Source organism: Theropithecus gelada, chromosome X, assembly GCF_003255815.1.
Source record: "Theropithecus gelada isolate Dixy chromosome X, Tgel_1.0, whole genome shotgun sequence".
NCBI lineage: Eukaryota > Metazoa > Chordata > Mammalia > Primates > Cercopithecidae > Theropithecus > Theropithecus gelada.
This window is the reverse complement of record NC_037689.1, coordinates 74,101,480-74,245,658: the sequence shown is the minus strand read 5'-3', so window position 1 is coordinate 74,245,658 and position 144,179 is coordinate 74,101,480. Positions and strand designations below refer to the sequence as shown.

Sequence of the window (144,179 nt, the reverse complement as noted above, 5' to 3'; positions counted from 1 at the left end):
ACCGTTTGACCCAGCCATCCCATTACTAGAGATATACCCAAAGGATTATAAGTCATGCTGCGATAAAGACACATGCACACATAGGTTTATTGCGGCACTATTCACAATAGCAGTGACTTGGAATCAACCCAAATGTCCATCAGTGACAGACTGGATTAAGAAAATGTGGCACATATACACCATGGAATATGATTCAGCCATAAAAAAGGATGAATTCGTGTCCTTTGTAGGGACATGGATGCAGCTGGAAACCATCATTCTCAGCAAACTATTGCAAGAACAGAAAACCAAACACCGCATGTTCTCACTCATAGGTGGGAATTGAACAATGCGATCACTTGGACACAGGAAGGGGAACATCACACACTGGGTCCTATTGTGGGGAGGGGCTGAGGGATAGCATTAGGAGATATACCTAATGTAAATGACGAGTTAATGTGTGCAGCACACCAAAATGGCACATGTATGCATATGTAACAAACCTACACGTTGTGCACATGTACCCTAGAACTTAAAGTATAATAAAAAAAAAGAAGAAGTAGGGTGCTAACTTAACAAATACCTAAAAATATAAAAGCAGAATTGAATCTGGAATGGCAAAAATTTGGAAAAGTTTGGAAGTAATCATTAGAAAAATCTATAATAGAAGTATGTATGCTAAAGGCCATTCTAATAATAGCTCAGATTAAAATGAGAAATATTTTGTTGGGAATTGGAAGAAAGGTGATACTTGTTATAAAATGGCAAAAACTTGACTACATTGTGTTTTGTACTAATAATTTGCAGAATAAGAAATTCTCAAGTGATGAAACAGAATATCTGGCAAAATAAATATATAAGCAAAGTGTTGAGAGCATGACATGGCGCTTCTTGACGGTTTATGGTAAAATGCAAAAAGATAGGTATGAACTATATAATATGAATGAAAGAATGTAAAATTCAAAGAGTGATAAAAGAGAAATTAATTAAAGATGAAATTTATAATTAAAAGGGAACAGAAATTAATGATTTTGAAAATTGTGATTCTATCCATGTAAAAAACAAAAGGAAAGTGTTTAGCAGAAAAAAATGCCAAGGATGTGGCTAAGAAAACATTAATGAGGAGATTAGTGTGAATAGAAAGAAGCTAGCAGCTATTTATCAAGAAAATAAAGGAATGATCCAGAAGATATTTTGGAGTTCATCATGTTCTACCACTTCCATCACAAGACTAAAGTGCCAAGGCCTTGGGGACAGAACTATGTCAAAATAGATTCCTCAGATGCTCATGGGACCTTGACAGTTGGGGCCAAGAGCTGCTTCAATTTTCTACTCCCTACATTCTGGTACATCTCTCTTCAGACATCTCAGATGTGGCTCAAATTGTTACAGGTGCACTTTGGTCCATAGAAGCTACTAATCCAGAGAGAACACAGGTGGTAAAGCTTGGCAGCATCTGAGTGGTGGCAACTCTGCAGGTACACACAGTACAACAGCTATGGGGGCATAGCTAACTATAAATAAATTTCAGATAATTTCCTGGAGATCTTAAGGTTCTAGGAGGAGAACAGTCACAAGGGTGAAACCACCAAAGAGAGCCCAGACTAGGACAATGCCTAGTAAAGCCAAGGGACTTGGGTAGCCTGCAAGATCCCAGGACCATCCTTGTTACAAAGATTCAAAGAACACAACTGAATCATGTTTCTGCCCTAGTGTTTTGTGGAAGAAGGAAACTTCCGAGTTATGAAATTGGATATTTGGCAGAAGAATAGCTAAGAAAGTGTTGAACATGCAGCCTGACATCTGTTGACTGCATATAGTAATATACAAGAAGACAGAAACAAATTAAAAACAGAATTTATAATGGAAAATATGTCAACACTTAAACATTTGGAAAATGTCTGGTCTGCCCAAGTTGTACAGAATAAAGAAAAAAGCATGTCCGTTACAGAACATCAAAAGTTTGGCCAAGAGATTATTTTTCAAAAAGATTAATATGGATGGATGGAAGACTAGTGTCATTCATTAAGGGAACAGAAAAATGAAACTGGTGGCATTTCCAAGATCATTGGAATTTCCACTTCCATCACAAGTAAATAGTATAAAGAAATGAGGGACAGAAGTATTACCAAAAGAGTAACCTTCAATGTTCTCAGAACCGGAGCACTCACTGCCTGGCACAGCCTCAAGATTTTGCTGCTCATATTCTGGAACATACCACCTCAGTAATTCAAGGTGTGGTTCCACTGTGTCTAGATACAATGTGGGCTACTTTGTCTGCTCTTCCACAGGGCACAGGTGACAAATCTTAAAGGCATTCATGGAGTGTCATCTCCACTATACTAAAGAGTACACAAGCTTTGGGTGTATGGCTGCTTTCATCTAGAATTTGAAAGATAAAACAATCTGGAGCCTTGGTCATGCAACCTAGGAAGAGGGCCACCTTGAGTGCAGGACAACCACAGAGAGCCCCACCAGGTCAATCCCCAGTAAAGCCATGAGAATTAGTCCACAGCAAAAAGCAATATCTACTGAATCCATAGTGGTGGCCAACAGCCTTCCCAGTTTGTCTGGAATTTGGAATGTGTAGTAAAAGAGTTTTATCCAGCTGTAAAATTTAATGTTGTTTAGCTTATTGAGCTTTGAATTTACTTGAGACATTACTCCTTTCCGCTTCTCTATTTTTCCTTTTTGGAAAGAGAATATTTAACTTATGACTATCCAATTATTGTATTTTGGAAGTACATAAATGTTTTATTTTACAGGCTCACAGCTGGAGAAAAATTTTTCTCAGAATAAATCATACTTTGAGTCTCACTCATATTTTATGTAGATGATATTCAGATGAGACTTCAAATTTAGATTTTAAAGTTGATGCTTGAACTAGTTTAAACGTCTGGGGTAATTGTGATAAAATTAGTGTATTTTGCATGTTAGAAAGAGACGATTTGTGAGGGACAAGCCTGCAGTGCTATGGTCTGAATATTGATGTTCTCCCTTGAAATTTTTATGTTGGAATCTAATATTCAAAAGGATAGTATTAAGACATGTGACCTTTAGAAAGTGATTAGATCATGAGGGCAAAGCCCTCATGAATGGGATTAGTAACCTTATAACAGAGGTTTATGGAATCCCCTGCTTGCCCTTTCTGTCATGTGAGGACACAAGAAAGCACCATCTTTGAAGCAGAGAGCAGACTCTCACCAAACGATGAATCTGTTGCCATCATGATCTTGGACTTCCCATATTCCAGAATTGTAAGCAATAAATTTCTTTTTGGTTTTTGTAAATTAACCAGTCTAAGGTAGTTTGTTAAGCAGCAGGAATGGTCTAAAATGAGAGAGATGACGGGGAGGGCTTTGTCTTGCATCTTGGATACCCAATTCAGCCACAGCAAGAAATAACGTCAGTCAGAGTCATGAGGCCCTCTATCCAGGCCCTAGCTCCCAGACAACATTTCTAGACACACTCTGGGACAGAAGGGAACCCTCTGCCTTGAAGGGAAAAACCTAGTTTTGGCAGAATTTATCACTTGCTAATTGAAGACCCCTTGGGCCATGAATAAACAGCAGTGATACCCAGGTAGTGTGGACTTGTGTGAGACTTGCGTGGGACTTGTGTGAGACTTGCTAGCTTAAGGTGTGACTTAACAAATTCCCAGCTGTAGTGGTTACAGGGAAAAACTCATTCTTGAGATAAGAGAGAAAAAAGTAAAAAAAGACTATGTTTTTCACCTTAGGTACCAGTACAACCACAGAAATGTAGAGTACCAACTGGGCGTTTAGGATCCCTGATTTCAGAAATTGGCTCTTGGATGGTCTTTCTTTACCTCCCCTGGACCAGAAGGTAGCCCACTGCCATGAAGAGTGAGTTTCAGGCCAGGCAAGTTTCACCACAAGCTTATTAAAGAGGCCTTAGGACTTAAGGTGGCATTGGTGGTAGTCTGGCAGTACTCACAATGGGCGTGAGGGGATGGTAACCATCGAGTGAGGCTCCTCTATGCTTGGAAAGGGGATAAAAGAGTGGGAAAAACTAAGTTTAAGTGCCAGTGCAGCCTCAGTACAATAGAACACCAGGTAGAGTTTTAAGGGTTTTTACTCTAGTTCTGGGCTGCTAAACAAAACCGCAGTACCTGCTTGGGTCCTGTGGGAAATTGCTGCCCTGAAAGAAGACAAACAAGCCTGGATGATTTTGCTACCTGCTAATTGTAACACCACATGGCTTTAAGCAAATACAACTGGTAGCCAGAGAGTGGTTACAGCAGGCCTTGGGAGAGACCCAGTACAGTGCTGTCTTCAGGTCTGAACAAGTGTAGTACTAAGGATGGTGGACATGGTGGTGTTTGTGTCACTTTACCTGCAACTTTCAGTGGCTTGAAACAGAGAAGAAGACTCTTTTTGTTTGGGAGAAAGTAAGGGAAGAGTATAAGAGTTTCTGCCTGGAAATCCAGAAAATTCTTTAAAAACTTCTCCAAAACGACCAAGGTAGTACCTCTATGAATCTGCAAGAACCACAGCATTATGGGATTGTGGTCTCCCTTAAACCAGATACAGCTTAGATCACAACACCCAAGTATTTTCAAATATCTGGAATGCCTTCCCAAGAAGAACCGGTACAAACAAGCCCAGATTATAAAGACTACAATGAATACCAAATTCTTCAGTGTCTGGACATAGATGAACATCTAAAAGTATCAAGATAATCTATAAAAACACGCCCTCACCACATAAAATAAATAAGACATGATGAACTAATTCTGGACAGAGAGAAATATGTGGCCTTTCCGACAGATAATTCAAAATAGCTGTTTTGGGGAAACTCAAAAAATCAAGATAACACACAAAAAATAGAATTCAGAATCCTATCAGATAAATTTAACAAAGAGATTGAAACAAACAGAATCCAACAGAAATTCTAGGGGTTAAAATTGGAACTGACATTCTGAAGAATGAATCAGTCTTTTAATGGCAGAATTGATCAAGCAGAAGATAAAATAGTGAGCTTGAAGACAGTCTATTTGGGAAAAAAAAAAACAACAGAGGAGACAAAAGAATAAAAAAGAATAAAAAATAAAGAAGTAAGTTGGGTGCGGTGGCTCATGCCTGTAATCCCAGCACTTTGGGAGGCTGTGGAGTGTGGATCACCTGAGGTCTGGAGTTGGAGACCAGCCTGGCCAACATGATGAAACCCTGTCTCTACTAAAAATACAAAAATTAGCTGGGCATGGTGGCAGGTGCCTGTAATCCCAGCTACCTGGGAGGCTGAGGCATTAGAATAATTTGAACCTGGGAGTTGAAGGTTGCAGTGTGCCAAGATCACGTCATTGCACCCCAGCCTGGGCAACAAGAGCAAGACTCCATCTCAAAAAAAAAAAAAAAAGCATTCCTACAGGATCTAGAAAATAGTCTCCAAAGGGAGACTACTTGGGAGGCTGAGGCAGGAGAATGGCGTGAACCTGCGAGGCAGAGCTTGCAGTGAGCCAAGATCGCACCACTGCACTCCAGCCTGGGCAACACTGAGACCCCGTCTCAAAAAAAAAAAAAAAAGTATAAAGTTTCAATAATATACTAGAAATCATAGAAGAATTTCAGAACTCAAAGACAAAGCTTTCAAACTTACCCAAAGATAGAGAAAAAGAATTTTAAAAATGAGCAAAGTCTCCAAGAAAAATGGAGAAAAATAATGTGAAATCATGATTATGTGAAACAACCAAACTCAAGTATAATCAGTGCTCCTGAGAAACAAGAGGAGGCTAAAAGTTCAGAAAACTTGTTTGATGGAATAAATAAGGAAACTCTCCCTGGGCTCACTAGAGATTTAGGTATTCAATACAAGAAGCACAAAGAAATCCTAAAAAATGCATTGCAAAAAGATAATCACCAAGGCACACAGTCATCAGGTTACCTAAAGTCAACTCAAAGAAAATAATACTAAGCATGATGAGACAAAAGCATACGGGTAACATACAAAGGAAAACCTATCAGATGAACAACAGGCTTCTCAGCAGAAACCATACAAACTAGAAGGGATTAGGGACGTGCCTTTAGTCACCTTAGAAAAAATAATTGTGAGCCAAAAAGCTTGTATCCCACAAAACTAAGCTTCATAAATGAAGGAGACATAAAGCTCTTTTCAAACAAACAAATGCTGACAGAATTTGCCACTACCAAATCGGCACTACAAAAAAAAAAAAAAATGCTAAAAGGAGTTCTAAATCTCAAAATGAAAGCTTGATATGCACCAAAATAAAATCTTTTGGAAGCACAAAACTCACAGGGCCTATAAAACAATAATACAAAAAAAAAAAGTAGATAACAAATGGTGTGATGAATAGAACACTCTTGGGTTACATCTCAATATTAACATTTAATATAAATGGCATAAATGCTTCACTTGAAAGACACAAAATGGCAGAATGAATAAAAGACCACCAACCAAATATCTTCTGTCTTCAGTAGACTCAACACAAAAAGATTTATATAAACTCAAGTTAAAGAAGTGTAAAAAGATATTCTACATAACTGGAAATCAGAAGTGAACAGGAGTAGCTATTCTTATATCAGACAAAACAGACTTCAAAGCAACAACAGTTAAAGAAAATAAAGGACATTAACATTGATAAAAAGAACTGTCCAACAAGAACATATTACAATCTCAAATTTATGTGCATCTAACACTGCTGAATCTAGATGTACAAAACAATTAGTGCTAGACCTAAGAGATGAGACAGGCAATAACATAAAATAGTGGGGGACTTTAACACTTCACTGACAATACTAGACAGATAATTAAGACCAAAATGCAACAAAGAAATAATAAAATTAAATGATACACTAGGAAAAAAAGTAGACTTAAGAGATATTTATGGAACATTTTTCCCAACAATGGCAGAATATGCATTTTTCTCATCAGCACATTGAATACTTTCCAATATAGACAATATGTTAAAGTCTCAATTAATATAAGAAAATCAAAATTATATCAAGTATCTTCTCAGACCACAGTGGAATAAAACTGCAAATAAACTCCAAAAGGAATTCTCAAAATTATACGAATACACAGAAATTAAATAACCTGCTCTTAAATGATCTTTAGATTAACAATGAAATCAAGATGGAAGCTAAAGAATTTTTTGAAATTAATGATAGTAGAGACACAAGTTATCAAAACCTCTGGTTTACAGAAAATAAGCAGTGTTAAAAGGAAAGTTTATAGCATTAAATACCTACATCTAAAAGTCTGAAAAAGTGCAAATTGACAACCTAATGTCACACTTCAAGGACCTAGAGAAACAAGAACACACTAAACCCAAACACAACAGAAAAAATAACAAAGATCAGAGAAGAACTAAATAAATAAAATTGAGCCAAAAATTTATACAAAAAATTAAATGAAACAGAAAGCTAGTTATTTGAGAAGATAAACAAAGTTGAGAGACCATTAGTGAGATTAATCAAGAAGAGAAAAAATACAAAGAAGCTAAATTAGAAATGAAACTGGAGATACTACAACATATGCCAAAGAAATACAAAGGATCATTCAGAGCTACTGTGAACAGGGCCGGGTGCGGTGGTTCACACCTGTAATCCCAGCACTTTGGGAGGCCGAGGGTGACAGATCACAAGGTCAGGGGATAGAGACATTCCTGGCTAACACGGTGAAATCCTGTCTCTACTGAAAACACAAAAAATTAGCCGGCAGTGGTGGTGGGTGCCTGTAGTCTCAGTTACTTGGGAGGCTGAGGCAGGAGAATGGTGTGAACCCAGGAGGTGGAGCTTGCAGTGAGCCAAGATCACGCCACTGTACTCCAGCCTGGGTGACAGCAGAGTGAGACTCCATCATCCAAAAAAAAAAAAAAAAAAAAAAAAAAAAAAAAAAAAAGCTACTGTGTGAACACCTTTATGTGTACAAACTAGAAAATCTAGAGAAAATGAATAAATTACTAAAAACATGCAACCTTCCAGATTAAATCAGGAATAAATATATACCCTGAACAGACAAATAATAAGCAGTGAGACTGAATCAGCATTAAAAAAGTTGCTGGGATTGCTTACCAGAAGCAGCTAAGGTGTGTGGTTTTCATGTAGAGGAACAAAAGGGGTGAGTAAATACAGCACTTTCAACTGAAATATCGAAACACTTGCATCAGGACTAATCAATGAAACAACTCAACCAACGGAGAATGTACAAAAGCAAGACAGTAAAGTGGCCCACCTGGGAGTGACATGGAGCCAGAGGAACCTCCCCCACCCAGGGAAGCAGTGACTGAATGTGCTACCCTGGGAAACCATGCCTCTCCCATGAATCTTTGCAACCCTTGAGTCAGATGATCCCCTTGTGAACTCACTTGACTAGGGCCTTCATTTTGACACACAGAGTTATGTGGAGTCTTGGCAGAGCAGCTGCACAGGCATGTGCCACAGAGGCCCAGGAGCTTTACACACTGTGGCTCTGGGCTTCCTGGGACAAGTGACTGCAACTCCAGCAAGGCAAGAGGTTGGACTTCCATATACAACCTTAGGAAAGAGGCTGAATCCCTGGGGCTGAGCAGCGACTGTCTGTGGGCTCCACTTTCATAGCACCTCAAAGGATAAGATGCACTGGCTTGGAATTCCAGTCAACCACCACCAACAGAGTCACCCCTAACTGGGACAGAGTTCCTGCGGGGAAGGGGCAGGCCACCATCTTTGCTGCTTGGATGACTCAGCCATTCCAGTCTGTGGGCTTTGGAGAATCCAAACTGACCCAGGGAAGAAGGAATCCCCCAACCCAACACAGCTGCTCAACCAAAACATGGCCATGCGACTTCTTTAAGCAGATCTACAAACCCATTCCTCCTCACTGGGTGGAATCTCTCGTCTGGGGCCTCCAGCCACCCCTGCTGGTATTCTTCAGCTGACAGAAATTTGAATTCTTTCTGAAACAGAGTTCCTGAGTGGAGGGTTGGGCCACCATCTTTGCTGTTTGGATGATTCAGCTGTTTTAGCCTGTAAGCTTTGGAGAGTCCAAACAGACAGGGTGTGGAAGGGATCCCCCAGCACAGCACAGTTGCTCTACCAAAATGTGGCCAGACTGCTTCTTTAAGTGAGTCCCCAATCTGTTCCTCCTAACTGGAAGGGACTTCTCAACTGAGGCCTCAAACTACCACTGCCGGTGTTCTCTGACCAACAGAGATTTCAAAACTTTCTGGTAAAGAGCCCCCAGAACGAGGCATGCGCCACCACCTTTGCTGTTTGAGCACCTTAGCTGTTGCAGCCTCCAGGCTTTAGAAAGCCCAAGCCAACCAGGGGCGGAAGCAATATCCCAGCACAGAACAGCTGCTCTATAAAAATGTGGCCAGACTGCTTCTATAAGCAGGCCTCCAATCCTGTGATTCCTGACTGGGTGATATTTGCAAACTGAGGTCTCCAGTCAGCTCCTACAGGTGCGTTTGGACCAGCAAAGGTCTGTAACTCTCTGGGACAGAGGCCCCAGAGGAAGGAGCGGCTACCAGCTTTGCTGTTTTGCAGTCTTCACTGGTGATGCTTCCCAGTGGTACAGGAAAATCTAAGGTGACCAGGAATTGGAGTGGATCCCCAGCAAACCACAGCAGCCCTACAGAAAAGTCACCAGACTGTTAAAAAAAAAAAAAAATCCATTCACAGATCAGCAACCTAAAATATCTGAAGTCCACTAAATTGATAAATAATCAGTGCAAGAACACTGAAGACTCAAAAAGCCAGAGGGTCCTCTCTCCTCCAAATGGCTACATCACCTCTCCAGCAAGAGTTCAGAACTGGGCTGAGGCTGAGATGGCTGGAATGACAGAAGTAGAATTTAGAATATGAATTAAACACAGACTTTACTGAGCTAAAATAGCATGTTGTAACCAAATACAAGGAAGCTAAAAATCACGATAAAGCATCCAGGAGCTGACAGACAAAATAACCAGTATAGAGAAGAAGGTAACCTATCTGATAGAGCTAAAAAAGACACTACAGAAATTTCATAATGCAATCACAAGTATTAATAGCAGAATAGGCCAAGTAGAGGAAAAAATCTCAGAGCTTGAAGACTGTCTTTCTGAAATAAGACAGGCAGACAAAAATAGAGAAAAAAGGATGAAATGAACAAACTTCCAAAAAATATGGGGTTATGTAAAGAGACCAAATCTATTACTGATTGGTGTACCTGAAGGAGATGGGGAGAAAAGGACCAATTTGGAAAACACGTTTCAAGATATCATCCATGAGAACTTCCCCCAACCTGGATAAACAGGCCAACATTCAAATTCAGAAAATGCAGAGAACCCTAGTAAGGTACTCCATGAGAAGATCATCAGCAAGCCACATAATCATCAGATTCTCCTAGGTTTAAACAAAATAAAAATGTTAAGGGCATCTATAGAAGAGGAAAAACCATCTCACGGACAGCAGTGCAATCAAACTAGAACTCGAGACTGTGAAATTTACTCAAAACCGTACAATTACATAGAAATTAAATAATCTGTTCTGGAATAATTTTTGAATAAACAATGAAATTAAGGTTGAAATCAATAACTTTTTTAAAAACAATAAGAAGAAAGATACAACATAGCAGAATCTCTGGGACACAGATAACTCAGTGTTAACAGTGAAAATTATACCACTAAATGCCTATATTAAAAAATTAGAAAGATACCATATTGACAACTCAACATCATTATTTAAAGAACAGGAGAATCAAGAGCAAACTAATCCCAAAGCTAGCAAAAGAGAAGAAATACCCCAAATCAGAGCTGAACTGAAGGAGAGAGAGACATGAAAAACCATAAAAAAAAAACCATGCAAAAGATTAACAAATCCTGGATCTGATGTTTGAAAAAAAATAACAAGATAGAACACTACCTACACTAACAACGAATAAAAGAGAGAAGATCCAAATAAAAACAGTAAGAAATGATAAAAAGGAGATATTATCACGGACCCCACAGAAATACAAAGAACCATCAGAGAATATTCTGTACACCTCTCTGCATATAAACTAGAAAATACAGAAGAAATGGATGAATTCCTGGAAACATACATCTTTCCAAGACTGAACCAGAAAGAAATTGAATCCCTGAACACACTGATAATGAGTTCTAAAATCGAGGCAGTAATAAATAGACTACTACCCCAAAAAAAAAAAAAAAAATGACTAGGACCAGAATGATTCACAACTCAATTTTAGCAGATGTACAAAAAAGAGGTGGTACCATTCCTACTGAAACTATTCTAAAAAATGGAAAATTAGAAACTCCTCCCTAACTCATTCTATGAAGCCAGAGTCATTCTGATACCGAAACATTGCAGAGATACAAAACAAACAAACAAACAAAAAACTTTAAGGAACATTGTTGCAAAAATTTTCAGCAAAATATTGGCAAACTGATTGCAGCAGCCAATCAAATACCTTATCCACCAGCATCCAATAGGCTTCATCCTTGGGATGCAAGCTTGGTTCAATATATCCAAATCAATAAATGTGATTCATCACATAAACAAAACTAAAGACAAAAACTACACAATTATTTCAATAAATGCAGAAAAGACTTTTGATAAAATTCAACATTGCTTCATGTTAAAAAACTCTCAATAAACTAGGTATTGAAGGAACACATCTCAAAATAATAAGAGCCATATATGACAAATCCACAGCCAACATCATATTGAATGGACAAATGCTGGAAGCATTCTTTTTGAAAATCAGCAAAAGAGAAAGATGCCCTCTCTCACCACTTCTATTAAACATAGTATGGAATTTCTGCCCAGGGAAACAAGGTAAAAAGAAGAAATAAATAGCATTCAAATAGAAAGATAAGTCAAACTATTCATATTTGCAGATAGCATGGCTCTATATCTAGAACACCTCATTGTCTCAGCCCAGAAGCTTCTTAAGCTGATAGGCAACTCCAACAAAGTTTCAGGATACAAAATCAAGTGTAAAAATCACTAGTATCCCTATACGCTGGGAATATTCAAGCCAAAAGACAAATCACAAATGAATTTCCATTTACAATTGCCATAAAACAAATAAAATACCTAGGAATACAACTCACCAAGGAGGTGAAATATCTCTACAATGAGAACTACAAACAATTGCTCAAAAAAAATCATAGATAACATGAACAAATGGAAAAACATTCCATGCTCATGGATAGGAGGACTCAATATCTTGAAAATGGCCATACTGCCCAAAGCAATTTATAGATTCAATTCTATTACAATTAAATGACCATTAGCATTCTTCACAGAAGTAGAAAAAACTATTTTAAAATTTATATGGAACCAAAAACGAGCCTGGATAACCAAGGCAATCCTAAGCAAGTAGAACGAAGCTGGAGGCATCATGCTGCCCACATTCAAACTACACTACTGTGCTGCAGTAACCAAATTAGCATGGTACTGCTACAGGAAAAGACACATAGAACAATAGAACAAAATCTAGAGCCCAGATATAAGACCACACACCTACAACTATCTGATCATCAACAAAGCAGAGAAAAGCCAGCAATGGGGAAAATATTTTCTATTCAATAAATGGTGCAGGGAGAATGGGCTAGTCATATGCCGAAGATTAAAGCTGGATCCCTTACTTACATCATATACAAAAATTAACTCAAGAGGATGAAAGACTTAAATGTGCAGCCCGAAATTACAAGGACCCTAGAAGACAACCAAGGCAGTACCATTCAGGATATAGGCACAGGCAAATATTTCATGATGAAGATGCCAAAAGCAATTGCAACAAAAGCAAAAATTGAAAATCAACAAATGAAATCGAATTAAACTAAAGAGATTATGCATGACAAAAGAAACTATCAAGAGAGTAAATGAACAACCTACAGAATGGGATAAATATTTGCAAGATGTGCAACTGACAGAGGTCTAATATCTGGCATTTATACATAACTAAAACAAATTTAAAAGAAAAAAACAAGCAACCTCATTAAAAAGTGGGAAAAGAATGTTAACAGACATTTCTTTTTTAATAATAGCCATTCTGACTGGTGTGAGATGGTATCTCATTGTGGTTTTGATTTGAATTTCTCTGATGATCAGTAATGTTGAGCTTATTTCAGATGCAGGTGTTGGCATGTATGTTTATGTGATGAATCGCATTTATTGATTTGTGTATGTTGAACCAACCTTGCACCCTGATGATGAAGACGATTTGATCGTGGTGGATAAGCAATCCTAAGCATAAATAACAAATTGGAAGTCATCACATTACCTGACTTGAAATTATACTAAGCATCACACTACCTGATTTTGAAATATATTATAAGGTCATAGTAACCAAAACTGCATGGTACTGGTATAAAAACAGGCATGTAGACCAATGGATAAGAGTAGAAAACACAGAAATAAAGGCAAATACAGCAAACTGATCTTCACCAATGCAAACAAAATATAAAGTGGGAAAGGACACCCTATTCAACAAGTGATGATGGGATAATTGGGAGGCCACATGTAGAAGAATGAAACTGAATTCTCATATCTCACCTTATAAAAAAGAACTCAGGATGAATAAAATAGTTAAATCTAAGACATGAAATCATGACAATTCTAGAAAATAACACTGGAAAAAGTCTTCTGGACATTGGCTTAGGCAAAAAATTTTTGACTAAGACCCCAAAAGGAAACACAATGAAAACAACAATAAATAAGTGTAATCTAATTAAACTAAAAACTCTGCACAGTAAAAGAAATAATCAGCGGAGTACAAAGACAACCCAAAGAGTGGGAGAAAATATTCACAATATAGGCATTCAACCAAGGACTAATATCCAGAATCTACAAGAAACTCAAACAAATCAGGAAGAAAAAATAAATAATCTTACTAAAAGTAGGCAAAGGACTTGAATAGACATTTCTCAAAAGAAGATATACAAACAGCCAATAAACATGAAAACATGCACAACATTACTAATCAGAAGGAAAGTGTAAATTAAAACCATAATGAAATACCACCTTACTACTGCAAAAAATGACCATATTTAAAAAGTCAAAGGACAATTGAATTTGGCATAAGTGTAGTGCAAAGGGAACACTTTTATACTGTTAGTGGAAATGTGAATTAGTAAAACCACTATAAAAAACACTATGGAGATTCCTTAAAAAATAAAGGGAGATCTCCCATGTGATTCAGCAATTCCACTGCTATATATCTACCCAAAAGAAAATAAGTCATTATATAAAAAATTCACATGAACACCTTTGTTTATACCAGTACAATTTGCAATTGCAAAGATATAGAGCCAACTTAAGTACACATTGACCAATGAGTGAATAAAGAAAATGTGGTATGTATATACCATGGAACAGTACTCAGTCACATGAGCTTAATTGTTTCTTTTTTAGCAACTTGGATGGAACTGGAGACCATCATCTTAAATGAAGTAACTCAGGAATGGAAAATCAAATACTGTATATTCTGACTTCTAAGTGAGAGCTAAGTTATGAGGATGCAAAAACATACTGAGTGATGTAATGAACATTTGGTACTTGGGAGAAAGATTACGAGAGAGGTGAGAAATGAAAGACTACATATCGGGTATGGAGTGCACTGCCCATGTAACAAATGCACTAAAATATCTGAATTTAACACTAAAGAACTCATTTATGAAACAGGAAAACACCTGTACCCCAAAACTATTGACATTAAAAAAGAGAAAATTTTATAGCTCTAAATTCCCACATCAAAAAGTTAGAACTATCTCAATTTCAATAACCTAATATCACAATCCAAAGAACAAGAGAACTAAGAGAAACATGACCCCAAAGCTAGTTGAAGACAAGAAATAACCAAAATCAGAGGTAAAGTGATGGAAATTTAGACAGAAAAATACATTCAAAAGATCAATAAATCCAGAAGTTGGATTTTTGAAAAGATAAAATAAAACCAATGCACCACTAGCTAGACTAAAAGGAGACAAGATAGAAGATTCAAAAAAACACAATTAGAAATAACAAAGGGAATATAATCACTGACCCCACAGAAATACAAATAACTATCAGAGTATTATTGGCCCCTCTGTATTAGTCTGTTCTTGTACAGCTATCAAGAAATATGTGAGACTTGGTAATTTATAAAGAAAATAGGTTTAATTGGCTTATGGTTCCACAGGTTTTACAGGCAACATCATACTGGCATCTTGTCAGCTTCTGGGGAGGCCTAAGAAAACTTACAGTTATGGCAGAAGGCAAATGGAAAGCAGGCATCTTACATGGCATGAGCAGGAGAAAGAGAGAGAGAGAGAGCGACTGAGGCAGGAGGTTCTACAAATTTTAAACAACTATATATCTCAAGAATTGACCAACTCCTATAAAAACAGAAATAAGAGTGTGTTGCTAAACAATTCATTACAAACCTGCCCCATTATTCTATCACCTCCCACCAGGGTCCACCTCCAACACTGGGGATTACAATTGAACATGAGATTTGAGTGGGGCCACTGAAACCCATACCAACCCTTATACATACAAACTATATCTGAACCATAGCAACCCTCATGTACACAAACTAGAAAATCTAGAAGAAGTAGATAAATTCCTGAAAACATACACCCTTCTAAGACTGAAGCAGAAAGAAATTGAATCTCTGAACAGCACAATAATGAACTCCAAAATGGATTTAGTAATAAATAGCTTACCAATCTAAAAAGGTCCAGAACAAGATGAATTCACAGCTGAATTCTACCAGATGAACAAAGGAGAGCTGGTACCATCCCTACTAAAATGCTGCTATAAAATTGAGAAGGAGAAGTTTCTCCCTAACTGAATCTATGAGGCCAGCATCATTCAGAAACCAAAACCTTGCAGAGAAACAGCAATAATAACAGAAACTTTAGGCCAATATGCTTAATGAACATCTATGCAAAAATCTTCAAGAAAATTCTGGTTAACTGAATCCAGCAGCATATCAAAAAGCTGATTCACCACAAGCAAGTAGGCTTTATCCCTTGGATGCAAGTTTGGTTCAACATATGCAAAATAGTAAATGCGATTATTCACATAAACAGGACTAAACACAAAGCCATATGATTAGATAATAATCACAATAAACAAAGACAAGTCTTTTGATAAAATTCAACACCTCTTCTTCTTAAAAACTCTCAATAAACTAGATATTAAATAAACACACCTCAAAATAATAACAGCCATCTATGACAAATCTACAGCCAACATCAAACTGAATGGGCAAAAGCCAGAAGCACTCCCATGGAAAAACTGCACAAGACAAGGATGCCCTCTCCCGCTACTCCTATTCAACATAGTACTGGAAGTTCTGGTCAGAGCAATCAGGCAGAAGAAATAAAGAGCATCCAAATAGGAAATTCGGAAAGCCAGACTATCTCTGTTTCCAGATGACAAGATTCTACATCTAAAAAAACCCATAGTCTCAGCCAAAAAGATCAATAATCTGATAAACCACTTCAGTTAAGTCCCAAGGCACAAAATCAATGTACAAAAATTACTAGCATTCTTATACACCAAAAACGGTGAAGCTGAGAGCCAAATCAGGAATGCAATTTATTCACAATTACCACAAAAAAAAAAAAAAAAAAAAAAAAAGCCTAGGAATACAGCAAAACAGGGAGCTAAGGATCTCTACAGTAAGAACTGCAAAGCACTTTTCAAAGAAATAAAAGATGACACAAACAAATGAAAAATTATTCCATGCTCATAGATATGTAGAATCAATATTATTAAAATGGCCCTACTGCCCAAAGCAATTTATAGATTTGATGCTTTTTAAATTAAATTATCAATGAAATTCTTCACAGAACTAAAAAAAATTAAATGAATGTGAAAACAAAAAGAGCCACAATAGCCAAGGCAATCATAATACAAAATAACTAGATTTGAAGCATCATGCTAGCTGACTTCAAACAATACTACAGGGCTACAGTAACAAAAACAGCATGGTACTGGCACAAAAACAGACACATAGAAAAATAGAACAGAATATAGAGTCCAGAAATAAGGCCACACACCTAGAATCATCTGCTTTTTGACAAAGCTGATGAAAACAAGCAGTGGGGAAGACTTTCTAGTCAATAAATGGTGTTTGAGTAACTGGCTAGCCATATTCAGAAGATTAAAACTGGACTCCTTCCTTACACCGTATACAAAAATTAACTCAAGATGGATTAAAGACTTATATGTACAACCAAGAACTATAAAAACCAGTTAAGACAACCTAGGCAATACAGTTGTGAATATAGAAATGGGCAAAAATTTCATGATGAAGACACCAAAAGTGATTGCAATAAAAGCAAAATTAAAACAGAGATTACACACACCACCACAAAGAAACTATCAATATACTAAACAGGTAACCTACAGAATGGGAGAAAATGTTTGCTAACTATGCATCTGAGAAAGTTCTAATATCCAGCATCTATAATAAAACTTAAACAAATTTCCAAGAAAAAAATTAAAAAGTGGGCTAAAGTCATAAACAAACACTTTTCAAAAGAAGACATACATACAGCCCAGAGGCATATGAAAAATAAGTTCAATGTCACTGATTAGTAGAGAAATGCAAATCAAAACCACAATGAGATACAATCTCACACTTGCCAGAATGGCCATTATTAAAAAGTAAAAAAATAACAAATGCTGGAAAATTGTCAGAGACAAAGGAACTCTTATACTCGATTTGTGGGTGTGTAAATTAGTCCAGCCTTTGTAGACAGCAGTGTTGTAGCTCCTCAAAGAAAGAAAAACAGAACTACCATTCAACCAAAAAATTCTATTACTTAGTATATACTCAAAGGAATATAAGTAATTCTGTCACAAAAACAAATGCATGTGTGTGTTCATTGCAGCACTGTTCACTGTAGCAAAGAGATGGAATCAACCTAAATGCCCATCAATGGTAGACTAGGAAAATAAAATGTGGTATACATAAATCATGAAATATTATGCAGTCATAAAAAAATGGGATAATATCTTTTGCAGGGACATGAATGGAGCTGGAGTCTATAATCCTTAGGAAACTAACGTAAGAACAAAAACCAAATACCCTGTGTTCTCACAAGTGGGAGCTAAATGATGAGACTACATGGACACATAGAGGGAAATAAGAAACACTGGGGATAACCAGAGGGTAGAGGTGGGAACTGGGAGAGAATCAGGAAAAATAAGTAATGAGTACTAGGCTTAATATCTGTGCGATTAAAAAAAAAAAATCAGTACAACAAACCGTCATGACACAGGTTTACCTATTCCACAAACTTGTGCATATATACCGGAACATAGCAAAAAAGTTTCAAAAAGAAAATCAACTGAATGAACAAAACTCACTGGCAATAGTAAGGACACAGAAAAACACAAAACACTGTAACACTGTAACTGTGGTGTGCAAACTAATCTTAAGTAGAAAAACTAAACAACTAACCCATGAAGAATAATGACTTACAACAAGTTTTCAAGATATAAATGTTACAATAAGATATAAATAGTAAAACAAAAAATTAAAAAGTTGGGGGACAAAATTAAGACTTACAGTCTTTATTAGTTTTCTTTTTACTAGCTTGCTTTTTGTGTGTGCAAACAGGGTTAAGGTGTTATCATCTTTAAATAATGGAGTATAATATTATATTTGGAAGCCTCATGGTAATCTAAAAAAAAAGCATGTGATGAATAAACAAAAAATAACAAGCAAGAAACTAAACCATACCACCAGAGAGAATCGCCTTCACTAAAAGGAAGACAGGAACAAAAGAAAGTAGAAAGAGAAGATCACAAAACAATCAGAAGTTTATCCTAACTTACCAATAATAAATGGACTAAATTGATAGAGTAGCATGGCTGAATGAATATATAAAAAAGACACAATGACCTTTTGCCTATAAGAAATATACTTCTCCAATAAAGACACACATAGGTGGAAAATAAAGGAATGAAGAAACATGTGCCATACCAATAGAAAACGAAAGACAGGCAGAGCATCTATACACATATAAGACAAAATAGATTTCAAGAAAACTCATTAAGAAGAGACAAAGAAGGTCACTATATAGTGATAAAAGAGTTCACCAAAAGGATACAAAAATATTAAGTAAGTTTACACTCAGCATTGGAGCGTTCAGATACATAAAGCAAACATTATTAGAGTTAAGAGAGAGAGATAAGCATGAATACAATAACAGCTGGGTAATTCAACACCCCACTTTTAGCATTGAACAGATCTTCCAGGCAGAAAATCAACAAGAAAACATCAGCCATTATCTGTACTATAGATCTAATGAATCTCATGAATATTTACAGAACATTTCATCCAATGGCTGCAGAATATACCTTCTTTTCTTTGGCACATGGATTATTCTCAAGGATAGGCCACAAGTTAGGTCATAAAGCAAGTGTTAAAACATTCAAAAAAATTGAAATAATATGAAGCATCTTCTCTGACCACAACGGAATAAAACTAGAAATCAAAAAGAAGATGAACTTTAGAAACTATACAAACACATGGAAATCAAACAATACACTCCTGAATGACCAGTGGTCTATGAAGAAATTAAAAATAAAATTAAAAATTGTCTTCAAATTAAATAGAGATATAACATACCAAAATTTATGGGATGTAGCAAAAGCGGTACAAAGTGAAAAGTTAATAACTCTAAGTACATACATCAAAAAAAGAGAAAAGCTTCAAATAAACAAGCCAACAATGTATGTAAAAGAACTAGAAAAATAAGAGCAAACCAAACCAAAAATTAGTAGAAAAAAAGAAATATTAAAGACCACAGCATAAATAAATAAAACTGAAAAGAAGAAAACAATACAAAAACCAATGAAACAAAAAGTAGTTTTTTTGAAAAGTTAAACAAGATTGAAATACCTTTAGTAAGAATAACTAAAGAGAGAAGACCAAAATAAAATCAGAGCTTAAAAAGGAGACATTACTACTGATACTGCAGAAATCAAAAGGATCAATAGAGGCTACTATGAGCAACTATATGCCAATAAATGGAAAAATCTAGAAGAAATTAACAAATTCCTAGACACGTGCAACCTACCAAGATTGAACTAGAAATTTTGTATAAATTTTTGTATTATGTAAGGTATGGGTCCAACTTTATTATTTTGCATGTGGATATCCAGTTGTCTCAGCCCAATTTGTTGAAGAAACTATAATTTTTCATTGTACGGTCTTGACACTCCTGTTGAAAATCAATTCACCACAGTTGTATGGATTTCTTTCTGCATTCCTAATTCCATTCCATTGACCTGTATGTCTATGCTTATGTCACTATCATTTTTTTATTACTATAGCTTAATAGTAACTTTTGAAATTTGAATGTGTGTGTCCTCCAACATTGTTCTTTTTCATCATAGTTTTGAATATTTCAGGTCTTTTGTAAGTAAATATAAATTTTATGGTTTTTGTTTTGTTTTTCTACTTTTCATTTGTACAAACTCATGGGACACATGTGCAATTTTGCTACATGCATAAATTGCACAGTAGTCTAGTAAGGAATTCTAAGTTATTCATCACCCAAATAGTGTACATTGTAGCCATTAGCCAATTTCTCATTATTCTCTCCCTACCACCCTCTCACCCTTCTGAGTCTCCTTTATTTATTATTCTGCTCTCTATGTCCACATGAACACATTTTATTTTTCTATTTAAAAAAGAGGCTGCAAACTTTTTATAGGGATTGAATTAAATCTGTAGGTTTCTTTGTGGAGTATTGCTATACACCAAATATAAAATTCTACTTCTCTTAAATGATTGATGTACCCCCAGTTCCTTGGCCAAGTCCATTCCAAAGTTAATCTGAAAATCTAGCTTAGACCCTCCTGAAAATCTAGTTCAGGGAGGGTCACACATACCTTATGCCCTCCTCTGGAATTCCAGCAAAGCTGACCAATTTTAACATTTAAACAGAGATTTTAAGACTGACAAAGCAGACACTTTTTAGCAATGAGACAACAAATTTCAACCTGGCTTTAATATAGTGTCTCATGAAAGATAGAAGGTTATGAAAGAAATTGAAATATTTTACCCCAAAATATATTTCTTTGATAGGTACTACAGTGGCCCTGTAAATTGTCTCTTTTTGGGAAAATCTACATTCTGTAGAGACTTCTCTTCCTTTTCAGGTCTTTTCCCTGATTCAGAAGAGGACTAACTAAAGGTCTGGCAACTTTGTACATCTCATAAGAGTTCTGAAGCTTGGTTTCTGAAGTCTTCATCTGCATGATAAAACCTTGGTCTTCACAACCTCTAATCTTTTTTTTTTTTTTTTTTTTTCAGATACAAGAATGTTCATCACTGCTTTATTTTTGTTATTCAAACATACAAGAAGAAAATAAATGAAACGTCACAAGCATGAAAATATCTAAGTAAACTATACAGAATCATAAAACGTTGAACATGAAGACTAGAGACTTAGATGTTGGCTAAAATGTTAGGTGTAAAAGGAAAATTAAAAGGGTTCTGTAATTATTAGAAATGTATAAATGCAATCAGTCTGGAAAAATATACTTGAATGTTTTAAAGGGCTTCTTTGGAGTAAAGACTAAAACGTATTGCTTTATCAGTTTTACTTTTCTGAATCTTCAGTAATGACATATTACTTTTAAAATTATAAAAATTTTATCTCAGTGTTTGAAATAATTACTGGTAAATCATGTATGAAATATGGCATAAGAACATGACTATGAAGAGAAATAATGGTATTAATACTCATAATTGTATTATACTGGCATTGAAATAGAAAAGTCAGATACATTTAATATGTAGCGTTTCTGATTTTTTTTAAATTATACTTTAAGTTCTAGGGTACATGTGAACAATGTGCAGGTTTGTTACATATGTATACGTGAGCCATATTGGTGTGCTGCACCCATTAACTCGTCATTTACATTAGGTATATCTCCTAATGCTATCCCTCCCCCCACCCCCTCCCCACAATAGGACCCGGTGTGTGATGTTCCCCTTCCTGTGTCCAAGTGATCTCATTTTTCAATTCCCACCTATGAGTGAGAACATGCGGTGTTTGGTTTTCTGTTCTTGTGATAGTTTGCTGAGAATGATGATTTCCAGCTGCATCCATGTCCCTACAAAGTACATGAACTCATCCTTTTTAATGGCTGCATAGTATTCCATGATGTATATGAAAAAATGCTCATCGTCACTTGCCATCAGAGAAATGCAAATCAAAACCACAATGAGGTACCATCTCACACCACTTAGAATGACAATCATTAAAAAATCAGGAAACAACAGGTGCTGGAGAGGATGTGGAGAAATAGGAACACTTTTACACTGTTGGTGGGACTGTAAACTAGTTCAACCATTGTGGGAAACAGTGTGGCGATTCCTCAAGGATCTAGGACTAGAAATACCATTTGACCCAGCCATCCCATTACCGGGTATATACACAACCTCTAATCTTAATCCAGACATTTCTTTCAACTCTTTCATCCAGTTTCTAATCATAAAAAATTTGAATCTACCTATGGCCTGGAAGGTCCCCTCTCACCCCTACTTCAAGTTGTCCCCCCTTTCTATACCAAACCAATGTACATCTTACATGTGTTGATTGATGTCTTATGTCTCCCAAAAACGTATAAACTCAAGCTGTAGCCCAATCACTATGGGGAAATATTCTCAGGACCTTCTGTGGCTGTGCCATGGGTCATAGCTTTATATTTGGCTCAAAATAAATCTCTTCAACTATTTCACAATGTTTGACCCCTTCCGTCGACATTGCCATTATAAAAGTATAAGTCTTTTAGTACACAAACATAGGGTATCTGTTAATTAATTTAGGTCAAATATAATTTCTTCCACAAAGTTTTCCAACATTCTGTGCATAAGTCTAACAACTCCTTCAAGTACTTCTAAGCATTTTACTGTTTTGAACCTTATTGTAATAAAATTGTTTTCTTCACTTTTTCTTTTGAATGATCATTGTGACTAATAAGAAAACTAGTTTTTGCATGTTGATTTTGTACCTTAAAATTTTTCTGAATTCATTTATGTATTCTAATTTTTGCAAGTTGTTTGACACTTTTTAGATACAGAATCATGCTATCTGCAAATAGAGATTGTTTTACTTCTTTTTTTTTTTTTTCTATTTGGATGCTTTTTGTCTCTTATTCTTGCCTAATGTTACTTTCAATATTATGTTAAATATATGGTGAAACAGAATCCTTGTCTTCTTCCTGATCTTAAGGGGAAAGATTTCTGTTCTTAATAATTAATGTAATGTCACTTTTTTTCTTTTGTATATGCCCTTTTTCATATTGAGAAAGTGTCCTTCTGGTCCTAGTTTGTTGAATTTTATTATGAAAAAAAGGTTTTATTTTGTCAAATGCTTTTTATTCTGCAATTGAGATGATTATGTGCTTTTTTTCCTTTACTCTATTAAGGTAGCATATTGCATTCATTAATTTTTATAAGCTGAACCACTCTTGCACTCATGGGGTAAATCCCAGTTGTTGATAGCATATAATCCTTCTAATATGCTGCCTCATTTAGTTTGCTTGTATTTGTTGAAAATGTTGCAACTGTACTAATAAGAGCTATCGCTCTGCAGTTTTCTTTTCTTGTAATGTTTTTCTGTCCCTTTGGCATCAGTATAATATTGGCCTAGTGGAATCAGATGGGATGTGTTGCCCTCTCTTTTATTCTTTTGGAAGAACTTTTAGTTACTATTTTTAATTGCCTCTTAAGTGAATCATACAATTTACTAGTGAAGCCATCTAGTTCTGATGTTTTTTAAAGGTTATTTTTATTTTAAGTAAAAGGACCTGGATTAAAACTCTTCCCTGGTTACAAGACTTTTAGATTTTTTTTTTAATAGTATTGGTAGTTTCTGTGTTTTCAATACTCTGTCAATTTCATGTAGGTTATATAAATGTTGGTGTAAAATTGTTTATAATATTCTAAGTATATTTATTTCTTTAAGGGAGATAGTACAATTTCTGCATTCATTTCTCATTTAAGGAGTTTGAGTCTTTTTTTCTAAGTAAGTCTTGCGAAATGTTTATTTTGATAATATTTTTTAAAGAACTAATATTTGATTACATTGATTTTGTTTAATGCTTTTTCTAGTTTCCAATAATTTTATCTTTAATCTTTATTATTTTTTTCCTTCTGCTAGCTTAAAATAATTAAAAACATATCTCAGAAAGGCATTTTTCTACCCATGTTTACTGCAGCATTATTCACATTAGCAAAGAGGTAGAAACAAACTGAATGTCCATCAATGAATAAATTAATAAAGAAACTGTATTAATATTATGTACACACAGTAAAATGTTATACAGGTTTAAAAAATAAGAAAATTCTGTCACATACAATTCTGCAACATGGATTTTGAGGACATTATGCTAACTGAAATAAGCCTGTCACAAAAAGACAAATGCCGCATAGTTCCTCTTATGTGAGGTATCTTAAGTAGACAAATTCATTGAAGCAGATGGTAGAATGGTGCTTGCCAGGGACTGGGAGAAGGGGGAATTAGTTGCAGTTTGATTGGTAGAAAATTTCAGTCATATGAGGTGAAAAAGTTCTAGCAATCTGCTGTACAACAGTGCACATATAGTAACAATAATATACAATTAATATTTGTAAAGAAGGTATACACCACATCGTGTGTATTATCAGAATTTTAAAAATTAATGCTCAATACATAAATATATAAATAAATATTCAGTCATATTAGCATAGATTTTTCTCACCCATCCAAAATTTCAAATCAGCCAAGCAGAAAGCATCATGTTGGAAAAAGGAGTGATATAATATAAATGTCTCAAATTCATAATTATTTTGACTAAATTATTCAGTTAACCAAAAAATTCAGTCCAAAGAAAGGGCGTATATATTGATTCAGTCTTGACCTGTAGATAAATAATAAAACAGTAAAATAATAATAATAGTTAATATTTTCTGCAATTACTAAATATCAAGTAAAGTTATAGCATTAAATGTTCTACAGACATTTAGATTTAGTTTGATACTATTTTTTACTGCCTTAGTGTAAAATCAGAGTATTTGTTTGAGATCACTTTATGTGGTAAAAATTACATAGCATGCAGTGCACAATTTTGACTTTTGTATTTTTTTAAATTTTTTGACCCTTTTTAAGAAAGCTTATTAGCATTTAGTGTATCACATTGTTGTGCAACAATTACCACCACCACCTACAAAATATTTTCATCTTCCCAAGCTGAAACTCCATATTCCTAAAATATCTCCCCATTCTACACTTCCCTCAAGACCTAGATATCCCCAATGTATGAATTTGACTACATTACATACCTCTTCTATTTTGTAGCGTATGTCAGAATTTTGTTGCTTTTTAAGGCTGGATAATACTGCATCATGTGTATGTACCAAATTTAGTTTATCTGTTCATACTTGATGAATACTTGGGTTGCTTCCACATTTTGTCTATTGTAAATAATGATGCTATGAATATATGTGAACTAATATCTGTTCAGGTAACTGCTTTCAATTATTTTTGGTATATAACTAGAAAAGGAATTGCTAGTAATTCTATGTAGGCTTTTTTTTTGGTTCCATATGAATTTTAAGATTGTTTTCTAGTACGGTGAATAATGATGATGGTATTTTGATGGGAATTACATTAAATTTATAGATTATTTTGGCAGTATCTTCATAGTTACAATATTATTGATCTTACCTATCCATAAGCGTGGGATGCTTTTTCACTTGTTTGTGTCATCTATGATTCTTTCAGCAGTGTTTTGTAGTTTTCCTTGTAGACGTCTTTCACTTCCTTGTTTAGATATATTCTTAAGTATTTTATTTTATTTTTTGCAGCTGTTGTAAAAGGGGTTGAGTGCTTGATTTGAGTCTCATATATAATTATATATTATGTGAGTCTCAGATATATTTATAATATATGTGAGATGGTTTGGCTGTCTCTCCACCCAAATCTCATCTTAAATTGTAACTCCCATAATTCTCATATGCTGTGGAGGGACTCATTGGAAGATAAATGGATCATGTGGGTGATTCCACTCAAACGGTTCTCATGGTAGTCAATAAGTCTGAAGAGATCTGATGGTTTTATAAGGGGTTCTTCCTTTAACTGGGCTCCCATTGTCTCTTGTCTGTCACCAGGTAAGACATGCCTTTTGCCTTCTGCCATGATTATAAGGCCTCCTTAGCCACGTGGAACTGTGAGTCCATTAAACCTCTTTCTCTTTTTTCTTTTCTTTCTTTTTTTTTTTTTTTTATTAATATTATACTTTAAGTTCTAGGGTACATGTGCATAACGTGCAGGTTTGTTACGTATGTATACCTGTGCCATGTTGCTGTGCTGCACCCATCAACTCGTCAGCATTTACATCAGGTATAACTCCCAATGCAATCCCTCCCCCCTCCCCCCTCCCCATGATAGGCCCCGGTGTGTGATGTTCCCCTTCCCGAGTCCAAGTGATCTCATTGTTCAGTTCCCACCTATGAGTGAGAACATGCGGTGTTCGGTTTTCTGTTCTTGTGATAGTTTGCTAAGAATAATGGTTTCCAGCTGCATCCATGTCCCTACAAAGGACACAAACTCATCCTTTTTTATGGCTGCATAGTATTCCATGGTGTATATGTGCCACATTTTCTTAATCCAGTCTGTCACTGATGGACATTTGGGTTGATTCCAAGTCTTTGCTATTGTGAATAGTGCCGCAATAAACATACGTGTGCATGTGTCTTTATAGCAGCATGATTTCTAATCCTTTGGGTATATACCCAGTAATGGGATGGCTGGGTCATATGGTACATCTAGTTCTAGATCTTTGAGGAATCGCCATACTGTTTTCCATAATGGTTGAACTGGTTTACAATCCCACCAACAGTGTAAAAGTGTTCCTATTTCTCCACAGCCTCTCCAGCACCTGTTGTTTCCTGACTTTTTAATGATTGCCATTCTAACTGGTGTGAGATGGTATCTCATTGTGGTTTTGATTTGCATTTCTCCGATGGCCAGTGATGATGAGCATTTTTTCATGTGTCTTTTGGCTGTATGAATGTCTTCTTTTGAGAAATGTCTGTTCATATCCTTTGCCCACTTTATGATGGAGTTGTTTGTTTTTTTCTTGTAAATGTGTTTGAGTTCTTTGTAGGTTCTGGATATTAGCTCTTTGTCAGATGAGTAGATTGCAAAAATGTTCTCCCATTCTGTAGGTTGCCTGTTCACTCTGATGGTAGTTTCTTTTGCTGTGCAGAAGCTCTTTAGTTTAATTAGATCTCATTTGTCAATTTTGGCTTTTACTACTGTTGCTTTTGGTGTTTTAGACATGAAGTCTTTGCCCATGCCTATGTCCTGAATGGTACTACCTAGGTTCTCCTCTAGGGTTTTTATGGTATTAGGTCTAACATTTAAGTCTCTAATCCATCTTGAATTAATTTTCGTATGAGGAGTAAGGAAAGGATCCAGTTTCAGCTTTCTACTTATGGCTAGCCAATTTTCCCAGCACCATTTATTAAATAGGGAATCCTTTCCCCATTTCTTGTTTCTCTCAGGTTTGTCAAAGATCAGATGGCTGTAGATGTGTGGTATTATTTCTGAGGACTGTTCTGTTCCATTGGTCTATCTCTCTGTTTTGGTACCAGTACCATGCTGTTTTGGTTACTGTAGCCTTGTAGTATAGTTTGAAGTCAGGTAGCGTGATGCCTCCAGCTTTGTTCTTTTGACTTAGGATTGTCTTGGAGATGCGGGCTCTTTTTTGGTTCCATATGAACTTTAAAGCAGTTTTTTCCAATTCAATGAAGAAACTCATTGGTAGCTTGATGGGGATGGCATTGAATCTATAAATAACCTTGGGCAGTATGGCCATTTTCACGATATTGATTCTTCCTATCCATGAGCATGGAATGTTCTTCCATTTGTTTGTGTCCTCTTTTATTTCACTGAGCAGTGGTTTGTAGTTCTCCTTGAAGAGGTCCTTCACATCCCTTGTAAGTTGGATTCCTAGGTATTTTATTCTCTTTGAAGCAATTGTGAATGGAAGTTCATTCATGATTTGGCTCTCTGTTTGTCTGTTACTGGTGTATAAGAATGCTTGTGATTTTTGCACATTAATTTTGTATCCTGAGACTTTGCTGAAGTTGCTTATCAGCTTAAGGAGATTTTGGGCTGAGACACTGGGATTTTCTAAATATACAATCATGTCATCTGCAAAGAGGGACAATTTGACTTCTTCTTTTCCTAACTGAATACCCTTGATTTCTTTCTCTTGCCTGATTGCCCTAGCCAGAACTTCCAACACTATGTTGAATAGGAGTGGTGAGAGAGGGCATCCCTGTCTTGTGCCAGTTTTCAAAGGGAATTTTTCCAGTTTTTGCCCATTCAGTATGATATTGGCTGTGGGTTTGTCATCAATAGCCCTTATTATTTTGAGGTACGTTCCATCAATACCGAATTTATTGAGCGTTTTTAGCATGAAGGGCTGTTGAATTTTGTCAAAAGCCTTTTCTGCATCTATTGAGATAATCATGTGGTTCTTGTCTTTGGTTCTGTTTATATGCTGGATTACGTTTATTGATTTGCAAATGTTGAATCAGCCTTGTATCCCAGGGATGAAGCCCACTTGATCATGGTGGATAAGCTTTTTGATGTGCTGCTGAATCCGGTTTGCCAGTATTTTATTGAGGATTTTTGCATCGATGTTCATCAGGGATATTGGTCTAAAATTCTCTTTTTTTGTTGTGTCTCTGCCAGGCTTTGGTATCAGGATGATGTTGGCCTCATAAAATGAGTTAGGGACGATTCCCTCTTTTTCTATTGATTGGAATAGTTTCAGAAGGAATGGTACCAGTTCCTCCTTGTACCTCTGGTAGAATTCAACTGTGAATCCATCTGGCCCTGGATTTTTTTGGTTGGTAGGCTATTAATTATTGCCTCAATTTCAGAGCCTGCTATTGGTCTATTCAGGGATTCAACTTCTTCCTGGTTTAGTCTTGGAAGAGTGTAAGTGTCCAGGAAATTATCCATTTCTTCTAGATTTTCTAGTTTATTTGCGTAGAGGTGTTTATAGTATTCTCTGATAGTAGTTTGTATTTCTGTGGGGTCGGTGGTGATATCCCCTTTATCGTTTTTTATTGCGTCTATTTGATTCTTCTCTCTTTTCTTCTTTATTCGTTTTGCTAGCGGTCTGTCAATTTTGTTGATCTTTTCAAAAAACCAACTCCTGGATTCATTGATTTTTTGGAGGGTTTTTTGTGTCTCTATCTCCTTCAGTTCTGCTCTGATCTTAGTTATTTCTTGCCTTCTGCTAGCTTTTGAATGCGTTTGCTCTTGCTTCTCTTGTTCTTTTAGTTGTGATGTTAGAGTGTAAATTTTAGATCTTTCCAGCTTTCTCTTCTGGGCATTTAGTGCTATAAATTTCCCTCTACACACTGCTTTAAATGTGTCCCAGAGATTCTGGTATGTTGTATCTTTGTTCTCATTGGTTTCAAAGAACATCTTTATTTCTGCCTTCATTCCGTTATGTACCCAGTAGTCATTCAGGAGCAGGTTGTTCAGTTTCCATGTAGTTGAGCGATTTTGATTGAGTTTCTTAGTCCTGAGTTCTAGTTTGATTGCACTGTGGTCTGAGAGACAGTTTGTTATAATTTCTGTTCTTGTACATTTGCTGAGGAGTGCTTTACTTCCAATTATGTGGTCAATTTTCGAATAAGTGTGATGTGGTGCTGAGAAGAATGTATGTTCTGTTGATTTGGGGTGGAGAGTTCTATAGATGTCTATTAGGTCTGCTTGCTGCAGAGATGAGTTCAATTCCTGGATATCCTTGTTAACTTTCTGTCTCGTTGATCTGTCTAATGTTGACAGTGGAGTGTTGAAGTCTCCCATTATTATTGTATGGGAGTCTAAGTCTCTTTGTAAGTCTCTAAGGACTTGCTTTATGAATCTGGGTGCTCCTGTATTGGGTGCATATATATTTAGGATAGTTAGCTCTTCCTGTTGAATTGATCCCTTTACCATTATGTAATGGCCTTCTTTGTCTCTTTTGATCTTTGATGGTTTAAAGTCTGTTTTATCAGAGACTAGTATTGCAACCCCTGCTTTTTTTTGTTCTCCATTTGCTTGGTAGATCTTCCTCCATCCCTTTATTTTGAGCCTATGTATGTCTCTGCATGTGAGATGGGTCTCCTGAATACAGCAGACTGATGGGTCTTGACTCTTTATCCAGTTTGCTAGTCTGTGTCTTTTCATTGGAGCATTTAGTCCATTGACATTTAAGGTTAATATTGTTATGTGTAAACTTGATCCTTCCATTATGATATTAACTGGTTATTTTGCTCGTTAGTTGATGCAGTTTCTTCCTAGCCTCAATGGTCTTTACATTTTGGCATGTTTTTGCAGTGGCTGGTACTGGTTGTTCATTTCCATGTTTAGTGCTTCCTTCAGGGTCTCTTTTAAGGCAGGCCTGGTGGTGACAAAATCTCTAAGCATTTGCTTATCTGTAAAGGATTTTATTTCTCCTTCACTTATGAAACTTAGTTTGACTGGATATGAAATTCTGGGTTGAAAATTCTTTTCTTTAAGAATGTTGAATATTGGCCCCCACTCTCTTCTGGCTTGGAGAGTTTCTGCTGAGAGATCTGCTGTTAGTCTGATGGGCTTCCCTTTGTGGGTAACCCGACCTTTCTCTCTGGCTGCCCTTAAGATTTTTTCCTTCATTTCAACTTTGGTGAATCTGGCAATTATGTGTCTTGCAGTTGCTCTTCTCGAGCAGTATCTTTGTGCTGTTCTCTGTATTTCCTGAATTTGAATGTTGGCCTGCCCTACTAGGTTGGGGAAGTTCTCCTGGATGATATCCTGAAGAGTGTTTTCCAACTTGGTTCCAGTTTCCCCCTCACTTTCAGGCACCCCAATCAGACGTAGATTTGGTCTTTTTACATAATCCCATGCTTCTTGCAGGCTTTGTTCATTCCTTTTTCTACTTTTTTCTTTAGATTTCTCTTCTCACTTCATTTCATTCATTTGATCCTCAATCGCTGATACTCTTTCTTCCAGTTGATCGAGTCGGTTACTGAAGCTTGTGTATTTGTCACATATTTCTCGTGTCATGGTTTTCATCTCTTTCATTTCGTTTATGACCTTCTCTGCATTAATTACTCTAGCTATCAATTCTTCCACTCTTTTTTCAAGATTTTCAGTTTCTTTGCGCTGGTTATGTAATTCCTCCTTTAAGTCTGAGAAGTTTGATGGACTGGAGCCTTCTTCTCTCATCTCGTCAAAGTCATTCTCCGTCCAGCTTTGATCCGTTGCTGGCAATGAGCTGCGCTCCTTTGCAGGGGGAGATGCGCTCTTATTTTTTGAATTTCCAGCTTTTCTGCCCTGCTTTTTCCCCATCTTTGTGGTTTTATCTGCCTCTGGTCTTTGATGATGGTGACGTACTGATGGGGTTTTGGTGTAGGTGTCCTTCCTGTTTGATAGTTTTCCTTCTACCAGTCAGGACCCTCAGCTGTAGGTCTGTTGGAGATTGCTTGAGGTCCACTCCAGACCCTGTTTCCCTGGGTATCAGCAGCAGAGGCTGCAGAAGATAGAATATTGCTGAACAACGAGTGTACCTGTCTGATTCTTACTTTGGAAGCTTCCTCTCAGGGGTGTACTCCACCCTGTGAGGTGTGGGGTGTCAGACTGCCCCTAGTGGGGGATGTCTCCCAGTTAGGCTACTCAGGGGTCAGGGACCCACTTGAGCAGGCAGTCTGTCCCTTCTCAGATCTCAACCTCCGTGTTGGGAGATCCACTGCTCTCTTCAAAGCTGTCAGACAGAGTCGTTTGCATCTGCAGAGGTTTCTGCTGCTTTTTTGTTGTTGTTGTTGTTGTTGCTGTTTAGCTGTGCCCTGTCCCCAGAGGTGGAGTCTACAGAGACAGGCAGGTTTCCTTGAGCTGCTGTGAGCTCCACCCAGTTGGAGCTTCTCAGCGGCTTTGTTTACCTACTTAAGACTCAGCAATGGCGGGCGCCCCTCCCCAGCCTCAGTGCTGCCTTGTGGTTAGATTGCAGACTGCTGTGCTAGCAATGAGGGAGGCTCCGTGGGCACGGGACCCTCCCGGCCAGGTTTGGAATATAATCTCCTGGTGTGCCCTGCTTAAAGCGCAGTATTGGGGTGGGAGTTACCCGATTTTCCAGGTGTTGTGTGTCTCAGTTCCCCTGGCTAGGAAAAGGGATTCCTTTCCCCCTTGCGCTTCCCAGGTGAGGCGATGCCTCGCCCTGCTTCAGCTCTCGCTGGTCGGGCTGCAGCAGTTGACCAGCACCGATTGTCCGGCACTCCCTAGTGAGATGAAACCAGTACCTCAGTTGAAAATGCAGAAATCACCGGTCTTCTGTGTCGTTCGCGCTGGGAGTTGGAGACTGGAGCTGTTCCTATTTGGCCATCTTGCTCCGCCCCCTGTTTTAATGGTTTGATTTAATAACAGGCAATAATTGAATCTAAATAGTCAACACTATCTTTGATGAAGCAACTTAAGCGTGTGACTATAAAGGACAGAATTATAAACCCTTTGTATTTTAGTGAATTATGATCAGATCCTTCAATATGGAAATCTTATTGCTATTATGTCACTTTGTCAATGCAAGTATTATATTGCTTCTAGATTATTTCTACTATGCCTAATATCATAAATTACACTAAATTTTTTCTCCTTAATTGATAATGATACATATTAAAATATGCTTCAAACTTCAATTAACAGAAGGATATTTGTAATGGATTTTGTCTCAAGTAATTAATGGACACAATATTAAAGTAAAATTGTATTTTTGTAAGTTAAACTTGCTTTTTAGTTCAAGATATATAAGATAATATCACAAAATATGAGACCTGGACTATTACTTCATACTTCTATGACTTTTCTATTTCAACTTTACATTTTGTTCTATAAATTCTCAGCAATATGTATTTTCAAATATCCTCATAATCAGTTATTTCAGTACATTTACATGGCAACCTATTTACATGGAATATATTTATTGGCATTTGAATACATTGTTGAAATCATAGTATTCTGAAACTTTAGCTTTACTGCTAACGTTGATTTTTGATGAATTTCAAAACTGTTGAGTTATCTAATGACAATAACTCTCTTATGAACAAGATCTTTATCCAGGGTGCACTATAGTGTACTTTGTATCCAAAAAAAATGCATCCTTTACGAAGTGGAATTAACTATCCAGGTGGACAGTTGGACCACATCGGGGTACATTACTGTGGGAGGAAGGAGAATTTTGATCATTGAGACTGAACTAATTCCCCTATGTTTATATAATACTGGAAAAATGCAGGATCTCACTGTTTATTACGGTAAATGAAAAACACTCAAGCAGTCAAGCTTCAGGGAATTCAATTTATCTACACACTTCAAAGGCTAAATCAACTATGATGAGTTCTAAAACTACGGAGCAAAAAATGACAAAATATTGTTATAATAAATGCCTTTTATAATATATTTTAAAAGATCCACTGGTAGAAAAAAATATTCGAAGCTTCAAATGATGGTCCAGTAATTTATTGATCTGGTTATATAAAGATTTGCTTTGGAAATACTAAAGTGTGAAGTGAATATTGCCAATTCATATCTATATGAGAGTTATTCACTAATATGAAAAACAAAACAAAACTATCCTATACCTAATTATGTGAAATGGAAAATGTGCAAAGAGAAACCAGAGGTTAAAGAACCCAGACTTCAGTCCAAATCCAAAGCACAGAAGAAAACAAATGTTTGTATGATTTTCTTTCAAAGAAAAGTGAAAAGCAGTGGAAGTAGCTGACTCTGATTAGAAGAAAAGCTATTTAGGCAAAAATGTGTCATCTTTCTATGTTACACAAATTATTAAAAATAACTGTATATCTGTATCCTGTTGTAAAATTGATAAACCTTCAAAAATGCCCTCGTGTATTCTGAAACTCTTTACAGCACGCCAAATGAAAATAAAATTCCAGTATCTAGTGTCAAGTAACTAAGGTGTCTTCAGAGTCCAAAGTAATACAATTTAATCCTTTTTAACTTTTACTAGTGACATATGAATGCAATACACTTGTATAAAATACTCTTTTACCATATATCCACTTGAGATATGATCTTCCTAATTCTTAAATGTATGTTTTAGTTTTCTCCCTGTCAGCAATTGCAAAATAATGGCTGAGGGCTGAATATTACCTATCACAGAAATATAGCACTTTTTTATTCATTTGCAACTAGTAATAAGAGTAATCCCTAGTCACTACATTGATCAGATTAATCAGAACTTATCAAAATAATTTCATCATTCTGCTATGCCTCTTATAATCTTGAAAGTGAGAAATGACCAGTTGAGCAGTGAAAAAAACTGTAGTTGAATCATTGACAATCCAAGAGGATGGTCAAGGGGAGCAAATAAAAACAATATGGCATGGTGATGGAGAGAAGGAGCAGTTTTTAAAAACCTGTACATGAATGCTCATAATAGTTATTTGTGATCGTCAGAACCTGAAAACAACCCAGTGTCCTTCAACAGGTAAGTGATTAAACAAAATGTGTACAAAAAGTAATAAACTGTTGATACACATCATAACTGGATAAATCTCCAGGGAAATATGCTGAATAAAAAATCCAATCCCAAAGATTATATTGTGTAAATTTCATTTATGGAGGTGGGATGGAGGGAGGTGAGTATAGTTATAAAAAAGAAGCATAAGGAATCTTTGTGGTGATTGAACTGTTCTGTATCTTGACTATGGTGGTGAACACAAAAATCTACATGTGTGATAAAATTGCATAGAACTAAATATATACATGGGCTTGCACATACAAATGGATATATGCAAAACTGGTGAAAGCTGAACAAAATTTTTGGTTCATATTAACGTCAATATCTTGATTGTGCTATTGTACATGCTTTTGCAAGATATTACCATGGGAGAAACTGGTTAAAGAGTACACAGGATCTTTTATTATTTCTTCCAACTGCTTGTAAATCTAAAATTATTCCAAAATAAGTTTTTTAAATGTATGGGAAAGGAAAGCAAAGTGCGTGATTCAGTGTTTTTTAATTATACTGTCTGATCTGTCTGATTTTACCTCTCATTTCTAATCAAAGTATAAAAATATCAGAAATTAAAGTATTGCACTTTAGCTTTTAACCAAGGTGAGATTACACTATTAGATAACAGCTGTAAAAAAATCTAAACTTGAATTTGAAAAAATTTTAATTATTTGAAGTGGTTTCACATCAGAAATTTTCTTGAAAATATTGGATGTAAGTCAATGAGCACTGTTGTTATTGTTAATGAATGTTCAATGGAAGTTAGCAAGATGCTGGCCATGAATTATCTCATTCTTAGAGAAAATCTACGAGATAAGTGTTGCTCTTATCCACATTTTATAGATGAAAAAATTGAGGCTCTGAAAAGCTGAGTAATTCATTCAAAGTTATCAGGTAATAAGTGGCAGATTCAAAACTGTGACCTAGGTCTCTCCGACTCTGCATCTGGTTCTCTTAACTACTATACTTTAACGTCACTTCTATGCTTTATCACTGGAAGACTTTCTAAGGAAAACCATTGTTCTTTTTTATAATTAAGTATGTAAAGTATGAAAATATAATGACACAGTAAGAGAAAAAGATAATTTTTTCAGATGTTCGCCAATTTTGTGTTCTATCTTATAAATATTCAAATATGGATTGGGTTAGTGACAATACATTTTATAATAGAAAATCTGTTAGCATCAAATTCATAACTATAACACTGAAGAAAGCCAAAAGCTTTTAAGATAATCAGATGAAAATATAAAAGATAATAATATCAGTTACCAAATTAAATACAGGTGATGTTTCAAAATGAACTATTACCTGCAAGCAAGACACCAGCTTTTTGTTATTGCAAGAATGAAACAGTTAGTAGAACCACAAAAAAATTCAATTGCCTCTCAGCTGAGTTTAGTTATGCTGTAGTCCCTAGTTTGGAATTAATCTTTGAGCTTTAGAAAAATTAATACATAATGAGAATATTGCTTACATTCACAAGTATAAAAATACGATGCTTCCTTTAAAGGCATATAAATCAGTTTCTAATAAACTTATTTAATATTGGGCTTTATTTCTTTTGTTTACTGACCAGAGAGTACCACATAACTTAAAAGTAATTTATTGGAATTCAGTAAGATCACAAAATGTGATAATGATCTGAGCCAATCTATAACAAACAAACATTCCCCCAATTCAACAGAAAATGTCATCCAACATACCATATAAAGCTACATCCACTTCAAAAATGTTTCTAATTATATTATTCCAATCATCTTTTTCTGTTCATTTCATTTTTCATCACAGGAAATTAAAATGATTTGGTTTATCTTTTTCTGAGTTTTTGAAACATGTTATAATAAAGAAATAAAACACTATTTGATATGCTTTAAAATAATATGTCATCTAATTAGAGATAAAGTTATCTCAGCTGGGTTCTATCAGTACCAATAAAAAGAGAAAAATCAATTTATAAATAAAATATAGAAAATTTCATAGATTTTCCTACTATTAAATTTCTAATTTAATGCCACTACTATAATGACAGCCACATTTACTACATGTGATTTAATTTTATCATGGGGGGGAATCTCATTAATTTAGAAACCGTAAATAAAGATGGACATTGCAATTATATAATTACAACCTTCCTCACTTGTTTTATTTTCATGCTGAACACAATTTCAAAATTAAAACCATGTAAATAATTACAGTGAAGCTACAGCAACTCACCAAACAATAGGAAACTAAGAATTAGAAGAAGATGAACTGGAGATTCATCTGGTTGTAGTGTGTATCAATAGTTTATTCCTTTTTATTGTGGTACATATGTACCCAATTTGTTTAATCACTTACCTGTTGAAGGACAGCGGTTTGTTTTCTGTTTCTAGCAATTATAAATAACTATGATCAAATCAGGCACTAAAAAAGTGTACAGCAAGATTATTTAGTAATAGTATAATTAACATTATCATCAAATATCTCCTGTTATTTAAGAAAATCTTTATACTTCAATCAGAGATCACTACATGCACTTTAATAAGCCTTTTGAAGTATGACTTTTTAAATCTTTTCCTAGGTTCAGGGGTACATGTGCAGATTTGTTATATAAGTAAATTGCATGTCACAGGGGTTGGTATATAGATTATTTCATCACGCAGGTAATAGTCAAAATATTCGATAGGTAGTTTTTTCAATAACCTCCTTCTGCTCATCCTCCATTCTCTGGTAGGCCCTGGTGTCTGTTATTCCCCTCTTTGTGTCCATGTGAACTCATTGTGTAGCTCCCACTTATTATTGGGAACATGCTGTGTTTGGTTTTTCTGTCCCTGCATTAGTTCACTTAGGATAATGACCTCCAGCTCCATTCATGTTGCTGCAAAAGACGTGATCTCATTCCTTTTTATGGCTGCATAGTATTCTGTCATGTATATGTATCACATTTTCTTTATCTAGTCTACTGTTGGTGGGCATTTAGGTTCACTCCATGTCTTTGCTATTGTAAATAGTGCTGTGATGAACATATGAATGCATGTGCCTTTATAGTAGAACAATTTATATTCCTTTGGATATACACCCAATAATGAGATTGCTGGGTTGAATGGTAATTCTGTTTTGAGTTCTTTGAGAAATCGCCGCACTACTATCCACAGTGGCAGAACTAATTTACATTCCCATGAGTAGTGTATAAGCATTCCCTTCTTTCCACAACCTTGCCTTGCCAGCATCTGTTATTTTTTGACTTTTTAACAATAAGCATTCCTACTGTTGTGAGATGGTATCTCATTGTGGTTTTGATTTGTATTCCTCTAATGATTAATGATGTTGAGCATTTTTTTTTATGTTTGTTAACTGCATTTATGTCTTCTTTTGAAAAGTGGTTGTTCATGTCCTTTGCCCACTTTTTAATGGTGTGGTTTGTCTTTTCTTTGTTGATTCATTTAAGTTCCGTATAGATTCTGGATATTAGACCTTTGTCAGATGCATAGTTTGTGAATATATTTTCCCGTTCTGTAGGTTATCTGTTTACTCTGTTGATATTTACTTTTGTTGTGCAGAAGCTCGTCAGTTTAATTAGGTCCCACTTGTCAAGTTGTGTTTTTGTTGCAATTGCTTTTGGCATCTTCGTAATGAAATCTTTGCCAGGTCTTATATCCAGAATGATATTTCTTAGGTTATCTCCCCAGGTTTTTATAGTTTTAGTTTCTACATTTAAGTCTTTAATTCACCTTGAGTTGATTTTTGCATATGGTGTAAGGAAAGTGTCCAGTTTCAATCTTCTGCCTATGGCTAGCCATATGGCACCATTTATTAAATAAGGAGTTCTTTTCTTATTGCTTGTTTTTGTGGGCATTGTAAAAGATCAGATGGTTGTAAGTGTGTGGCATTATTTCTGGGCTCTCTATTCTGTTACATTGGTCTATGTATCTGTTTTTGTAGCAATACCATGCTATTTGGTTACTATAGCCTTGTATTATAGTTTGAATTTGGGTAACATGATGCCTCCAGCTTTGTTCTTTTGTTCTTTGTTCATGATCTTTGTTCAGTTGCCTTGGCCATTCAAGTTCTATTTTGGTTCCATATGATTTTAAAATAGTTTTTTTTTTTTTTTCCTAATTATGCGAAGAATGTCATTGGTAGTTTGACAGGAATAGGATTGAATCTGTAGATTGCTTGGGGAAGTATGGCCATTTTAACAATATTGATCCTTCCTATTTTGTGTCAACTCAGATTTCTTTGAAAGGTGTTTTGTAACTCTTGTTGTAAAGATATTTCACATGGCTGGTTAGCTGTATTCCTAGGTATTTTATTCTTTTTGTGGATACTGGAAATGTGATTGCATTCTTGATTCAGCTGTCAGCTTGGATGTTGTCAGTGTATAAAAGTGCTACTGATTTTTGTACATTTATTTTGTGTCCTGAAACTTTGCTGAATTCGTTCATCAGATAAGGGAGCTTTTGGGCCAAGCCCATGAGGTTTTCTAGGTAAAGAATCATATTGTCTGCATATAGTTTGACTTCCTCTCTCCCTATTAGGATGCCTTTTATTTCTTTCTCTTGTGAAGTATGGCTAATTTTCTTATACTTAAACCTATTCTCCATTTTAAAGTTTTCTGAATTTTCTATCCCCATGTCTCCCTGATTTGTCCCGACTTAAGTAACAAGATCTATTTTTTTTTTCTTTTGATAAGTTCATTTTGTGGCAATAATCCTTGTGACCAAATTTTGCTCAGTCAATTAGATGTGCTGTTCAATCTACTTCAGTTGTTGGGATGACCCTAAGCAATAAATCAGTCATTTTTCAATGCATATTTTTCATTAAATAAACGTGGCTTTAAAATATTAAAAATAAGTTCACCAGTGTGAAATATACACTTGCATCATTGTGTTAAAAGTTTTAATTGAACATTTGAATACAGGGTTGTATTTAAGATTTTCTAGAGAATAAAGCCTAAATTTCATCAAAACATAATTATTGTAACTGGTTCAATAGATTATTCTTAGGCTAACATATATGCGTAAATTCATTAAAATAATAATTGTTTGCAAGTTAATATTCAAAGTTATCTCATTGGGCTCCCTAGGTGACGATGTGCTAATTGCTCCTGGAATTGGCCACTTGTGTTTTTTTTAATAGAGGTAAGTGGTAAATCTGGACACAGTTAAGCAATTATGCTAAGTAAGAGAGAGAATGCTGTCTGAAATTCTAGCCAATAATTATCCATTAATCATGTCCAATATTATTTTTTCTATGAATGGTAAAAAATGAACCGCCTAAATTCTCCCAATTTAAAAATATCAGTGGCATTTTGTTACATTCCGGCAAGGGGAATAACATCTGAAACTTCTTGGCTTCTCACAAAATAGTGTTTTTAATAAATCGATGGCGCCATGGATCATGGTCTTTCAAAGGTCATGCTGGTCCAGGAAGATAGTAGGAAGCTGAGTCACAGGTCGGATGATATAACTGGGTAACAGCGATTCAGAGGAGCACCAGAAAATGGCACTTGTGCTTTGACTTTCTAAAGTGTTTGTAAAACGGCCTGTTTGACCCAGACAGAGCTTTACTATCACAGGAAAGGGTTTTTGGAGTCCCTGATGAATGCAGCAACCTCACCCCAAACTTCTGAACACATCTTGGAGCCCAGAGCAGTCATTCGCGACCTAAATTACTAAGTCAAGATTCAAGCTCTACAGTCGCAAAGGTCCTGTGAGGTACGCTTGGCTGGAAGAAAGCTAGGTTACTGGCTGTGCGCAGAAGGCGCCCGCCCCGCGAACTGCTGGGAAGTTCAGGTTCCCTCCAGGAGCAGCACCAAGGAGACAAAGGATCATGCAAAATAGGATAGCTTATGCTGGCTCCAAGAAGCTGCAGCCGGGTTTTTGCCCCTGGGCCCTCTGATAATCACCGCGGGGACTTGGGGCAGGAGCAGGCTATTGGAATGATGGCAGACGGTTTAAAAATTCCTTGCTTGATGATCCCTGAGCAGTGGTCTTGTAGAGTCACCACAGAGCTGGAGATTGGCAGCTGGCTCCACCATTAATGTACTCTCTTAAATCTCGATTACTTGACGCGGATAATGGGAGAATGAAGTTACCTACCTCATTTGTTGTGGCTGCTGTGAGGTTTAAGTGTTAACATGTAGCAACATGAGGATTAAGAGTTAACATGTAGCCAGGTAGCAAGCTTAAAAAAAAAAAAAAAGAAAGAAAGAAAGAAAGAAAGAAAGAAAAGAAAAGGAAGGAAGGAAGGAAGGAAGAAAAGGTAGTGGTTATTGTTGGAGGCCCCGCACCTGTGAGTGGTGTCGCCCCAGAACTCTGTCAAAATCTCCTGAATCTTGAGAAGCCAAGCCTTTTTTTCTCTTCTATTGGACTGCTTCCTTGGGTACGACTTTGTAGGAGCCGCCGGGAATTGAGTGCACCTGCTAAGGTCATGAGAAAAGATGAGCCTCTTTGGAATGCCAAAATTTGCCCCCAGAAGACCGCCACTGCCGCGTCTACCCAGGCAGTATACATCTAGCACTTCACATGTAATCATGTTGAATTTAGTTTTTGGTAACACTTGTCCGTGGCTAACTACCTGGTTCTGCGGAGCGTTAGAGCCTGGTCTCTCAAAAGCCCTCACCCCAAAGGCCAGAAGTATTCCCCGACTGCCACGGCCCTGAAACGGAGCACTACAGAGCTCACAGAGGAGAGTGGAGAACGGAAGAAAGACACTGTTTCCTGAGTTGCCTGGATAGGATTGTTTATGACGTAGCCACAAGCCTCTTCTGTTACAGCAGGCTGAGACCTTGCCACCTCAGGATTATGCTGGCACTTGCGCTTAGCCTCCTTCCGGCATATACACACAGAGGGACACAAAAAGGACACTCCCTCCCGCCCTGAGTTTGGAAATGATGTTTTGTGATGAGAGTCTAGTCCTGGTGGCTCACTCCCCGCTGCCTATTGCTCACCAGCACGGAAAACTCTCTTTCATTCATAAATAATTGCCTTGCACATTACTGTAGAAGAAAAATAGTTAACAAATTCCTTTGTTTTGCTTGGGAAGTTACCAAATTTGGTTAGTAATTGCCTGCCTGATCAAAAGCCATTTCCTTCGTGGTTAACCAAACATCAACTTGACTCCGTTTGGCCCGTTTTAAATATCACCAAAAGTGAATAGCCCCAATTAAGACAGGAAACACATTTCCCGACATTAAACGAGTAACAGAAACAGATTTGTCATGTTTCAAAATGCACGTAGTTCTATGGATGGGCTCACATACTGTTCTTATTTGCAACCTTCTCTCCCTAAACACACACACAGGAGCGCGAAGACACAAACACATTCTTCTTTCAGGGGGTGTAGAAGGATTCTTGGAAAATCCTGTCTCTGAGTTATCTTCAAAAATGGCTGAAACTCATTACCGTGACATGTTTTAGCTTAAAAATCAAGATAAAGTAAAGGGGAAAGTAAAAAATAAAATAATATAATAAAATAAAATAAAATGTAATCACTATTTTACTTTTCTTGAGAGAAGGGAAAATATTTGCCAGGAAAAATACTTTAGAGAGACTGTAGTCCTCTTCAGACATTTAAAACTCTCACATGAAATAGTAAAATAAAATAAAATAAAATAAAATAAAAAATAATCCCTTGGGTTTAGGTGTGGTTGACTGTGAGTTGGAAATCTTGGGAACACCGGAATGCATTTATAAATCCATCAGAAATATCACCCTCACTATTTGGCATTCAATATTGATAAGAAATGTGTGGTCCTCCTTGGCCTCTGGTTTTTCAGGCAGGGTTATAACAGGAATTATCTGCTTCAGGGGTTTTATTTGGGGAATCCCCTGGGTCCTTCCTAGTTATCCATGACACTGTGGTGTGGTAGCCCAATGAGGGGTTTAGTTGGGATTTCCTGCATTACTTGAAAGGTATGGTACCCTCTGCAATGGAGAAAATAAATTTAAAAGCTATAGAATTCATCCAGTTAAACCACACTAATCTGGAACCTGTCTTCTCTTCTCTGAGAGCCTCTTCACTAGAGGATAAAATAAGCATTGATTTTTCAAGGACCTATGGATCACTTATTGCTAGTAAAGTCTTCTGGCTTAGGGCCTTAAGCCCCTTTCGATTCTCTCTGAGTTACCCTGGAGAAATAAACCAACAAGTAAAAATCAAACATGTTCTATTTTGCAGCAGAAAAATGTGTCAGCCAAGGCATTTCTGGAATTCACTGTGCATTAAATTGTGTGTGTGTGTGTGTGTGTGTGTGTGTGTGTGTGTGTTGGATCTTTCCTTTCGGAGGCGTAAAGTTTTGTTTATGTGGCGCTTGTGGACTGAGAGAGGGATCCTGGCCACTAAGAGCCTCTACACTGCCTGGGAATCACTGCCTGAGGCTGAATGGGTCCCTTAGTGGATGACTCCAGAGCTGAGCCCCTTGGGTGGAGCTTCTGAGCTGCTGTTGTTGATTGAGGATTGAAAAGCATTTTCCAACTGCAAGTGCTCCTGCTGGGCATGGAAATGAGCTGACTAGACTTGTAAAGTCAATCCACTTCTGGTTCAAAGGCATTTTTCTCCAAGTGCATTATCCTGTAGCTCAGAGCAGGATGCAACCAGGTATGGTTACAACAGGGAGGCTGAGGTAGGATGCGTGGTGCCTGCAGCCTTGAAGCTCTGAAAGCTGAAATCACAGACTGTCTTTGTGACTTCATGGCCAACCTTGAGTAAAAGCATGTCTTCTGTGGGAGAAGTTGCTGGAGTCCAACCCCGGAAGTAGCAAGTGCCTCTCCCACAGCTGAGGGCCAGAACACCACGTTCTCTTGTGCTCTGGCTCTAGTCCACTCTTCTCTGGGCTCTTGAGAAGAGCGGCTGCAGGCATATGCAGAGTGAATGAGCTCTGACTGAGACTTGACTTCAGAATCACTGGGCTGGCCTGGCCTCTTGACACAGCAACACACTGCTTCTTGCCTTCCAGGTAAATACCTCTGCCTTACTGACCGTGTTATAGGTTTTAGGGGGACATTGGCACAGGGATTCTCCTCAGCCTCTGCCTCTCCTGTTAACTATCACTAACCAAGTCCCTAACATTAGGAAAGTCCAAGTGATAATTGTCAGTTTCATCTTTCATCAGCTGGGGTTTTGTGACAGAGATCTTGCCATCACTACCTCTCGGGGGACTGAAAGTAGAATGTTAGTGCTCCTTAAAATTAATGAAGGCTAGACTTGTCCAGTAGGTTGAGAGTATGCTGTAATACCCAAAGAATGCAGCAATAGTCCCTCTCCTAGGTAGCAATGTTGCCAGAAGGCTCCCAGGCCCAGGATACTATGCATTAGGGCTCATAGATCTTGTTTAGAGAGCTAGGGAGCAAGGTGGAGGGACGAGAGTGCCTCCTGGAAGGTAAGGACTGAAGCCAACATGGTAGCCACTGAGCTGAGTGGCAGGTGTCTAACACTGAAAAGTGGCCCTAGCCAAGGGCTCTAAGCAGTGGTACTTTCTACCGAGGCTCTTCCCCAAGGAGCTCTAGATCACAGAGGCAGCAGGATTATTGGATCCTCTTTGCACTCACTTGATTTCAGGAGGAGGTCTGAAGTCCCAAAGCATGGGCATTGGGGTGAGAGAGGGAACATCAAAGTGTGCCAAAAGAAATTGCTTTATTTTATTTATTCCTGATTTTTCTCACCAGAGCTTGAGTTCATATACTGCATTGTAACACAAACACACAAGCACGCATACCACACACACATGCCTCTTCAAACTAGAGAAGGAGACTACAGAAAGCACCTGGCTATGAAAGGCATGTCAGGGAGTTTGCTGTAGGGTGATATGGTTGCTTTGCTTCAGTTATCCCCATGGATACCTTATTATCTTCTGTGATTTCTCTTTTGTATTTTTTTAAAATTTGTCTTTATTTCTTAATTATTAAAGCCTTCGCTTTTGCCCCTTGGAGCATCGATCAGGATTTACTAACTCTACAAACATTTATTTCATGAAGGAGCAGTTTTTTGTCTAGTAATGTTAATGTGGGGACCCTGGGAAGGGAGACAGTGTATGAAAGAAGGCATAGATTGGCTTCAAGCACAGGCAGTATAAGTGTTTGCCTATATTTGGTGTTTTGATAGACTTAGGGAAAATCCCTCAGCCTACTACCAAATACTTCTGACTGTCAGTACATCTGTGGTTGTTAGGCATTGAAAAGCCCTGATTAAATACAAATAATTATGAGAATATGGAAAGAAACCTTTAGTACCTTATTCACATGCCCTAGGAATGATGGGGTAGGGTGCCAAGGTAAGAAGAGGAAAATATATTGTAAATAACCAGGAGTAATTAAATAGTGAAAAGATCAGCATGAGATTTGGTGGGCCCAATGGAGTTCAGGATGATTTATTTCTTAACAGAAGGATCTGCTTCTGTTGGGCTCATGGCTGCCCAAATTAGGCAGAGCCAGATAATGACTCACTGATCTGAGGACTGCATGGTGAGAAAGCGTGTGTAGGGGAAGAGGGTGTAAAGCAAGCATTTTTCTGGTTTTAGGAAGATAAAATCATTCTTCATAAACAGTATTTTTTTTTCAAAACTTCATTGATGCAATAAACTTGGCATATCCTCGTTCAAGTGATCTGAGCCAGTGATATTTTGCTACATGTCTGAATTATCTATTTTAAAATATCACACTGGCACCTGCAGTCATTTTTCAAATCCTAGCCCACTTTCTTTGGGGCTGATGCACATAGCATATTTGGAGGTAACTCTGACTCTCATCCTCATTTTTTAAAAGGTAGCATGAGGCCAGCAGCAGTTCAAGTCTGTAATCCCAGCACTTTGGAAGGTCAAGGCAGGAGGATCACCCTAGGTCAGGAGTTCAAGACCAGCCTGGCCAACATGGTGAAACCCTGTCTCTACTAAAAATATGAAAATTAGTCGGGCGTGGTGACATGTGCCTGTAATCCCAGCTACTTAGGAGGCTGAGGCAGCAGAATCACCTGAACCCGGGAGGCAGAGGTTGCAGTGAGCCGAGATCATGCCATTGCACTCCAGCCTGGGCAACAGAGTGAGACTCTGTCTCTGTCTCAAAAAAAAAAAAAAAAAAAAAAAAAAAAAAAAAACAGCATGAAAAAAAAAGAGAGAGAGAGAAAAGGAAACAGGAAAGAGGAAACATGGGGGTGGAGTAAGTAAAAGAAATGTATAAGACATAATACCCAAGTATACCCAAGTTAAAATGACCTAACCTAAAATTCACATACCACAAACTCAACCCATGAAAAAATATGATGTCCAGCAATCCTGATTGAGCCTTCAGTTAATATATGACTGTGCAAGTTCCAATGGAGCACCAGAGAGGAGAGGTAACATAGAAAAGGACTGGGTTTGACTCTAGTTTGGTGTTGTTGTTGTGTGTGTGTGTGTGTGTGTGTTTCTTTAATTTTGTTCGTTATGCTTTGTAGAGACAGGATCTTCTATGTTGCTCAGGATGGTCTCAAACTCCTGGACTCAAGCTATCCTTTTCCCTCAGCCTCCCAAAGCACTGGGATTACAAGTGTGAACCCATATACCTGGCCTTAAGTTCAATGTTTTAATGGAGAGTGTTTGAGGACTAAAAGAGAAAGGATGCATTTACAATTATTTATTATTTTCACTGCTCCAGGAAGTCAAAGGCAGCTGAATGGTGACTATACAATGCCTCTTCTGGCAATTACTAGAATCACTATAGGGCAGTTAACATTTGGACTTTCAAACAGGTTTTATCTTTTTCATTTATTCATTTATCCTGCTCAAAATTAGCCAACTACAAAACTGTCCCCATAATTCTGGGGACAAATTTCCTAGGAAATTTTTAAAAATTCTATCGACCTTAAGTTATTAATCCAGTGAAGAAATAAGAAAATGTAGTTGTATGCTTTTGATATACTTCTGTTAGAATGAGAAATACAATGAACTGAAGCCTAATGTTGTAATTATTATCATAGGAAGGCCTTCACCATTTGATAGCAATATGAACACACGATTAAATTCAACAGAATACATTTTCCGGTAGCTAAAGTTTTTGCAAGCATAAGCATTTCGCTTCCAGTCCTCCCCATGAGAAGAACACAGTGAACACAGATAAGAATTTGTATCTCTACTTTTTCTTCCCCTACTCTACCGAGGAGCAAGAGTAACAAAGTTTGACGCGCATGACTCAATGACTAGATGAATAAAAGCACAGTCTTCTTGAGAGATTATATTGAATTAAGCCAACCAGAAGTTGAGGGATTCAGTGTGAGAATTACTTCAATATTAATTAGGCCACGTCCCTCAATTTCCTGAAGTAAGAACACACCTATGAGTTAGGGTCTTGTCATTAACATATTTTATCTAATCATATAAGAACATACACTTACATTGCATTGACAAATACCAAAGATATATTTCCAAGGATAAAATTGATAAAAACAGGTCATGTATTCTAGAAGACATGTTTCCTATGGATTTTTGAAATTCAAATGCAATCTTCTGGTTTAATTGACTAATTTTATTTATTAAAATAGTATTTGAATTTCTTTAAGAAAGTTGGCTTCCCTAAAGACTTTCAACCTTTTGAATCTGCTTTAGGATTTAACCAAAAGTTAGTGGTTCCAATGTTGATCCCAAAGTTTTCCACTTCGAGTGTTTTGCCTCAAATAATTCATAGCTGTATAGTTGATAGAAAGATTAGCACATTCTTGAAATTAACTCCCATCATCTCTTTAATTTTGAAAACATCTGTGAGTGCTTATTATGTTCCAGGCTTTGTCCTAAGCAGTTTGCATGTTTTTTTTTTTCTTTTTTTACTAAACCCTCAGATATATACACACACTTACAGAAACATACTGTATGATAAAAGTGTTAGAAATAATAGCTTTAAATGGTTAAAACAAAGAACTGAATGCAAAAAAAAAATTAAAAAGACTTGTGTAAGGTCATTCAGATAGAAAGTAGAGTCAGAATTTGAATCAGGTCAGTCTGAATCCAAAGTCTGTCTTCTTATATGGTGTACTGCTTGAGCCTTATTCCTATTTATTATCATAGCCTGAAGAATTCATGTAGAAAGTAAAATTTAGTCAATAGCATATAATTTTCCTATTCTCATAACCAGTAGTATTGACAAAGGAGAAAGAAGCGGAAAGGAAGAAAGAAAACAAGAAGAAGAAGGTGATCTTCCAAATTTTTATCAAGATGAGTGTATTTGTCAAGATTCTTTTGTCTACAAGTAATGGAAACCCAGCTGAAGCTCACTTAAGCAAACAAAGATAATTTATTTCTTCATGTAACTTAGCTAGCGCAGGCAAAGTTGAATTCAGGTACTCAAATGATGTTGCGGGGAAGCTGATTACATTTCCTGACTCTGCTTTCATTAGAGTGTTCATTAGAGTGTTCATTCAAAGGAGGTCTTGCCCAAGTAATGGCAAAAAAAAAAAAAAAAAAAAAAAAAAAAAAAAAAAAGGCCATGAGTAGCTTATTTCAGATTCATGTTCTATAAGCTTGGAACTATGCCAAAATATCTTAATCACGGGGAGTGGACAATTCAAAACCAACATTTTACTGTAAGGATTTTCCTATTATCAAACTTAAAAAACATATTCTTCTTTCTATTGTGGGCCCCTGTGGGTCTCAGAAATCTCCACATGCTTTCCTGCCCCTCCATTGTTGAAGAGTCTCTTATAAAGGTTTATGGGTGTTCATGGATGAAATATAGAGATGCCCCAAAGAGACTTCCAGGTGTGGAGAATGAATTGCTGGCATTAGTATATGCGCCTCAGGCCCCCAATACCTGACAACCCAGTGCTTCAGCAGCTGACCAGATTGCAAAGTTAGTTATGAGATAATGCAATATTTTCCCCCTCAGATACGAGTTAACAGGAACTAACTATACTTTAGTCTAGTACATACAAGGGAGAGCTTAGCTACATATCTCCCAGTGATGTCAACAGATATATACAGAAATGGGAATGGAAAAAGTTCAGATTAAAAAATAAAAAATTCTGGATGACTAAATTACATGCATGTAATAAATATTAAGAAAGAAGTTTCTTCTGAGAAAGAAACTTACACCCAAGATATGCTATTTTCTCGATTTCAAAATATCACATCATATGTTAGGTAGTCTAAAATACTAGCACAGACATTGCAACAAACATCTTTTGCCTTATTTTTACAAAAATCTATTTAAAAAAAAGATACCAAGCAAAGTTGTCCCTTTCTATACAAGGTAATGTCCTGCCTTTTAACAATAAAGTGAGCTAAAGTTAAAGGCAAGAAAATGCCTGTATTAGGAGATACTAACACAAATATTACATGGTAAATTGCACTCCAAAATTAACAAATAAACTCGACTTTTCTGTTTTTGAGCTGTGTATTTTAGCTAAGAGCATGCAATAAATAAAATATAGATAGATTGATAGATAGATACATAGATAGATAATAGATAGATATATCTTCTGAGTAAGAGGAAATGAACACTCTCCCCCCACTTTAATGGGTGCAAAAAGAAACAAATGCTCTTAAGAGATGTGGCAAAGATCACATGCAGATGTGGCTGTTTTCCAGCCCAAGTTCCCTATAGGAAAGTGGCCTTGCCCTGTGAGGTTCACTTTGCCTGTCTAGGATAGGAACAGTGTCTTTCTCAGTTCTGCATGGTGAGCAGTGGATAACTAATGATTGAGCCAAACCCTTCAGCGGCATCCAAGCTGTAACTAACCCTTGGCCATACTGAGATTTTTGGAGTGTTTAAAGTCATACCCAGTTGCCTGAAGATCTCCTCCCTATGGCTGAATATCCCCCTGCCACCACTACTACCACTGCCATCACAGTGGCAGGGCACATTTGTACCTAAGTAGCTGAAATTAAAAGGACACACAGGTCTTTTACTCCCAGATTCCAGTATTGGCATATATTATAAGTTATTTCAAGTTGCATCTTATTTTAAATGAACTTGGATCGGCTTTACATGCCCTTTTTACCAATGTGTCAGAGGTGAATAATATAATTTTTCTGGAAAAATGCAAATGCCATTAGTTAAGATGCAACCTGCAAAAGAATCCAGGGGCACTTGATTTCTTATTTCTGATGAAAAGTATGTGACCAAGTCATGTGCACACAGGCAGACATCTCATATCTGCACACATAAACGTGTTCTTTGGACGTCGTAGACAAGTCTCTTCCCAAAAAAAAAAAAAAAAAAAGAAAAAGAAAAAGAAACTTGTATATTCAGTTTAAGGAAAAGTAAAATCCAGCCCAAGAATATATTCCAGGAGACACTGGACTCAATCACTTAATCCAAACATTTTGAGTTATGCACATTCTTGGGAGCAAAGGCCCTTTTGTTGCCCTGCTGGTGGCCCTGGAGTTTTTAGACTATGTTTGCTGATTAAGTCCTGTGAGAAAAAAACAAAGGCTATGTATAGGAATATTGGGCTCTAGCAGAGGCAGGGCTTGAAGATCCAAGTTTTCTCTGATGCTTGACAGTGGCAACTGGAAGACTCCTGCCTATCCTCACTTCACTACCAGAAGAGAGAGGATAAACTGGCACAACTGCTGCTCACCTAGTTTGAGACTCCACCTGCAGAGCCAACTGGCCCCAAAAGCTTGTGCTCCTTTCTGTTTCCCAGTGCCTTCACTGGAGAGCAAAAGACCCTGATACATCTCTCTGGATCTGCTTAAAGTGGCCCCTCGTGGGCAATTATTTCGCATGTCTTTGAGTTTTATAATTTAATATAAAATCGTAACCTGTGTCTCCCTTTTCTCCTCTCTCTACCTCCCTATCTATAGCTTTTTTTCCAACAAGCCCTTAAACCCCCCTCCCTGTTAGACTATGAAGTGTCACTCACTGTGTTTTTTATGCTTCCAATAGTTTCCAAAACAAACAGTGGAGGCAGTGACCGGCTGGGTATTCACTGGATGCAACAGTAACTCCCAATCCCAGCAACCTGAGCCGCCATTGGCGGCAGGTCTGCTCCCTAAAAGGCGGGCACTTGCCAATTTCTGTGCTCTGCCAGGTCCTGGAATCGGGGATTTGAGGACTAATGGTCTGCACATGTCCACTGGGAGGAAGGGAGACTAGACCTTGAAGGACATATATACTAGTTTGATCTTCCTCTCCTTTTCTTTCGTCTATTCAAACAAAAACTATATATGTATATATAAAAATTACACACACACACACACACACACACACACACACAAAATTGATTTATTTGAATACAGATCCAGAAATTGTTTTTCAGATTTGGGTTTTGGGTTTTGGGTTTGGTTTTGTTTTGTTTTTCCTGCTTTCCCTCCTTCCTTTACCCTCTGTGCCCTCCGCCTGTGTCTCCCCCTCCCTCCCTAACCCAGTTCAGGTTGAAACTTTGCTGCAAAGAATCCCTTCACCCCCTCCAGGGATGGCTCTGAGCTCTCGGGCGCGTGCCTTCTCCGTGGAAGCCTTGGTGGGGAGACCCAGCAAAAGAAAATTCCAGGACCCAATACAGGAGGAGCAGCCTGAGCTGCAGGAGAAAAAGGGCGGAGAGGAAGAGGAGGAGAGAAGGAGCAGCGCTGCAGGGAAGAGCGAGCCGCTTGGTAAGTACTCCCATTGCCCTGAGCCGGTTGCCTGAGCTTACTGGTTCCGCATCTCTCCGCCTGGCTCGCGTCCCGACGCAGCCAGAGCCACATTAGGAGCCGCGGGACACCTCGACCACCTGGTGAAGGGGAAGTTTCAGCGCCTCCGAATCCTTCCCGGAATACAGCAGTTTATTTGCGGTAAAGGGGAGGGTCCCTACATGATTGTGAAGTGAGTCTCTCCTACATCCTCCTCCTACCTTCGCGGGAAGCTCTCAGAGCCAGCGGGTGGCTGTTGTATCCCGGGATGGGAAGCAGGGCGAGTTCCCAAATCCCGAGGGCATCCAGTCTCGGTTACCAACGTCTCCAAGAGAGTGAGGATTGGCAAATCTGAAGAAAAAAAAAAAAAAAAAGGCGGGCGGGTGGGGGGTGGTAGCGGGGCTGCACCTTTCACGGCCCCTCTTTCTCCATTAAGCGGACGCAGAGGGTGTTATGCGGAGCTTGGGGAATCTGTCGCCAAAGTTCCTAGGGAAGGTACAAGGCCTGTCTGCTCCAAGATAGGCACCAGCGAGAAGTGGGCATGTGAACTGTGACGCTGTCTTAAACCCTGAGCGCGTTTCTGTGTCCAGCAGAAAAACAACCTAAGACAGAGTCCTCAACAACTGCTTCCTCTGGCTGCGGCAGCGACAGCGGCGATGGCAACATCTCTGAAAGTCTGGAAGAGAAAGATATTCAAATGGAGCTTCAAGGATCTGAACTGTGGAAGAGATTCCATGACATCGGGACTGAGATGATCATTACTAAAGCGGGCAGGTTCGGTTCTGCCCAAGCTGTTCACAGGGGTCGCACACATCAGGCACTTAATTTACCGCTCTGGTAAGATGAGGAGTCTCCAGTTTCATGCTCTGGTACTCCTCTGTTCCTTTTCCCCAACTCCCTGACATACAGTAGAAAGCCATAGCCCCTCAATTGATAGGGCTCAGACTTACCTGGCCCCATGTAAGTGGCTCATTCTTCCTTTCCTGTACACTATGACTCCAATAACTCACTTCCCCGTCTCCTGCCTGTGTAGTATAAGACAAAAATCAGACTTTGGTCTTAGACTGTGGCCAGACCTCTCAGTTAAGGCCTCTAAGATAACCATGGACAATATTCCATGTCACAGTTCCTCGCGCCCGCCAGACCTGGCCCAGGTTATTTTGAGGTGAGCCATTCCCATAGCCACCTTTTGGCATGGGACAGCCACTTCACTGCAGCTGGTTATTTTGTGAGTCTTACAAATTTCAGCCTTCCACAAATCTGCTTCACAGGAAGTACCCTTGAAAAGGAGGTTGGGACACAGCTTTTTCTCTCATACTTTCTCTTCTATAGCTTTTTATTATGGTTGGGGAGGGACATGAACAAAGCCTTGTGATAATAATATTCTGCTCCACTTAGAAATTCCATACTTGTTCAGTCAAGTATACAACCAACCATCTTTTCTCATTTGCAAATGCTATTCCTTGCTATTTTGAAATGGGAAGGGTATTGTGAATCCCTTCACTTTTTACTGGAGTCAGCATTTGTCCAGAGCCACTCCCTCTTCCAAACATTTCTAAAAGCTCTTGGGTCAGTCCTTATTTTCTTTCTTACAGGCGGATGTTCCCCTCTGTTCGGGTCAAAGTGAAAGGGTTGGATCCAGGGAAGCAGTACTATGTGGCCATCGATGTGGTGCCAGTGGATTCCAAACGCTATAGGTAATGGGCCCCATAGGATGGTACTCCATGCCCAGGCTAGGGCCAGGGATTTGAACCTTCAGACCTGCAACCTAACAGCGCAACTTTGAAAACTCTAGCATGGGGAGTGGTGGTGAGCGATTGCTCTCCTGTGGGCTTTGGGAGTTGAATTTTCTTTTTCAAACTGGGTTTCCCAGTGAAAGAAGAGAAGTCTTCTTCCTCTCTTCTGCCGCCATCCCCTCTTGGAATGCAGTGAATTTAGGGCACTAATTAGAGCTTCAAATGTACCCCAAGCTTCTCCCTACCCACTGCTCTGGCCTTGGTTGTGTAAACTGCAGAGGGTGTGGGCTCTGGTGGCCAGAAGGGAAGGGGATTGAAGGAATTGTGGGAGAAATCCCCAGGCTCCATGGGAGCCTGGGTTTCTGGGGACACACTGGGCCCTGAGCTGTGCTGCTTTGGCAGCAGGAGCCCAGAAGGATGATCAATTTGCCACTCAAGGTCAGTCAAGCAGTTCCTGTGTCTAGGCCTGCCTTTTGGTCCATCTTTAATCTTTCCCCTGAAGCAATGTCTGGGTCTTAGAGAGTACAAGTGTTATTTTCCCTTTATTTAAGTCCTCAACCTACAGCAGGCTGAAAGTGGCCCAATTGTTCTAAAGCCAAAAAGCCCTTGTGGGATACATCCCAGACACACCAGCTTGCCAACACTTTGACTCAGGGGCTTGGGGTCCAGTTCACGGTTGGAGGGATGGGGAGGTGACAGCTGTTTACACTAGGGTGGTGAGCATTTGACACAGAGGCGGGTCCCTGGTCCTCCAAGGAGACAGCCCACCTCAAAACCAGAGCTAGCTTTGAAAGCAAGGAGAAGGCTCAGCTCAGAGGACTGCTGGGGCTGCAGTATGAAAACAGCAGAAAAAGCTGTTTGCTTCTCAAGTTGCAGCTGGCATGGGAATAGGCGCAAAACTGGGAAGTTGAGATTGGAAATAGTGTGAAAATCGGCCAGAGGCTGTGCAGGACTGTGTTCCTAAGAGTTTTCTTGATGTGAAGCCTTATTGGCAAAAGGACTTCCACGAGGACTGGTGACAGTAGGCTAGACAGAAATACTTGTCAGCCCTCCACTTCTTCCCAGACTCTTCACACCCAAAGCTAGTGGATTTTTCCATTCTCTCTGTGAGATAAAATGGGTTAGATCAATTTCTGTGGTGGTTTCTGTGAGAAAATACAAACCAAACTTAGAAATCTCATGACATTTTACTTGCCCTGCACTTCATTGCATTTTGATGACATATGCTTATTTACAGTTTATTTTTTGCCCCTGAATGCTTGTTAGAAATTAAGTTGAATCTTCTGCTTACTTGCCCTTGAGATCACTGGGCTAATCTGGAGCAAAATCCTCAGGAACAGAACACAACAGCTCCCAGCTTTGGCCTGCTGCACCTAGTGCCACAGCATGTGTTTTTTCAGGTACGTGTATCACAGCTCACAGTGGATGGTAGCCGGGAATACGGATCATCTGTGCATCATTCCTAGATTCTATGTTCACCCGGACTCACCCTGCTCAGGAGAGACCTGGATGCGGCAGATCATCAGCTTTGATCGCATGAAACTCACCAACAATGAGATGGATGACAAAGGCCATGTATGTGAGCAAAATCCTTTACCCTGAGTAGGGAGGTGCCAAGGCTCCTGCCCACTGGCCACCCTGGAGAGGCCAAGGAAGCTTTTTGCAGATGCACATGTTGTGTTTTTTAGGAACTGTCCAAGCCCTGCACCTGTAAGTAAAGTAGCCAACCTAGGGCTCCTGAAACGTTTGTTTGGCATCTGAGAGTGCTGGCAACTGGGGATGGCGAATATAGGGAGTTTGAGGAAAGAAAGAGACCTGTTTAAGCCAGAATGCCTGGTCTGGGAGAGTAGGAGGGAACCATTCAGGGAGTTCTCAGGCACCATAGCCTCCTGGGCAATCACTGTGATCTCTGATTGCCTTCCTATAGTCCACGCAGTTGGATGGGCACCCAGTGTATTGTATGGTGTGGTGGAAGGATACAAGTGGGGGAATGTCAGACTGCAGCCTGGAAACCTCCCCAACAACCAACCCTCATAGGTACTATTGATCTTGCACATTGTAACTAGGTGCATCCCTGCTTCTGCCCTCCCCAGTCTGGCACTGTGCCAGCTACAAAAGGAAAGACGGAAGCTCCCAAGATTAGGAGGTAGGGTATGCCAGAAGGTTACCCACCATGTCCAAGCCCATCAGTTACTGCCATGAGAACCTGTAGCAGGCTAGCAGATCGCAGTGCCACTTCCACACCAGATGGTCGCCAATGTTTGAAGCAGGAAAAGGCCTCAATCTGAAAATGGAATCACTGCTGACGGGTGCCGCTGAGGTGCCTTTCTCTGGAAATGTTTTTAGCTCGGAGCGCCTCCCTCGGAGTGCCTCTGTTGGAGGCCAAATGGCATAACAAAATAGTTACCTAAGCCTCATCATTGCCTTTTTGTGTGCACGTGGTGGAGGTGGTCAGGAGAGAGAACTAGGGTTGGGGACTGGAAGCCAGTTTTTCTAACAGCATTGGTCATTTCTCCTCCAGATTATTCTGCAATCCATGCATAAGTACAAACCCCGAGTGCACGTGATAGAGCAAGACAGCAGTGTTGACTTGTCCCAGCTTCAGTCTTTGCCCACTGAAGGGGTTAAAACATTCTCCTTTAAAGAAACTGAGTTCACCACAGTAACGGCTTACCAAAACCAACAGGTAAAGCTGGTCATGTCTCAGGCAAATGGAAATGGCTCCAGAGGGACCTTGGGATAGAGGCTAACTGCAATCAGTTGCATTTTCCACAATTCCAAATAAAAATCATAGTTTTATTGAATTGTCATCCATGCAAGTTTGATAATGAATTGTGTAAATCTTATGTGAGAAGGCAACTCCAGAATGTAATTTATAAAAGTAATGATTTATAAATAGGAGCTAACCATTCTAAATATGACTTGCAATATGGTTACATTTATTTAAATTGTCATATTACATGTTGCAACATCTTTTCTGGTGGTTGTAACCACTATAAGCAACGGTGACAGTGTTCTCACTGAAAGCAATGATATTATCTTTCTCTCTCTATTGAATCCATAGATTACGAAACTAAAAATAGAAAGAAATCCTTTTGCTAAAGGATTTAGAGATACTGGAAGAAACAGGTAAGCAGCATAGCAATGACATCTAATATTGATCTAGATAGCTATTTTCACAAGTTTTTATTTTTATTTTTATTTTTTTTTCTGAGATGGAGTCTTACTCTGCTGTCCAGGCTGGAGTGCAATGGCGTGATCTTGGCTCACTGCAACCTCCGCCTCCGGGGTTCAAGTGATTCACTTGCCTCAGCCTCCCAAGTAGCTGGGATTACAGACACATGCCAACAGGCCCGGCTAATTTTTGTATTTTTAGTAGAGACGGGGTTTCACCATGTTGGTCAGGCTGGTCCTGAACTCCTGACCTTGTGATCCGCCCACCTCAGCCTCCCAAAGTGCTGGGATTACAGGCGTGAGCCACCACGCCCGGCCCCCCACAAGTTTTAAGGATAAGAAAACTGGCTCAGAGACTCAAATGCTCTAAATTTTGTAATTAGTAGGTGGTAGAAAAGGAACCCAGATGTTTTGTGTCCAAAACATTACTTCCTCCCACTCCTTTGCTACTCAGTATTAAGATCTTGCTTATTTTAGAATTCTAGGTTTAACTGAATTTTATTCAGAAGTCTAGCTGTATAAAAGAGAAATATTTAAAATAGTTACATCTAAACGACATAGCAAAATAACTCAAAATCATTATGTTCAGAAATTGCATTATGGGGATGCTGAAAGTTGACTCTCTTTTTTAGGGGTGTATTGGATGGGCTTTTAGAGACCTACCCATGGAGGCCTTCTTTCACTCTCGATTTTAAAACGTTTGGCGCAGACACACAAAGTAAGAAAACTTGGAACATTTGTTTTATTTTTACATATTAATTAAATAACAACATCCAGAACACTTGTACCAAATACTATACAAAGGGATATGTACATGCAAGAAAATGTGTACTTACAGGTAAGTGGGTGTACCTCTGCCTGAATGATGAGGTAAGAGGCATAAAGGGAGAGAAGCTGGCATAAAGGAAGAGAATAGAAATGTGGTAATTGTGGACTTATTGACATGTTAGTAAGTTATCTTACACCCTATGATTTTCAGATTTCATCTGGATTCTTCAGCCTCTCACTATCTCACGTTCTTTAGGATATGCCTGTGGTGCATTTGTAGCCTGATTTGCAGACATGTTACTATTGAAATGAATAGTTTATCTTTTATGAGGACCTTTCAGTACACGTTAAAATAACTTTCATTAAATTCATCACTTAGCTCTAATTTTCCTCTCTTTTGTCCATGGGGAAAGTAAATGTTAAAAATAATACTAAGTCTTCACAATTTAATTGCCACAAGCATTTAAAAATAATTGCAAGATATTTATTCTCAGATGGTACATTACATGACAAAGTAATAACAATTAAATAATGCAGACTTTCTGGTGGAAGAATACCTTAATTTGCTCTGATAGTTAATAATAAACAGGATAATTTTTACTTGAAAATGACATGGATTTTTTATCCCTTTATCTTTACTCCATCGGAGTTGCTTGACTTTGACCATTAATTCAAGGTTACAACTACCAAGCAAAATCAACATTATAGTTAGGTTGAGTTTTACATGATGCCATAACGACTAACTGAAAAGGGAAGAAGTGAAGTCTAATCATTTGGTGAAATATTTCACTGGATGATTGTCTCGATATGGTTTAGGGAATTGCATGAAAAATATATAAACACTTATTTTACAGTGTCGATTTAACCAGTAGCATCTAGGAAGCATACTTTTAAAATATCCAAGTCAAAACAAATGCACATTAATAAAGAAAAAGTTAAAGATGATCATGAAATGTTAAAGTACACAGTTTTCTTAATTATTTAAGATATCCAAAATGCTCTCAAATTGCAAATGAGTTACTAGTTTCTTAAATAACTTTTAAATGCTTTATTATAAAAGATATTTGCAATCTTGTTGATGAAGGTTTAGGATATGTCTACATACACAAAAACAGTTAAGAAAACAGCAACACTAAAAAAAGAAACAACTTGGTCAAATCCAGCCAATAACCAATTGTTTGAATTCAGACATTTACAAAAATAAGGTTTAGAGTTTCCTTTTTTTTTTTTTTTTTTTTTTTTTGAGACGGAGTCTAGCTCTGTCGCCCAGGCTGGAGTGCAGTGGCCAGATCTCAGCTCACTGCAAGCTCCGCCTCCCGGGTTTACACCATTCTCCTGGCTCAGCCTCCCGAGTAGCTGGGACTACAGGCGCCTGCCACCTCGCCCGGCTAGTTTTTTGTATTTTTTTAGTAGAGACGGGGTTTCACCGTGTTAACCAGGATGGTCTCGATCTCCTGACCTTGTGATTCGCCCGTCTCGGCCTCCCAAAGTGCTGGGATTACAGGCTTGAGCCACTGAGTTTCCTGGACCTTGTAATTATCCCTAGTTTTAGTAGAGCTAGGCAAACATAAAAGATCACCAAACATCATTGATATGAATACTTACAGTCATCTTTATGTTTCTTAACTTGCAAAATTGTTTCCAACTCTTAAGATACAATGCAGTATGGAAATTGCCCCATTCATTGTTTTGTATTAGAAAAAAAGCTAAGGCTTTTAAATATATTGCTTTCATTTATACAAGACTATTTTCATGTACACTGATTTTTAAATCAGTGGTCAGAGGAATTTTTTAAATCATTATAACTTTAGTCAGAGGAATTTTTAAAATCAGTATACCTTTGGTCAGAAGAATTTAAAAAATCAATGTACATGAAATCTATGCATTCTATCTATAAATTAAATCTACATAATCCAAAACAACCAATCAATTTGTTCATCTTAAGTACTTATTTTAGTAATTTTTTAAGATTACTAAAAATTATTTATTATGTAAATATTTTAATTTTTAAAATAATAAAACTAGTTTGTGTTTGTAAGATATAATTGACTCCGAGTCATAATTGGATTTCTTTGTAATTCTTTGGACAAATGTGATTCAAGTGCCTAGCACAATATTTGAGCAAATGAATGCTTAATACATGATACATAGTAGTAGTGCTAAAAGTAATAGTGGTAGTAGTATAGATCAGTGGTCCCCAATCTTTTTGGTACCAGGGGCCAAGACAATTTTTCCACGAACAGTGGGAGTTGGGAGGCGATGGTTTCAGAATGAAACTGTTCCACCTCAGATCATCAGGCATTAGATTATCATTAAAGAGCACTCAACCTAGATCCCTCACATGCACAGTTCACAATAGAGTGTGCGCTCCTATGAGAATCTAATGCTGCCACTGATCTGACAGGAGGCAGAGCTCAGGCAGTAAGGTAATGCTCACTGGCCTGCTGATCATCTCCTGCTGTCCAGCCAGATTCATAACAGGCCACAGACCTGTTCCAGTGGGTAGCCCAGGCATTAGGGATACCTGGTATAGATACTATATTGAACTTTGGTCAGAGGAATGAGCAGGTCCTGTCTCAAAGAAGCTAAAAGAACTGTGAACTCACAAGGAAAGTTAATCTAAGGATGAAGCAGGGATAGTGATGGGTATGATTACTAATATAGCAGGAACATCAAATGTCAAGTTCATTTTTCATTGACTGAATTGTCATTCACAGGTGGAAGCAGTGGCTCATCTCCAGTGACCTCTAGTGGAGGGGCCCCCTCTCCTTTGAACTTACTTTCTCCACCTTGCTTTTCACCTATGTTTCATTTACCTACAAGTTCCCTTGGAATGCCCTGTCCAGAGGCATACCTGCACAATGTCAACCTGCCTCTTTGCTGCAAGATTTGTCCAACTAATTTTTGGCAACAGCAACCTCTTGTTTTACCGGCTCCTGAAAGACTAGCAAGCAGCAACAGTTCTCAGTCTTTAGCCCCACTCATGATGGAAGTGCCTATGTTATCTTCCCTGGGGGTCACCAATTCAAAAAGTGGTTCATCTGAAGACTCCGGTGATCAGTATCTACAAGCACCTGATTCTACCAGTCAAATGTTGTATGGATTACAGGCACCTGGAAATATTTTGCTGCCAAACTCCATCACCCAAGAAGCACTTAGTTGCTCCTTTCATCCTTCCTATGGCTTTTATAGATACAATTTCTCTATGCCGTCTAGACTGATAAATGGTCCCAATCATCTTAAAGTGAATGACGACAGTCAAGTTTCTTTTAGAGAAGGCAAATGTAATCATGTTCATTGGTATCCAGCAATTAACCATTACCTTTAGTAAAACAATAGCATTTCTAGAACAATTACATGTAAACGAATATTTTCTTTATTTGTAGCCAAAGAAATTTCAACAGTTATTGGTCTTGAAAAGCATCATTACAATAAGTATTTCTTTGTTATGCATTTAAAGATTTAAAGTGCCTTATCAAATAATATTCACGAAGAGCTGTTTATAATGTCAAGTGCAATGTATAGGAATCTCTGATTACAGTGGCCTTGAGCTTCAAAATGAGCTATGCAATAAATATTATTTGATGATACTCCACCACTGAAAATTGATGCTAAGCGATGGGATTTTCAATTATAGTGAAGCTAGTTCACCATGATAACTGCATTTTACACATTGACAATGACAAAAAGAAGATGGATGTAACTCATGCAAGCAGTGAAGCAATTTCAGTTTTAACAATGAAGATTGGCTTTAGTGTCATTATCTAGTAGTTGTAGAAAAAAATTTAATTATTTGTTTGCCTTATGCCTTTATACTTTGCTGTTGAAGAAACTGCTAATCTCAATTTAAGATACAAATAAGGACACAAACTTTCAAGTATTATATTTTATTTATCTTTGTAGCCTAAAGACCATTTGATCTAGAAGGAGCACAAAGATCAAATGAAAAGTAAAACACTCTAATAAATTTGCTTTTATTTTCTTTTATTTTTGGATAAATCCTAGATAAAACTTGTTCACGTATTCCTTTAACACATCTGGTATTTTACACAATATTAGAAAAACATATTATTATAGTTTTCTAAGAAGATAAAGACATTATGATTATAAGAGGGAAAATATATTTGAATCCATAAATATGAAAATATCATTATTCTGGTATGATTTAACTCCACTCTTGTATGTCAATCATGGTGAATTAAACTAAACAAAAGTGGAATAATATTTGAGTTTATGAAGTTGAAAAGATTCCTTTCACCAGGCCCTAAATTTCTGAAAATAATTATGAGGTATAACCTATACATAGCCAGCATATCTTTAAGATGAATCAGATACTGAGTTTATGCTAGTAACTCTAGACATTTTATTAAGCCAAGCCCTTTAATATCACAATGGAATTACTTGACTTTTGACAAACTAAGCAAACTGCTAACTGATTTTTCTGATTTTTCCAACACATATAAAGAAGAGCATATCAATTACTTTGCTTAAAATGATTATTTCATCCCAAATATGCCTTATAAATGTGCCTTCCTATATATGTATTAAAACTATGTGCCATTCACTCCTAGGAGTAGGGATAGGATGCCACATGATTGCATTCAAATTAAGTATTCTAGTCAAGATGAAGTATTATTTGCGATCTAATGTAATTAGATACTGTTGCAAAAGTCTTTAAGGAATAAAATGTATACCACCCAGGTTTATTAAACCAGAAATTAAAATAAGAAAAGACATTTTATTTTTGACTACTCCCAAACAGGAAAGCTAAAGGCTGACTTTAATTAGTAAAATGGATTGTTACTTTTTAAACAGAAACCCTTATATCAGATTATAAATGAAACATTCAGAGGTCTACATGGCAGAACCTCAGTAATTGGCAAGAGAAAGTATTTAACTGAAAAATCAAAGAAATATCTGGGTTGCTTTTTAGTGACTATTTAAAAGAAGGGATTAATTTTGGAGCTTCTCCAGAATACATATACCCTATGCTGTATGTGTCAGATAATATGACTATATGTTACTCATATAAACTAGTAATATGTGATTACATTGGTAATGGTGATTAACATAAAGGGGCAAACGTTTAAATACAAGAAGGAAACATTTATGTTGTTACATTAAATAATATTCATAAATTGTCATTTTGAACTTTTAATTGAAGAAGTAAACAAGGAAAAACCTTCACAGATAATTAGACTTGGAAGAAACCTGAAGAGATTCAGTAAGCAATCCCCTGCTTCTGAGCAAGTGACTCATTTGCAGAAATCTTCTAACAGCTCTAATTCATGCACAGTAAATATTTAGTGTCTTCAACTATTTTCTGTTTAATAAATTCTTACTCCTCAATGGATGGTGCAAAACTCGAGTAACTGGGTAAATTGATGCTATGGTTATGAAATGAAAAACAAAATGATATGTAATTCTATCATTTTCACCTGCATCAACTTAACGTTAGACTTGCTTTAGAAATCTACAAAAATCCAAAGCCACTTTTGTTGGACTAAGTGTGTAATAGCCTATAAAAGTGACCAAATGATACTTAATAGATCCCAATATCTAACAATTAAAACCTCTATTTCCATCTGATTTGACCATATATATATGGGAACCACTTCTTTTTATATTCCTCCTTAATTCAGCTCACTAAATTTGTAAAATCTGATTCTTAACCTGACCTGGTTATATGACTTACCACAAATAAATATAGGGAAAGTAAGCATTTCATTAACTGTAAAATTTGTACGTTGAGTCAGAAAATAAATGAATGGTACTTTACCCTTTCACAGTCCCCAGTCAAGCTCAGACCTGTAGTCAGATTCTCTGGTCAGGAAGGTATTATTTTATGGAACAATCAGTCAGCTGAAATAAGGACTTAAAGTATGAGCCTGGTTACAAAACACATATCTAAGCAGATAAATTCTCTATTCATTATACTTTAAAGACCAATATATAGCTTTAGGTAATATAATTTAGACATCAAACTCTAATGCCATTATTTCTTTTCACCATACAGAGGGGTTAAGCCCTCTGGAAATTACATTTTGAAGTATCATATATAACTACATAATTTTAGAGCCTCCAAACTCACATAATGTCATTGCTCCTATTCATTGTGCTTGAAAATGAGGAGTTTTATTTTCCTCAATCTATGAAGATAGATATTCATGGTATTTCACTGCTATTAAACATAGATTCTACATATACTCTGGGAATGGACATGACTTCATTCTTTTGTGAGGTTGAAGCATGTCTGTAGGATGAAAAGAGATGAACAGTTAAATCATCAAGTGATAATTCAGTGAACCATTCCATTATGGAAGACTTCCCTTTTATTCTCCTAATCATTTTTTATTATGCACCCTGGGGGGAAGCCATGGCTCACTTAAACCAGGTAATATGTATATTTAAGTATTGCTGGTATAATGCTGAACAAGAACATGACTGAAACAGATGTTTTGTATAAGTATTTAAAATATATTTTACAAAAAATAAAGTAAAAAAATATATTTTACAAAGGTCTACAAACATGCTAATGATGAAATTTAGATGCTTTAAGATAATCAAATTATGTGTATACAGTAGGGTAGTATGTGGTCATTATCTGTTTACTAAATCTCAGTAACAAATCTTTTCCTTATCTGAATATGCAGTTTGATAAATTCCATATGTCACACTGTAACATGCGTGTGTATACACACACACATACACACACAGAATCAGTGGTGTTTTACTTTTGTTTTGTTATTAAATAATTTACAGTGTGCTGCTTTTTCTCCCTCCCCTCCCCAATAAGAGATGCTGCAAAGAACACCTAGTCGTTACATACTTATACTATTAGTTATAGATACTTCTGGGGAAAGGCAGATTTAAGCACACTTAGAAATGTCCAACTGCATGTACTGTACTTTGTGAATTGAATTGACAGGGCGAAAGTATAATATTTTTACTCGGATTTAGAGATATGTTGCCTTTGTGCTGAAAAATTTTTAATTAGCCAAAATAACCATAATATTGTGTTATAAAGCAACAGTTTACCAGTTGATTTCACTAGAATCTAACATGTTTATTGGAGCAGTTTAAAACAAACCAAATACATAGCTTAGGCAGTTGCTTTGATATAAATGCCTTGGTATACATTTAATCTTCTTAAGTTTGGCCTGCAATTAAATGATAATTTGTATTAAAACTGTGCAAATAAACATGGGTTGGTTGACAACATAAAACAGAACAAATAGATATACAGAACACTGGAAACATATTCAGTATTAAAACTATTTACATGTGTGGTGCTGGCCAAATTTTGACATGCTGTTTCAATAAAACACTGAGAGGAAAAAGACTAGTATAATTTCCTTTCAAAGTTTCAAATGTTCATGTTTACAAATTTGTACTGCACATTGATATGTACACATACATTATAGTCAGCAGATGTACAAAAATAGTTACAGGATCTTTCTACTTAGCTGAAGTGTATCTACATGTCTATTGGCTTTATCTTTTAAACTGCCTGAGAGTCACAAACTTTAAAGTTAAATAGAATAGAAAACCTTGAAATTGTAGTACTTTTTGATCAAGTTATTATATTTTAATTGTCGTTAAAGGTGGCAGAATTTTGATTTTGATTGAACATCACATACTTATGCACATGATAAAGTATAATATAATATCTTGGTTGTAGAGAATGGTATAAATAGTTCAAATTTTTCTAGAACTGAAAAGTAATAAAATCATGAGTATACAATGATTGAAAGTTAATGTATTTAAAGATTTTTTACTGAATACATAATTCAGTCTATCTTTCATTTTTATGGTCATTCTTTTAGAACATGTTGATGTTTTGGAACTGTAAAATTATTTCAATTTTGCCTGAAATCGCATTTTCACCATTTCCTTTGTGACATACAGATTTTGTGACCTTTCTACCAATTACACTGTGTAATCATACCGGTTTTCTTCTTTATTGATAATTGCAAATTATAGAAAAAAATTACTTAATAAAAACATCAACAAATAGATTATTTTTTCAAAGAGTCATTGGTTTCTCAGTAAGACCCAAGTTGAAGTAGAAAAGTTACTCACTGCTGTACCTACGCTAACATTGTATTTGGTTTTCTTTAAAGGGAACCCATACACAAGCCAAACAGTGTTTGTTACATTAATAGCTATGTTTTGCAAAACTCAGATTGAATCCTCTCCAAATCATGAGAAAGAACTGTTTAGCAAAAGTATAATGAGTTTGCAACCTGTCACTATGATACTTTGCTATAATTGTACATTGGTGAGGCAATGGTGAGAATGGGACATCACATTTCAAAAGGCTCTGTAGGCTCTAGCACCACATATATATGGCATTAGGGTAAACTAATCCACTGTTTGCACTCAAGTGTTGTAGCAAATTCAGCAGGTCTCTGGGTGTGATTAATCAAGGCTGTTGCCCCTAGCCCTTGGGTAGGCAGGATACAGTGTCTTCTAGTGGGTAGTTGGGGTTGAATATCCCAGCTGTTGCTAACAAAGCCCTGATGCTTCACACACACACATCTATTATGCTACCTTTTAGTTTAGTTATTCATATGCATGTCTCTTCTACTAGATTATGAGTGAAGGAGGAATGGTATTTTTTATTTTTACTTATTTTTAAAAAATAATTTTAACTTTTATTTTAGATTCAGTGGAGGAACAGGTGTAGGTTTGTTATCTGGATATATTGCATGATGCTGAGGTTTGGGATATGATTGAGCCCATCACCCACGTACTGAGCATGTTATCCAATAGCTAGTTTTTCAGCTCTTGCCTCTCCCTCCTCTAGTAGTCCCCAGTGTCTATTGTTGCCATTTTTATGTCCAAAAGTACCTATTGTTTAGCCCCCACTTATAAGTGAGTAAATGTGGTATTGAGTGTTCCGTTTCTGTGGTAATTTACTTAGGATGATTACCTCCAGCTGCATGCATGTTGCTGCAAAGGACATGATTTCATTCTTTTTATGACTGCATAGTATTTCATGGTGTATATGTACCACATTTTTTTGGTCCAATACAGAGTTGATGGGCACCTGGGTTACTTCTACATCTTTGTTATTGTGAAAAGCACTGCAATGAATATATAAGTCCATGTGACTTTTTGGTAGAATGACTTGTTTTCTTTTGGATATATACCCAATAATGGTATTACTGGTTCAAATGGTAATTCTGTTTTAAGTTCTATGAAAAATTTCCAACCTGATTTCCACAGTGGCTAAACTATATATATATAGTTATGTACATATACATATAGTTTGCACTCCCACCAGCAGTGTCAAAGTGTTCCCTTTTACAACATCCACACCAACATCTATTTTTTTTTTAAATTGTGGCCATTCTTGCAAGAGTAAGCTGGTATTGCATTGTGGTTTTGATTTGCATTTCCCTGATAATTAATAATGTTCAGCATGCTTTCATATGCTTGTTGGCCATTTGTATATCATCTTTTGATAATTCTCTATTCATGTCCTTAGCCCACTTTTTGATGCTAATTTTTTTTATTGCTGATTTCTTTGAGTTCCTTTTATATATTGGATATTAGTCCTTTGTTGGATGCATAGTTTACAAAGATTTTCTTCCACTCTGTGGGTTGTCTCCTCTGCTGACTATTTCTGTTGTTGTGCAGAAGCTTTTTAGTTTAGTTAAGTTCAATCTATTTATCTTTGTTTTTGTTGCATTTGCTTTTGAGTTTTGGGTCATGAAGTCTTTGCCTAAGCCAATGTCTAGAAGAGTTTTTCCAATGTTACCTTCTATAATTTTTATGGTTTAAGGTCTTAGATTTAAGTCTTTGACCAATCTTGAGTGATTTATGTATAAGGCGAGAGATGAGCATCCAGTTTCATTCTTCTACATGTGGCTTGCCAATTATCCCAGCACCATTTGTTGAATAGGGTGTCTTTTCCCTCTTTATGTTTTTGTTTGCTTTGTCAAAGATGAGTTGGTTGTAAGGATTTGACTTTAATTTTCTATTCTCTATTCTCTTCTATAGGTTTACATGCCCGTTTTTATTCCAGTATCATATCATGCTCTTTTGGTAAATATAGCCTTGTAGTGTAGTTTGATGTTGGGTAATGTGATGCCTCCAGATTTGTTCTTTTTGCTTAGTCTTGATTTGGCTATGCAGGCTCTTTTTGGGCTCCATATTGTTGGGAACAGGCCTGAAATCTGGCCATAAACTGGCCCTAAAACTAGTCACAAACAAAATCTCTGCAGCACTGTGACATGTTTTTGATGGCCATGATGCCTACACTGAAGGCTGTGGTTTTTTCGGAATGAGGGCAAGGAACATCTGGCCCACCCAGGGCGGAAAACTTCTTAAAGGCATTCCTAAACCACAGACAATAGCATGAGCAATCTGTGCCTTAAGGACATGTTCCTGCTGCGGATAACTACCCAAAGTCCATCCCTCTGTTTCGGCCCATCCCTTTGTTTCCCATAAAGAATACTTTTAGTTAATCTATAATCTATAGAAATAATGCTTATCACGGGCTTGCTGTCAATAAATATGTGGGTCAAACTGTGTTCGGGGTTCTCAGCTCTGAAGGCTGTGAGTCGCCTGATTTCTCACTCCACACTCTATATTTCTGTGTGTTTGTCTTTAATTCCTCTAGCACTACTAGATTAGGGTCTCCACGAACAAGCTGGTCTCAGCAAGTAGTGCCTATATGTGGGGCTCGAACCTGGGTCGAAGGGTCACCAGAGCAATGATTGGGGAATGTGAAACTAAGCCGGAGGACACCCAAGTATGCTTAAGCAATCCCCATGGTGAGTAAGAAGGGGAGCTTGGAAGCATCAGGGTAATAATGGGACAAGTGTGGACTCTGGTTTGTTCCACCTTGGAACCTTTTCACACTAAGGATGAGGAGGAAGGAAAGCATAATAAAGTAACAGAAGAAGTGACAGAGCAGGGTTTTTTGCCAGCTAAAGCCAAAGCGGCAAAGGAGGAAGAGGTTCATCCCTATCCTTCTGCATCCCCTCATTATTTTGAAGAAAAGGAGTGGCCTGACCCTCCAGATCTTTATTTTCCAGAGGACATTGGGTGAAAAGTAGTGGCCCCAGTGACTGTTCGAGCAGTGCCTCGAGTGACCGCTCAGTTCTATTCAGGTAGGAATTCAGCAAGCTAGATGAGAGGGTGATATAGAGGCTTGGCAGTTACCTGTTGGAATACACCCCCCAGATCAACAGGGAAATACTATACCTGTATTTCAGCCTGTTCCTTTTAAATTACTCAAAAAATTTAAGCAAGCTATTTATCAATATGGACCAGGTTCTCCTTTTGTAATGGGACTGTTAAAGAATGTTGCTGTCTCCAGCCAGATGTTGCCAGCGGTGATGGTAGGATTACTTCTAGATAGATCTAGTTTAAATTTAAAAGGACTCCAAGTACAAACAGGAGTCATTGATTCAGATTATAATGGGGAAATTCAAATTGTCATATCGACTTCTGTTTCCTGGAAAGCAGAGCCAGGAGAGTGTATAGCACAGCTCCTGATTGTGCCATATGTGAAAATGGGGAAAAGTGAAATTAAATGAGCAGGAGGATTTGGAAGCACAAATAAACAAAGCAAAGCAGTTTATTGGGTGAATCAAATTACTGATCAATGTCCTACCTGTGAAATAACTATTCAGGGAAAGAAATGTAAAGATTTGGTAGAAACAGGAGTGGACATTTCAATCATTTCTCTACAGCACTGGCCATCTGTGTGGCCAATTCAATCCACTCAATTTAACATAGTTATAGTTGGTAAAGCCTCTGAAGTATATCAAAGTAGTTATATTTTTCATTGGAAAGGGCCCGATGGACAACCTGGGACTCTTCAACTAATTGTAACTTCTGTACCTATAAATTTATGGGAGAGAGATTTATTACAACAATGGGGAGCAAAAGTTCTAATTCCAGAGCAATTATATAGCCCTCAAAGTCAACATATGATGCATGAAATAGGGTATGTTCCTGGTATGGGACTAAGAAAAAATTTGCAAGGTTTGAAGGAACCACTTCAAGTGGAAAGACAAAGTTTCTGCCAAGGTTTAGGATATCATTTTTGATGGCAGCCATTGTTAAGCCTCCAGAACCTATACCTTTAAAATGGTTAACAGATAAGCCAATTTAGATAAAACAATGACCACTGAGTAAAGAGAAACTGGAGGTTTTAGAGAACTTAGCTACTGAACAATTAGGAAAAGGACACATAGCTCCAACATTTTCCCCTTGGAATTCTCCAGTTTTCATAATTAAGAAAAAATCAGGTACATGGAGAATGCTAACTGACTCAAGAGTCATTAATTCAGTTATACAACCTATGGGTTGTATATTATAGCCAGAACTGCCTTCTCCTGCTGTGATTCCAAAAAACTGGCCTTTAATAGTCACAGATTTACAATATTGTTTCTTTACTATACCCTTAGCTGAGCAAGACTGTGAATGGTTTGCATTTACAATTCCCACAGTTAACAACCTGCAGCCTGCTAAGCGTTTTCATTGGAAAGTGTTACCACAAGGCATGTTAAACAGTCCAACAATTTGCCAGGCTTATCAACTGAAAACATTAAATGACTTTCAAAAATTACTAGGGGACATTAATTGGATATGACCTGCTCTAGGCATTCCTACCTATGCCATGAGTAATCTATTTTCTATCCTTACAGGAGATCCTAGTCTCACTAGCCCTCAGCAATTAATAAAGGAGGCTGAGGCCGAGTTACAGCTGATTGAAAAGCAAGTCCATAAAGCTCCAATAAATAGAATAGATCCAGAGAAGACTCTAGATTTGCTAATTTTCTCAACTCAGCATTCACCTACTGGTGTTATTGTTCAAGAGCAAGATCTTGTAGAGTGGCTTTTTCTTCCACATACTAATTCATGGACTCTAACTCCTTATTTGGATCAAATCGCTACTACGATAGAAAATGGGAGACCTCAGATTGTTAAATTACATGAATATTATTCTGGAAAAATTATTGTCCCTCTCACGAAGGCACAAATATGGCAAGCTTTTATAAATAGTCTTACTTGTCAAACCCATTTAGCTAACTTTGTGGGGATTCTCGATAATCATTTTCCTAAAACAAAACTGTTTCAATTTTTGAAATTAACTAATTGGATTCTCCTTAAAATAACTAAATTTAAACCAATTGAAGGTGCTGAAAATGTCTTCACAGATGGGTCTAGTAATGGTAAAGCTTCTTATTCTGAATCAAAATGTAAAGTTTTTCAGATGCCCTATACTTCAGCTCAAAAAGCAGAGCTTATAACTGTAATTGAGGTATTGACTGCTTTTAATATGCCTATTAATGTGATTTCTGATTCATCATACGTGGTTCATTCCACACAATTAATTGAAAATGCTCAGTTATGATTTCATACAGATGAACAACTGAGGACTTTATTTACCCAATTGCAAACAGCAGTCAGGAATGGAATGCACCCTTTTTACATCACTCATATTAGGGTTCATACACCTCTTCCAGGACCTTTAACTGAAGGGAATCAAATGGTTGATTGCTTAGTTGCTACTGCAATATCTAATGCTAGACACTTTCACAATTTAACCCATGTTAATGCTTCTGGTCTCAAATGCAGATACAGCATTACCTGGAAAGAAGCTAAAGCTATTATTCAGTGATGTCCAACTTGCCAAATGGTGCATTCTTCATCTTTTACAGGTGGAGTTAATCCTCGAGGATCAGAAACTAATTCTCTTTGGCAAATGGATGTCACACATGTTCCCTCGTTTGGGAGACTAGTTTAGGTACATGTATGTGTAGACACCTTTTCTCAGTTTGTCTGGGCTACACGCCAATCTGGAGAGTCTTCTGCCTGTGTTAAATGTCACCTTTTGCAGTGTTTTGTGGTGATGGGCATTCCAGCTTGCATTAAAACAGATAATGCCCCAGGCTCTAGCTACATTTTTCTCTATATGGAATATTAAACACAATACTGGTATCCCATATAATTCTCAGGGACAAGCCATAGAGGAAAGAATGAATCTCTCCCATAGCATTATTGACTTTAAATTTTTTGAGCCTGCCTAAAGGCCAGATACTATCAGCAACTGAACAGCATCTACAAAATCAAGCTACAAAGACAGAAACAGAACAGGTAGTTTGGTGGAGAGATGCAATAACAAAAAGTTGGAAAATAGGTAAAATAATATCTTGGAGTAGAGGTTATGCTTGTGTTTCTCCAGGACCGAATCAACAGCCAATTTGGGTGCCATCGAGACATTTAAAGCCTTATCATAAGCCAGATGCTGAAGAAGAGATTCTGGGAGGAACCCGAGGACCCCCAGTTGCAGCCATGTCAAGACTGATGCTGAAGAGGACCCCAACTGTCACAAGCAACACCCATTGAACACAGCCACCTACCTGGGGACAGATCAAGAAGCTGTCACAGATGGTGGAAGAAAACCTGAGGAAAGTGGGACAACCAGTCACAATGAGTAATTTAATGATAGCTATAATAGCGATGATCACCATTGCCATGAGTATTCCCTCAACAAGGGCTGACACTGAGAACAATTGGACTTATTGGGCATATTTATCAATCTTGGCTGGCAATAATGCCTGGATGTAATCACTCTATGACACAGTTACACTTGCTTTCTGATTTCAGTATTTACCATAATAAATCTGCTCCTATAATTGAGGCATATCACCCTCAAAAACCTACTTGTAAACAGAATTGGACCTGGTCAGAAATAATGAACGTACCTATTTGGGAAAATTGCATTACAGAACAGGCAGAGGTGCTGCACAATGATTCCTATGGAATCATTATTGATTTATCCCCTAAGGGGATGTTTAGCTTGAATTGCACCTCTCAGTCTGCATGCCATGGCCACACTATGTTCAGCTGGTCTGAACAGAACAGTCAGATGGTAGAAATGGCAAGAAATACAGCGAGAGTTCCTATGATCTGGAAACATGGCAGTATAGTGGCACCTCAACCTAAAATGATATGGCCCACTCTAGGGGCTAAACATAAGGGTTTGTAGTAACTATTAATAGCTCTTAAATAAGATCAAAATTTGGGAAAGAATAAAAAAGTTTCTAGAAGGACACTCCATAAACTTGTCTTTGGATATTGCAAAATTAAAATAACAAATATTTAATGCATCCCAGTCACACGTGACCTTAATGCCACGTGACCTTAATGCCACGTGACCTTAATGCTTGAAGGAGCTGCAGACAGAATAGCAGCTATCAACCCATTAAAATCGATAAAGACAGTTGGAGGCTCTGTGATTTCAATGATGATTGTGCCTTTAATCTGTGTTGTTTGTCTTTGTATAGTCTGCGGATGCGGATCCCGACTCCTGCGAGAAGTAGCTCACTGTGACAAAGCTGCCTTTGCTCTTATCACTTTGCACACCAACAAGGGGGACATGTTGGGAACTGGCCCCCAAATCTGGCCATAAAGTGGCCCCAAAACTGGCCATAAACAAAATCTCTGCAGCACTGTGATATGTTTGAGATGGCCATGACACCCATGCTGAAGGTTTTGGGTTTACCAGAATGAGAGCAAGGAACACCTGGCCCACCCAGGGTGGAAAACCGCTTAAAGGCATTCCTAAACCACAAACAATAGCATGAGCAATCTGGGCCTTAAGGACATCTTCCTGTTTCAGATAACTAGCCAGAGCCCATCCCTTTGTTTTGGCACATCCCTTTGTTTACCATAAGGAATGCTTTAGTTAATCTATAATCTATGGAAATAATGCTTATCACTGGCTTGCTGTCAATAAATATGTGGATCAAACTCTGTTTGGGGCTCTCAGCTCTGGAAGGCTGTGAGTCGCCTGGTTTCCCACTCCACACTGTATATTTCTGTGTGTGTGTCTTTAATTCCTCTAGCACTGCTGGGTTAGGGTATCCACGAATGAGCTGGTCTTGGCACCATATGAATTTTAGGATTGTTTCTTCCAGTTTTGTGAAAAATGATTATGATATGTTGATGGGAATTGCACTGAATTGTAGATTGCTTTTGGAAGTATAGTCCTTTTCACAATATTGATTCTACCCATCCCTGAACATGAGATGTGTTTCCATTTGTTTGTGTCATCTATGATTTCCTTCAGCAGCATTTTCTAATTTTCCTTGTAGAGGTCTTTCACCTCCTTGTTTGGTATATTTCTAAGTATTTTATTTTTTTCACACCTATTGTAAAAGTAGTTGAGATCTTGATTTGATTCTCAGTTTGGTTGATAGCAGCTCTATTAAATTTGTGTACATTGATTTTGTATTCTGAAATTTTACTGAATTCATTTATCAGATCTAGGAGTTTTTGGATTAGTCTTCAGGTTTTTCTACATATATGATTATATCATTGGTGAAGAGCAATAGTTTGACTTTTTCTGTACCAATTTGGATGCCCATAATTTCTTTCACTTGTCTGATTGCTCTGGCTAGGACTTCAGGTACTATGTTGAAAAGAAGTGTTGAACGTGGGCATCCTTGTCTCGTTTCAGTTCTTAGGGGGGATGTTTTCAATTTTTTCCACATTCAGTATAATACTGGCTGTGGGCTTGTCACAGATGGCATTTATTACTTTAAGGTATGCCTCTTCTATGCTGATTTTGGTGAGGGTTTTAATCATAAAGCAATGCTGGATGTTGTCAAATGCTTTTTCTGCATCTATTGAGATGATCATGGGACTTTTTGTTTTTAATTCTGTTTATGTGGTGTATCACATTTCTTGACTTGCGTATATTAAACCAACACTGCATCACTGCCATGAAAAGGCCTTGATCATGGTGGATTGTCTTTGTCATATGCTGTTAGATTTGGTAAGCTAGTATTTTATTGAGGATATTTACATCTATGTTCATCAGAGTTATTGGTCTGTAGTTTTATTTTTTGTTATGTACTTTCCTGGTTTTGGTATTAGGGTAATACTGGCTTCACAGAATGATTTAGGGAGGATTCTGTCTTTCTCTAACTTTTACAATAGTTTCAATATAATTGATACCAATTCTTCTTTGAATGTCTGATCGAATTCAGCTGTTAATCTATCCATCCCTGGACCTTTGTTGGCAATTTTTAAATTACCATTTCAATCTTGCTGCTTGCTATTGGTCTGTCCAGAGTTTCTATATTTTTCTGGTTTAATCTAGGGGGGTTGTATATTTCCAGGAATTTATCCATCTACTTTAGGTTTTATTTTTTGTCCTTTAACTGTTATTTTAGGTTTAGGGGTATGCGTGCAGGATGTGCAGGTTTGTTGCATGGGTAAATGTGTGCCATGGTGGTTTGCTGTACAGATCATTTCATCACCTAGGTATTAAGCCCAACATCCATTAGCTATTTTTTCTGATACTCTCCCTCCCCAATCTCCTGCAACAGGCCCCAGTGTGTGTTGTTTCCCCCCATATGTCCATTTTTCTCGTCATTCAGCTCCCACTTATAAGTGAGAACGTGTGGTGTTTGGTTTTCTGTTTCTGAGTTACTTTGTGGAGAAATAAGGCTTCCAACTCCATCCATGCCCCTGAAAAAGAAATGATCTTGTTCTTTTTTTGACTGCATACTATTCCAGAGAGAATCTGTACCACATTTTCTTTATCCAGTTTACCATTCATGGGCATTTAGATTGATTCCATGTCTTTGCTATTGTGAAAAGCACTGCAGTGAACATACATGTTCATGTATCTTTATCATAGAATAATTTATATTAATTTGGTTATATAACCAGTAATAGGATTGCTGGGTCAAATGGTATTTCTGCCTCTACATCTTTGGAGAATCACCACACTGTCCTCCACAATTGTTGAACTAATTTACATTCTCACCAACAGTGTAAAAATGTTCCTTTTTCTCTGCAACCTCAACAGCATCTGTTGTTTTTTTATTTTTTAATAATCTCCATTCTCACTGGTTTGAAATGTATCTCATTGTGGTTTTGATATGCATTTATCTAATAATCCGTTTTGTTGAACTTTTTTTCATATGTTTTTGGACAAATGTATATCTTCTTTTGAAAAGTGTTTGTTCGTGTCATTTTCCCAAGTTTAATGGGATTGTTTACTTTTTTTCTTGCAAATTTGTTTAAATTTCTAGTATACTCTGTATATTAGAGCTTTATCAGATAGGTAAATTGCAAGCATTTTCTCTCATTCTGAAGTTGTCTGTTCACTGTGATGACAGTTTCTTTTGCCGTGCAGAAGCTCTGTAGTTTAGTTAAATCCTATTTGTCAATTTTTATTTTGTTGTGGTTGCTTTTGGCATTTTCATCATGAAACCTTTACCAATACCTATGTCCTAAATTATGTTGCCTAGATTTTCTTCTAGGGTTTTAATGGTTTGGGGGTTTGCATTTAAGTCCAACTTGAGTTAATTTTTGTATGTGGTGTAATAAATGGATCCAGTTTTAATTTTCTGCATATGGCCAGCCAGCACACACAGCAGCATTTATTATATGGGGAATCATTTCCTCATTGCTAATTTTTGTTAAGTATGCTGAAAATCAGATGGTTGTAGGTGTGTGGTCTTATTTTTGGGGTCTCTATTCTGTTCCATGAGTCTATGCATCTGTTTTTGTACCAGTACCTTGCTGTTTTGGTTACTGTAGCCTTGTAGTATAGTTTGAAGTCAGGGAGCATGATACCTCTAGCTTTGTTCTTTTTGCTTAGGAATGACTTGGCTATTCGGGCTCTTTTTTGGTTCCATATGAATGTTAAAATATATATATTTTTAATTCTGTGAAGAATGCCAATGGTAGTTTAATGGGAATTGCATTGAATAGCCAGAAACTTTTGGGCTGAGATGATGAGATTTTCTAGATATAGAATCATGTCATCTACAAAAAAAAGATAATTTGACTTCATCCCTTCCTATTTGAATACCTTTCTCACACCTGCCTGATTGCCATGGCCAGAACTTCCAATACTATGTTGAATAGGAGTGGTGAGGGAGGGCATCCTTGTCTTGTGCTGGTTTTCAAGGGGAATTCTTTCAGTTTTTTACCATTTAGTATGGCACTGGCTATAGGTTTGTCATATATGGCTTATTGTCTTGAGATATGTTCCTTTAATACCTAGTTTATTGAGAATTTTTAACATGAAGCAATGTTGAATTTTATCAAGGGCCTTTTCTGCATCTACTGAGATAATCATGTGGTTTTTGTATTTAGTTCTGTTTATGTGATGAATCACATTTATTGATTTGTGTATACTGAACTAACCTTGCATCCCAGGGATGAAGCAAACTTGATCATGGTGGACAAGCTTTGTGATGTGTTGCTGGATTTGGTTTACAAGTATTTTATTGAGAATTTTTGAATCAATGTTTATGAAGGATATTGACCTGAAGGATTTTTTTGTTTTTGTTTTTATCTCTGCCAGGTTTTGGTATCAGGATGATGCTGGCCTCATAGAATGAGTTAGGGAGGAGTCCCTCATTTTCAATTATTTTTGCAATAGTTTCCATAGACATGGTACCAGCTCTTTTTTGTACCTCTGGTAGAATTCAACTTTGCATCTGTCTGGTCCTGTTTTTTTTTTTTTTTTTTTTTTTGGCTATTTATTACTGCCTCAATTTCAGAACTTGTTATTGGTCTATTCAGAGATTCAATTTTTTCTTCATTAAGTCTTGGGAGGGTGTATGTGTCCTGGAAATTATCCATTTTTTAGTTTATGTGCATAGAGGTGTTTATAGTATGGTCTGATGGTTGCTTGTATCTCTGTGGGGTCAGTGGTGATGTCCCCTTTATCATTTCTGATTGTGTTTATTTTATTCTTTCCTCTTTTCTTCTTTATTAGTCTTGTTAGCAGTCTATCTATTTTATTATTGTTTTCAAAAAGCCAGCTCCTGGATTTGTTGACTTTTTGAAGGGTTTTTGTGTTTCTTTCTCTTTCACTGCAGCTCTGATATTGTTTACTTCTTGTCTTCTGATAGCTTTGGGGTTTGTTTTCTCTTGGTTCTTTAGTTCTTTTAGTTGAGATGTTAGGTTGTTAACTCGGGTTCTTTCTAGCTTTCTGATGTGAGGATTTAGTGATATAAATTTACCTCTTAACATTGCTTTAGGTGCATCCCAGAGATTCTAGTACATTGTCTTTGGTTCTCATTAGTTTCAAAGAATGTCTTGATTTCTGCCTTAATTTCATTCCTTACTTAACAGTCATTGAGTAGCAGGTTCTTCAATTTTCATGTAGCTGTGTGTTTTTGAGTAACTGTCTTCATCTTGAGTTTTTATTTGATTGTACTGTGGTGAAAAACTATTCATTATGATTTCAGTTCTTTTGCATTTTCTGAGGAGTGTTTTACTTTCAATTATGTCAGGAATTTTAGAGTAAGTGCTATGTGGCAATGAGAAGAATGTATATTCTGTTGAATTTGGGTGGACAGTTTTTCAGATATCTGTAAAGTTCACTTGATCCAAAGCTGAGTTCAAGTTCTGAATATCTTTGTTAATTTTCTGTCATGATGATCTATATAATATTGTCAGTGGGTTTTGAAAGTGTTCCATTATTATTGTGTGAATATCTAAGTCGTTTTGTAGGTCTCTAAGAAGTTGCTTTATACATCTGGATGCTCCTCTATTGGGTGCACATATATTTAGGATACTTAGCACTTCTTGTTGAATTAAACCCTTTACCATCATGTAATGCTTTTCTTTGTCTTTTTTTTTTTTTTTTTTTTTTTTTTTTTTTAAATCTTTGCTGGTTTAAAGTCTGTATTGTCAGAAACTAGTATTGTAGCATGCCCTTATTTCTGTTTTCCACTTGCTTGGTAAATTTTCTTTCAACCCTTTATTTTGAGCCTATCTTTGTCTTTGCATGTGAGATGGGTCTCCTGAGGACAGCATACCTATGGGTCGTTGCTCTTTATCCAACTTGCCATTCTGTGTCTTTTAATTGGGGCATTTAGTCCATTTACATTTAAGGATAGTATTGTTATGTGTGAATCTGATCCTGTAAACATGGTGCTAGCTGGTTATTTTGCATATTTGTTTATATGATTGCTTCATAGTGTCACTGTTTTGTGTACGTCATTGTGTTTTTGTAGTGTCTGGTAATGGGTTTCCCTTTTTTATTTAGTGCTTCTTTCAGAAGCTCTTTCAATGCAGGTCTGCTGGTGATGAATTTCTTCAGCATTTGCTTGTCTGAAAAGGATCTTGTTTCTCCTTTGCTTATGAAGCTTAGTTTTTTTGGATATGAAATTGTAGTTTGGAAATTCATTTCTTTAAGAATGTTAAATATTAGCCCCCAATCTCAAAACTATAGAATGCTTCACAAATTTGTGTCTCACACAAGCACAGAGGCCATGCTAATCTTGTCTGTATCATTCCAATTTTAGTATATGTGCTTCTAAAGCAAGCACTAAGCACTCCTCCAGGTGTTCTAGCTTGTGTGTGAAATGGTGTTTATAGTAGCCTAGAATAACCTTTTGTATTCCTTTGGTATTGGTTGTGATATCTTCTGTTTTATTTCTGATTGAGTTTACTTGGATCTTCTCTCTTCTTTTCTGGGTTAATATTACTAATGGTTTATCAATTTTGTTTACCTTTTCAGAGAACCAGCTTTTTGCTTTATTTAGCTTTTGTACTGCTTTCTTTTGTTCCAATCTCATTTAGTTCTGCTCTGATCTTTGCTCTGTCTTTTCTTCTGCTGGGTTTGGGTTTGGTCAGTTCTTGTTCTTCTGATTCCTTGAGGTGTGAGCTTAGATAGTCTATTTTTGCTTCTTGTGACTTTTTGCTATTGGCATTTAATGCTATAAACTTTCCTTTTAGCACCAGATTTCCTGTATTCCATAGGTTTTCATAGGTTGTGTCACTACCATTGGTCGGTTCAAAAAATTTTGTTTCCACCTTGAGTTTTTTGTTGACCCAAAGATCACTCAGAAGCAGATTATTTCATTTCTATGTGTTTGCATGGTTTTGAGGGTTCCTTTTGGAGTTGATTTTCAATTTTATTCTGCAGTGGTCTGAGAAGGTACTTGATACAATTTTGAGTTTCTTAAATTTATTGAGACTTGTTTTGTGGCCTATCATATGGTCTATCTTGGAGAATGCTCCATGTGCTGATGAATAGAATGTATATTCTGCAGTTGTTGGGTAGAATGTTGTGTAAATACATGTTAAGTCCATTTGATCTAGTACATCACTTACGTCCACTGTTTCTTTGTTGACTGTCTTGATGATATGTCTAATGCTGTCAGTAGAGTACTGAAGTCCCCACTATTATTGCATTTCTGTCCATCTCACTTCTTAGGTCTAGTAGTAATTGTTTTATAACTTTGGGAGTTCCGGTGTTAGGTGCATATATATTTAGGATTATCATATATTCCTGTTGGACTAGTCTTTTCATCATTATATAATGTCACTCTTTGCCTTTTTTACTGTTTTTGTGTTAAAGTCTGTTTTGTCTGATATAAGAAGAGCAACTCCTGCTCACTTGTGATGTCCATTTGCATAGAATATCTTTTTCCACCCCTTTACCTTAAGTTATGTAAGTCCTTATGTGTTAGGTGAGTCTCTGGAAGACAGCAGATGGTTGGTTGGTTAATTCTCATCCATTCTGTCATTCTGTATCTTGTAAGTAGAGCATTTAGGCCATTTCATTCAACATTAGTATTCAGATGTGAGGTACTTTTTTATTCACAATGCTAGCTGTTGCCTGAATACAATGCTTTTTTTTTTTCATTGTGTTCTTGTTTAATAGGTCTTGTGAGATTTATGCTTTAATGAGGTTCTATCTTGGTGTATTTTGAGGTTTAAAGATTTAGAACTTCTTTCAACAGTTATTGTAGTGATGGCTTGGTTATGGTGAATTTTCTTAGCATTTGTTTGTGACAAAATGACTCTTTTTTTCACTTATGAAGCTGACTTTTGCTGGATGCAAAATTCTTGGCTGATAGCTGTTTTGTTTATGGAGGCTAAAATAGGACCCCAGTTTCTTCTAGCTTGAGGGGTTCCTGCTTAGAAATATGCTGTTAATCTGATTAGTTTTCGTTTATAGGTTACCTGATGCTCTTCCCTCACAGCTCTTAAGATTCTTTCCTTTGTCTTGCCTTTAGATAATCTGATGACTGCCTGTCTAGGTGATGATCAATCTGTGATGAATTTCACCTATGTTCTTTGAGCTTTTTGCATTTTGATATCTATATCTCTAGGAAGGCCAAATATGTTGTCTCAATTATCCCTTCAAGTATGTTTTCCAAAGGCTTAGATTTTTCTTCTTTTTCAGAATACCAATTATTCTTAGGTTTGGTAGTTTAACATAATCTTAAACTTCTTGGAGACTTTATTCTCATTCATTTTTTTTTCTTTGTCTTTGTAAGATTGGGCTAATTCAATAGCCTTGTATTTGAGTTCTGAAGTTCTATTTTCTGTTTTCTACTAGTTCAATTCTATTGTTGAAACTTTCCAGCATATTTTGCATTTATGCGAGTTTGTCTTTCATTTACAGAAGTTTTGTGATTATTTCTTATTATGCTGTCTATTTCTCTGGAGATATTTTCGTCCACATCTTGTATTATATTTTAAATTTATTTAAGTTGGTTTTCACCTTTTTCTTGTGCCTCCTTGAGCAGCTTAATAATTGGCCTTCTGAATTTTATTTTGGGGGGGCAATTCAGAGATTTCTTCTTCATTTGATTTTATTTCTGGTGAGCTAGTGTGATCTTATGGGGGTGTTAGAGAACGTTGGTTTGTCATATTACCAGAATTGTTTGGTTTCTTCTTATTTGGGTAGACTATGTCAGAGAAAAGACCTAGGACTCAAGGGCTGTTGCTCAGATTATTTTGTTTCACAGGGCAATCCCTTGATTTGGTACTCTCCCTCTTCCCCTAGGGATGGGACTTTCAAGAGCTGGACTGCACATTTTGTTACTCCTCTTCTAGGTCTAGGCATGCAGTGGAGCTACTGGACTCCAGGTAGGTCCTGGGGAGTGTCCACAAAGAGTCCTGTGATGTGATTTGTCTTCAGGTCTGCCAGCCATAGATACCAACACCTGCTCCAATACGGGTAGCAGATGAGTGATGTTGACTCTGTGAGGGTCCTTGGTTGTAGTTTTGTTTAGTGCACTGGTTTTCTCAAATGCAGTTAAGTTGTCACATGAAGAGACTCAGGACCTCTTGTTAGCCAGAATGTTACAGGAAATAAAGTTAGCTCTTGTTTTCTCATTTGTTGAAGTAGAGCTGTTCATTCCTGAGTTGCTGTAGTGGTCTTAGCTGTTTGGCCTCCAGCCAGGATGTGGCACTTTAAAGACAGCATCAGATATGGTAGTTTAAGGGGGATACAATCTTGCCCTAATGTTGCCTGGGTAAGTGTTCAGGTTTCTCAGGTGCCATAGAGCTTCCAAGCGATAATGTCTTTTATCTTCAGCTACCAGGGTGAATAGAGAAAGACTGTCACATAGGAGGAAGGTTCTCTATGTCTGAGCTCAGACTCTTTTTGGTCAGGGCTTGCTGCAGCCACTGTAAGAATACGGGTTTGATTCTCAGGCTAATGGTGTTGTGTTCCCAAGGGGATTTTGTCTACCTCTGCTTTATCATACAGGTCACCAGGAAAGTGGTGAATGTTGGCAGTGACAGGCCTTACCCAGCTCCCATGCAGCCAGCAAAGCCAGTCTCACTCCAACTGTGTCCCACCAAACAGCCCCGAGTTTATATGTATTCAGCCAGAGAGCAAGACTGAGATCTTACCCCAGGCTAGAAGACTGTTGCAGCTCCTGTGCTCATATCTGAACATCCCATTCACCTCCCCGCCTCCCAGATTCTGCCCAGGAAAAATCACTCACAGTCAAAATTATTACAAAATTCAGCTGGAATTTTCCTTCTTCCTGTGGTCCTTCTCTAATTCCACTGGCAGCCCTTCCCAAAGACTTCTGTGAGATAAAGTAAAAAATGGCTTCCCTGGGGGCCAGGAGTGCCTACAGGGCTTCTTTTGCTGCTTCTTCTACTTTTATATTTCACTCAGCTCTCTAAATTTGTTTCAGCCCTAGGTAAGGTTAAATCCTTCTCTTCTGATTTGGATTTTTAGGTTCTCCACAGAGGATGTGTGTTCAGAAACAGACTTTTCCCCTATCACAATTTGGGCACTCACAGTTTTTTGGCTGTCTCATGGAGTTTGCAGCAGCAAACCACTTCTTTCAAAGAGTCTGTGAATTATTTAGGTTTTCCTGGTATGTCCCTGCAGTAGCTTTTGAAGCAAAAGTTGAACAATTTTTAAAAGTCAAAGAGGCAGTTTATTACCTTAAAGCATTTGACAAACCTAATATTTGACCTTCCTGATATAGACCAAATGTCTTTATTTTACCAATAATCTTAACAACTCTTCAATTTCCTGAAGCTTACTAAAGTTATGTTAAACAAAAGGCATTAGTTTTTATTTTCATAGCAAAATATGTGATTCCAGCACTTATTATTTTTAAGCCAATTAATCAGAGCTCGTTCATATATAAACATCACATACAGAACACATATAAATACACAGAAAGGCAGAAGAAGATCTAATAGTTGTATGATTTTTTTCATTTGCCAGTTTTTGCATTTCTTTTTAAAGCATGCAGTTTTTAAGGCCTAATATGCAGGTACAGCTGGAAGACAAAACAGATCCCTAAAAATTCAGGGTCCCATTTTTATGCTGGATCCTGCATCCCTAAAAGAGAAGTGTTATAGAACAAGACAGTGCACTGATTTTGTGCATTTCATGGTAAAAACATTGCTTTGCATTGCAAAGCATCCCAAAGTTGATTAGTTGATTCTGTGATTAGCACATCCCCCAAGGGAGTCTAATCTCAATGAGGGGTGGGGACATTTCCATTCTTTTTAGGTGGCCAGGAGTATGCTTCTCTTATTTAAATGTGCAAAGAGTCAAGTATCCTCCACAACTGCCATTTGCCATCCCCAAAAGTATATTTAGCCTTAGATTTTAAGAGCGATCTATCTGTTTTCAGTTCCTGGAGTTTCATGACTAAAACAGAGGTTTTTCCCAAAACAAGGTCAGTGGCACCTCCTGTGTTTTTGCCAAGGAGTCCCAAGCTGTTAGAGGTTAATTAAGGTTCTCTTATATGTGCATCAAGAGTGACAAGAAGAAAAAATAAAATAAAGAAAAACAATTCAGTTGACTGAAAAGAAAAAAAAAAACTTATAAAATACAAGATTCAAGAAGATAAAAATCCATAAATACTTTAAAAATATACCTATAGCTTGAATATCTGCTTTTAATTAAGCTGACTTTTAACCAAATATTTATTGCCAAATGCTAACCTTAACAAACAGCAAATATGTCTGGCTTTTGACCTTCACTAAACGTATCCTCTCAGGTGCTAAGAGAAAGTAAAATTCAAGAAGTGAATTCAGAAGTTTTTCATGGAGGGGAAGAGAATCAATAAATAGCAAAAGTCACATGCATGTTATGCCATTAAAGGGCTCATTTCTTAAGCCTGGAACTGAACCTTGAACCCAGGCCACCATTGTGAAATGACAAAGCCTTAGCTACTAAGCTATTGCATTGGGCGGTTTCCAATGCTCTTAAAATAAGGAATCTAGAGCAGCCAATTTTGAGCTTGCAATAGTTTTTAATTGCTCAAAAAAATTTTTTGAGCTAACTATGACATGAACTACCAAGTTTCTGTTCCCTGGACGGCAGAAACCAAGAAAAAGTACTGCTGTGTGGTTACAAGATCAAGCTCCCAAGGACATAAAAAAAGATGAAGAAAAACATTCATCCAGATTTTTCATTTCAGGGACCTGCAGCAAAGTTTGTAGCTGACCAGTTTGTTGTGCTGGCTTTACAGCAAGCTTATGGAGCTCCTAGGCCCACATTCTATCCTAAGATACCCCTCTTTATGACAGAATGATACAATAAAAACAAATTTATAGCACAAAGTATGCCAGTTGTGCTATAGCTTAAGACTATCTTCACAAATTACTTTTCTCATTAAGTTAAACTTTGCAAGAGATAGTAATTTTTATCATTCCTACAACCAGTTTTCACAGAGAGAGAGAAAAGGGAAGGGAGAAAAGCATTGCTTGCAACAGGGTCGGAAAGGTGAGGAGCTCAGGGAGGCCAGAGAAAGACCTACCCATTGCAGCAACTCAAAATTAAAAGTTCAAGTGGCTACTTGTCAGTCATTATAATTCCAGCAGTCTCATCAGCTCTCAAGTTTCTCCCCTTAGGGAAAAAGAAGCTCCCCATGTCCAGTTATACTGTACATGCCTAATTCTGTCACCCACAGCCACCCAAAGAATGAAAGCCAATTAATTTAAAGAGAATAGCGGTCAATATCTCATAGTGACAAATCCATTTTTTACTAAAAGGAACTTTACTGTGGAGATGGCCTCTAACCCAATCCCATCCTTTATCCAGTTAAAATGTACACCACTACATACTCAAAGTCGGCAGTTTATTTCTTTGGATCACAGTCATAACTAAGTCAAAAAGTTAGCAGATTTAATTTTTTAATCAATCACTTAAGCTTTTTATTTCCCTTTCATAAAGCCTTTAAATAAAAATATTGAAAATTCCTTTTCTGCATATCAGTAGGCATCCTTAGATGAGACTAATTTGGGAGCTCTCATTTTCAAATACACTTTAGTGCAGTGTTGTTCATTTGGAACATTCCACTGTAAGTTATCTTTAGTAAGATTGACAAGATTTTATCATTTCTGTAAGATTACTGCTTCCATGGCCCAATACTTATGCATGTATGAGCCAGAAGGAACTCTGTTCTCCAAAAATTAAGGATTTCATTTTTACATCAAGTATTGGCTTTGCTCTCAGGTTCCCTTGATCAACTAAGCCAATGACTTTTTCCCTACCTAAATGCACAAGAAAAAAGAAACAAAAGGGTAGAACACAAAAATTCCTGCAAATGTCTAAAAGCCAAAATGCACACCCCCTGCAACATTTTCATGTACTACTAATTTCTTTCTGACCCAGTCAGATGTAAGAGGCTTCTAACTGGACCAAAGACAGTTAATTACCACATCCAATCGAATCCTGGACTCAGTCCAGTTTCTGTCATGACTTCCAAACCCAGTTTGGATCAGAAATTTGTTCAAAGAAACTTGGAGAACTCAAAACAGAAATCCATGTAACTTCAGAATCTGAGAATTTACCATGCTCCCCAGCTGCTCTAAGAGATCAAGAAACACAGTGGCTCTAATGGGTATCTCGCTTGGTCACTCAGTGCTCCTAGGGGTCTTTAGAAGTTCTACTTCAATCCCACTTCTGAGGCCATCTGATGAAAGAAAATTTCAAGCTGAATTTAGATTAATGGAGTTTAATTGAGCAATGAACAATCCGTGAATCAGGCAGCCTCCTGAGCCAGAATAGGCTCAGACACTCCAGCACAGCCACGTGGTGAAAGACTTATGAACGGAAAAAGAAAAGTGATGCACAGAAAATGAAAGTGAGGTAGAGAAATGTCTGGATTGTTTACAGCTTGGCATTTGTCTTATTTGAACATAGTTCAAATAGTTGGCTACATTTGATTGGTCAAATATTGGTAATTGGTACTAGTGTAGGCTATGGTCTGGGTTACACCTCCACTTGTTATAGTTCACAATGTACAAAAATCCTATAGGCCAAATTTAAAATATGTGAGGAGGCAGCTTTAGGCTAAACTTGATTCAACACCAGCACTGCATTTTGTTTATTTGTTTGTTTTGTTTTTGTTTACTTTTAATAATAGCCCTTCTGACTGGTGTGATATGGCATCTCATTGTGGTTTTGATTTGCATTTCTCAAATGGTTAGTGAGATTGAGCATTTTTCATGTTTGTGAGACGTTTGCCTGTCTTCTTTTCAGAAGTGTCTGTTCATGTTCTTTCCCCACTTTTTAGTGGGTTTGTTTTTTGCTTGTACATTTTTAAAAAACTTCTTATACACTCTGGATATTGGAACTTTGTTAGATGTACCCTTGCAAATATTTTATTTCATTCTGTAGGCCATCTGTTTACTCTGCTGACAGTCACTTTTTGCTTTGAAGAAGCTCTTTTTTTATTAGGTCCTACTTGTCAAGTTTTGTTTTTGTCGCAATTCCTTTTGATGACTTTGTCATGAAATCTTTCTTAAGGCTGATGTCCAAAATAGTGTTGCCCTGGTTATCTTCTAGGAATCTTATAAGTCTAAAATTGAAATCTTTAATCTATCTTATTCTTTGTTTATGGTGAAAGGTATGGGTCCACTTTCATTCTTTTGCATATGACTAGCCAGCTATCCCAGAAGCATTTATTGAATAGAGAGTCCTTTCCTCATTGTTTGTTTGTGTTGACTTTGCCAAAGATCAGATGGCTGTAGGTGTGTGGCTTTATTTCTGTCTATTCTGTTCCATTGGTCTATGTGTCTGTTTTTGTACCAGTATCATGCTGTTTTGTTTAAAGTACTCACTTTTTTTTGGCTTTATTTTTTATTTTTATACTTTAAGTTCTAGGGTACATGTGCACAATATGCAGGTTTGTTACATATGTATAAATGCGCCATGTTGGTTTGCTGTACCCATTAACTCATCATTTACATTAGGTATTTCTCCTAATGCTATCCCTCCCCCATCCGCCCACCCCACGACAGGCCCCCAGTGTCTGATGTTCCCCGCCTGTATCCAAGTGTTCTCACTGTTCAATTCCCAACTATGAGTGAGAACATGCGGCATTTGGTATTCTCTCTTTGCGACAGTTTGCTCAGAATGATGGTTTCCAGCTTCATCCATTTCACTACAAAGGACATGAACTCATCATTTTTTATGGCTGCATAGTTTTCCATGGTGAATATGTGCCACATTTTCTTAATCCAGTCCATCATTGATGGACATTTGAGTTCATTCCAAGTCTTTGCTGTTGTGAATAGTGATGCAATAAACATACTTGTGCATGTGTCTTTATAGTAGCATGATTTATGATCCTTTGGGTATACACCCAGTAATGGGATCGCTGGGTCAAATGGTATTTCTAACTCTAGATCCTTGAGGAATTGCCACACTGTCTTCCACAATTGTTGAACTAGTTTACACTCCCAATGACAGTGTAAAAGCATTCCTATTTCTCCACATCCTCTCCAGCATCTGTTCTTTCCTCACTTTTTAATGATCGCCATTCTAACTGGCGTGAGATGGTATCTCATTGTGGTTTTGATTTGTATTTCTGTGATGACCAGTGATGATGACCATTTTTTCATGTGTCTGTTGGCTGCATAAATGTCTTCTTCTGAGAAGTACCTGTTCATATCCTTTGTCCACTTTTTGATGGGGTTGTTTTATTTTTTTCTTGTAAATTTGTTTAAGTTCTTTGTAGATTCTGGATATTAGTCCTTTGTCAGATGGGTAGATTGCAAAATTTTCTCCCATTCTGTAGGCTGTCTGTTCACTCTGATGGTAGTTTCTTTTGCTGTGCAGAAGCTATTTTGTTTAATTAGCTCCCATTTGTCTATTTTGGCTTTTGTTGTCATTGCTTTTGGTGCTTTAGTAATGAAGTCTTTGCCCATGCCTATGCCTTGAATAGTACTGCCTTGGTTTTCTTTTAGGGTTTTAAAGGTTTTAGGTCTCACATTTAAGTCTTTAGTCCATCTTGAATTAATTTTTGTATAAGTTGTAAGGAAGAGATCCAGTTTCAGCTTGCTACATATGGCTAGCCAGTTTTCCCAGCACCATTTATTAAATAGGGAATCCTTTCCCCATTTCTTGTTTTTGTCAGGATTGTCAGGTTTGTCAAAGATCAGATGGTTGTAGATGTGTGGTGATATTTCTGAGGCCTCTGTTCTGTTCCATTGGTCTACATCTCTGTTTTGGTACCAGTACCATGCTGTTGGTTACTGTAGCCTTGTAGAATAGTTTGAAGTCAGGTAGCGTGATGCCTCCACCTTTGTTCTTTTTATTTAGGATTGTCTTGGCAATGCAGGCTCCTTTTTGGTTCCATATGAACTTTAAAGTAGTTTTTTCCCATCTGCAAACAGAGACAATTTGACTTCCTCATTTCCTAATTGAATACCCTTTATTTCCTTCTCCTACCTGATTTCCTGGCCAGAAATCAGTATAGTTTGAAGTCAGGTAGTGTGATGCCTCCAGCTTTGTTCTTTTGCTTAGGATTGTCTTGGCAATGCAGGCTCTTTTTGGTTCCATATGAACTTTAAAGTGTTTTTTCCAATTCTGTGAAGAAAGTCATTGGTAGCTTGATGGGAATGGCATTGAATCTATAAATTACCTTGGGCAGTATGGCCATTTTCATGATATTGATTCTTCCTATCTGTGAGCATGGAATGTTCTTCCATTTGTTTGTGTCCTCTTTTATTTCATTGAGCAGTGGTTTGTAGTTCTCCTTGAAGAGGTCCTTCACATCCTGTGTAAGTTAGATTCCTAGGTATTTTTTTCTCTTTGCAGCAATTAGAATGGGAGTTCACTCATGATTTGGCTCTCTGTTTGTCTGTTATTGGTGTATAAAAATGTTTGTGATTTTTGCACATTGATTTTGTATCCTGAGACTTTGCTGAAGTGCCTTATCAGCTTAAGGAGATTTTGGGCTGAGACAATGGGGTTTTCAAAATATACAGTCATGCCTTCTACAAACAGGGACTATCTCACTTCCTCTTTTCCTAATTGAATACCCTTTATTTCTTTCTCTTGCCTGATTGCCCTGGTCATAACTTCCAACACTATGTTGAATAGGAGTGGTGAGAGAGGGCATCCCTGTCTTGTGCTTGTTTTCAAAGGGAATGCTTCCAGTTTTTTCCCATTCAGTATGATATTGGCTGTGAGGTTGTCATAAATAGCTCTTATTATTTTGAGATACCTTCCATCGATACCTAGTTTATTGAGAGTTTTTAGCATGAAGGGCTGTTGAATTTTGTCAAAGTCCTTTTCTGCATCTATTGAGATAATCACGTGATTTTTGTCTTTGGTTCTGTTTATGTGATGGATTACGTTTATTGATTTGCATATGTTGAACAAGCCTTGCATCTCAGTGATGAAGCCAACTTGATCTTGGTTGACAAGCTTTTTGATGTGCTGCTGGATTCGGTTTGCCAGTATTTTATTGAGGATTTTCACATTGATGTTCATCAGGGACCTTGGTCTGAAATTCTCTTTTTTTGTTGTGTCTCTGCCAGGCTTTGGTATCAGGATGATGCTGGCTTCATAAAATAAATTAGGAAGGATTCCCTCTGTTTCTATTGATTGGAATAGTTTCAGAAGGAATGGCACCAGCTCCTCTTTGTACCTCTCATACAATTCGGCTGTCAATCGGTCTGGTCCTGTACACTTTTTGGTTGGTAGGCTCTTAATTATTGCCTCAATTTCAGAGCCTGTTATTGGTCTATTCAGGAATTCAGCTTCTTCCTCATTTAGTCTTGGGAGGGTGTATGTGTCCAAGAATTTCTCCATCTTCTAGATCTTCTAGTTTATTTGCATAGAGGTGTTTATAGCATTCTCTGATGGTAATTTGTATTTCTGTGAGGTCGGTGGTGATATCCCCTTTCTTATTTTTTATTGCATCTATTTGATTCTCCTCTCTTTTCTTCTTTGTTGGTCTTGCTAGTGGTCTATCAATTTTGTTGATCTTTTCAGAAAACCAGCTTCTGGATTCATTGACTTTTTGAAGGTTTTTTTGTGTCTCTATGTCCTTCTGTTCTGCTCTGATCTTAGTTATTTCTTGCCTTCTTCTAGCTCTTGAAATTGTTTGCTCCTGCTTCTCTAGTTCTTTTAATTGTGATGTTAGGGTGTTGATTTTGGATCTTTCCACTTTCTCTTGTGGGCATTTAGTGCTTTAAATTTCCCTCTACACACTGCTTAAAATGTGTCCCATTATCTTTGTTCTCACTGGTTTCAAAGAAAATCTTTGTTTCTGCCTTTATTTTGTTATTTACCCAGTAGTCATTCAGGAGCAGGTTGTTCAGTTTCCATATAGTCATGCGATTTTGAGTGAGTTTCTTAATCCTGCATTCTAATTTGATTGCACTGTGGTCTGAGAGACAGTTTGCTGTATTTCTGTTCTTTTACATTTGCTGAGGAGAGCTTTACTTGCAACTATGTGGTTTGATTTGGAATAAGTGCAATGTGGTGCTGAGAAAAATGTATATTCTGTTGATTTTGGGTGGAGAGTTCTGAAGATGTCTATTAGGTCCGTTTGGTGCAGAGCTGAGTTCAAATCCTGGATATCCTTGTTAACTTTCTGTCTCATTGATCTGTCTAATATTGACAGTGGGGTGTTAAATTCTCCCACTATTTTTGTATGGCAGTCTGAGTCTCTTTATAGGTCTCTAAGGACTTGCTTTATGAATCTGGGTGCTCCTGTATTGGGTCCATATATATTTAGGATACTTAGCTCTTCTTGTCGCATTGATCCCTTTACCATTATGTAATGGCCTTTTTTGTCTCTTTTGATCATTGTTGGCTTAAAGTCTGTGTTATCAACGACTAGGATTGCAACCTCTGCCTTTTTTTTTTTTTTTTTTTTTTTTCTTTTTTGGTTTTCCGTTTGCTTGGTAGATCTTCCTCCATCCCTTTATTTTGAGCCTATGTGTGTCCCTGCATGTGAGTTGGGTCTCCTGAATACAGCACACTGATGGGTCTTGACTCTTTATCCAATTTGCCAGTCTGTGTCTTTTAATTGGGGCATTTAGCCCATTTACATTTAAAGTTAATATTGTTATGTGTGAATTTGATCCTGTCATTATGATGTTAGCTGGTATTTTGCACGTTAGTTGATGCAGTTTCTTCCTAGCATCAATGGCCATTACAATTTGGCATGTTTTTGCAGTGACTGTTACTGCTTGTTCCTTTCCATCTTTAGTGCTTCCTTCAGGAGCTCTTGTAGGGCAGGCCTGATGATCACAAAATCTCTCAGCATTTGCTTGTCTATAAAGGACTTTTTTTTCTCCTTCACTTGTGAAGCTTAATTTGGCTGGATATGAAATTCTGGTTTGAAAATTCTTTTCTTTAAGAATGTTGAATGTTGACCTCCAATCTCTTCTGGCTTTTATGGTTTCTGCCAAGATATTTGCTGTTTGCCTGATGGGCTTCCCTTTGTGGGTAACCCAATCTTTCTCTCTGGCTGCCCTTAACATTTTTTCCTTCATTTCAACCTTGGTGAATCTGACAATTATGTGTCTTGGGGTTGCTCTTCTCGAGGATTATCTTTGTGGTGTTCTCTGTATTTCCTGAATTTTAATGTTGACCTGCCTTGCTAGGTTGGGGAAGTTCTCCTGGACAATATCCTGAAGAGTGCTTTCCAGCTTGGTTCCATTCTCCCTGTCACTTTCAGGTACATCAATCAAATGTAGATTTGGTCTTTTCACATAGTCCTATATTTCCTGGAGGCTTTGTTCATTTCTTTTTACTCCTTTTTGTCTAAACTTCTCTTGTCACTTCATTTCATTAATTTGATCTTCAATCACTGATACCCTTGCTTCCACTTGATAGAATTGGCTATTGAAGCTTGTGCATGCATCATGTAGTTCTCGTGCCACGGTTCTCAGTTCCATCAGGTCATTTAAGGTCTTCTCTACACTGTTTATTCTAGTTAGCCATTCGTCTAATCTTTTTTCAAGGTTTTTAGCTTCCTTGCAATGAGTTTGAACATTCTTCTTTAGTTTGGAGATGTTTGTTATTACCGACTTTCTGAAGCCTACTTCTGTCAACTCATCAAAGTCATTTTCTGTCCTATTTTGTTCCATTGCTGGTGAGGAGTTGTGAACCATTTGAGGAGAAGGGGTGTTCTGGTTTTTAGAATTTTCAGCTTTTCTGCTCTGGTTTCTCCCCATCTTTGTGGCTTTATCTACCTTTGGTCTTTGATGATGGTGACCTACAGATGGGGTTTTGGTGTGGATGTCCTTTTTATTGTTGCTATTCCTTTCTGTTTTTTTGTTTTCCTTCTGACAGTCAGGTCCCTCAGCTGCAGGTCTGTTGGAGTTTTCTGGAGGTCCTCTGCAGACCCTGTTTGCCTCGGTATCACCAGCAGAGGCTGCAAAACAGCAAATATTGCAGATCAGCAAATATTGTTGTCTGATCATTCCTCTGGAAACTTTGTCTCAGAGGGGCACCCGACTGCATGAGGTGTCAGTCGGCCCCTATGGGGAGGTGTCTCCAAGTTAGGCTACACGGGGATCAGTGACCCACTTGAGGAGGCAGTCTGTCTGTTCTCAGAGCTCAGACACCATGCTGAGGGAACCACTGCTCTCTTCAGAGCTGTCAGACAGGGACGTTTAAGTCTGCAGAAGTTTCTGCTGCCTTTTGTTCAGCTCTTCCTTGCCCTCAGAGGTGGAGTCTACAGAGGCAGCAGGCCTCCTTGAGCTGTGATGGGCTCCACACAGTTCAAGCTTTCTGGCTGCTTTATTTAACTAATGAAGCCTCAGCAATGGTGGACGCCCCTCCCCAAGCCAGGCTTGCCACTTCGCAGTTCCATCTCAGACTAGCAGTGAGCAAGGCTCTGTGGGTGTGAGACCCGCTGAGCCAGGTGTGGGATGTAATCTCCTGGTGTGTGGTTTTCTAAGACCGTTGGAAAAGCACAGTGTTTAGGTGGTAGTGTCTGATTTTCCTGGTACAGTGTGTCATGGCTTCTCTTGGCTAGGAAAGGGAAATCCTCTGACCCCTTGCACTTTCCAGGTGAGGCGATGCCCTGCCCTGCTTTGGCTCACCCTCAGTGGGCTGCACCCACTTTCTGACCAGTTCCAATGAGATGAACCAGGTACCTCAGTTGGAAATGCAGAAATCCCCATCTTCTCCATTGATCATGCTGGGAGCTGCAGACCAGAGCTGTTCCTATTTGGCTATCTTGGAATGAACCATTAAAGTAGTCTTATTGCATAGTTGGAAGTCAGGTAATGGGATGCCTCCAGCTTTATTCTTTCTGCTTAGGATCACTTTGGATATTTGTGCTACTTTCTCATTCCATATAAATTTTGGAAATTTTTTCTAGTTCTGTGAAACATGAGTTACAGCTTGATAGAAATAGCATTAAATCTGTAGATTTCTTTGGGTGGTATGGCCACTTTAACAATACTGATTCTTCCAATCCATGAGTATAAAATGGTTTATCATTTGTTTGTGTTTCCTATGATTTCTTTCAGTAGCGTTTTGTAGTTCTTCTTGTAGAGATCTTTCACCTCCTTAGTTAGATAAAGTCTTAGGTATTTTATTTTATTTTATTTTATTGGTGGCTATTGTAAATGGGATTATTTTCTTGATTTTGCTCTCAGTTTGAATTTTATTGCTGTATATACACAGAACTGATGGTTATATACTGATTTTGTATTCTAAAACTTCACAGAAGTCGTTTTTCAGTTCCACAGGGGCATTTGTAGTAGTCATTGTGGTTTTCTAGGTATAGAATCATAAGATCCACAAAGAGACATAGCTTGACTTCTTTTTCAATTTTGGTGTATTTTATTTCTTTCCCTTGCCTGATTGCTTTGGCTTGCATTTCTAGTATTATGTTTAATAGGAGTGGTGAGAGTGTGCATCTTCTTATTGTTCCAGTTTTCAAGGAGAATGCTTCCAGTTTTTGCCCATTCAGTATGAAGTTGGTTGAGGGTTTTTCATAGATGGCTCTTTTTCTGTTATAACTTTTATTTTAGGTTCAGGGGTACATGTGCAGGTTTGTTTTATAGGTAAACTTCATGTCTTAGGGGTTTAGTGTACAGTTTATTTCATCACAAAAGGAATAAGTGTAGTATCCAATAGGTAGTTTTTTTCCGATCCTCTCCCTTCTCCAACTCTCAGCCCTCAAACAGAACTTGGTGTCTGTTGTTCCCTTTATTGTGTTCATGTGTTCTAATTGTTTAGCTCCCATTTATAAGTAAGAACATGCAGTATTATTGTTCTTTTCCTGCATTAGTTTGCTTAGGGTAATGACTTTCAGCTCCACCCATGTTGCTGCAAAGGATATGATCTCTTTCCATGTAGTATTCCATGGTGTATAAGTACCAAATTTTCTTTATTCAGTCTGTCATTGATGGACATCTATGTTGATTCCATATCTTTGCTATTGTAAACAGTGCTGCAAAGAACATATGCCTGCATGCGTTTTTAGAGCAATTTATATTATTTGGGGGCATATATTGAATAATAATATTGCTGGGTCAAATCATAATTCTGTTTCAAGCTGTTTGAGAAACTGCCACACTGCTTTCCACAACACCTGGACTAGTTTACATTTCACACAGCAGTGTTTTGTTTTGTTTTTTTTTTCCTCTGCAACCTCAATAGCTTCTGTTATCTTTTGACATTTTCACGATAGTCATTCTGATTGGTGTGAGATGATATCTGATGGTGGTTTTGATTTACATTTCTCTAATGATTAGTGATGTTGACCATTTTTAATATGCTTGTTGGCCATATTTTTGTCTTCTTTTGAATAGTGTCTGTTCATAGTCTTTGCCCACTTTTTAAAATTTTTTTTCTTTTCCTTGTCGATTTAAGTTTCTTATAGATTCTGGAAATGAGACCTTTGTCAGATTTATAGTTTGCAAATATTTTCTATCAATTTGTAGTTTTTCTGTTTACTCTGTTTATAGTTTCTTTTCTTATGCAGAAGAGCTTTAATTAGGTCTCACAAAAATTTTTGTTTTTATTGCAAATGCTTTTGGTGTATTCACAGTGAAATCTTTGCCAGGTCCTATTTCCAGAATATTTCCTAGGTTATCTTTCAGGGTATTATAGTTTTACGTTTTACATTTAAACCTTTAATCAATCTCGAGTTGATTAAATATATAGTGCAAGGAAGTGTTTCAGTTTTAGTCTTCTGCATATGGCCAGGTAGTTATACCAACACCTTTAGAAAGAGTCGTTTCTTCATTGCTTGTTTTTGTTAGATTTGTCAAAGATCAGATGGTCGTAGATGTGTGGTATTATTTCTGGGCTCTCTATTTTGTTCCATTGATCTATGACTTTGTTTTTGTACCAGTACCATGCTGTTTTAGTTACTGTAGCCTTATAATATAGTTTGAAATTACATAACATGATGCCTTCAGCTTTGTTCTTATTTCTTGGGATTGTTTTGGTTATTCAAGCTCTCTTTTGCTTCCATATGAATTTTAATATAGTTTTTCTAATTCTGCAAATAATGTCATTGGTAGTTTGGTAGGAATGGCATTGAATCTGTAGATTGTTTTGGGCAATATTGCTATTTTAAAAATATTGATTATTTCTATCCATGTGCATGGAATTATTTTCTGTTTGTTTGGGTCACTGATTTCTTTGTGCAGTGTTTCATAATTCTCATTGTACAGATCTTTTTACTCTTTAGTTAGCTGTATTCCTAGGTATCATATTCCTTTTGAGGCTAATGTAAATGGGATTGCATTCCTGATTTGGCTTTCAGCTTGACTGTTGGTGTATGGGAATTCTACTGATTTTTGTAAATTGAATTTTGTATCCTGAAACCTTGCTAAAGTTATTTATCATATAAAGGAGCTTTTGGACCGAGACTGTGAGACCTTATAGACATAGAGTCATGATGTGTACAAACATGGATATTTTGACTTCCACTTTTTCTCTTTGGGTGGCATTTATTCATTTCTATTGCCTGATTGCTCTTGGCAGGACTGCCAGTGCTATTTTGACTAGGAGTGATGTTAAAGGGCATCCCTGTCTTGTTCTGGTTTTCAAGGGAAATGCTTTCAGCTTTTGCCCATTCAGCATGATGTTGTCTCTGGGTTTGCCATAGAAGGCACTTATTACTTTGAAGTATGTTCTTTCTATGCCTAGTTTTTTGAGGGCTTTTAACATGAAGTGATGTTAAATTTTATTTAAAAGCTTTTCTGCCTCTATTGAGGTGGTTATGAGGGTTTTGTGTTTAGTTTGGTTTATGCGATAAACCGCATTTATTGATTTATGTATGTTGAACCAATCTTGTATCCTGGGGATGAAACCAACATGATTGTGATGGATAAGCTTTTTTATGTGCTGCTGGATTCAGTTTGCCAGTATTTTATTGTGAATTTTTACACTGAGGTTCATCCAGGATATTAGCCTTTAGTTTTCTTTCTTTGTTGTGTCTCTGACAAGTTTTGGTATCAGGATGATGTTGGTCTCATTAGAATGAGTTACAAAGGAGTCCTTTCTTCTCAAATTTTGAAATAGTTTCAGTAGAAATAGTACCATCTCTTCTTTATGCATATGGTATAATTTGGTTGTGAATCTGACTGGTGTTGGGCTTTTTCTTATTGGTAGGTGTTTTATTATTAATTCAAGCTTGGAACTCGTTATTAGTCCGTTCAGAGACTTAATTTCCTCTTGGGTCAGTCTTAGAAAGTGTTCGTTTCCAGGAATTTATCAATTTCTTCCATATTTTCTAGTTTGTGTGCATAGATGTTTTCACAGACATTCATGTCCATTGGTAACGTCCTCTTTGTCATTTTGAATTATCCTCATTTGGATCTCCTCTCTTTTTTATTAGTCTAGCTAGAGGTCTATCTTATTAATTTTATCAAAGTACCAGCTCTTGGATTTGTTGATATTTTGAGTAGATTTTCATGTCTCAATTTCTTTAAATTCAGCTCTGATTTTGATTTATCTCCTTTTAGCTTTGGAGTTGGTTTGTTCTTGTTTCTCTAGTTGTGATGTTAGCTTGTTTATTTGAAATCTGTCTAATTTTTGATGTGGATATTTAGTGCTATAAACTTCCTTCTTAACACACTGTAGCTGTGTCCCAGAGAGTCTCGTATTTTGTACATTTGTTGTCATTAGTTTCAAAGAACTTCTTGATTTTTTCCTTAATGTTATTATTTATCCCAAATTCTTTCAGGATAAGGTTGTTTAATTTCTGTGTTATTGTATGATTTTGAGCAATTTTATTAGCATTGATTTCTATTTTTATTGCACTGTGGTTTAAGAGTGTGGCTGGTATACTTTTTATTTTATTTTCTGAGTATTATTTTATGTCTGATTGTCTATTAGTCTGTTCTCACATGGCTATGAAGAAATATCTGAGACTGGGTAATTTATAAAGAAAAGAGGTTTAATTGACTCGCAGTTCCATATGGCTGGGCAGACCTCAGGAAACTTACAATCATGGCAGAAGGCACATCTTCACAGGGTGGCAGGAGAGAGAATGAGCACCCAGTGAAGGGGGACACCCCTTATAAAACTATCAGATCTTGTGAGAACTGACTTGCTATCAGGAGAATAGGATAGGGAAAACTGCCCCTGTGATTCATTTATCTCCATCTGGTCTCTCCCACGACACATGGGGATTATAGGAACTACCATTCAAGATGAAATTTGGGTAAGGACACACCCAAACCATATCATTCCACCCTTGACTCCTCTCAAATCTTATGGCCTCACAATTCAAAACACAATCATACCATTTGTATAGTCCCCTAAAGTCTTAATTAATTCCAGAATTAACTCAAAAGTCCAAATCCAAAGTTTCATCTGAGACAAGACAAATGTCTTCCACTTAGGAGCATGTAAAATCAAAAGCAACTTAGTTATTTCCTAGATACAATGGGGTACAGGCATTGGGTAAATACAACCATTCCAAGTGGGAGGAAGTGGCCAAAACAAAGGGTCTACAGGCCCCATGGAAGTCCAAAATCTCATAGGGTAGTCAATAAGCCTTAAAGTTCCAAAATGGTCTCCTTTCACTCCATGTCTCACATCCAGGTCATGCAGATGCAAGAGGTGGGCTACCATGGCCTTGGGCAGCTCCACAACTGTGGGTTTTGCAGGATTCAGCCCTCCTCCTGGCTGTTTACATGGGCTGGCCTTGAGTATCTGTGGCTTTTCCAGGTGCATGGTGCAAGCTGCTGTGGATCTACCACTCTGGGGTCTGGAGGATGGTGGCTCTCTTCTCACAGCTCCACTAGGCAGTGGCCAAGTAGGGACTCTGTTGACAGGCTCTGACACCACATATGTTTCCACACTGCCCTAGCAGACATTTTCCATGAGGGCTCTGTCCCTGCAGTGAACTTCTCCCTGGACATCCAGGCATTTCCATACATCCTCTGAAATCTAGGCAGAGGTACCCAAACCTCAGTTCTTGACTTCCGTGTACCCACAGGCCCAACCCCACATGGAAGCTGCTGAGGCTTGGGGCTTGCACCTTCTGAAGCAATGGTCTGGGCTGTATGTTGTCCCCCTTTAGTCACGGTTGGGACACAGGGTGCCAAGGCTAGAGACTGCACAAAGCAGCAGGGGGGCCCTGGACCTGGCCCATGAAATCACTTTTCCCACAAACCACTGCTCAGTGAAATAAAAGAGGACACAAACAAATGGAAGAACATACCATGCTCATGGATAGGAAGAATCAATATCGTGAAAATGGTCATACTGCCCAAGGTTATTTATAGACTCAATGCCATCCCCATCAAGCTACCAATGAGTTTCTTCACAGAATTGGAAAAAAAATGCTTTAAACATGCTACCTGACTTCAAACTATACTACAAGGCTACAGTAACCAAAACAGAAAGAACAAAGCTGGAGGCATCACGCTACCTGACTTCAAACTATACTACAAGGCTACAGTAACCAAAACAGCATGGTACTGGTACCAAAACAGAGATATAGACCAATGGAACAGAACAGAGTCCTCAGAAATAATACCACACATCTACAGCCATCTGATCTTTGACAAACCTGAGAGAAACAAGAAATGGGGAAAGGATTCCCTATTTAATAAATGGTGCTGGGAAAATTGGCTAGCCATAAGTAGAAAGCTGAAACTGGATCCTTTCCTTACTCCTTATACGAAAATTAATTCAAGATGGATTAGAGACTTAAATGTTAGACCTAATACCATAAAAATCCTAGAGGAAAATCTAGGTAGTACCATTCAGGACATAGGCATGGGCAAAGACTTCATGTCTAAAACACCAAAAGCAACGGCAGCAAAAGCCAAAATTGACAAATGGGATCTCATTAAACTAAAGAGCTTCTGCACAGCAAAAGAAACTACCATCAGAGTGAACAGGCAACCTACAGAATGGGAGAAAATTTTTGCAATCTACTCATCTGACAAAGGGCTAATATCCAGAACCTACAAAGAACTCCAACAAATTTACAAGAAAAAAACAAACAACCCCATCAAAAAGTGGGCAAAGGATATGAATAGACATTTCTCAAAAGAAGACATTCATACAGCCAACAAACACATGAAAAAATGCTCATCATCACTGGCCATCAGAGAAATGCAAATCAAAACCACAATGAGATACCATCTCACACCAGTTAGAATGGCGATCATTCAAAAGTCAGGAAACAACAGGTGCTGGAGAGGATGTGGAGAAATAGGAACACTTTTACACTGTTGGTGGGATTGTAAACTAGTTCAACCATTATGGAAAACAGTATGGCGATTCCTCAAGGATCTAGAACTAGATGTACCATATGACCCAGCCATCCCATTACTGGGTATATACCCAAAGGATTATAAATTATGCTGCTATAAAGACACATGCACACGTATGTTTATTGCAGCACTATTCACAATAGCAAAGACTTGGAATCAACCCAAATGTCCATCAGTGACAGATTGGATTAAGAAAATGTGGCATATATACACCATGGAATACTATGCAGCCATAAAAAAGGATGAGTTTGTGTCCTTTGTAGGGACATGGATGCAGCTGGAATCCATCATTCTTAGCAAACTATCACAAGAACAGAAAACCAAACACCGCATGTTCTCACTCATAGGTGGGAACTGAACAATGAGATCACTGGAATCGGGAAAGGGAAAATCACAAAACGGGGCCCAACAAGGGGCCGGGGGGGGGGGGGAGGGATTGCATTGGGAGTTATACCTGATGTAAATGACGAGTTGATGGGTGCAGCACACCAACAAGGCACAAGTATACATATGTAACAAACCTGCACGTTATGCACATGTACCCTACAACTTACAGTATAATAATAATAAATAAATTTAAAAAAAAAAAAAAAAAAGAAAAAAAAAAAAAAAAAAAAAAAATAAATGACCAAAGATAAGCCCTGAGAGTATAGCTTTGTAGGGAAGTGCCTTTTATATCAAAAAGTGATGATAATCTGGGGATTACACTTTTGAGGAGCTCCAAACCTGTTCTTTCTTCTTCAATGTGTGTTAGGCTGTTAATTTTTACAGATAAAATACTTGAGAGACTGTTATAAAGTTTACCCCTGAATTTTGGAGGAGGATGGGAATAAGGCCGGGTAAATAATATCTCAAACCTTGCTGTTCGGACATATATTTTGCTATATTTTCACAATAATACCCCTTTGATTCTTGCAAGTGTTGGGTTATTTTCTAGCATTCTGAAAAAGTTGATTTTGACAAATTTTTACATGGTTACTTATTGCTTTATGAAGGAGTGGATTTTTGGAAGTCTTTATCATTATAAAGTTGTTTCTTATTGTGATCTTTTAAACAACAAAAAAAAAACACAATTTCTATTGTGGTTATATAATTTTCTCACTATCCATTTTACTTCAGTTCTGTTGCTTTCTATATTTTGTGGTTTAAAGATATTTGTTCATTTCTTTTAAACTGTTGAATTTATAAACATAATTTTTTTCTTTTTTTTTTTTTTTGATATGGAGTTTCGCTCTGTCGCCCAGGCTGGAGTGCACTGGCATGATCCCAGTTCACTGTAACATCTGCTTCTCATGTTCAAGCAATTCTCCTGTCTCAGTTTCCCGAGTAGCTAGGACTACAGGTGCATTTCACCATGCCTGGCTGATTTTTGTATTTTTAGTAGACATGGGTTTCACCATGTTGGCCAGGCTGGTCTTGAACTCCTGACCTTGTGGTCCGCCCACCTCACCCCCCAAAGTGCTGACATTACAGGTGTGAGCCACCATACGAGGCCCATGAAATTGTTTTTAGTATCCCATCACCATATCTTTAATGACTGCAAGATCTGTAGTGCTATACTCCTTTTTATCCTAATATTGGTGATTTGTGTCATTTCTCTTTTCATCTTTATCAGTCTTGCTAGAAGTTTCTGATTTTTTTTTTTTCTTTTTGGTCTTTTAAACAAATCAACTTTTGGTTTTGTGGTTTTTCTCTGCTTTTTAAAATTCTCGATTTCATTTATTTTCAGTCATCTTTATTATTTCCTTTATTGTGCATACTTTGAATTTATTTTGTTTTGTGTTTTCTAGTTTCTTAATGTTGGAGTTTACATTATTAATTTGCAAACTTTCTTCATCCCTAATGTAAGCATGTAGTGCTATAAATTTTCCTCTCAGTTCTGATGTACTGCATCCAATATATTTTGACATATTTTACTTTCATTTTCATTCAGTTCTACATATTTTTTCTTTGCTTTCAGATGTCCTCTTTGACTCATGGATTGAGCAAGTATGAACGTGTTTCACTTCTGTAGGTGGCCTAATAAATCGATTTTCAAATGTCATTTCTAGAAAAGATTTTGAAGATTTTTTACCAAAGTTATTTTACAAGACATGATTTCCTAACTCAACTTGATCATACCACCCCAAAAGTTTAAAGCAATTTTTTCATGTTACATATAAAAATCTTTTATAAACAATTAATAAATCTTCCTCCAAAGTTCTGTGCACTTCATGTTGCTCAAGTGTGGTATGTTATTCTATTATTTTTCTTTAGCAATATCAACGTCTGGTACAATGAAGACCAACTGTCAGATGGCTGATGGCAGCTAAATGCTCTATCTATGTTCTTCAAGGGCTTGACTCACCTTCCACCCATTGAGGGCTTTGTCCATCATGCAATTGGGACACAGTATTTGTCCCAGTTCACAGATCTGTGGAGCATGGTAGCCAGAGGCCATCGTTGTTTTTGCCTCATCCAACTTGCTGCTAAATTAGCCAGAACAGCATCAGATCCAGTGGGGGGAGAGGTGTCTTCTGTTTATTCACAGTAAGGTAACACCTTTGGATAGGGTCCTGGGCCAAGTTGGTGAATGGCCAAGGAGAGGGATCAAAGTCTCAGTATGACAGGATTCCTTGCTTTTCCTGCTCCCCACCCCCAGATCACTGGTGGACTTGAGACTAGTATGGCTTCAGAGGTGTGAAGCAGAATCCACTTCTCACTGTGGTATCTACCGGAATTCAATGGTATCATTTTTATCTGTATCTATCACAGAATCTATCACACAGTTGGCACTCAATCAATGCTCATTGAGTATATTAATAAATAAATGAGAAAAAAATGAAGTGACACGTAGTATGATTTGCACTGAAATCAGTCTCTGCTAGGAATGTTTCTTGATAGTAGTGTATACAACTGTTGAATTGAGCAAGACTCAAAGACTATTGCACACAGTAATGCAACAAAATGAATGCCATATCTGGGTTTACACGTTCTTGTCACATCTTCCTTGTTTTGCATTGAAAGTTACAGATTACAGTGCTTCATGTTGCAAAAGCAGCAGAATTCCTCAACTGATGGGTACGTTGTGAATGGGTTACAGGTATGCTGAGATCTGTGTTTTTGCAGTACTCAGAGGAGTAGGCCAGAACCTGAAGTGGCCAGAGTCCTTTGGGATAAAGTGACAAGAGTCCTAGAACAAATTACCCCTGACTTGAGAAATCCTTTTTGCTATGTCAGTGTGTTATATAAGCATTATAATCATTCTCTACATGTGTCATGATGTGAAGTGGTTTATAAATCATGGACCACTGTAATTTTGACTATGTTTGTGAACATTTTAATATGTAATGTTCAATCAAGTCCTGTTTTGTGAGTCCCTAACTGCATTAGATGTTTTATACTTACTTATGAAATACATTAGATAACTTTTCTGGAAATTTTATTTTGCTGTTTCATCTGTATTTTTCTTTCAGGAAAATATGTGAAACTGTTTACAATCTTAGTGCAGGTTTGAACACTGAAGTTACTCTCCCAGTAGGAAACATTTTGCCATGGCTGAAATGACTTTTCTTTAAAACAGGCTGGGAACCTGTAATTAGAATAGAAGGTTACTCTCTTTTTAGAGTAAAACCATAACCACTAGCATTTACTGCTGCTATAATTCAGAGAAGGAGAAATACTCATTTCTTTCTTGTGGTTAAGATGTTTGAGTCTACAGTGAAATCTGTCACCTGTGATAACTAGTTAATCGATTTATTTATTTAAAAAATATTCCTTGAGTGTCTACTCTATGCAATGATACGTTTAGAGGGAGAATAAATGCATAAGGCATGGCTCTTGTTCTCAAGTTTATAGTGTATTTGAAGAAGCAAGACATGAACACATTTAAAGACAGTTTAAAATACAGTTATGTGCTGCATAATGACGTTTCGGTCAGTGACAGACTGAATATATGATGGTGGTCTCATACGATTATAGTGGAGCTGAAAATTCCTATTGCCTATTGATGTCATTACCTTTTCTATGTTTAGATATGGTTATATATACATATACCATTGTATTACACAATTGTCTATACCATTTAGTGCATTCACATGCTGTACAGTTTTATAGCCTAGGAGCAACAGCCTATACCATATAGCCTAGATGTGTAGGAGGCTATACCATCCAGGTTTGTGTAAGTATATTCTATTATGGTCTCACAATGATGAAATAACCTAACAATTCATTTCTCAGGATGTATCCTCATTGTTAAATGACCCATGCCTGTAATGTTAAAACACTGTGAATTATTTTCTATGGTGACATAAATATAACACCAAAGGACTCTCACGGTGATTATAAGTGATAGGAGTTTAAAGGATCACCAGTATGTTATGTAACTTCCTGGAGTTGATGGGAGCTAAACTGGTTTTTGACAAAGGGGGGAAGAAAAATAGTAATATCAAAAACTTACCTAGCAGCTACTCTGTGCCAGGCACATTCTTCAGCATTTTATATATTAACTCATGTAATAATCTCAATTGCTCTATGAAACAGCACACAAACTAACTTGCTCAAGATAATACAAGAAGTAAGTGGCAGATTGAAGCATGGGCAGTATGTGTTTTAAACACTATACTATACTACCCCTTGGCAGATATTCTACAATTGGAGAAGCACATGAACGAAGACACAGTAGAATGTACTAAGAACAATGGATAGACTAAAGAGGGGCTGAGTTTGATCAGAAAGGTGACATGTTCCAGGTGACTCTGCTCCTGCTTCTGTTGAGGTAAAGATTCTCACCCTTTCCACCCACAGTTAATTTCTATGCCCTGGGGTTGCCAATGTTCAGCAAGTCCTGAGGACTAAAGCTTATCAACACAGTTTTTTTCAATTATTCATTGTCTCTAACTCTGTAATTTCTTAGGTTGAAATGCAGTCTATTTAGATGTGTAGTGTTTGCCTTTCTCCACTATGTGCGAGTAACACTGGCTTTTCAATTTAGATGCTTAAACTATGGCTGCTGACAAATCCCTTAGTTTGGACCATGGCTGTCAAAGTCCTAATATAGTGATAGGTGGGCTAAGATTGAATATTTGAGGGACTTGCCTACTGGAAAAAGCCTCGGAGGTTTAGTCTGACTCCCAATTGGGATCCACTAGAAGTGCCTGCATAAGAGAACACTGCAACAATAATGGTATTTTATGTGGCAATTGTGTGCAAGATGGATTAAATAATAGACATTCAATTTTCAGAAATGAGCAACTCTACTGATTTCACTTTGCTATGCTTGTTGCTGCTTTTAGGCAATAAAACTGTTCAGAAAAATTTCCAAGGTTGTTGGTTTTATTTTTTACTTTTAAACTTAGCTATCCACATGTTTTATGGTCCTAACATTAAATTGAGCACTTTTTTTTTTTTTTTTTTTTTAAGAGAGTCTTGCTCTGTCGCTCAGCCTGGAGTGCAGTGGTGTGATTTTGACTCGCTGCAACCGCTGCCTCCGAGGTTCAAGTGATTCTCCTGCCAAACTGATGACATTTTCTAGGCTATCTGCCACACAGATAATTCTGTCTGTCTTTGACATTTTTAGGAGGTCTCAATCCATCGTATAGAATACACAAGATTTCAACTTTCGATGAAATGTTTTAAATTTCAAGCTGTCACCAAAATTTGAGAGAGAAAAATGTTAGCAATTCTGCAGAGGAACGCTACATTTCATTAAGCTGACTTTAAGATGTTTGAATTAACTTCCCACTATAAACTTCCTTTCAAGACAAGATGCTGTTCAAACTCTCCTGCTATATTCGTTAATTGAAGAAGTCTTCGGCGGTTTGTGTTTTTGCTTTTCATTTTTTCTTTATTTTACTTTGCTAATCTAAGAAAACTAATTCTCATAACAATTATATTTTCCTTTAGGATGCTTGCTTCAAATCTTCTCCAGTTAAAGTTAAGTGGAGAAATGTGTCTGGTCTTCTATAATTTCCTCAAAGTCAAAACTAACAGCTGTAAGCACTTAACAACTAATCAGCTCAATTCAGCTCACCTGTGTGAGTGATCCTTAAACATTACATATGCTTTGAATCAACTTTTTTTTTCCTCTCTTTTTTTTTTTTGTAAAAGATTTAAAGTTAAAGGGAAAGGAACTAATGAACTTGCAAGATTACGTTCAGCTATTTTCAGTCTGATCCAAAGTACAAGATGTTTTAAAAGATACATTTACCTTTACAAATATTTGTAACACCAAATGGCCACCATATAATTGGCAATAAAAGTCACAAACAACAAATACGTCATTGATGACCAGAACGTTAGATATGGATCCCAAAAGATAAATTGATAAGACATTAGCTAACAGATATGAAAAGTCTGGGTCTAAGCCTTTTAAAAATTACAGCACTTTATTAAAATTATTCAATATGGCAGCAATTATATAGCTAAATACAAAGTCTTTTAGAAGAAAGAGCAAGTCTTTAATATTCACAATGATGCTAATATTGTATAAGGCCTGGATATAAAAATTGAGGCGATTACAGAACAAAACAGTTTCTTTATCATTACTATTTTTAAAAGAAGCATGACTTTTCAAGGCATCAGGCAGTTAGGGAGGTGAGGTGGAAAAAGTACGATTTGCTTCTATTATTACTTGGATCTTTTGATATGAATCCACACCACTTCTGTGTATAAGCCGACATCTGATAAAAAATATTAAAAACCTCACTCAACCAATAAAAGTCTTATCTCCCAAGAACAATGAGGAACGATTAACTATGAAATACATATTACATATAGTCATCTAGCTGTAATAAGAATGTACTAACTTTAAAAAAAACAACTTTTAAGTTCAGGGGGTACATTTGCAGGTTTGTTACATAGGTAAATGGTGTGTCATGGGGGTTTGTTGAACAGATTATTTTGTCACTCAGGTGGTAAAAGTACTAGTATCCATTAGTTATTTTTCCTGATCCTCTCTGTCCTCCCACCCTCCATCCTTCAATAGGCCGCAGTGTGTGTTGTTCCCCTCTATGTGTCTGTGTGTTATTTTCAAAACACTTTTACAATAGAAGGGCTTCGGCCTTTCCCCATACATTCATTGATTCTCCTTTATAATAGCCATATTTAAGTAAGCCCAATTGTTTGCCCACTAACATCAAAGGAGAAAGCCTAGGGTGCTTTACCCAGAGTTAGTAAGAGTCAGGAGTAGACTGCCTGGCTTGATCTAAGGTCTCAGGTGCTCCCAATTAAATTTAAGGACCAGAACTGATGCAAGGTTAATGACATCTCTGCCTAGGTCAAAAAGAGCTCTGTTCTTTCACCTCTTCTGAATTTTCAGATTGAATTTTGATAGGCATAAATGTGGGGTACTTTTTAGAACCAAAGAAAAAATATCTTTAGTAAGACAGTTGATTGAATTTCAAAGAACTATAGGATATCAGAGTTACAATGGTTCTTTATATGCTATTTAGCAAAGTCCATCCATCATTGTACAGATGGGAAACTGAGGTAAACCGTGGTGGACAGAATAACTGAAGGTTTCTTGGAATAGTTTTCTGCTGAATGCCACTGGCGATTTTCCAGTTATGCTATCTTCTTAGGTCTATAATAAAGTGCCTTTAGCGGTGAATTACCTACAAAATTATGACATTTCTCATACTACGCGGCTGCTGAATTAATTTGAGGATTCTGTAAAAGGTATTTTGTCTTTCAGAAAAAAAAGACTCCTCAAACAAATGCTATGTTCAGACACACTAGCCTTCGGCAACAATTCAGCACCTGTTTCACTGTGGTGTTCATTCAAAGCATTTGATTTTTGAAAACATAAAACGTGAAAGACTCCTATTGCCTTAGCAACCATATTAACCAAATGAACTGCTCACTGTCTCTTGACCTTGCTCTTCAAATCATTCCAATATAGGAAAATATGTAACTGCTTCATGATATTTTCCATAAGGCAGTTTCTTAGATTTGCTATTTAAGAAAATGTTACACGGCATAATGTACTTATGGAATTTTACAGAAGTGTTTGAAATATCATTGTTACCAATGGACAAAAGTGAAGGTTTTCCAAAACAAGAATAAAGTGGCTAAAGCTTTTGTATTATAGCCAGAAGAACTGGGCTCAAGCATGGCCCTGCTTTAACGAATAATGAGCAAGTCGCTTAACTATGATTTTCAGTTTCCTCAACTGTAAAAGAGGAGAGTAACTATTTCAGAGGGAGTTCAGCAGGATTATATGAGATAATGTACATCAATGTGCTTACTAAAATATAAAATACTGTAGAAATGTATTAATATTACTCAATATCTTCTAAAAATGTTTTAATTTTAATTTTTGTGAGTAGTAATACATAGTAGGTGTATATACTTACGGGGCACCTGAGATGTTTTGATACAGGCATGTCATGAAAAATAATCACATCATGGAGAGTAGGGTATTCATCCTATCAAGCATTTATCCTTTATGTTACAAACAATCCAATTACACAATGGAGTACTATTCAGCCATAAAAACATCCTGTCATTTGCAACAAAATGTATGGAACTGGAGATCATTATGTTAAGCGGAATAAACCAGGCACAGAAGACAAACACCACATGTTCTCAACTGTTTGTGAGATCTAAAAGTCAAAACACAAAACAATTGAACTTATGTACATAGAGAGTAGAAAGATGGTTATCAGGGGCTAAGAAGGGTAGTGGGGAGGCTGGCAAGGGAAGTAGGGATGGTTAGTGGGTTCAAAAAATAGCATCTTTATTCTTAAGGCAATGATTTTCAGTAATTCAAAATGATAAGACAAATGCATATGATTAGATCAGTTGATTTAACTCTCTTTCAGCAGATAGATTGTGACCAAGTATATTGCTCAAAAAATGTCATGGGTCCACTGACTTATTAAGAATTTAGATGGGCTTATTAAGCAGAAGTTTAATTGCATATGACATAGTTATGTTTTTACAAATAAAACCATTTTCTTCATTTTGGGAAAGAAAGTATATGCTTTGTGACTCAGGTGGCAAAGTTGTATTTATATATTTCTTATGTTTCAATGATGCCTTCATACTCATCCTCATCTCTGTAAGAGAACACACACACGCACACACACACACACACAAACATGCATACATATATAGTCATGCACCAAATAACCAGGTTTTGAGCCACATGTATGACAGTGGTCCCACAGGATTATAATGGAGCTGAAAAATTCCTATTGCCTAATGACATCATAGTCGATGTAATGTCCCAGTGCTCAAACACACTGCCCATGAGTTTGCAATGATGCTAGTATAAACAAACCTACTGCACTAACAGTCATATAATAGTATAGCACATACAATTATGTATACCACATAGTACTCGATAATGATAAGAAATTACAAGATCGACTGGGTGCGGTGGCTCATGCCTGTAATCCCAGCACTTTGGGAGACTGAGGCAGGTGGATCATGAGGTCAAGAGATCGAGACCATCCTGGCTAACATGGTGAAACCCCGTATCTACTAAAAATACAAAAATTAGCTGGGTGTGGTGGTGCCCTCCTGTATTCCCAGGTACTTGGGAGGCTGGGGCAGGAGAATCGCTTGAAACCGGGGAGCAGAGGTTGCAGTGAGTCAAGATCATGCCACTGCTTTTCAGCCTGGCGACAGAGCAAGACTCTGTCTCAAAAAAATAAAAAAATAAAAATAAATAAAAGATATTACAAGGTCATTGGTTTATGTGTTTTTGACATTTTTATCAGTATTGTACAGTGTGCTCCTACTTATTAAAAAAAGTTAACTACAAAGCATCTTCAGCAGGTTCTTCAGGAGGTATTCCAGAAGAAGGCATTGTTATAGAAGACAACAGTTCTATGTGTGTTTTTGCCCCTGAGGACCCAGTGAGAGAAGATGTAGCGTTGGAAGACAGTAATATCGATGATCCTGACCCTGTGTAGGCTTAAGCTAATGTGTGAACTTGTGTCTTAGTTTTTAACAAAATAGTTTAAAAAGTAAAAAAATAAAATAAAAATAGAAAAAACCTTACCAAATAAGAATATAAAGAAAATATATTGTACAGCAGTACGGTGTGTTTGTGTTTTAAGAAAAGTGTTATTACAAAAAGACCAAAAAGTTAAAGAAAAGTTTTATCAAGTAAAGAAGTTACAGTAAACTAGGTTTAATTTTTCATTGAAGAAAAACATGTTTTTAGTAAATTTCATATAGTCTAGGTATGTTTGTAAAGTCTACAGTAGTGTACAGTAAAGTCACTGGCCTTCATATTCACTCATCACTCATTCTGACTCATCCAGAGCAACTTTCCAGTCCTGCAAGTATCATTCATGGTAAGTGCTCTATACAGGCGTGTCATTATTTCAATCCTTTATACCGTAATTTTACTGTACCTTTTCTATGTTTAGATACATTTAGATGTAAAAGCATTTACCATTGTTACAGTTGCCTACAGTATTAGGTACAGTCACAGGTGGTACAGGTTTGTAGCCTAAGAACCACAGGCTATACCATATAATCCAGGTGTATAGAAGGCTATACCTATACCATCTAGGTTTTTGTAAGTACACCATATGATGTTCTAAAAATGACAAAATTGTCTAACAACATGTTTCTTAGAATGTATTCCTGTGGTTAAGCAACACATGACTGTATATGTATATATATTCTTTCATAAATCACTTTGTCAGTAACCAACAAGTATCCTGATGTATGTGTGTATCACTCCACAGAGATAATGGTATCCTAGACTTCAGTGGCGGAATCCATCCTAACACTTAACACAATCCTGGTATACTTTCCTATGGTGGAAATTTTTTTCTGTATAAACAGCTATTGGATATACCATCTTCACAAGCTTGTTGGGACTACCCAAGACATGTGAAAAGTGAGTTGTTTATATGCTCCAGGGCTTTGCATGTGGAAGGTGGAATTAAAATAAAAATGAAAAAACAGCCTGGGAGGGTTCTGAGCAGAATGTTTTTGAGAAATCAAAATGCATGAGATATCTGAGGCTAGTCAGGTCAAGCTCTCACCCAGCTTACTGGGATGTCATATCTAACCTTGGTCTTAGTATATTCAGGTATATACAGGGCTAACTCTCTTCCTTACTCATTCAAAATGTGCTTGACTAATGCCTCATACTTCTAGGTAGTTTTTTATTTATAGCTCTTAAGATCTGGTTGACCATAGGGTTTGTTGTTATTGTTGTTGTTGTTGTTGTTTTTAATTTTAACCACTGTACTAAAGCAAAGGAGTAGGAATTTCAAGCACTGTGGCAGGCCAGTCAGTTCTGGGGATTATATAAGGGGTAAGGTAGTGGTCATATCTTTGAGCAGACACAATTGCAGATTGGCATTCTTATAGTATCTCCTACTATGTTTTATGTGGTCAACCACTTTGCCTACCTAGGAAATTAAACAGGTACTTCACCACCGACCACACTGCTTAGCCAAGAGTGGTGAATTAAACTCCATGTGGGTCTTAGACATTTTTGACAGGCAGAATGTACTTCTTTCATTTCTTGTTTCATTTTCTGATTTGTCACTGTACAAGGTACAGGCTGCTCAAAGGGCACTATTTGTTGTTTGTCTCAAGATCTGTGGGGGAAACTGCTTTCTTGGAACTTCTTCAAGGGCCTAAGCCCTTACAATCTTTCCCATGACATCCGTCATCAGGACTTCTTGCAGAACTAGAAAGATGATAAGCCTTGACTTCAATGCCTCATTTCATTTATCAATTTATTTACTTAGAGTAGATACTCTGTGGCAAGCACTGATCTAGCAGTTGGGATACATAGATGAAAACACAGAAAATCTTTCTTGTCAATATATTCCTGCTTGCCCCCAACAAATCAAATTCATTATTTGAAACAAGATGAGTAAACTGTGAGCTCTTAGAAAGCTGTATATGTATCTTATTTTTATTTTAATACCCTCAGTACCTATAAGGCCTGGTGCCAAGTAGGTGCTCAGTAAATGTTTAGCAAATGAAGAAAGAAATTGAAAAAAGATTTGAAATTCACAAATGGAGATGGCAGTAACTGATAAGGCTTATGTAATATACCTTTCAAAGATATTTCAGGACAGACCTGATTTCAAATTACCAGTTCCCTTCCATTACCTAACTGTGTGGCCCTGAGCAAGTTACCTAAATTCCCTGTGTCTTACTTTTCTCATATGTAAAATGGGCCTAGTAAAACAAATCTCATTGAATTGTTGGGAGGATTATATGTGATGACATATGTAAAGAACTTAGAACAATGCCTGGCTCACATAAAACACGTAGCATTTGTTAACATTAAATATATTTTTTAAAGTGATACCTCAAGTAGCTGGTCTGTGCTCCTTTGGAGAAGGAACCTGCTGGACTCTCAGAATGGTCCTGGACTTCATCTATCCAGAAGAAGCTTGCCCACTCTAGCCTGATAACTATTTCCTCTGAAAGGTTCTTTGAAGCCACCAGCTTTTTTTTTTGTTTCCTTCCTCCCCTCCCTTTATCTCTCCCTCCCTTCCTTCTTTCTTCCCTCCCTCCCTCCTTCCTTCCTTCCTCCTTCCCTCCCTCCCTCCCTCCCTCCCTCCCTCCCTCCCTCCCTTCCTTCCTTCCTNTTCCTTCCTTCCTTCCTTCCTTCCTTCCTTCCTTCCTTCCTTCCTTCCTTCCTTCCTCTGTCTTTTCTTTTCTTTTCTTTCTTTCTTTTTCCTCTCTCTCTCTCTCTCTCTCTTTCTCTGTCTCTCTCTCCCTCTCCCCTCTTTCCGGGGCAATGATTAGAGGGTTACAGACCTTCTAGAAATCTGATTCTCACAGCTATATAGAATAAATCCTAGAACAATGCTGCTCCAAGGTATGTTTTCTTACTGATTGGCTTCAACAGGTAGAAAAAAACACAATTCATTTCTAATCACAAGAAAAAGTTTAGATGCTCCACTTACAGGAATAAAACAAAAGTTTATCTCAACATACAAAAAGAGAACAAGTGACGATTTAGTAACAAAGTAAATTGCTGTCTACATAGAAAACACTAAGTAGGCAAAATCCAATTGTGCAGGGACATGAGAGTTGGAGAATAAAGGGATTAAAGTCCAGACTCTGGGTAGCCCCTTGGCAAAATTCTAAAAGATCCTCTGTGTTTTCAGGCTCACTGAGCTGGGACCTCTTTCTCATTTCTGAACTGATTTTTAGTCATGTATTTGCGCTCATGGCTCAGAAATGGATTTAGCAGAAGAGAAGGAAGGCAGAGAAATGCCCCAACCTGAGTATCTGCTATATGACAGGTATTGTGCTTAGCTCTTCATATATATTAGATATACATTCCTCAGGCAACCCTGAACAGACTATAGTATTAGCATTCTGCTGATAAAGAAAAGTAATCTTAGAATGATTAAATGACTTGGCATCATATCTTTTGTGTGGCTGAATGGGAAGTAGAACCTAGGTCTGTCCGTAGACAGAAGCTGAGTTCTGCATATAACACAATGCAATTTTTGAACTAAAAGGATGAAGTTATGTAAAGTGGGATGGGGATATGAATAAAGTTTTGAGCTGTGAAAGAAAAATAAATCTCGGGACCTCAAAATCACTAAGCCAAAGGGAAAAGTCAAACTGAGAACTGCGTTAGGCAACCTGCCTTCCATTCAATCCCCAAATAAGATAACTGCAAAAACCAAAAAAATGTTACACACCTTCCTCACAATTTGCCCACAAGGAAATTCCTTGTGCACAAAAGACACACAGAACTCAAAGTCATCCCTCTGCTCTTGTGAGACAAATGCATATGTGCTTGCTTCCTCTGTCCTATTGTTTCACTAAGCCAGACTAAGGCACAAATGACTATTCCTCTATACTCCTTGCATATGTAAAGTGTATACTCAGTGAAAAGCTAACCAGAGACTTAAAAGAATGCAACGTTTGCCTCTTATATCTACCTATGGCCAGGAGGCCTCCTCCCCGGCCTCCAGTTGTCCTGCCTTTCTGGGTGGAACCAATGTACACCTTACACATTTTGATTGATATCTCATGTCTCCCTAATTATGAGGCCAACATCATCCTGATGCCAAAGCCTGGCAGAGACACAACAAAAAAAGAGAATTTTAGACCAACATGCCTGATGAACATCAATGCAAAAAACTTCAATAAAATACTGGCAAACCGAATCCAGCAGCATATCAAAAAGCTTATCCAGCATGATCAAGTGGGCTTCATCCCTGGGATGCAAGACTGGTTCAACATACACAAATCAATAAACGTAATCCAGCATATAAACAGAACCAAAGATAAAAACCACATGATTATCTCAATAGATGAAGAAAAGGCCTTTGAAAAAATTCAACAGCCCTTCATGCTAAAAACTCTCAATAATTTAGGTATTGATGGGACATATCTCAAAATAATGAGCCATTTATCAAAAACCCACAGCTAGTATCATACTGAATGGGCAAAAACTGGAAGCATTCCCTTCGAAAACTGGCACAAGACAGAGATGCCCTCTCTCACCACTCCTATTCAACATAGTGTTGGACGTTCTGGCCAGAGCAATTAGGCAAGAGAAAGAAATAAAGGGTATACAATTAGGAAAAGAAGAAGTCAAATGGTCCCTGTTTGCAGATGACATGATTGTATATTTAGAAAACCCCAGTGTCTCAGCTCATAATCTCCCTAAGCTAATAAGCAACTTCAGCAAAGTCTCAGGATACAAAATCAGTGTGCAAAAATCAGAAGCACTCTTATACAACAATAACAGACAAACAGAGAGCCAAATCATGAGTGAACTCTCATTCACAATTGCTTCAAAGAGAATAAAATACCTAGGAATCCAACTTACACAGGATGTGAAGGACCTATTCAAGGAGAACTACAAACCACTGCTCAACGAAATAAAAGAGGACACAAACAAATGGAAGAACATTCCATGCTCATGGATAGGAAGAATCAATATCGTGAAAATGGCCATACTGCTCAAGGTAATTTATAGATTCAAGAGTATCCCCATCAAGCTATCAATGACTTTCTTCACAGAACTGGAAAAAAACTACTTTAAACTTCATATGGAGCCAAAAAAGAGCCTGCATTGCCAAGACAATCCTAAGCCAAAAGAACAAAGCTGGAGGCATCATGCTACCTGACTTCAAACTATACTACAAGGCTACAGTAACCAAAACAGCATGGTACTGGTACCAAAATAGAGATATAGACCAAGGGAACACAACAGAGCCCTCAGAAATAACACCACACATCTACAACCATCTGATCTTAGACAAACCTGACAAAAACAAAAAATGGGGAAAGCATTCCCTATTTAATAAATGGTGCTGGGAAAACTGGCTAGCCCTATGTAGAAAGCTGAAACTGGATCCCTTCCTTACACCTTATAGAAACTTTAATTCAAGACGGATTAAAGACTTAAATTTTAGACCCAAAACCATAAAAACCCTAGAAGAAAACCTAGGCAATGCCATTCAGGCCATAGGCATGGGCAAGGACTTCATGTCTAAAACACCAAAGCAACGGCAACAAAAGCCAAAATAGACAAATGGGAGCTAATTAAACTAAAGAGCTCCTGCGCAGCAAAAGAAACTACCATCAGAGTGAACAGGCAACCTACAGAATAGGAGAAAATTTTTGTAATCTACCCATCTGACAAAGGGCTACTATCCAGAATCTACAAAGAACTCAAACAAATTTATAAGAAAAAAAAACAACCCCATCAAAAAGTGGGCAAAGGATATGAACAGACACTTCTCAAAACAAGACATTTATGCGCCAACAGACACATGAAAAAATGCTCCTCATCACTGGTCATCAGAGAAATGCAAATCAAAACCACAATGAGACACCACCTCACAGCAGTTAGAATGGCAATCATTAAAAAGTCAGGAAAGAACAGATGCTGGAGAGATATGGAGAAATAGGAATGCTTTTACACTGTTGTTGGGAGTGTAAACTAGTTCAACCACTGTGGAAGACAGTGTGGCGATTCCTCAAGGATCTACAGTTAGAAATACCATTTGACCCAGCGATCCTATTAGTGGGTATATACCCAAAGGATTGTAAATCATGTTTTTATAAAGACACATTCACACCTATGTTTATAACAGCACTATTCACAATAGCAAAGACTTGGAACGAACCCAGATGTCTGTCAATGATAGACTGGATTAAGAAAATGTGGCACATATACACCATGAAAACCATGCAGCCATAAAAAATGATGAGTTAATGTCCTCTGTAGTGACATGGATGAAGCTGGAAACCATAATTCTGAGCAAACTATCGCAAAGAGAGAAAACCAAACACCACATATTCTCACTCATAGGTGGGAATTGAACAATGAGAACACTTGGACACAGGGCAGGGAACCTCACACACCAGGGCCTGTCATGGGGTGGCGGGGTAGGAGAGGGATAGCATTAGGAGAAATACCTAATGTAAATGACGGTGCAGCAAACCAACATGGAACATGTATACATATGTAACAAACTTGCACATTGTGCACATGTACCCTAGAACTTAAAGCATAATAATAATAAAAAATGTATAAAACCAAGCTATGCCTGGACCACCTTGGGCACATGTCTTCAAGACCTCCTGAGGCTGTGACATGAGTGTGTCCTTAACTTTGGTAAAGTAAACTTTCTAAATTGACTGAGACATATCTCAGATATTTTGGATATACAAACTGGTAGCCACAAAGATACTCTGAGTGGAGGGGCCCCTGATCTTCGATAAATCCTATAGGTGCTTGGTGCCAGCTTCAGTTACCATGATAGCTCAAACCAACAGGACAATTTTCTAAGGCCGTGCAGCACCCGCCCCCACAAGAGAATCCCTGATCTACCAGAATTTGGTCAAGATCTAAAGTTTATTTTGCTGTACAACTGCTTTTTTGGAGTTTTATTTGCTTCCAACAAGGAAGGCAAGTTTTCCTTGTTCCATGATAAAAGACAAGTAATTGCTTTTTGGAGTTTCAGCTCCCTTCCAACAGGGAAGACAAGTTTGAGTTTTTTCCTGCTTCTAGGATGGTAGCAGCCTGAGACCCATTCCTAGGTAAGTATCTGAGTTGGGGTTTTCTCTTGGCTAAAGCGAAGATTAAAAACCAGTTAGTCTTAATTTCTCCTTACCATGAAAGTGCTCAGAAATCCTATTGTTTAATTATTGTTTGTTGTATGTTTTTGTTTTTGTTCTGATCTTTTTCCCATTGGGTTTGACCAACTCTATCCGACTTGATTAAATTTGAAGGAAAGTTCCAAATTATGTGAAAGAAGGCCTCAAGGACTCTGAATTGGCTAAATTCCTGCAACTGAAAGAAAAAAAAGGAGGAAAAAGAAAAACTGGTCAGCAAAAGGGAAAAAAAATGACTGATTTATTTGTTTATTTTTTTGAGCCGGAGTCTCGCTCTGTCCCCCAGGCTGGAGTGCAGTGGCACAATCTCAGCTCACTGCAACCTCTACCTCCCAGGTTCCAGCAATTCTCCTGCCTCAGCCTCCTGGGTAGCTGGGATTACAGGCATGCATCACCATGCCTGGCTTATTTTGTACTAACCATGTTGGCCAGGCTGGTCTCGAACTCCTGACCTCAGGCGATCCACCTGCCTCAGCCTCCCAAAGTGCTGGGATTACAGGCATGAGCCACTGCACCCACCAGGCCAAGGAAATATTTTTTATTTTGACTACCTAATGGGTTTGATTTACATAACAAGGCCACCTTTTGCAGTTATGCTAAACTGAAAGAGCAATGACTGCTGCCCCATAGCTAAGGTTCTGCCTCCCTCCCCATTTTTTCACCACCACAGCCTGGGTTTGGTTCCTAAATCAAGCCCTTTCTGATTTGGTATCTGTGTTCCTTTTGAAATATCAGCAATTTTTCCTAGTTAAAATATGGTAATGAGATTTAAAATAATTTTTTAAAGGAGCTCAATGGTTAAAAGTCAGCTTGATTGAAAGCTAACATCCAAGATATGTGTGTGTGTGTGTGTGTGTGTGTGTGTGTGTGTGTGTGTGTGTGGTGTGTGGCCAGGCAAGGAGGTTCACGCCTGTAATCCCAGCACTTTGGGAGGCCAAGGTGAGTGGATCAGTTGAGTCAGGAGTCCGAGACCAGTCTGGCCAATATGGTAAAACCACATCTCCAAAATGAGCCAGGTGTGGTGCCATGTGCCTGTAATCCCAGCTTCTTGGGAGGTTGAGGCAGGAAAATTGCTTGAACCCGGGAGGTGGAGGTTGCAGTGAGCCAAGATTGCGCCACTGCACTCCAACCTGGATGACAGACTGAGACTCCATCTCAAAAAATAATAATAAAATAAAATAAAATAAACATAAATGCCTTTTATATATTATATTAATATATATTATAGACTATAGAGTGATATTTGTTATTATATGTTAATTACAATATAATGTAAATATAATATATTTGGCATATAAAAGGTTTATATATTTTATATATAAGATATATATAACATATAAGTTATATATTATATATTTTATTATTTTATACATAGTACAGAGTATATTATATTTATATTTAATATAATACATATGTAAAATAACACATTTTATAATATAAAATATATATTATGTATTAATATAGCATATGTGTGTGTGTGTGTGTATATGGCCCTTTTTTTTTCCTCTCTCTCCTAGGACCTTAGCTTTTTTGACGAATTTTTTTTTTCTTGTCTCAGTTGATTGAGTTTTCTCCATTTACTTCTGCTGTCTCTCCTTTCTCTTACATTTACATGAGCGACCTAAAATAATTTGCAACAGCCTGGTATTGCTTAAAGAAAATGGAGAAGGCACCAGGTTCCCTTTTTGGGAGAAACTTCTGTGTGTCTTTTTTTTTTTTTTTTTTTTTTTTTTAATGGAAACTCAAGAGCATAAACAGACAGCTTCCTCTTAGATCTTAAGCTGTTTACTTTTGTATTATCTTATCTGATTTTCTTTTTTCTTGTTTTCTTTTTTTGACTAAAACAGTTATTACAACAGGGTTACTCTTGTTTTAAGAGTAAAGAAGTTTGGGGGTTTTAAGGTAAAGAAGAGTGTAATGTAGACACTTAGATAAATGTCGTTCTTAAAAAAAAAAAAAAAAAAAAGTAGACCATAAAAGCATCATGTAGTCTAGCCCTATAATAGTTCTCTAGTTTTGGAGAACCAGGATTCAGTGTGGGCTCTGCCCTGAGCTCAGAGACCCAGTTAAAAGACAGAGACTAAATTTAGAACTACCTATCTAAATAAAATTCATCTCCCTATACAATCCTATGATAGAGTTCTATAATTTTATGTTTGACTTGGCATCCGGTATTTTATCTCCCTCTAGTAGCACCAAACTCTTTTTCTCTGTACCTTGAGTTGTAATTTTTACACATCTTTCCCCTAGGAGTTGTTCCTTTAATAAGCAAATTTAGGGCTATCTAGATGACAATTGCCTAGGGTAATGAAACAGTTTATCAAGAAATTGGAAGTCTTAAAAAGGAGAAAATAATATATCTTATGAATCTATAAGATCTATTTTAACTGCCTGTTTAATACATCTATGTATTTATATGTTGTGTATATGATGTTTCACTACTAAAATATATAAAACAGTGCTAATTAATTGGCTTAAGGAAAAGCAATTTAATCAAATACTTTATCAGAAATAATAGAGACTTCATGCCAAATGCTTTATCAAGTTCATGTGGCTTAAGTAAATTTTTAATAAATAAGCTGGTTTTAAATGTATTCATGAAATAAAATTAGAAATGACTTCTGAATTGTCAACATACATTATTGTTTAGATTTATTGGTAAAGTGGTTTTATATTTATCTCTACTAGATGTCAAGATTTGGCAAGAGAGTTCTAAAGGTATGAATGCAGCCCAAAGGAAAATTATGTTTGTTTGTTTACATTTTATAAATAAGACAGTTAATATTGTATGGTTAATAAAAACAGTTAAATTCTGAATTATTGGCAAAAAGAAACCATTTATTTAACCTTAAGCTTCTCACTTGGGAAATCCTGAAACTCACAGTTTATAAAAATGCTAAACAGAGAAATAAGTTCAAATGATAACTGTCACAGTTTTCATAAGTAATCTGGGCAAACTATTTAAAAATGTAATTAATTAAGTATTAGGTTGGTGCAAAAGTCATTGCAGTTTTTGCCATTTAAACTAATGGCAAAAACCACAATGACCTTAGCACGAACCTAATAAATAGAACCAAATAAATACTTGCAAATAAACTTGCCATATAATTTAAAAGCTAAAATTACACTAAGTTAAATAATACATATTCATTAAGTATCTGGGTCATTTCTCATTATTAAAAATTATATTACAAGGAAACATTTTTATAAAAAAAGAAATGTGTGCTAATTTAAAGGAAAATAAATTTGTATCTAATTCAATGGTTATTTAAAAGTTATTTATAAAACAAGGTAAAGGTAACCAGTAAATAAAATCAATATAAATAAAGTTATAAAGAGGTATTTTTAGCAAAATAGATTAAGAAGAAAATAATTTTATATGAGAAAGAACCTTATATGGTAAATTTTTGTCTTATAATAAACTGGCTAGTTGTTTAAGAAAGAGGAATGTTCAGGACAAGTCAAAAAGTCTAAGCAGGTCATGAATGACATGTTTAAGTTGTAAAAAGTTTTGTAAAAAGAGGATTTTTATTGAAAACAACTTTATATGATCAAATTGTCAATAATTAAAGGAAAGTAACTTATATTGGTATTTTTAGAGATTGGGTTTTGATATTTAAAACAAAGATATTCATACACCAAAGAATTGGATAGAACAATAATTTTTTTAGATATTGATTTACTCACTAAAATTACAAGATTTTAATTTTTTTAACACAAAGTTCAACTTTTAATGAGTTTTACTGTTTTTAGATTTCTCTCCCCTTTTAGAAGGCCTCAAATAACTCTCTCCTTCAATGCATTTTCAGCTCCTGTAAGTTTTTTTTTTTTTTTTCTTAGGTTCTGTTCATTGTGGCCTAATGCTAAAAATGTTTTATCTTAAAAGTCTAAAGGAATTATTTTCTTCCAATATAATATTATGTACTCTTGGCTTTAAATTGTTCCATAAATCTGAAATTTTTCACTTATTATGGAGGAAACACTCTTGCTATGTCTAACAAATTCAAGTATCTTTTTCATTAGTTTTGACTTGGAGATTATCTAAATGGACTCCCGCTGGGAACACCAATTACACTGCAAAAGATCTTTTCTTTTTCCTTTTGGTAACTGGCTTAAGAAGTACACTTTACATTTTGTTGAAATAATTCCCGTGTCATTATTGTTAGGTTTTGGTTTGCTTAGAAAAAAAACAGAGATTAGAAAAATTTTAATTAAGGTTATTACATCCATGTAACTTTCTGTATTTTGCTTTTAAGTCATTGTGCCATTAAGTTACGGACTTTGACTCATGGGACTAAAAATGATACTAAGTCCTGTGAAATCTTAAACACTGACAGCACTTAAAGCCTCACCTGCAGACTTGGTAGAATATGCTAATCAAAATAAATTGCATTAGTAAGACACAAGGCCAGAAATTAAAACTATGCAATTCTTCAAGGCCTGGGGACTATTGCAGAAGAGGTGGGCACATTAGATTGTAAGGGGAATTTTCAAAGATGAAATTAGTTCAGTTTCCTTAAAAATTAGCCATTAATATTGAAGTCATACCGATACAAGACCAGCCATCTAGGCGCCTGTGTGAGATTAACAAGGTTTTCTTGAAGCATTAACTCACTCCTTAATAAAAGGTTATAAAGGTTATAAAAATGGTTTATGGAAATTATATCTTATGGTATAGAAGATTAAAATTTAATCAATTTTTAAATAAAATCTTAAAAGACAGATTTAACTGGCCTCATACTTTCTTTATTGGGGCTTATGTTTCGGGAAATTAAGTCTCCTTTCTCAAAGAATAAATGTTTTTGCCTTTTTTTGAAATCTTTGTGTTATTACTTTGGTTAAATGAATGACTTCTTTTATTTATTTATTTATTTTTATTATTATTATACTTTAAGTTCTAGGGTACATGTGCATAACGTGCAGGTTTGTTACATATGTATACTTGTGCCATGACCTATGATCCTATTTTGTAATATCAAGTGTTTTAAACTTTTCATATTCGATAAAATTTCCAAAATCAAAGTCTATCTTTGGTCCTCATTAATATTTTTGATATTGTGTCCTCTGAAATCCAAAAGACACATATTCAGTTTATTTGACATAATAAAATTATATAGAAAGTATTGTCAAATATGAAATTATGTTTAACCTTCTTTGGATTATATTTATATAAATATGTTATTATGTGTTCCAGAATTGTATGAGATTCCTGTGATTTTAATGTGTCTTAGTAAATGTTATCTGTAGTAATTATGATTATAATGTAAAATTGTTGTATGCCTCAGAAGTAACCAAATTTCTTTGTAATTTGTGTCTTTAACCATCACTGTTCTAAGACTCTTGTCATCTACAGTTGTTTTACTTTTATCCTTTTCAAAAGGTGTTTTTATATTCAGCTATAAGACTCTGACAGGTGCTTTTAAACGTAGGTTTCTGATAACTTTGGAGATTGTGACACTAGTGTACAGAAAAAACTTCCAAGACTCCATAGAGAGCTAATGTGTTCATAAACATTGAGCAGAACAGGAGTTAATTACATAGACTAAACTAATGGAAGACTGAAATAATCTGTTTCTGACTTTGTTTGAAACACTGCTAATTCTTTCGTTTCTGAATCTAGAAACCCTTTTTCTTTGAGCTTTTAACAGCTGGGTAAACTACACTCCTGTGAGCAAAATCTAAAGCATATTTCTTTACCTTATTTCTCCAGAATTTGAAAACTATTTGCAAGTATACTTAATTTATAGCAATATAGTTATTTACCTAAGTTCAACAAGAATCTGTTTTCTTTTGTAACAGGACACAATTGCAGACACTGGTTATTTTACCAAGGTTTTGGTTGGAATGGCATACTTTCAGGTTGCTTTAAGGCAAACTTGTCCAATTCATGGCCTGTGAGTTGCACATGGCCAGAATGGCTTTGAACGTGGTCCAGCATGGAATTTGTAACCTTTCTTAAAACATTATGAGATATTTTTGTGATTTTTTTTAGCTCATCAGCTACTTGTTAGTGTATTTTATGTGCACCCCAAGACAATTCTTCTAATGTGTCCCAGGGTAGCCAGTAGATTAGACAATCCTGCTTTAAGAAATCAAGGTTGACTTAATAAAAAGCCAATAAAAGCTCTTGGAAAAGCTGGCCTCATATCTTGCATATGCAGTCCCTGTATAGGTTCCTGACCTATGGTAAGTAAAGAATGTCATTTTCTGACAGGCCAAGGAGCCCCAAGTTTTCTTGGGGCCTTGGGGTGAGGGATATACCAATCAATACACATATTTGCAGGCAGAGGCTTGGCTGAAGGCTTTAAAGTCTAATCTGACATTCTTTATAGAATAAAGCTCCAGCAAAATCAGTTAAAAAAAACCCTATATGGCAAATAATTACTCTTGCTGATTTTATGCAAATACTCAGGCCAACTATAATAAAACTAGCATTTATTTTACACATAATTTTGTTCTATGATTTGTTTTTAGTGAATATGGGAACTAGAGAGAGAAAAATTATGTTTCAAAATAATCTATAGTACATTTTCCAATTTTTATTATTTTCTACAGTTTGAACTGAATTCTAAAATTATTTCCTGGCTACAAGTCTTCAAAATAATGTTTTTGAATTTTTCAAAATAATGTTTTGAAAATTTTTTCCTTCTTTCTTTTCCTTTTTACCCCATTTTTCCTATTTTGAAATCACTGGAAATTAAACTCTTCTTTATTAAAGTCCTGCAAGCTGGAGCTAGACAACATAAACTTTAGAAAAAAATAGCAGTAATCTGTTTACATACATAAACCACTTTCAAACCTGCCAACTGATGTATGGACTTCAGAGTAATATGGCCTATATCTATTTTCCAGGATTGTTATTCATTTTATTTGCTTGTAGTTGTTCCCTTAGTCCCCCTATATTCTTTTCCTAGGATATGAGACTTCACAACATGCTAAAAACGGGTTTTCCTAATAGATGGGTAGATGGGACGTACTCATCTAGGAATAAACCATCCTACCCATGAGATATTAGACAAAACCTGAGAACAGAGACACATTTTTTTCTAAAATGTTTTCTCCAAAAGATTTTAAAAGAAGGGAGAAATGTGAAAGGAAAATAAATCTTGAGACCACAAAATAACTAAGCCAAAGGGAAAAGTCAGACTAAGAACTGCATTAGGCAACCTGCCTTCCATTCAATCCCTAAACAAGATGACTACAAAAATAAAAAAGTTACATACCTTCCTCACAATTTGCTCACAAGGAAATTCCTTCTGGATTAAGAACTGACAGCGCTCAAAGTCATCCCTTGCTCATATGAGACAAATGCATATCTACTTGTTTCCTCTGCCCTATTGTTTCAAGAAGTCAGACTAAGTTATAAATGACTATTCCTCTACCCTCTTCTCACATGTAAAGTGTGCATTCAGTGAAAAGCTAATCAGAGACTCAAAAGAATGCAACTGTTTGCCTCTTATCTACCTATGACCTGGAAGCCTCCTCCCCAGCCTCAAGTTGTCCCACCTTCCCAGACAGAACCAATGTCTTGCACATACTGATTGATGTCTCATGTCTCCCTAAAATGTATAAAACAAAGCTGTGCCCCCACCACCTTGGAAATATGTTGTCATGACCCCCTGAGGCTGTCATGGGCGAGTCCTTAGCCTTGGCAAAATAAATGTTCTAAATTGGTTGGGACCTGCCTCAGATATTTTGGGTTCACATAACAATAGGCCAATTCTTAAGTCCCAGAATTATCTTATTTAGGAAGATAAAAAGACTCTGAGGATTCTCATACATAAAATACAATCCCTCTTTTACCCTTAAGCTGCCTTTATTGTTTCGCATTTTTCATTTGTTTGTCTAAATTAGAGTTTACCCTATTAGAAGTCTTTCAGAAAATTTCTCCTCTGGCCCCTTATTGTTACTGTCAAAGCCCCAGAGCATCTATTATCATGCTAAGACCTGTTATAGAGATACCAGAGCACAGAAAAGAAAAGTGGGCCTCCATCTTTCCAAGTTTTAATTTGGAGAATACTTTAGGGTTTATTACTTAAACTGATGTTTTGTTGTTTCCTTTTCCAATGTATCCTTGTATCTTCTTCTCCTTTTCTGACTTTCAGAACTTATCCTTCAACAATTCTGGGGAAGAAATGGATGACCTGCCTTTCTATCCACCATTGATTGTTGTGACCCAATCACTGGCAGCCTAATAACAGAGTATGTGGCTGAACTAGCTCCTTCAGTTCCACTACCAACATATTTCTGAGGGTTATCTTAGAAAGGTTAAGATCAATCACAGGTATCTTTATTTTCCTTCTCTAGTTTCAGTCATTTACTTTGTCTGAGGTTCTGGCCAGGGAAAGCCAGAGGAAAGCTAGGAAGATAGGGAAGCCCTGAAGCCCTGGAACAACTTGGTGCTCTGGGAGGTCAGAGATTCATGGTTACTTCATATCTGGACTGTCGGCCACTCTGGGGTGTCTGACACACAAGGGGCACTCAGCAAATGGCGAATGAAGAAATGGGTAGTACTAATGTCAGTTGTTGTGTTTCTCCTATGTAGGAAGATATGAAACTTTTGGTGGGTCTGTAAAAGGAAAATAAATGTAGGGACCCCCAAAATCACTAAACCAAGGAAAAAGTCAAGCTGGAAACTAGGTCAGGAAAACCTGCCTCCCATTATTCCTAAATAAGATAGCTACAAAAATAAGAAGCTAAATACCACCTTCACAATTTGCCCAGAAGGAAATTCCTGGTACCAAAACAGAGATATAGACCAATGGAACAGAACAGAGTCCTCAGAAATAATACCACACATCTACAGCCATCTGATCTTTGACAAACCTGAGAGAAACAAGAAATGGGGAAAGGATTCCCTATTTAATAAATGGTGCTGGGAAAATTGGCTAGCCATAAATAGAAAGCTGAAACTGGATCCTTTCCTTACTCCTTATACGAAAATTAATTCAAGATGGATTAGAGACTTAAATGTTAGACCTAACACCATAAAAATCCTAGAGGAAAACCTAGGTAGTACCATTCAGGACATAGGCATGGGCAAAGACTTCATGTCTAAAACACCAAAAGCAACGGCAGCAAAAGCTAAAATTGACAAATGGGATCTAATTAAACTAAAGAGCTTCTGCACAGCAAAAGAAACTACCATCAGAGTGAACAGGCAACCTACAGAATGGGAGAAAATTTTTGCAATCTACTCATCTGACAAAGGGCTAATATCCAGAACCTACAAAGAACTCAAACACATTTACAAGAAAAAAACAAACAACCCCATCAAAAAGTGGGCAAAGGATATGAACAGACATTTCTCAAAAGAAGACATTCATACCGCCAACAGACATATGAAAAAATGCTCATCATCACTGGCCATCAGAGAAATGCAAATCAAAACCACAATGAGATACCATCTCACACCAGTTAGAATGGCGATCATTAAAAAGTCAGGAAACAACAGGTGCTGGAGAGGATGTGGAGAAATAGGAACACTTTTACACTGTTGGTGGGATTGTAAACTAGTTCAACCATTATGGAAAACAGTATGGCGATTCCTCAAGGATCTAGAACTAGATGTACCATATGACCCAGCCATCCCATTACTGGGGATATACCCAAAGGATTATAAATTATGCTGCTATAAAGACACATGCACACGTATGTTTATTGCAGCACTATTCACAATAGCAAAGACTTGGAATCAACCCAAATGTCCATCAGTGACAGATTGGATTAAGAAAATGTGGCACATATACACCATGGAATACTATGCAGCCATAAAAAAGGATGAGTTTGCGTCCTTTGTAGGGACATGGATGCAGCTGGAAACCATCATTCTTAGCAAACTATCACCAGAACAGAAAACCAAACACCGCATGTTCTCACTCATAGGTGGGAACTGAACAATGAGATCACTTGGACTCAGGAAGGGGAACATCACACACCGGGGCCTATCATGGGGAGGGGGGAGGGGGGAGGGATTGCATTGGGAATTATACCTGATGTAAATGACGAGTTGATGGGTGCAGTTGACCAACATGGCACAAGTATACATATGTAAGAAACCTGCACGTTATGCACATGTACCCTACAACTTAAAGTATAATAATAATAAATAAATTAAAAAAAAAAAAAAAAAGAAATACACCAAAATTATGACAGTCAATGCCTCTGGCAATGAGGGAATGGGATTAGAAGAGAGAACAAAATGGTTGACAACCTTATCTGTCATGCTTAATATATTTTATAAATAAAGTTAAAATGATGAAATGTTTCTATTAATAAAAAAAAAAAAAAAAAAGAAATTCCTTGTGGACAAAGGACAGACAGAACTCAATGTCATCCCTCTGAGGTTCACCTTAGACAAATACATATCTGATTGCTTCCTCTGCCCTACTGTTTATGTAAAAATGCAGATTCACTAAGCCACACTAAATTGTGTATTCTGTGGAAGGCTGATCAAGGACTCAAAAGAATGTAACTTTTTGTCTCTTACGTACTTCTGAGCAGGAAGCTCCAACTTCAAGTTGTCTTGCCTTAGCAGACTGAACCAATGTACATCTTACACATATTGATTGATGTCTCATGTTTCTCTGAAATGTATAAAACCAAAGGGTACCCCAACCACCTTGGGCACACATCCTCAGGAACACCTGAAGCTATGTCATGGGTGCATCCTTAACCTTGGCAAAATAAACTTTCTAAATTTGTTGAGACCTGTCTCAGATATTTTGGGCTCACAGGCCTTACAGGATTAAGGAAGAGGGAGATTAGAGAAAATAAAACTCAGGCAGTACAGAAACCTGAGCCTGTCTGGAGATGCATCTTGGACTCAGCAAGGTCCTGCTTCTCTCTCAATAATTTACACATTGTTTTTAGGTGCCTGCATCCAGTAAGCTGGCAGGCATGTAACTAAAATCCTGAGAACATTGGAAAAGCCCCAAATGGTATAAAAACCTTGATTAGACAAGTCCAAAAGAAGCTAAAAGCAGCAGGACTGTCGCCATCTTTAGGCTCATGGAGATGTGGGAAGAAAGTTTTACCAGAATCTAGAAGGAGTGAGTCACAGGCCACTTTAACAGGAACAAGCACCTTTGAACAAGAAACCCAGCCAGTTTGCAGTGATGTTTCAGGAAGGAAGCTGGCATGTAGTAGGTGTTCAATATATGTTAGCTACCATTTGATCAACACAATGCATGCAATTAAAAACTAAACTTCAACTACTTTAAATTACAGTTTACCCTTAAAAAATGCAGGGGTTAGGGTATCGACCCCCTGTGCAGTTAAAAATCTGCATATAACTTTGACTCTCTCATAATTTAACTACTAAGTGGAAGTGGATCATCATAAAGGGCTTTCTTCCTATTCACAGGGAGTTGGCTGAGGAGAAAGAGGAAGAGGAAATGTTGGTATTGCTGTCTCAGGGGTGGCAGAATTGGAAGAAAATCTGTGTATAAATGGACCTACGCATTTCAAATCCATGTTGTTCAAAGGTCAACTGTACTACACGCCAGTCATGATTTCAAGTACTTAACATATATTGATTCACCTTGATCTTCACAACAATTCTAAGATATAGTTGCCAACATTTTAGCTCCATTTTTATAAGTGATGACACTGAGGCACAGATAATTAAATAATCAATCCAAGACTATATGGCTAATAAGGCAGGAGATCCATAATTCGAATGTAGATATTTTTGACTCTAAGACTTAAATCCTTAACCATTATTCTATACTATTTGAGCCAGTTACTGTTTTTAGGTCCTGAGGGTGAGAGTGGGTGGGAGGTGGGGTATGTTCCAGCCTATTTTATTCCTTCCTTTTTTCACATTTTTTCATGTCAGTTGAATAGAGATCTGTTTGTTGTCTCCAGGGCACAATTTAAAAATCATCAAAACCTTAAAAAAAATCCCTTTATAGAGTTGGAAGCCTCTGTCCAGTGTCTTTCAACACAATATGTAAGGAAATAGGGTATTGTCATTCAAAATAAAATATTAATAATAGGAAAGTGGTAGTAGCGGTGGGTGTTGGCCAGGCTCTAGCCTAACTATGCAAATAAGAAGAGAAAGGCACATTCATTCCTGAAATTCAGCTAATTATAATAATGCCACCTAACCATCTAAGAATGGCTACAGAAATTCTAAAAATAGTTACTAACCACCAATAGTTATTATTTGGACACCTTTGATATAACAGAGGGTCTAAACCACAAGGCCCAGTCCAATTATTACTTTTATTTCCACCACTGTCCTTTCAAAATAAAATGCACCTGCATTGTAAGTTATAAAAGACAAAAGACATAAGACATAAAGAAGTTGGACTGTATTACAATAATATATTTGGCAATAGGTTTTTCTTTTTATATGATTTGCTCTAGAGATCACATAATGCTATGATTTGTTACCTGGGGTATATCAAAAGATATATATATACACACACACATATACACACACACACATATACACACACACACATATATATACACATATATATACATATATATACACATATATACACACACACACTATATATATATATATTTTTTTTTTTTTTTTGAGACAGTATCTCACTATGTTGGACTGCAGTGGCTCATGCCAGCTCACTGCAGCCTGGACCTCCTGGGATCCTCCCACCTCTGTGCCTCCTGAGTAGCTAGGATCACAGGTGCGTTCCACCACGCTCAGATAATCTTTTTTGTAGTTTTCTGTAGAGATGGGGTTTCTCCACATTGCCAAGGCTGGTCTCGAACTCCTGAGCTCAGGCAATCCACTCACTTAGGCCTCCTAAAATGCTGGGGTTACAAGAGTGAGCCACCTCACCAGGCCCAAAAGATGTATTTTGATCAGTGTAACCAATTTATACAGCTGTTAATTGTTAGAAAAATAAATTCTTCAAGCACAAAGGATCAGTGCTGGGTGTTCTATATATATGGTATTTGCACACACATGAATGTGTATCTGTGTGTGTGTGTGTATATTGAATCAACCAGGCTCTGTGAAATTTGTGATTTCATGCTCGCCAGAAAGTGCGAAAACATTTAGAATGCAGTTGGTACAGAACATTAGCCACTTCTCAATCATAGTGGAAATAAGGCCTTGTGATGGTGTAATAATCTGAGAAACTCCATGCTGTGGCAGTCAGTGTCTCATATGGACCATTTCCATAAAAATGTTCTCACTTTTTCCAGGAAAAATCTAGCCACAGAAAACCCTCTACCCTTAACATTGAATAATTCTCTCTTTTTAAATATTCCCAAATGGTTCACTTGTCTCCTTGCAGCCAACCAAGGACTTGCAAATGTATCTGAAGACCAACTAGAAAGTTTATCTTAATTTTAAAATCCCATCTTAATAGAATGTTTGTCAATCAGACACTGTCTCAGTATTGCTTTTTAAACTGTATAAAACTGACTTCCTTTCTAACACTCTTAAACCCCTGCTGAAATGAAAGTGAAGGTGGATGGATTCTCTTGCTACAAGTTTATGAATAAATGGACTCTCTGATTTTTATATCAGATTTTGTTTTTTATACTGCTATTCAGTGTATTCCAAATGGATTCAGCAAGTCTTACTTAATAAATTCTCATGAAAATTTCTTTAATTTCTTGTCAAAATCTAAGTTATCATTCTTCATTTCAAAATTGCCTTCTCAGTTCAAGACAGCCTGTCAGCTGGTAATGAGAAAACTAAACACATCCTAGAGGTAAGTGTATCTCTTACCTAGAGGTAAAGGTATCTCTTTGTTAATTGCTAAATTTGTCCAGATGGTGTGTTAGACAATACAGTGAAATAATGTGCTGTTGTCATACCTGGCAATACACATTTTGTGATTTCTGTTGTCAAATGTAGTGATTTTTTTCTATAAAGGGCATAATCAGTGACCTATATATTAAAATGAGAAGTATGTATCTTTTAGCAAGTTTGCCAAAGTATTACAGAAATCTTTTCTTTTTATGCATTTCCACCCCTCCTTAGATTCCAATTATAATTACTATTATTGAAAAAGGATATGCACAGTGATGCCTTTTATTTCAATATGTGATAAATGTTACAAAACTCTTAATACTTTAAGGAGAAAAGAAACAATTTTCCACCTTATCCTGGAAAAATATTAACATTAAAATAATCACAGTCATGAACTTCTGTACTATGTCAAAATGAAAAATGCGGAGTCAGAAAAAAGTCTTCTTTTGTTTTATAATTTAATGCCAAAATTATCTAATTAGACTTTGGCAATTCTCTAGCACAACTTTGTTATTTTTAGTTAGTCTTTATTACTTAAAAGGCCTGTTCTAAATATATTTTAAAATTTACATGAATATTTAAAACAAAATTCTTTTTTAATCTTGTGGCCACATTGTAAGGGAATAGGAGAAATCTTGGCTCTGTGGATTTGACAGCATAATTCTTAAGGTTACATGTAGCACATTGAAACAGCTGCGACCAATAACTGTACTGTCTTTATTCTTCTCCTACGATATGAAATTAAAATGAAGTGGAAATGTTTATTCCATAAATAGTAGGCAACCCTTTAAACAGATAATAAAATGTAAGGGTTTGCTTGAAAATAAAGAGAGGTCTCTCATTTAGCCAAACTGAATGGTAACCCAATGCCAAACTTGTCCAAAGAGACAGCTGACCATCTTGTTAAGAAACTCAAACACATAGCAAGCTCTTCATTAGGGGGAGTTATTTCCATCTCAGAATTCCCAGGTGTCATGAGAAATGAAGTTATGTTTCACATAGTGAATTGGTGATGTTTATATAAAGATAAATTTTCTTCGTGGGATATTTTTGATAAAGTTATTTTGAATTCTGTTTGACTCTCTTTTGAAATTCTCCAGGAGCCTGCTTAGAAACTGTATGTTAATTCCTTGGTCAGGCTTACAGTATTTATTTCCTTACCTAAAAATTAGACCTGTCACATTTAATCATCTCAACTCAACATTTCTTTGTCTTATGTGTACCAATTGATAGGTTGGACCAAATCAAATTACTGAAGGTTGTTAATTTTGAAGCAGATAAATGCCTTGTTCCAACATGTGCACCTGAATTGTATTTTGTTTGAAATAAGATACTTCTTTTTCAACAGACACATGCCAATCAATAGTGCTGCATGAGGAAATGCCATAACTGCATAAGGATGACTGCCTGACGTGGGTCTGCAAATTGATCTTCAAGATGTTCAATGTTTTTGGTGGTGGGGGAAGGACCACTATATGGGGAATCAAGAACTGCAAGAGCTCAAACTGTTCTTAATTTGCTTTCCAATTTCATTCATATATCAAGATATTACTGTGCAAAGTACTGCTGGCTGAAAACAGCACAGAAACGTAGACATTCCAACCAGCTTGTTATAGTAATTTTGCTCTATTGGGTTACTGAAACTATAGGAACCACCCATAAAATATTTTGTACAGTATCTTTGATGTTCAGCAAAATTCAAGGTTGTTGGATATGAAAGACTGAAGAGATGCTGAAGTAAGATCATAGAGACTGAATAAATCTGAAAAAAAAAAAAACCTTTGCAGCTTTTAACTGTATCCTTTTCTATTGAAAACAAGATAGAGAATACAGGCAAAATGTTCTAGAGTGCCCTTGTGTACACTCTAAACATTACACTTTGGCAATTCTGGAGCACACTTTGTTATTTTGAGTTAATCTTTATTACTTAAATACCTGTTTTAAAATAGATTTTAATATTTACATGACTATTTAAAATAAAATTATTTTTAAATATTGTGGCCAGATTGTAAGGAAATAGCAAAAAACTTCATTTCTGAGAAAGAAAGTCTACAGAGTTCTCAGCCCTACTGAATCCTGATTTTCCCTGGAGCTAGTCCTAGAGATGCCACGGCAGTCTCTGCTGGCCCTATGAGGATGGCAGAAAGCAACTGAGGCAAACTAAGCAGGAGAAGGGGAGTTACTCCTAGCTTGTGCTCAGAAAAGTAACTAAGGTACATTTATACATTGCATTATCGCATAACATCCCTCCCCCTAAATTCAGGGCCAAAATGTGAGAGTGCTTCTTTGTCTGGGTCCCCCCAGGCTACTTCTTTGTGATTCTTTCTGCTTGCACTTAATTTTCATTTCAACCTAATTTCATGAGGATTTAGACACTGAGATTTAGAGAGGTGCAGAGAGAGATTTGTTCCCAGACATTTACCACACTCAGGGTAGAATCAGACCCTGTACTACACTAAAGGATCAGACCCTGTACTATAGTAGTAAAGGATGGCACTGAATCAACCTGTCCTCTTCTACCAAACACTGCCTCACTTCAAGCCTATATCAGCAAAATGGTCTTCATGGTTGGCTACAGTTTATCACTTGGTGCATTTCTTACCACATGCTGATAGTCAGATGTTATTATCAATACTTCATGCCAAATTAAGACTTACTCTCTTCCATTTGGCAAACATTGATTCTTCCTTCTTTTCCCTCTTTGGACCCAAATGAAGTCTAAATATGCTTGAATTTTTCTTAATCATTTTTTTAAGCTAGGCTTCAACTGAGGGACTTGTAATTGTTTTGTAAATGGTACTGCAGGATAACCCAAAGCAAGAAAAAGAATTGCTGATGGTTTGTGAATTCCCTTTCAGTAAATAGTAGTGTTTTAATGCTGAGATAAAGTGGTTTCCAAGAAGATTTAAGATCCAGAAGTTTGGTTCAGATAATTTTAGTCATGACATTTCTGGGATCGCTGGTCCGAAAAATATTTTAATATATTTGAGGTGTAGTAAGTACATATACATTCACAGATAGTGTGTTTAGAGCATTATGCAACATGTATGACATATAAGACATGAACCCTGTTCTCACTTATTTACTGTCTATGGAGAGAAAACTATAAAATGCTCTTAGAGAAAGCAGTAGTGCAAAGTGATTCATCTGAACTGTATTATTCAAAGTCTGTTTCCAAAAGAAGGTAGAATTTGAAGTGGCATTGAGGGTTGGATAATAATTGAATAGACCAAGGTAAGTTTAGCATATGGTTGAATAAGAACTGATATGGTTTGACTCTGTCCCCACCCAAATCTCATCTTGAATTGTGGCTCCCATAATTCCTACATATCATGGGACAAACCCAGAGGGAAATAATTGAATCATGGGGGGCAGTTTCCCCCACACTGTTCTTGTGGTAATGAATAAGTCTCACAAGATCTCACCATTTTATAAGGGGTGTCCCCTTCCACTTTATTCTCATTCTTTCCCTTACCTGCTGCCACGTACGACAGGCCTTTCACCTTCTGCCATGATTGTGAGGTCTCTCCAGCCACGTGGAACTGTGAGTCCATTAAATTTCTTTTTCTTTATAAATTACCCAGTCTCGGGTATGTCTTTATCAGCAGCAAGAAAGTAGACTAATACAGTAAATTGGTGCTGGTAGAGTGGGGCACTGCTATAAAGATACCCAAAAATGTGGAAGCAACTTTCGAACTGGCTAACAAGGAGAGGTTGGAACAGTTTGGAGGGCTCAGAAGAAGACAGAAAAATATGGGAAAGTTTGGAACTTCCTAGAGACTTGTTGAATGGCCTTGACCAAAATGCTGATAATGATATGGACAATAAGGTCCAGGCTGAGGTGGTCTCAGATAGAGATGAGGAGCTTGTTGGACACTGGAGTAAAGGTGACTCTTGCTTAATTTTAGCAAAGAGACTGGAGTCATTTTGCCCCTGCCCTAGAGATTTGTGGAACTTTGAACTTGAGGGAGATGATTTAAGGTATCTGGCAGAAGAAATTTCTAAGCTCATGAGAGGGACTTGGTGGGAGATAATTTGTAAGCAGGAAAGAAATTTCTAAGCGGCAAAGTATTCAAGATGTGACTTGGGTGCTGTTAAAAGCATTTAGTTTTAAAAGGCAAACAGAGCATAAAAGTTCACAACATTTGCCTTATGATGCAATAGAATAGAAAAACCTATTTTCTGAGGAGAAATTCAAGCCAGCCATAGAAATTTGTATCAGTAATGAGGAGCCAAAAGTTGACCACTAAGATAATGGGGAAAATGTCTCCAGGGCATGTCAAATAACTTTATGGCAGCCCCTCCCATCACAGTCCCAGGGCCTAGGAGTAAAAAATGATTTTGTGGGCCAGGCCCAGAGCCCCCTGCTGTGTGCAGCCTAGGGACTTGGTGCCCTGCATCCCAGCCACTCTAGCAAGGTTAGAGTTGTATAAGGTACACTTGAGCTTGTCTTCAAGGTACAGCTAGGGCTGTGGCTTCAGAGTGTGCAAGTCCCAAGTCTTAGCAGCTTTCATGTGGTGCTGAGCCTGTGGGTGCACAGAAGTCAAAAACTGAGGTTTGGGAACCTCCCCCTAGATTTTAGAGGATTTATGGAAATGCCTGGATGTCTACGCAGAAGTTTGCAGCAGGGGAAGGGCCCTCATGGAGAACCTCTGCGAGGGCAGTGCAGAAGGGAAATGTGGGGTCAAAGCCCCCACACAGAATCCCCAGTGGGGTACTGCCTAGTGGAGCTGTGAGAAGAGGACCACCATCCTCCAGACCCCAGAACGGTAGATCCACTGACAGCTTACACCATTCATCTGGAAAAGCCGCAAACACTCAATGCCAGCCCATGAAAGCAGCTGGGAGGGAGACTGTACTCTGCAAAGCCACATGGGTGAAGTTGCCCAAGACCCTAGGAACCCACCTCTTACATCAGCATGACCTGATGTGAAGCACGGAGTCAAAGTAGATCATTTTGGAGTCTTAAGACTGGACTGCCCCACTGGATTTTGGACGTGTATGGGGCCTGTAGCCCCTTTGTTTTGGCAAATAGCTTTCATTTGGAAGAACTGTGTTTACCCAATGCCTGTACCACCATTGTATCTAGGGAGTAATTAACTTGCTTTCGATTTTACAGACTTATAGGTGGAAGGGAATTGCCTTGTCTCAGATGAGACTTGGAATGTGGACTTTTGAGTTAATGCTGAAATGAGTTAAGACTTTGGGGGACTGTTGGGAAGGCGTGATTGGTTTTGAAATGTGTGGACATGTGATTTGGGAGGGACCAAGGGTGAAATGGTATAGTTTGGCTGTGTCCCCACCCAAATCTCATCTTGAATTGCAGCTCCCATGATTCTCACATGTCATGGGAGAGACCCAGTGGGAGATAATTGAATCGTGGGGGCAGTTTCTCCCATACTGTTCTCATGGTAGTGAGTCTTATGAGATCTGATCGTTTTATAAGAGGTTCCCCCTTCACTTGATTCTCTTTCTCTCTTTTGCCTGCCATGATGTAAGACATGGCTTTTACCTTCCACCATGATTGTGAGCGACCCCCCCTCCCCCAGCCACGTGCAACTGTGAGTACATTAAATCTTTTTTTCTTTATAAATTACCCAGTCTTCGGTATGTCTTTATCAGCAGCACAACAATGGACTAATACAAGAACATTCTGAGAAAAGACAGGGATGAGAAACACAAAGACCTCTTACTGAGGATGAGCAAAGTAGTAATAACTGAATAAAAATTGCAATAAATACAAGTCATGTAAAAAAGTACTGATTGATCTCACGTGCCCAAGTCCTTAAAAAACAAGCTATGACCTAAAACAAACTCTATCATGTTATTTTAATAGTGTTAGTGTACTAATACTAACATTAGTGTTATTACACTAATAAATAATAGCAATGTTAGTGTTATTACACTAATAAATGGAGTAGTGAAGGTATAGATTCCATATACAGTTTAAGAATGTTAAAATTAATATTTTAATTTAAATGTTTACTCTAAACCAGTGGGTGTCAAACTTTAGCATACATTATAATCACCTGGAGAGTGTGTTAAGACATGCATTTCTAGGTCTCACCTCCAGAGGTTTTGATTCAGTTGGTCTCTGATGGGACTAGAGAATTTGAATTTCTAACAATTTCCAAAGTAAAGCTGATGCTGCTGACTGGGAAATTACAGTATGAGAGTTTCAGTCAGAGGAAACACTATATACAATGACTCTGAGTCTTGAATTAGCTTGGTGTGTTCAAGAAACAATGAGGGACTTTGAGAGATGATGGATATGTCTATTACCTTGATTGTAGTGATGGTATCACAGGTGTTTGCATGTGTTCACACTCATCAAATTGTACACATTAAATATCTGCAGTTAATTATCTATCAATTATACTGCAATAAAGCTATTTTTTTTAAAAAAAAAAACAGAAACAAAGAGGAGGCTTTTTTGATTGGAACAGGTTGAAAAAGGGGGACAGAAGTACAAAATATGGTCAGAGAGATAACAGGGACACTGTATCCCTTGGATAGAGAGCCTAGGAGGTCATTATCAGGATCTTGGCTTTTACTCTGAAATTGAAAGTCATCTTCATGTTATTTTTGTTTGTTTGTTTTTTAAGTATAAGGTAGTATATTTTGAAATCATCAACAAAAGAAGTTATTCTTATTAAATCTGATATAACATATTTAAAAAGCAACTGTGAACCATAAATAAAACAATAAAAAGTGTTTTGTGAGCCTATATGAAATACTTAGGTACACTGAAATAGAAAGATAATGGCTGATGGAAGGGCTGCGGCTGGTTTTTGGTGACTAATTTCTCCATCTAGTTTGTAAAATAATATTTCTGAATTCTTGCTTTCTGCTCATTTTCTCCATTATTTGCTTCTTAACAGTTATTCCTGGGGTGATCACAGTGACTCATGCCTGTAATCCCAGCACTTTAGGAGGCCAAGGTTAGCAGATCGCTTGAGCCCAGGAGTTCAAGACCAGCCTGGGCAACACAGTGAGACTCCATCTCTACAAAAAATATATATATAAAAATTAGCTGGGTGTGGTGGTTCACACCTGTGGTCTCAGCTACTTGGGAGGCTGAGGTGATAGGATTGCTTCAGCCCGGGAGGCAGAGGTTTCAGTGAGCTGGGATCACATCACTGTATTCCACCTTCAGTGGCAGAGCAAGACTCTGACTCAAAAACAAAACTCTGACTCAAAAACAAAACAAAACAAAACAAAAAAGTTATTCATATTGCATACCTACCCTTCCCATCTAATAAAGAAGCCAAATGTCTGCTCCTGTCCTCTATAGGCAGCAGACAAATACAAACAATGCTTTATGTTCTGACTTAAAATTATATATATTTTTTACATATATATATATATTTTTTTTTTTACATGTAACAAAACCAATTTTGTTGTCGGCTAATTGATAGAAATAAGTTATGTTCCTATGGCATATGTCAGGTCACAAAACATTACCAAACTTCTAAATTAAGACTCAAAGGCTTCTGATATTAAACATTGAAATAAATGTGAGCTATACATACATCCAGGAAAGATTAATAAAAACAAGGAAGAAAATTACCCAATTTCTGCTGCATGAGGAGAGTAAGGGGTCTAGAGGTAGTGGGTGAAATTAAGGAATAAATGTTTGCAGTGCAGAATTGTAAGGAGCAGCTCCTGCCACTGGGCATTTCAAAAACAAGCAGCCGCAAATACAGAGGGCTCACTGTTGAGTGCTTTCCCACTGTATCCGTTATAGTTGTGCATCTCTATGATTATTGTTTATGAATTTTTGTTTGACAATAATTCATATTCATTCATCTTCCAGCCCACTTTTTCTGTGTCCCAGCCAGTATTGGTTCCCTCCTAGCATCCTCAGCTCCCAGGATAGGCTCTGGCCACTTGCAACCCTGAAATTAAATAATGTGGGGCCCATATGTTTTGTGAGGTACATTGAAATAGAAAGATAATGGCTGCTGGAAGGGCTGCATCTAGTGCTTGGTAACTCATTTCTCCAGTTAATTTGTAAAATAATATTTCCGAATTCTTTCTTTCTGCTCATTTTCTCCATTAGTCTCTTCTTAACAGTTATTCTTGGACTGGGGACAGTGGCTCATGCCTGTAATCCCAGCACTTAGTGGGAGACGGAGGCACAAGGATTGCCTGAGCTCAGGAGTTTGAGGCCAGCCTGGGCAACATGGTGAAACCTTATATCTACCAAAAATACAAACAATTAGCCGGGCATGGTGGTGCGCACCTGTGGTCCCAGCGACGTGGGAAGCTGAGGCAGGAGGATTGCTTGAGTCCAGGGCGTCGAGGTTTCAGTGAGCCAAGATCCAGCCACTGTACTCCAGTCTGGGTGACAGAGGGAGAACTTGTCTCAAAATAATAGTAGTAATAATAATAATAATAATAATAATAATAATAATAATGCAGTTTAGCTAAAGTTGATTTGTAATTAAAATAACTTTAAAAGCCAAATTCAAAACAATACATGTTTATTGCAGAAGTATTTGGACATAAAAACCTAAGCATAAAAGTGATCTAAATCTATACCTATCCACTATCCAGAAATGACACTGTTAACAATGTCACATAACTCCCATACACACACACACATATACACATGTAAATTATTAGACATGTGTATTTTGAACACACATACATACACACACACACAAATAAACCTATTTTTTGAAATTGGGTTATAACATACATGTTACTGTGAAATCTGCTTTTTTACTTAAAAATGAAATATGAAAATGTCTCACCACCAATAGTATTCTTGTTTACCAGTGGAATTTTTCTGCTTTTTTTTTTTTTTTTTTTTTTTTTGAGACAGAGTCTGGCTCTGTCGCCCAGGTTGGAGTGCAGGGGTGCAATCTCGGCTTACTGCAAGCTCTCTCCCAGGTTCACGCCATTCTCCTACCTCAGCCTCCCGAGTAGCTGGGACTACAGGTGCCTGCCACCACACCTGGTTAATTTTTTTGTATTTTTAGTAGAGACAGGTTTTCACCATGTTAGCCAGGATGGCCTCGATCTACTGACCTAGAGATCTGCCCGCCTCAGCCTCCCAAAGTGCTGGGATTACAAGTGTGAGCCACCGCACCCAACCATTGTTTTTAATGATGGCTACCCAGAGTTAATGAGAGTATGGGTAATTTCAGACTCTCATAGCTAAAACTGTAAATCGGTTCAATATTTCTGAAATAAATTTGGCCAGATACTTCAAGAGCTTCAAGTGCAATTTAAAGGTTATAATATTTGAATGCCTTTTCACTTCACATTGGGATTAGTGCAAATTTCCATCCCAAGGATATTTGTCACAGCCCACTTTATAATTTTTGATAGTAGCCAAATACCAAAACGTATAACAAGAAATACCACCCTGAATGTGCCTGATCTTGTCTGCTATTTATTTTAACAAGTTTCTCTTCATGCTGCATTAAGAATAGACTGGCCAGGCCTAGTGGCTCACGTCTGTAATCCCAGCACTTTGGGAGGCTGAGGCGGGTGGATCACCTGAGGTCAGGAGTTTGAGACCAGCCTGACTAACATGATAAAATCTTGTCTCTAGTAAATACAAAAACGTTAGCTGGGCATGGTGGTGCATGCCTGTAATCCTAGCTACTTGGGAGACAGGAGAATCGCTTAAACCCGGGAGGCGGAGATTGCAGTGAGCCAAGATTGCACCAATGCGCTCCAGCCTGGGCAGCAAGAGTGAGACTCTGTCAAAAACAAAACAAAACAAAACAAAACAAAGCCTGAAGGAGATCAAGGTGGGAAGCAGGAAAAGAAGTTAGAAGAATATTGTAGTAATCCTGGCCTGAGAGAATTTACTGCTGGACCAGGGTGGTAGTAATGGAAGTGGTAAGAAATATTAGAATTTAGACAGCATTTGAATGTAGAGCCAACGTAATTTGCTGACAGGGTGTGGGACCTGAGAATAAAAACAATCAAAGAGGACTCCAAAGTTTTTATTCTGGGCAACTGTAATGGAGGCACCATTAACTAAGATAGGGATGATTTTGAGTAGAGTAGATTTGGAGGAGGGGGAAGATTAAGAGTTCAGTTTGAGGTATGTATAGTTTGGGATTTATAGACATAAAATATTACAGCTGGACAGAGCTATACGGATTATCTCTTATTTCCCCTTAGTACATCTTTATGGAAAAATTAGCCCTAAAACAGGATAAGGACATAGCCAAAGTCTCATAACTAGACAGGAGCAGATCTAAGAGTAAGAATGTTTTACATTTCTTTTATATATCCAGAGTGCTCAGCACTGTGCTGATCACACCATAAGCTCTTTACAAAGAGTGGTTAAAAGCTTTTATGAGAGCTACTTAGTTTAGCACTCTTAACCAATGTAGGTTTGTGGGGAAAATCAGGTTGAACTCTTTCAGCAGTAATTTGAGTACGTGGTTCTAATGAGTTTTAGGTTCTAAATCTAAAAAAAATGCATTGGTACTAAGAAGGCTGTTTCTGTCCTCAGCATCACACATTGAGCTAACTCATTTTCAGAGTTTCTTATCTTGAAACAGCATTTGTTGGCCACCAGTAGAAATAATGTCCCGGACATCCCTAAGTGTTGAATCTGGGAGAGATAAATAGGTTTTTTTTTTTTTTTTTTTTTTGACAGTTAAGTGAGTACTGTACAGGGACGCAGAAAACCTGAGTTCTGACCTTAACTTCTTATTATTACTGTCTCTTTATATACTGGGGCAAGTCACTTCCCCTCTCTGGGATACAGTTTCCTTACTTGTAAAACTAAATTGTTGGCCTGCATCCCTCCATATCTACTTCCAGCTCTTGAAATTAGATTTCCTATTTCAATTTTTTAGGAAGAATTCATGACTGAGCTTTTTTGTTCCTCAGAGCTTTCATGTGTGTCTAGAAATGCACTTATCTAAACAACCAGACATGAAATGTGAGCTTAGTATCTTCCATTGGAAAAGGTGAGACTACAAAAGCACAGCAAGGTATTAAGTATGCAGAACTTTGAAAGCACAGTTCTAGATTCTTTCTCTGGTTCCACCATTAACTCACTGTGTGACTTAACTTTGTCACTTAACCTCACACTTCAGTTTTCTTCTTGTTCAAAGAGGGCTGCAGATTGCCCCTCTGACATCATAGGGATATTGTAATAATTTCATGGAATAATCGATGTAAAAAAGCTTTGAAAAAGGTACATTGTTTAAAATGTAAATTGGTGTGGTATATAACAACAAAACAATAGTAATAGTTAACATTTATTATTCAGAACATGTTCTCACCATGTCCTTCATTTTGCTAAACATCGCTTTGTCAGTGGGGTCTTTTCTGACGGCTCTTTATAATTACATACTTCCACTCACATTCCCATTCTCCTTACCATGCTTTATTTTGCATTGCACTTATCACCAGGTAACATTTAGTATAATTTAGTTTATTATATTATTGTCTGTCTCTGATCACTAGAAAATATAATCTATAAGTGAAGGGATTTTATCTGTTTTGTTCCCTCCTGTGTCCCTAACATCTAAGAAAGTAAATGATACATAATAGACACTTGGCAAATATTTGTTGAATAAGTGAATTCTGCCAGATAAACCTTCTCTTTTCCTGTCTAGGTACAGATGGTATTAGCCTGTTTAAAATCAACATTTTTACTATTGGTCCAGCAGAAGTCAGTCCTTGTGCTATGCAGGTAGCTAGTTGTCAATCCCATTATCTTAGAAGGTCTTGAGTAAGTCATTTTTTTTAGATATAATCATCCTTTTGAGGCCACTCTCCTATAAGATTAACCCTATGATTAGGTGAGATATCTTCTGAGGAGGATTGTCTAATGTAATGTTTCACCATGATGTTCAATACTTTCTCTTTGATGCCTTAGCTATGTAACCTTGTTAATAGTACTTGAATATCTTCAGGCCTTTGTTCTCTCATCTACGAAATGGCAATCACAGTAGTGCCTTCCTCGTAACGATGTTAAACAATCAAATACACATTGTAAATAAAACACTTAAAATAGTGTCTGGCACATTTTAAGAGCCCAGAAAATATTAGTCCTACTTGTGATGTTGTTTGGGGGTGGGGGATGTTCTTGGAAGACTCTGAAGTCTCTTCCTATTAGAAGTATACCTGACTTTCTACATGCCCATCCTCACAAAATGCCCATATCTAAAGGGTACTTATTTATAGAACATGAGGATATATGTATATCCCCATGCCTGAGTATTGAATAAGGAAAAAGCATGGAGAGGGAGAGATGTGAGGAATACAAAAGGAGGCTGAAAGTTCTGAAAGTTCACTGACTTCACAAGATTGTGCTAGGCTGGCCTTGGTGATTGAAGCTTGGACTAATTCCCATAAAGGAATATCCTCAAAGCAAGTAGTTCTTAACAGAGAGTGCTGGGATAAAGGAATCTGTGCTGTGACTTGGAAGCTTCCCTTCTACCAACAAGACTTCATGGTTGCCAGAAAGGTAGGCAAAATGTTACTGTAGCAAACTTAATGAGTACATGCTGTGTGTACTTAGGCATAAACATCCAGTCCTCCCTTGGATGAAGCTGTAATTCATCACCATCACATCCCCCCTTTATAGATGAGAAAATTTTCTCTATCTTAGAATTTCCTCCTGAAGTCTTTCCTTTGTTAGATGACAAAAGGGACTGCTGTGGCTTAAGTACCACCTCTCCAGATTGTGCCTGACTAATCATTACAAATGAAATCAAATAAACTCCACTGTTACATAAGGCATCAATAGGGGGTCAGTTTTTAATTTTTAATTTTTGTGGGTACATAGTAGCTGTATATATTTATGGGGTACATTAGATGTTTTGATACAGTCATGAAAGGTATAATAATCACATCTTGTAAAATTGGATATTCATCACCTCAAGCATTTATCCTTTGTGTTACAAACAATCCAATCATACTTTTTAGTTATTTTAGAATGTACAATTAAATTATTATTGACTGACATGGTTTGAGTCTGTGTCTGTGACCAAATTTCATGTCAAATCATAATCCTCAGTGTTGGAGGTGGGGCCTGGTGGAAGGTGATTGAATCATAGGGGCGGATTTCCTCCTCCCTGCTGCACTTGTGATAGTGAGTGAGTGTTTGTGAGATTTCGTTGTTTAAAAGTGTGCTGCCGGGTGTGGTGACTCACGCCTGTAATCCCAGCACTTTGGGAGGCCGTGGCGGGTGGATCACGAGGTCAGGAGATGGAGACCATCCTGGCTAACACGGTGAAACCCCGTCTCTACTAAAAAATAGAAAAAAAATTAGCCGGGCATAGTGGCGGGCGCCTGTAGTCCCAGCTACGGGAGACTGAGGCAGGAGAATGGCGTGAACCCTGGAGGCGAAGCTTGCAGTGAGCCGAGATCGCGCCACTGCACTCCAGTCTGGGCGATAGAGAGATACTCCGTCTCAAAAATAAATAAATAAATAAATAAAAGAGAAAAAAATAAAAAGTGTGTAACACCTTCGCCCTTCACCTCCTCCTGTTCTGACCATGTAAGACACGCCTTCTGCCATGATTGTAAGTTTCCTGAGGTCTCCACAGCCATGCTTCCTGTACAATCTGCAGAATCATGAACCAATTAAAACTCTGTGCTTTATAAATTATCCAGTCTCAGGTATCTCTTAATAGTAAGGTGAGAACAGTTTAATACCTTGACTATAGTCACTCTGTTGTGCTATCAAATCATAGGTCTTATTCATTCTTATTTTTGTCTATACATTAACCATCCCTACCTCTATCCCCACTCCACTCCACTTCTCAGCCTCTGGTAACCTTCCTTCTACTATTCCATGCCCATTATTTCAATTGTTTTGATTTTTAGATCCCACAAATAAGTGAAAACGTGCAAAGTTTGTCTTTCTGTTCCTGGCTTATTTTACTTAATATAATGACCTCCAGTTACATCCATGTTGTTGCAAATTACAGGGTCTCATTCTTTTTTTATGGCTAAATGGTAATCCATTATGTATACATACCACATTTTCTTTATCCATTTGTCTGTTGATGAATGCTTAAGCTGCTTCCATACTTTGGCCCTTGTAAACAGTCCTGCAACAAACACGGGAGTGCAGATATCTCTGTGATATACTGATTTCCTTTCTTATGGGCATATACCTAGCAGTGTGATTACTGAATCATATGGTAGCTCTATTTTTAGTGTTTTGAGGAACCTCCAAACTGTTCTCCATAGTGGTTTTACTAATGCACATTCCTATCAACAGTGTACAACGGTCCCCTTTTCTACACTTATTTTTCCATTTTAAAAAATCTGATTACTCGATTTTTTTCCTATAGAGTTGTTTGGGCTACTTCTGTATTCTGGCTATTAATCTTTTGTCAGATAAGTAGTTTAAAAATACTTTCTCCCATTCTGTGGGTTGTCTCTTCACTTTGTTGATT

At 37.3% G+C, this 144,179-nt stretch overlaps 1 protein-coding gene and 1 non-coding gene across 4 annotated transcripts; one reads left to right on the top strand and one right to left on the bottom strand.

The window, feature by feature from the left end:
* Window positions 1-43,311: 43,311 nt before the first annotated feature.
* On the top strand, window positions 43,312-60,720 carry TBX22 (T-box 22). Of its 3 annotated transcripts, none has more exons than XM_025372978.1 (9): window positions 43,312-43,443; window positions 50,866-51,042; window positions 51,654-51,830; window positions 52,656-52,757; window positions 54,197-54,371; window positions 55,318-55,482; window positions 55,861-55,925; window positions 56,603-56,688; window positions 59,456-60,720. In XM_025372978.1, exons 4-9 carry the CDS (start codon window positions 52,660-52,662, stop codon window positions 60,064-60,066), a joined length of 1,200 nt encoding a protein of 399 aa, XP_025228763.1. In that variant the 5' UTR covers window positions 43,312-43,443; window positions 50,866-51,042; window positions 51,654-51,830; window positions 52,656-52,659; the 3' UTR covers window positions 60,067-60,720. The 3 variants fall into 3 exon arrangements, with proteins under 3 accessions (XP_025228763.1, XP_025228761.1, XP_025228762.1); XM_025372976.1 differs by having other exon boundaries at window positions 51,654-51,834; XM_025372977.1 differs by lacking the exons at window positions 43,312-43,443; window positions 50,866-51,042 and having other exon boundaries at window positions 51,660-51,897.
* Window positions 60,721-77,966: 17,246 nt separating this feature from the next.
* LOC112616669 lies at window positions 77,967-78,073 on the bottom strand. Its single transcript, XR_003117709.1, has one exon. It is a non-coding gene; the product is annotated as a U6 spliceosomal RNA (small nuclear RNA).
* Window positions 78,074-144,179: the final 66,106 nt, after the last annotated feature.

Bases quoted from the DNA above. Each gene is read 5' to 3' on its own strand.
- TBX22 (XM_025372976.1), top strand. From the start codon at position 50,868: ATGGCTCTGAGCTCTCGGGCGCGTGCCTTCTCCGTGGAAGCCTTGGTG. The intron at 55,483-55,860 runs GTAAAGCTGGTC...TTGAATCCATAG, and splicing joins CGGCTTACCAAAACCAACAG to ATTACGAAACTAAAAATAGA. The intron at 56,689-59,455 runs GTAAGAAAACTT...TGTCATTCACAG, and splicing joins GTTTGGCGCAGACACACAAA to GTGGAAGCAGTGGCTCATCT.